The sequence below is a fragment of the Pogona vitticeps genome, chromosome 1, assembly GCF_051106095.1.
Source record: "Pogona vitticeps strain Pit_001003342236 chromosome 1, PviZW2.1, whole genome shotgun sequence".
In the NCBI taxonomy this organism is placed as follows: domain Eukaryota; kingdom Metazoa; phylum Chordata; class Lepidosauria; order Squamata; family Agamidae; genus Pogona; species Pogona vitticeps.
In genome coordinates, this window is record NC_135783.1 from 120,762,777 (window position 1) to 120,906,955 (window position 144,179).

Below are 144,179 nucleotides of genomic sequence, written 5' to 3' on the forward strand. Positions count from 1 at the left end.
TTCCAATTCATATAAAAACGGGTGGTTTTCTTTTCATTGAAAATCCCACTTCTATCCTCCAAGGACCTAACAATAATAATGATAATTGACAACAACAATAATAGCATACAACTTTTTAAAATAGGAAGTGGATAGCCAGGGGTTCAAAACAAGGCAAAATTATTTGTGTGCATGAGAGGGTGCTGGGGAGCCCAGACAGCTTGCATGAGACCTGTGGGCCATTTGTTGCTCATTTCTGATCTATATATAGCCACTGGGCAAGGCCACCAGTTTACGATTCTGTATCATTATTAACACAGTTTTTCCTTGTAATTAAAAGCAGGTGAGAGCCTAATTGGTGCTGGACCATCATCCAGGTGTTACAGTAGACTGGATAGGGGTAAATAAATGGAAGCTCAATCCCAACGAGATAGAAGACCTGTGTACTGGTGGTTTCTAGGTCTATGTCTTGGGTAAGAAGCCCATCCTCAATAGGGCTGGCTGTACTAGCCCACAATGGCTCAGGCATACAGCCTGGAAAATTCCTTTGCCAATAAAGGACCAAGTGGCCTGAGAGTGCTTTTGGTCAATTTCAAAAGATTCACTAACTCAGATTATCATTCGTGGGCACATAGTTCATGATTTCTGCAATGCATTCTACATGTGACTGTCTCTCAAACACAACATGGATGCTCCTAGTGGAAAACACTTCTGCTGGGAACTACATGCATATACCAGTTGTAAATGAACTGCACTGGCTGACAGTATGCCTAGAGTCTGATTTTAAGGTATTCATAATGACTTTCTATGCCTATCTTGAGGGAAACAATTTTTCCTGCTAGAGTAGCCCCAATGAATTAATAAGATTTCCATTACCGAAGTCACACTACTTAAGTGGATCTACACTAGTTGGGACTGAAAACTTAATTAAGGCCTTGAAGTCTAATGCCCTTATCTTGGTTTAATCTACTGAACTGAAGATTCGGTTTTGACATTATTGGTTTGTTTTATATTAACTTAGATTAATCCATTTTGTATTGTACTGTTTCCTATAACTGGCTCTAAACTATTCACATACAAAGCATTTATTTGGCTAGATCTATATCTTTTGGAAATAACCAATAATAACAGCCTCTCTCACCACCTTTGCCACCTAATGAAATCCTGGAGCCTCAGCAACCCTCTGATGTGTATCAAGAATATGGAACATAAGTCTAGATCATAGAGTCATAGAGTTGGAAGAGACCACTGAGGCCATCCAGTCCAACCCCCCACCATGCGGCAACATCCACCAAAACACTCTTGACAGATGGCCATCCAGTCTCTGCTTAAAAACCTCCAAAGAAGGAGACTCCACCACCCTTTGAGGCAGCCTATTCCACTGCCAGACAGCTCTGACTGTCAGGAAGTTCTTCCTAATGTTCAGATGGAATCTCTTTTCCTGTAATCTGAAACCACTGCTCTGTGTCCTATTCTCTGAAGCCCTGGAAAACAAACTTGTCCCTTCTTCAACATGACATCCTTTCAAATATTTAAACATGGCTATCATGTTCTCTCTCAACCTTTTTTGTAAGGCTAAACATTCCCAACTCCCTAAGCCACTCCTTGTGGAACATGGCTTCCAGACCTTTAACCATTTTAATTGCCCTCCTCTGGACACGTTCCAGGTTGTCAACATCAGTGAAGCAACACACACTGGCTTTCATTCATAACTGTTTGTAAGAGATCACGAAGGCAACATATGGTCCTCTAGAATGATGGTGCTGAACTGTACTTATCAGTAGGGCTAACAATCAGGAACTCTGGGAGTTAAAATCCAAATTAGGTAGAAGGCATCACCTTATGCAGCATATCCCATCTGCTAGCTTTGTGGGACACTTTACTAAAACACATTTCAAAATGTATGAGAAATCTTGCATAATTACACAATGGTCTTACTCCAGAACAGTAAATCAAAGCTTCGCAACAGAAGACTTCCCTTCTATACTGCTTGAAGTTAACTCCCTGTGTATCTAAAAGAATGAACATATGAATCTATTTCTTTTCTATGCTACCTTTCTCTCATAAAGGGACTCAACTGTTACACCCATGGTCATGTGTATATGTATGTATGATAAGGTGGCTTATCACTGCCACAATGAGAATGCAGACAAAGGGATGGAAGAGAGCACGACAGAAGTGGTAAATTGTCATTATGAGCAATCCCAGTGTCTGCTAAAACATAATCACTACTTCACCTTCTAGATCAGACCTGGGCAAAGTGCAGCCCAAGGGCCACATATGGCCCGCGAGCCGCTCCTATCCAGCCCGCAGACAGTTTTGAACATCAAAACCATTTATAGCTTTTTGTCTAAAGTTGATCAGTTGCATATCTTTAATATACCACAAAAAAACTCTTTAGTATTTGTGAAGATTAACAAGTTTAAAATAAAAACAATTGTAAAACCACTGTTTCATTTTTTTTTAAGTAAAGTTGGTTCGGCCCACGAACACAGTTCAGATTTTTCATGTGCCCCCCCTACAGAAATTAATTGCCCACACCTGTTGTAGATAGTACTTTAAACAAGTGCTTTCTATCCTTCCAAGGTCAGTAAAAATGAGTAGCCAGCTTGCGGGAGGGGGGGGCAATGTATAGTCTGCATAATTAACTTGTAAACTGCCCAGAGAGTGCTGAGGCGGGATATACGCATCATACTTTTTTGCTTTTTAAACATGCCAAAAAGAGGGATGGGGAGGAAAGAGAGAAGAAAATATCTTTACAAACAAACGAAAGTTTGAACTAGTTGCTGCTTTGGTATAAGAGGACCAGGAGTTTTTTTTAGGTGAAATTTTTTCAACCATTATACCTTTTGGACTGAAACAACAGACATACTTCAGGGTTTTTACTCTGGAACTGCAGACCACAAATTCAGGGCTATGCTGTAAGTGGACTTGATTCCCTTTCAGACTGGTCTCAGATACCCGCCACCCACTTTTTAAAATCCCAGAAATCACTGTTTTGTGAATTACTTACAATCAGTTTATTTGTATGATTTTATTTAGTTATTTATTTATTAGATTTTTATCCCACCCTTCTAGACTATGTCTACTCAGGGCGGCTCACAATAAAATTATTCATAAAACAATAAAAACCATTAATTAAATCAACAATGCTAGTATTGATCAAGATGGGAAAGAGAACAAAAGATTAAGTAAAACTAACAGTCAAGTATTGATAGGAGGGAAGGCCTACCTAAAGAGCCAAGACTTTAATTGGCTCTTAAAAACACCCAGCGAGGGTGCCAGGCAGATCTCTGGCGGCAAGCTGTTCCAAAGCCGAGGCGCCACTGCCGAGAAGACCCGGTTTCTTGTTCTTTCTTTCCAGGCCTCTCTCGGCGTTAGGCCCCCTCAGCCGTTTTTCCTGGCTATAGCGAGTGACACAAGTAGATCCAGGTGGGAGAAGGCGTTCTGCTAGGTATCAAGGTCCTAAACCGATTAGGGCTTTATATGTCATCATTAACACTTTGAAATCAATGCGGAAACGAATGGGCGACCAATGCAGAGTGGGAGAGATATGCTGGTGTTTTCTCGTTCCACTAAGTAATCTGCCTGCCGCATTCTGCACCATTTGAACCTTCTGCATCAATCCCAAAGGTAGCCCCACGTAGAGCGCATTACAGTGGTCTAATCTTGAGATTACAAGCGACCAGAGTGGTGAGGGCCCCGCCATCAAGATAGAAACGGAGCTGGGCAATCCACCACAGATGGTAATAGGCAGAGTGGACCACTGACACTACCTGGGTATCCATGGTGAGCGCCGGATCCAGATATACTCCCAAGTTGCGAACTTCACTTTGTGGCGAGAGTCACCCTCCCCCCCCGAAGGAGAGGGAGTTTTCCAAGCCGCCAATGGAGGGGCCACCCACCCTCAGGACCTCCGTCTTGTTCAGGTTCAGCCTCAACCCATATAATGATATACAGTGGTGCCTCTCTTTACGAGTGCTCCGTTTGACGACGAAATCGCATTACGTTGAAGATTTTGTGATCGCAAAAGCGATCGCAAAACTATGTTCCCTATGGGGGAATTTCACTTTGCGATGATCAGTTCTCTGTTTCAGTAACCGATCATCGCAAAGCGATGATTTTTGGCCAGCTGATCGGCGGTTTCAAAATGACCACCGGGTGAAAAACATGGCCACCCGCTGTTTTCTGACACGGATTCCTCGCTGCACGGGAAGCGAAAATGGTCACGCTATGGAGAATCTTCGCTGGATAGTGAGTTTTAAGCCCATAGGAACACATTAATTGGGTTTTAAAGCGTTTCTATGGGCTTTTTAAAATTGCATGATGACGTTTTCGTTCGACAGCGATTTTTGCGGAACAAATTAACATCGTCATGCGAGGCACCACTGTAAATTATATCAAAGCTATTCCTATAAGCTCTGGTCATAACCCTCTGTTAAGACTTTTACGATCCTAGTAGACATATCTGATACCACCCATGATACTGAGCTTGCTCTCTGTAAGGGAAAGAAAAGACAACAGGAGGACAGCCAACTAGCAGAGAATCTCTATTGAATAACAGGAAGTTAGCAAGTGTGAACCCCTGGCTAAAGTGGTAAACTGAGGGTGAAGTTCTGTACCTGAAGATGACACAATGTGCAAAAGCCCAGGCCTTAAGTGCCATTCCCCATCCAGCAACCACATAAATTAACTTCAGAATTATAATTATCCCAGATTTCTATTGGAAATTAACATAGCTTCTGACTAAGCCTATGAATTTGTGACCTCCAAAATATCCTATAATTAAGCTCAGGACTTGCAAACTCAAGGTCATGGCTTCCTTTATGGTTCAGTCCACTTCCTATTTGGTTTTCTTCTTTCCTTGTTGCCTTAAACTTTTACCAGCAAGTCTTGACTTTTCATAACAGGCCCAAAGCACGATAGCTTCAGTTTAGTCATTTTTTACATCTAGAGAGAGCAAAAAAAGTTGCATTTCCTAAAATTCACCTCTCTCAACACACATATTAAAATAAAAGCTACCATGAAGCATTGTAAGGTACAACATTTTTAATTTAACTAATAAAGCTATATGCAAAGCTTGCAAATTGGCTGTTATACAGTCATGACCAAAAATATTGGCATCCTTGCAATTCTGCCAGAAAATGCAACCATTCTCTCAGAAAATTATTGCAGTTGCAAATGTTTTGGTACTCACATGTTCATTTCTTTGGTTTGCGTTGGAACAACACACACACACACACACACAAAAACAGAGAAGAAAAGTCAAATCTGATACAATCCCACACAGAAACCCAAAAATACATTGGCCAAAATTATTGGCACCCTTAACTTAATAATTGGTAGCATCCCCTTTGGAAAAAATAACTGAAATTGCTTCCTGTAACTATGAATGAGTTTCTTACACTTCTCTCCTGGAATTTTGCACCACTCTTCTTTTGCAAATTTCTCCAGGGCCTTCAGATTTGAAGGATGCCTTCTCCCAGCTGCTCTTTTGAGATCTCTCCACATACGTGACATGGGATTCAGATCTAGACTCATTGCTGGCCATTTCAGAACTCCCCACCGCTTTGTTTGTAACCATTTCTGAGTGCTTTTTGAAGTGTTCCAGGTCATTGTCCTGCTGGAAGACTCATGAGCTCTGGCGGAGACGCAGCTTTCTGCCACCGGCCACTACGTTATGCCTCAAAATTCTTCAGTAATCATCAGATTCATGATACCGTTCACAGTCAAGGCATCCAGTGCTGGAAGCAGCAAAGCAACCCCAAAACATATTTGAACCTCCACCACGTTTGATTGTAGGGACTGTGTTCTTTTCTTTGAATGCATTACAGTGGGGTCTTGACTTAAGAACGGCTCGAGTTAAGAACATTTTGACTTAAGAACCGCTCTCATAGGAAAATATTGACTTAAGTACTTAGATTTGAGTTACAAACTGAAAAAAACCCACGTGGGAGGCAGGGAAAGTGCAAAATGTGAACTTTCAGTTAACTGTTGGCCAGTGAAAAGGGTGCCTGTCTGCTTCCTCACTCCTCCCAGCGTTTAGAGAGTGGATTGGGAGACAGTCTTCGGACTGCCTGGTACTGCCTGGACTGTATTTTCCCTGCCTTCCCTTAACCTTTCTTGACCTAAGAAAAAAAGAAACAAAATATCCCCCTCTAGTGGTCGAAGGTGGAATAGCAGCTTCCCATTAGTTTCTATGGACGGAAAAGAGCAGATACGGATCAAATGGTTTTCAATGCATTCCTATGGGAAATGCAGATTTGACCTGAGAACTTTTTGACTTGAGAACCGCCTTCCAATACGGATTAAGTTCTCAAGTCAAGACCCCACTGTACTTTTTCTGTAAACAGTGCCATGATGTTCTTCACCAAAAAGCTCTACTTTTGTCCATAGCGTTCCTTTTCATTCAGATGGTTATGAATAGTAGCGCTGACACTGTTGTACCTTGTGTCTGCAGATCATCTTGAATTTGTTGGGAAGTTAATCTGGGTTCTGTATTCACCATTCGAACAATCCTTTGTTGTAATTTTTCAGTCATTTTGCTCCTCCATCCACGTCCAGGGAGGTTAGCTACAGTGCCATGGGCTGTAAAACTCTTGATGATATTGCACACTGTGGACACAGGAACATTAAGATCTCTGGAGATGGACTTGAGATTGTCAATGTTTTTCCACAATTTTTTTCTCTCAAATCCACATACAACTCTTTACACTTCATTCTTTTCTCCATGCTCAGTGTCACACACAACACAAAGGTTGAGTCACCTTTTTTCAATCTTAACCTGTTCCAAGTGTGATTACTATATTGACCACACCTCTTACTTGCAACAGGTGTGTCTAAATACAAATTAAAGGAGCATCACATGCTTGAAAAGCAATCATTCCTTACAATTTAGACAGGGTGCCAATAATTTTGGCCAGTGGATTTTTGGGTTTCTGTGTGGCATTGTATGAGATTTGACTTTTCTTCTCTGTTTGTGTTGTTCCAACACAAACAAATGAAATTAACGTGTGTACCAAAACATCTGCAACTGCAACAATTTTCTGAGAGAAGCGTGCATTTTCTGACATAATTGTAAGGGTGCCAATATTTTTGGCCATGACTGTATTTAACTATGATTTTAAAATATCCTAACAATTTATTTTAATCACATATTACTGGATGTAAGTTTCTTCTGATACCAAAGTGCAAAAAAATCATAGGCTATTCATAGGTAAGGCAATTTACTCAAGAAATTTCTTTATGCAGAATGCTCTCAAATTTACTGAATACTTCAAAACAGGATGTTAAACAGAATAGTGCAATTGTATCCAACAGAATCAGCAATATACTATGATTCGCCACAGAAAATCACAAAATTTTTACTGATCTATTTATTAAAAACCCTAGGATCATTAAAAATCACCAGTCATAAATTGTAAAGCCAAGCCACATTTATACATCTTCCTGTTACATTGTTTTAGTCTATTGCTTCACAACAAATCAAACAAAGGGCTGTGAGAAGGCTTTATCTTTTGTAGAATCAAAATATCCCTTAAAATATTTACATTTTACAATAAAAAGGATAGTAAAACACAATATCATGTACAAGCTTAGGTATTCAAGTTTTCAAAGCATGAGAAATGGTCTGAAAATTAATACAAATCATAGCATAAAGGCTAAAAGTGGAACAAAAAAAACCCACCCATTAGAATAAGTGTACCCATAAGCAGTAAGGTTTGGACCAAGTAGCCTTCTAATTTCTGCTCACAAATTGTTTCAGATGCATAGGAGCTATCCAAGGATCAATATCACTCTTTTTGTATGGTGTTTTTCTGTAAGCCTTTAGCACAGTTCAGCTTATGCCATATGTCACATTCCCATGTGGATTAGGAGTCTATTCATTAGGACAAAATAAAGTCAGTAGAAGAGTAAATGCTATAAACTCCATCTTTATAATTAGCTGGAGCATCTTCCAACAGAGAGCACGAATCATCAGAGGCTGCATATATCTCAAATGAAGCCAAATTTGACAAAGAACCTTTTATAGCATTGTAAAGTGTGCTGCTTATTGTAAATGAAAACTCAAAAAAGAATCTTGACTATACAAGTAACGCAAATTTTTGAACTATTCAGTTCTATGTGCAGGTCTACAAAACGTGAAAGAAAATGAGTAAATGGTAAATGGACTGGTACCAAACCAGACTTGTTCTTACAAAACACTAAACATTGAATATATGGCACAATTATACCCAAGCATATATTTTTTACAGAATTTTAGGACATATTTAAAATGGATTATTTCCTAGTCATCTAAAATCTTATCTCCTCCCTCACCCCCATCCCCTTTTACCTTTTGTTTTTCCCTCGGTCCTCATGGTCCCTGTCTTTGTGGTGTCTATCTCGATTCTTTTCATTATCTCGCTCTCTATGCCTCTCCCTACTTTTTTCTCGTTCTTTCTCCTTCTCATGACTACGATCTTCGCTTTTAGGAGCATCCTTCTTTTCAGGATTCCTACTCTCTCTCGAGAACTTGCCTTCAGAGTCCTTCTCACTATGTGAAAGTCGTGACCGCTCTTTGTCACGATAGCCTTCCTCCTTGCCTTTTCTCTCTCTCTCTTTATCTTGGTTCCTGTCTCTGTGCCTATTTCTTTCAGAATCTGGTTCCCAGTCATGCCTGCCCTTTTTTGAGTGATGGGATTCATTGTAAAATCTTTGTCTGTGCTGATCGCTTTTTCTCCTATTGAATGCCCTCTCTGTTTGGGGGGCTGGCCGACCCCAAGGGTCACTGTGGCGCCTTTGTGGTCTCCTACTATCTTTGTTTTGATAAAAGTGCTCTGGGCCTGTAAATCTTGACTGTTTGTGAGCTAGGGGTGGTGCTGGCGTAACCGGTCCAATAAAATGTGGGGGCTGACCTGACAGATGAAGCACAGGGGGCCAAGGCATCAAAGGGTTTTGAGCAAAGCCAAAGCCTGGAGGAGGAAGGAGCGGAGGTGGCATGTGAGATGGGAACCCAAATACAGGGTTGCTTTGGGGAGGAAAGTTAGGGCCAATAGCCCCTTGAAACTGAAAACCAGGTGGGTTAGTTTTAGTGTGCTGGAAACTGGGCTGTGGAGTCCTGATTGGTGAGAAGTTTCCACTTGAAACAGGACTGGATATTTTGGTACTGAATTCAGTATGGCAGGGATTTTCAGTCTCAAACTGAGATGAAGTGGCTGAAGGCAATAATCCTCTTCTAACAGAATGTACCGTCTCAATGCTTTGCAGCAGTGCTTCTTCCTGCAACTGATTTGCATCATCTAGCTCCATGGAGCATACACTATCTGCTTTAGAGACAACTGAATCCAGTGCGTTCTTGGATGCTTGGCCATCACTCTGATCTGAGTCTACGTCATTTCCTGAAGGCTGGTTACAATCTGCTTTCGTCTGCTCTGCTTCTAAAACATCCAGCTGTTGATTATTTTTTACTTCTTCATTTTTAATACTATCACCTTCATTTTCCAAAGCACTATTCTGTTGTCCTCGTCCAGCAGCCTGCCTTGGATCCCTTTTAATATTAATGAATGGTGGCGATTTTGAACTATTACTTGTCATCGTATCAACAGACAATACACCAGCGTTATTGCTCCCAACTCCTTTCTCCATGCTTGATGGGAGAGGACAATTTATGGTTCTTTTACCTTCCTGAGAAACATTATCTGGCTCACTCAATGTTGGGCTGTTTTCTGTAGTCTCTTTGGTTTCTTTGTTTTGTGACAAAAGAGTCAGCTTTGCTAAAAATGCTTCAGTAGAAACATCTGGTGGTTTCCCCTTAAGACTGAGGCTTGTGAAGTTTCCCGAAGAGCATGAAACATCTACTACTGATGTATCACTCACTATATTGTCTATGGAATCTTCAGAATTGTTCTTCTTATCTTTTGTTTCTTCAGTTTCAGCAGTTATTCCAGGAATGTCCATTTTTCTTTCTTGCGTAGTCGTATGGTTATCTGATAAAAGTAGATCCTCACTAGCAATCTGGTCTACTGCAGGTTGGGTATGTTCAGGCATCTCCCCTGTAGTATCCAAAAGGCTCTGAAGGATGTCATCTACTGGTAACGGCTTACTTGCAAGCTCGAGAGCAGATGATTGATTTTCCCACCCAACTAAAACTCCAGGAAGGAACCGAAGAGGCTTTGGTGGTTCAAGCTTGATGCTCTCAGTAACAGGGTCACTTGCTGTTACCTCTTCAGTACTACTCTGTTGTGACCTGATCCTTTGTTTGTGCAACACAGCTGTGAAAGAATTAAAGAAGTCATTTTCTTCTTCCTCTTTTTCTACTGTATCTGAATGCACAACCTCAGATTTGATTGGTTTGCTTTTCTTTTCTGGAGTCACAATTTCATGACCTTCTTCAACGTGACCAACAGCAGCACTGATCTGTCTTTTAAGCTTCTGGCGAATGATCAACCCCAACAACAAGTTGGGTCGGTGCACTTCAATTCCTGTATTTTAAAAAAAAATCATAACAATAATTAACAAAAACATTGTGTCATTCCAGGGAAAAGCTGTTTCAATCAAAAAGTTGACCTATGTGTCTGCCATCTTGAAAACCTTTAAGTCAGGCTTGTCCAACCTGCGGCCCGAGGGCCGCATGCGGCCCAGGTCGGCTCATAATGCGGCCCAGTGCAATTTTTTTATTTTTAAAGAAATTCCAAAGTTTCAAGTTACACTGCCGGCACTTGCAGCCGGAATGCGGCCAGGGCATGTCACAACAGTAGAGGGGGGGAGAGGGAAGGAAGGAGTGGGAGGGGAGGGGACAGGGGGCCTGCATGGCTGCATTGCGCCATCCCCGTCAATAGGTGGACCCCCTCCCGGCCCCATAAAGCCACTGGAGTCAAAGCTGGCAGCCTCTGCTGTCTGAGATCGCAGCTGCCGGTAACCGCGCTTGGAGCGGGGCTGCGGAGGATGGCTAGGGCTGCCCCCCCATGCGGCCCAAACCAAATTTATGTGCGGCCCAAACCAAATTTTCATCTTCTAATGTGGCCCAGGGAAGGTGAAAGGTTGGACACCCCTGCTTTAAGTGGTTCACAAATGTCACTAACTGCACCAGAAGCACTAATCAAATTGCCCCTTATGTGTCTTCTAAGAATTGTTAATGTACAAGTGAAATTCATACCCTGCAACATAATTAGTATTTGCTAAATCAAGAGTGTTACCTTGAGTCATTAACTAAAAGGAAGTAGCAACGCAAGCTGAGTGTGGGTGGGTGCGTCTACAAGGCAATGCTTTGTACTTAGGGAGGCTCATTTAGTTGGGTGTTTCGAAGAATATTCTCCAAAAAGCTTCAAGGTATCTAACGTTTAGATCATTAAAACATATCTCAGCAGTTTAAAATGTTAAAAACAAGTTATCTGTCACAAAGAACTCCTGGGTCCCCAAAACAGGTTTTCATATAATATTTGTTACCTACCAGGACCATCAAAAGGCACCAATTGATGTGGAATTTTATCAGAGGCACCTAATGGGATAATATATAAATCCTTGATTTGCTTCATGTTATTAGCTGCTACACCGTAACGTTTCCTGCTGCTGAAGTATGCAAATAGCAGGGCATATGAAATCTGATCTTCTTCTGTCACAGGGGTAAAACGAACCACACAGATTTCCTATTGAGAAAAAAGGAAATATTTATTTACCATTTGTAAATACTTCCTTAAACCCCAAATTTGGTAATGAAGGAAGAAAAAGAGATTTCCAGGCAACCATCAAGAACTTAGGGTAGCTCAGCAGATTTAACTATCTGGGAACCAGAGGTTGGGAGTTCGCTTCTTCACTGTACTTCCTTGATAAGGGCTGGACTTGGTGATCCATAGGGTCCCTTCCAGCTCTGCAGTTCTAAGATTATTACTATCTCTATTTTCTTAGATATATGCTAGAGGTTCTTTCTGGTCCCAATAAACCCAAAGATTCAATCTCAGTGTGTGCACCTAGAGTTAAAGCAGCAATGCTCAGACAGCCTAGAAACTGCCTGCAATTCAGACAGCTGCTTTTCTCTATGTAGAGAGAAGTCTGAACTGTGCAGATTTCAACTCCTGGTATGTTTCAGAAGAGGACAGTCTTAGCTATCACAGAGCAGCCTGAAGGACTAGAAACATCTCCACCACTTTGGTCACTGCTGTTAAAAGCAAGACCAGATGGTCAGTCCAGCAAACCATTCATGGAAATGAAGCAATCTCAAATAACGGTCATGATAGCCTGCTCAGCTATTTTCACCAGTTATTCACACTATAACCTGGAGATCTGCAACTTTAAAAAAACAACCAAAAAATAGCACATTTGCATATAAACAACAATATAAAATCAAGCCCAAATCATGTGCTCTGAAAAGGTGGAATAACACTAATGGAAAGTCTTGTGTTTTGTTTTGAAGGAAAGCATAATTTAAGCTGCCCACTCCAGGGCAAAAGCATAGCTTAAGCTGCAACACTGCAGTATTAAGAAATGTTCTTCAAAGATCACCTGTTCATCGTTTCTGTTTCGTTTCACACTACGTGTCTCACTCCTTCCCTACAGCATGTGAACTGTCCACTGTGGATCTTTCTAGTCTTCACATTTATGGGCATTGTGTAATATCCACCTACTTCCTTATCACCAAAGAGAGATCAATTCCATTAGCCTTGTCATGGGCAAAAGACTCAATTGCTTCTGCATCCTGTACGATGCTCAACACAGTTGTGGCAAACTTATGTCAAATCACAAGAACAACAGTGTGAATTCTACACCTTTAACAGTCAAGAAACATTTATGTGTCAGTATAAGAAATATCTATCTACCCATATTATGCTTGAAGAACACATTTGTCTTTACCTTTGTCCCTGTGGCTTTGATTTTGTCAACATATTCCCAAACAGTCTGAGGTGATATTCTACCACCTACTTGGATACTATCTGGCAAATCCTGTGGGGGAGGGGAGAAATTTTATGTTTATCTCTATTGAAAAGTAATTGATCTTAAAATGAGCAATATATGTTAATATCTTAAAGCAGTTAAACAGAGACACTGTTATGAACTTTTGTTTTTACAATTAAACTAGCATAATCCATATAAGTGATATGATTTATAAAAAGGCACAGTGCTTCAAAACAAGCTGAGGAGAAACAAAATTTCCACTACTAATAAAGCATAATATTTTACTAAATGATACCATTGAGCCAATGACCAGAAAAGACTGCAAAAAAAAATGCAGGCAGTACCGGACTGAAACTAGAATTTAAATACCAGATACATGTACTGGTGCCCCATCTAAAATGTAAGGTCACGCCTGCAGGTAGACTGCATACCAAGGATAGAAGCATGTATTGAACTGTTATAATCCAAATCTTCCCTGGAAGAGAATAAATGCCTCTTGGTGGTTTTACATAACCACATCCAACATTTCATTGATCTTGGTAGAAAGAAAACTCAGATATATCTGAATACTAACAAGGAAGTTACCTCTGTTAACGTGTCAAATGAGCCAGAAATTGGGTAAGCCTTGATAACAAACTTTGCAACAGACGGCATGTTGATGAAGCCTTTCCAAATGAAGCTCAGACGTGCCAGAAAGAGTGTTTCACTTTCAACAGTGCCAGGTGTTTCTGATCTGAATAACGAGAGTATAAAAACATTATTACAAACCACTGCTTCTATGAGAGGAGAAGTAGGAAAAACAGAGCAGGTTCTAGCACCACAATCTTAGAATAAGTTTATGCAAAATTAGTAGGCAAGTGTAAGCTGCTTGGTTAAAGCTACAGAGGTGGCCGGTTGAGTATATCCTGTGGGACAAATGCTGCATGCAGTATTTGCATGGAGACAGACTCTCCTTGGTGTACCCACACAAGCACAGTAAGAATGTTGTGTCTCAACCCCCTGAATCTCCTGGGATCTTCCAAATAAAATGTCAATGCCTAGCAAACATCCCGTTTATGCAATTTGGAGAAGAGAACACAAACAGTTAAGGGAAGGCGACTGGGAAGATATTGGTTGGTGAAAGAAAAGGAAAGGGAGCATCACTTCTGGAAGGAAGCGTCTTAGGATCCTTTTGTTCTAATGTATAAATGAGAATGATGAGCCGTATATAGGAAGTATCCCAGAAAAAGGCAACTTTCCAAGGTAAAGAGACCACACATTTAATAGTTTAAAGGGCAGTTTTGTTAGTTGCGGCAAAAAGAACAGAAATCCACATGATGCATGTTGACAGAGTGAAAGGTGGATAGTGGTTGATAAACCTTAGGAGCCACTTAGCCATATTTTGGGAAAACGGAAAACAAATTACTAACTGGATAACCATGGGCTGAAATAGTGCCACATGAACTTTGACGGGTTCATAAAGTCAATGAAACAAAAACTCTTTGCTCTTTAAGGATAGCAAAATCTAAGACAGTGGGCAAAAGGCAGGTATTTGCATCACTCTGAAACCATTAGGGGATCCCATATCCTTCACATTAGACCAAGAGCTAACACTGATCAGCCCTAGTTCTGCTGGATTTCAACAAAATTGCTGCATCACTGAGGTCACATCTGCCATTTAATGGGATAGGTCTAATCTTTAATGCCACATTCCATCCAGGATGCTCTTGAGGTCACACAACTGCTTTTCTGAGATGCCACAACTGGAGTTAAACTCTTTCAGTCCTAGAAAATTAAGATTCATTCTTAATTTAGTAACAAAGGGGGGAAAACAGCAACAATTTGTCATGTGAAGCAAAGCTAAGGTTTGTTTTAGCAAATACATAAAAGACTGAAGTATCCGCAATGGCTAAACAGAAGGGGGTGTGTCTGGCATGGGGGCTTTTTCCCTTCAGACAGCAGACTCCTATGATCCACTACAAATTGCTTTTTAAAATGTTTTCAGGTTCAAAGTGTTGAGCCACACAGCATTGTCCAAGAAACAAATGTTCAGTGGCTTCATTTCAGAACTTACTGCAGTTTAAATCTGTGGCTCTCAAGGTCTTAACATTTGCTCTTCTCAAAGAACCAGAGGGCCATCATGGTGAAAACAAAAAGCCCAATTTTCTTAAGAAGGGTATTTTTACATTCACAGGCATGATGTTATATTTGCAGTAAGATTGAAAGAGAGTGACTTCTCCAGAGATGTTATAGAAACCTAGACTATCCCTCGGGTCCCACCAGCATCATGTACAAGTGGAATGCAGTAACACTTGATTACTCTAATGCTGCAGCACCAGCCATCATATAAAATAAAAAGTGTATTTTGCACATCACATGTGCTTTTTCAAATACCAAACACACACTGCAGCAATGACTAGAAACATGAATTTTAATGGTGCATCTATAGGTGGTGTTCCTCAAAAGCAGAAACTGTAACTGCTTTGTAGGAGTGAGGAGCAGCACACCTGCAAATGAAATATAGATTCTGCCTCTCTGAGACATTATTAAATGAGATTTCATATATTACAGTCATACATTCAACTAGCTCTGGAAACTTGAGTGTTCTCAATTTTCCCTTCTGTTTGAAACATTTCAGTACCTATCCTTATGGGTTGAAACTTCCTTCCAAGGCAGCATAGCAATATATTTCAAACTACGTGATTGCATAAGTGATTTCAATTTATTCATGCATTTAGGGCAAAATAGTAGCAAAGGAAGAAGAGTGATAATTCGTGCATCTAGGAGCAATCACACAAGATTACCTAGAGCTTGAAGTGGAGGTAAGTGCTGTATTTGGCAATTCCATATCTTCCTCTAATAATTCTGAAGCCAACATAGTTGTTGTTGAGGAAAGTGCATCTGCTATGCTCTCAGCTTCGTTATCTGAGGGTTTACGAGCAACCCCAACTGACACTTTCACATTCTTTCCAGAAAGGTCATCACTGGGTGGTGCCATTCGACCTTAAAAAGGCAAAGTAAAAAAACAAGATTAATTTAAGAAAAGAAGAAGGCCAAAGACATCAAAAAAAGCCCTGTTCATAACATCAAGTGACAAGCTACAGTATAACAATTAAAAACCCCTACGAGTTGAAATAAAGAATAGGAACTCTGTGCATTTCTATGATTTGAAGCAAACAGCTCAACTACAGTATTTTAAAATCATTATTAAGCAAAATAAAGAGGAACTTTCCACAGGAACAAAATGCCCTGGTTTGGATGCAACATTAAGCTATAACTTATCATTCTGGGAGCAAGCCACAACAAGCCACGGCTTTGCTCACCCCTAAAACTAAAGCCAAACACAGCTTGAGTTATGATCCAGCTTGGGACATAATCCAACTCAGGACAAACTGTGATTTGGTGAAATAAATCAATTTTGAACCATCATTTACAGAAGCTGCCTTGTTCCAAGTACAATAGCTAGGATGAAAAACAGTCTATCCTACTTTGGAAGATGAACTTGTTTTAAACTGGAAGCAAACGAGCAGAGTGCAGAACCCCCATGGTTGTGGTAATACTAAACTAATCTAAGACAAACTAATAAAAAACAGAGAAAAGAGAACCAATGGCTGGCAAGAATATCCAGTTTTGGAGGGCCTTGATAGTAAGCCATTACAGTATTTATGGCTGCTAACGATCCCTCCCTTTCAAAAACTTGAAACTGGAGAAGAGGCCAGATCTCATCTCTTACTGTTTTGTGCTCTAGAGCAGTGCTTCCCAACCTGGGTCTCCAGACGTTCTTAGACTTCAACTCCTAGAAATTCTGGCCAGCACAGCTAGTGGTGGAGGCTTCTGGGAGTTTTAGTCCAAGGGACCCAAGGTTGGGAACCATTACTCTAGACGCATTCACTGGCCCTATTTAAGCATTCGTATCTGAGATTAGTATTATTTACTGATTTATCACTTTAATTTACCGTATATTTTGCTCTTTAAGATGCACTTTTTTCCTCCAAAAAAAAGTGTGGGGGGAGTGTATGCGTCTTATGGAGTGAATACAGCTTTTTAAAGAGTGCAATTTAAATTCTAACTGTAGGTAATGAAAGAGGCTGCTTTTTGGTAGCTCTTTTGCCCAACAGCTAGGAAAAAGCTGCGGAGGAAGGCCAGGTAAGCTCCCGGAGGTCTACGTGGGTGGTGGCGGCGAATTCGGCCTGCTAGGCCTGCGCGGGGTGGGGTGGAAGACGGCTAGGAAGGGAAGGTGGTGATTTTGGCCTGCTATGCCCCGGGGGGGTGGAAGACGGCTGGGAAGAGAAGGGAAGGTGGTGATTTCGGCCTGCTAGGCCCCGGGGGGTGGGTGGAGGATGGCTGGGAAGGGAAGGGAAGGTGGTGATTTTAGCCTGCTAGGCCCCGTGGTGGCACTGCAGGTTAAACCGCGGAAGCCTTTGTGCTGTAAGGTCTGTAGATCCTCAGCTGTAAGATCGAATCCACGTGAGTGCCCGTTGCTTGTCCCAGCTCCCGCCAACCTAGCAGTTCGAAAGCATGCAAATGCGAGTAAATAAATAGGGGCCATCTAGGTGGGAAGGTAACAGCGTTCCGTGCCTAAGTTGCACTGGCCATGTGACCACGGAAGATTGTTTTCGGACAAACGCTGGCTCTACGGCTTGGAAACGGCGATGAGCACCTCCCCCTGGAGTCGAACACAACTGGACAAAAACTGTCAAGGGGAACCTTTACCTTTACCTTAGACCCCGGGAGGGGGTGGAAGACGGAAGGGAAGGTGGTGGTTTTGATCCTTCCCAGATGTTTTCCACCCCACCCCCGTGGGTCTAGCAGGCCGAAACCACCACCTTCTCTTCCCAGACCCTTCCCAGCCGTCTTCCACCACCACCACCCCGCGGGCCCAGCAGGCCGAAATCGCCAGAATATTTTTTTTTCCTTTTTTGCTCCCCTAAAAAGTAGGTGCGTCTTATAGAGAGCTACTTCTTATGGAGCGAAAAATACTGTTATATACCGCTCCCATTAGTGCTGCAGCACTAGTCTGAGTGGTTCACATTAAAATACACATAATAAATTAATATAATAAAAGCCATATAATGATCTAACCACATGAAGACAGAAGACTCCAGAGCAATGATGAAACTAAGCAAAAATAAATTGTGAAAATGAAAATAAAAGTAACAGTAAATGGACAGAGATGTAAGATCACCTCAACTCAACTAGGGTCAGAATGAAAAGCCTCCTTGAAGAGTCATGTTTTCAATAGCCTCTTGAATGTCAACATGGACGGGGTCAGGCGAAGCTCCTCTGGGATCTGGTTCCACAAAGATGGGGCCACTATGAAGAAAGCCCTACCTCTCATAGAAGATTTATCAACCTCCCTCGGGGTGGCTACCCAGAGGAGCCTCATCTGCAATGACCGGGTAGGGTGTGCAGTTGACATTGGGGAGAGACATTCTGACAAGTAACGTGGGTCCAAACCATGGAAAGATAAGTAAACAGACACCAAGTAGTAAGTCAGAAGCCAAAAACACCAGTTAAGCATGAAGGGTCTCCATAAGAACCTTGGAAAATCAGGAGTCTGGCTCACATGGAAATATCCATGCTTACACTTTATTTCAGAGTTATCATGCAAGCCAAGCAACAATGGACAGGATGGGACAAGAACACTCTCACCTTCACATGTTTGTGTTTCTCAGATTAGAATGCGAGAACAGGGTTAGCATGTCCATGACTTAAACTGTCTCTCAAGACATGAGAGAGAATGGAAATCCTGTTGCCAACTTCAAGCTGTGCTTTGGAGACTGTAAAAAGCATGTGGAGCAAAGTGCTATACTTGTTCAGGTGTCTGTCTGGAAGAACGGGAAGCCCCAGGTTCAGACTCTGAGCCATAAAAATCACTGGAAATACTGGTACTAGTCATTCTCTCTCAAAGCAACTTATCTCACAGGACTGTGAGGATACAAAGGTGGGAGAGGAGATATTGTTTTACAGTTCATCCTGTCCCTCTTCAATCACTGAAATAGATGTTATCTTAATCAAGATATGTTCCACATACCATATTGCCATGTTATGTATAAAGGATAAGGCAAATTAACAGCAAACACTGATTTTTAGGCATAGACCTTAGTATTACCTGTGCAAATTTTACAATTAAGATCAAAGAGATGGTGCTTATGTTGGCTTGTTGTATCGGGTGTGGCAGACGCATCAACTTCTTTATCCTTTTCAGCCTCCTCCATTTTCTCCACGGTCTTAAGTGGAGGAGGTTCCTGCACATCAGAAGATGGGCAATTTGTTATACAACTACAGTTTTGTGTTTTGTGTGCACACACAAAAAGATAACAGATATTGCTAACACAATGGCAAGCAATTCACACAAGTAGAACAATACCAACTGAGATGGGGGTAGGATAAGAAGGGTTGCTTATCGTTTCCAACACCATGGTGGCTCTCACAAGCCAGGGCAGGGAGCAGAAGAGGTGGGCTTATCTTATCTTTTTGAAACCATAATCAGTTCTGCTTCACCCATCCCAGAAGCCATCACCACTAGCTGCACTGCCGGGGGTTTCTGGGAGTTGCAGTCCGAGAACAACTGGGTTACCCAAGGTTGGGCACCACTGTTCTATTGGAATACCAGCAGGTAACAGAATTGATATGTCTTCTTGCTCAGCAGAGGGGTTGGCTTTTCCCATCCCAGCTCTGACCAACAGATCTGGGGGTCAGGATTGTCCTTTTGACATGATGGATATTATGAGGAACACATTTCAAGGAGGGGGTGAATCGTGAATGTACAGAGATTTATCCAATTAGCAGACCAGCTCTCATTTCAGAAAATAATTTTAACCTAAGCACACTAGATGTCTTTAATGAAATTAACTGGTACTCATTGCCAGTGTAAGAAAAGTGTACCTTCTCAACTGCCCTGAAGATCACTGAACTGGCTCACATGGAAATATCCAGTGCACCTATATGCACTGGCCTCCAGTGGCTGCCCTTCCCATGTCTGGTCACACACGGATTATAAAAAGGGGTGAGCATAGTCTGTTGTGTGTCCAGTCATGTAGAAGACACCGCATCAGAGAAATGACTCTGGATGAATGCCTTTGTGCACAGGTACTGTATTTTCCCAATAGTATTTTGGTTTTTGTTATCCTGCTTAAAACCTCTAATCAAACAGGAAGGGCTTTTCTGTTTTTAAATCAGTAATACAATGATTTTGTTTCATACATATATATCATGTTATCTCACATTAATAACATCACATTAAAAACAAAGGAAAGACTAACCTGAATTTCCATAGCTACTTCTTGCTCTTTGACTGGAGCCTCACTCTCGATTTCTATTTCTCCCTTATGTGTAATTTTTGTGATTGGCCTTCTTTCGACTTCTCTTTGCTCTTTTTCAATCATTTCAATTGTCTGTCAAGAGACAAGAAAGAAATTTATAGCTATGCAGGGAGTTACCAGAGAAGGGAACAAGGTTCTTTTTTCTACATCAAGCATTTAGTATGACGAAAAGGTAGATGATGCAGAATGAACAATACGTGACAGAGGTAAAGACACTATGACTGTTTTGCAGATAGAGAAGCACTGGTCAGATCACGATACAATGCCAAACTACAGTTCAGTGACATGAGAACAAACTTGAGATTATCTATTCCCTCTCCTCCTCCAGCACAGTGAAAGAAGAAAACTGGAAGTTCTTGGCTCCATTTTCAATTAAACATAGCATTATATATAAACCCTAAGTGGGGCTTAATATTCTATATGGCATATACAGATAGGCAGGTTTTTCCAATAAACTTGAGCTGAGGATACTATGACTCGCCCCATGCTGCTGAATGACAGATCTCACTGTAAATAATGACCGGTAACTCTGGCCAGGACTGATGGGAGCTGAAGGCGAACATCTGGCACACCAAAGCTTTGCACTTCTATAATTAACCTACAGTATAAACTAATCAGGTTTTCAGACCAGAGGCAGACAGCATAGTTCAAAATGGAAGCAAAACCTTACACTCTTCTCATACTTGTACACAAGAGAAGATAGATGAACCCAACATTTGTTGGCATAAAGCTAAACCATAGTTTACCACTCCACCCGAATCCACCAATTATCTTAAGAAAATAAAAAGGCTGTAATATTGCTGATAATGTTGTTGGATTGAGGAATCAATCTGCCCGCAGGGCTCCAATACACACTAATCTGGCTTTTGCTAACAAAAGATCCTATGATAGGGGATTGGGAGGGCTTTGTAATAACTGTGTGAACAGAGCACACAGGTTATACACCACACTTATTTTTGCTAGGAAGCCTAGAGATTACTCAAAATCAAGGTTTGCTGGTGTAATGCTTAACCATAGCTTAGCATGGACAGTGGAGTAGGATCAAAATACTGTAACTCAAGCAACTAATACAGTATCTTTTGTTCAACATGTAAATTGTGGCTTATCTTGGAAGAAAGAAGGCCTTAAGACTTCAGACAGTGCAGAATAATGTAAGGAGCAGAAGGTAGGTGTAAAGCATCATCATCTACAGGCACCACACCCTGGAGGGAGAACCAGGATGTTTTCTTTTGGAAATCAGCACATAAAATTCTTAATCATCTATCAACTTTCTTAGACAAATCACTGTCTTGCACAAGCAGAATATTAACTTGAGAACAGCTAAAGTTTTACATTAATCAAACCCTTACCACAAGATAGAACAAACTATCATAAGAACAAGAAGTATAATAGATACAGTATTTAGTGCCCCAGTGTTTCTGAAGCTGAGTTCCAGTAATGCACACTCATCATCTTATGGAGAAGAAACTGAACATTTCAGGTTCAAAATTTATGAAACAATCCCAGTTCCCCCAAGAATTTTGGAAAGTCCAAAAATAATGGGGCAGGAGGAAGCTTTTTTTTAACTTGCCAAATTTAAGCAACCTATCGTAACAAAAGAAAAGGGCTATTAAATATAGAGAAATAAAGCCATACATGTCTATTTTCTCTTTTCCTCCATGCAGCTAGTTCTTTGGAAGCCAGTTCTTCTGGGCTCATTCTTATGAGATGATCTGGAGTAACTTCACCTTTCAAGACTCTTTTAAATAATATCTGAAAAAAACAACCTGTAATTAGTTGCCGTCAACAAATTAAAAATTGACCAGTTTTTTAATGCAATTCAACCATAAAAATAAAGACTGTCCACTATTCCAATCCTACCCAACCATTAAACTTTGTAAACTGTCTTCTCTGTATGGAGTTACATAGAGGCAGACGAAATGGAGCCTGCACTTGTGCCATTGCTACTTTCCCCAGAGCCCCTCAATGGGGGAAAAATGGAGAGCCTCGTGGCGCAGTGGTTAAAACGCTGTACTGCAACTAAAACTGTGCTCACGACCTGGGGTTCAAATCCCAGGTAGCCGGCTCAAGGTTGACTCAGCCTTCCATCCTTCCGAGGTCGGTAAAATGAGTACCCAGCTTGCTGGGGGGGCAATGTGTAGCCTGTATAATTAAACTGTAAACCGCCCGGAGAGTGCCTGTAGCGCTATGGGGTGGTATATAAGTCCAAAAAAAAAAAGTAATCTACTGTTGCAGATTGTCCACAAGTGACAGTTCTTGCTTTTGGAAGGGGGGGGTGATTCCTCAAGCCCTCCAAAATCAAAACAGGAAGTAACCATGTAAGTGCTTCCTGCTGTGATTATTTCTATCTTTCACCATTCAGGAGCTTCATGCAGCCATGACAGAACCAAACAGTTTTCATTAGAGGCAGCATTGATCAGAAACATTATACATTTCATTCCAGTTTGGATTCATTACCAAAATTAGGACCAACACAGAGAATTACTAGCTTATTAAAGGATGGAGGAAATAGAGGAGAAAAAGTCCATGAACATTTTAACATATGCTCCCCAAAACCCTCTCTGAAAGATTTCAGGACACATGGCTGGTGATGTTACATACTTTGTTCTTGGGATCTTTCAGATTGAATATCAAGCTCCTGTATTTATTCTTATACTTTGAATCAGTATCCCGAAAGAAGGAAAACAGTTCTTTTTCAATCTTAGTTGCTACTCTGGCTGCTCTTTCTTCAGGAATCTTCAATGTGGAGTCTAAAAGTCTGAAAAAGATATACATTGGTTTTTTATTTTCAAGAAACAGCAAGAATTGAAATGGCAATAATTTCTTTAGTGCACCAATCCTACCTTTTCTCCAGGATTTCTTTGAATGACTGTCTAACACTTTGTCTTATCTGATCAGCAGAAGGTTTGGATGCGGAGGCTGGAGGTGGATGTACATTACTAGCCGTTCCCCCTTTTTCTGTTCTCTTCTTCTTGACTTCCTGTTTATCCTGAACACCTACGTGAAAAGATCATCAAAGAACCACTGCTAGAAAGCTTTGGTAAGAAATATGAAATTTCACAAGCAAAGGGAAAGACATTGTTAAGAAGTTCAGTTGAACAGAATGCATGCTTACAATGAAGAAGTAATGTTGGATTAATAGATCTAAAAGCTTTTCTTAACAAAAAGAGCAAAATGTATTGCTTTGTTAGAAAAAAAAACCCAAGTCTTTTCTAAGACAAAAACATTGACTCAAAAAGTTCCCTGGTGCCCTCTATAGGTTTGACAGCAACTTACCATGCTTTCCAGGCCCTCCCATCACAAATTTAGTATTTTTCTAAAACTAATTATGACCATGAGACAGCTGCAGAGCGCTTTTTGAAGTTTTTTTAAAAAACATTTTTTAAAGTTAAACCAATTTTTCTGCTAACAAAACCCCACTGTGTCAAACATCTCTCTCTCTCTCTCTCTCTCTCTCTCTCTCTCAAAAAATGCAAATTACCCTTTTGGTCACCTCCTTCCCCCCTTTAGCTCCTCCTCTTTGGGAGTGAGACCCTGGGACTACTGGCAAATGTGAAAGACTACCATTGTCCCCACTGAGGTTGCCTATCCCTGATTTAATGGAATTAGGTTCAAATCATCTGTGAGCTTGTAGCGTTTTAAGCATTGGCTTTTAGGATCATAGTCATTAACACAGAGACATCAAATAAGCAGTTAGTGGCTCTAGAGCCTCCTTCCCACAATTGCACAGGTTCCCTAGGGCCACAGATCCCTCACAGCTTGTGCTTTCACATTTTAAACAGATCTACATAACCAAAGAGCCAGTTTCCTTGTGCAGGTACTTTAACGATTATTTATTTCCAGCACTTAGAATAATTTTAAGAATTCAAATTTCCCATTCTTTGATGGATGGAGCTGCTATTAGTATTACTTAAAATTATTTAAACATTATTTCAAATGGATACTAGGTTCTTAGGATTCACATTACCGTATTTGCCGGCGTATAAAATGACTTTTTTGCCCTGAAAAACATGTCTCCAAGTGGGGGGGTCATCTTATAAGCCGGGTGCACTTCAGAAGGAGCCGCCGCTGTGAGTGAGTGATGCAGGGCCGCGCCAGCCGGGGAGGAAGGCAAGCGGGCAGGCAGGCAGGCCGGTCCGGACGGAGGGAGGGAAGCAGAGCCAGCCATGCCTCAGCGACCAGAGCCTGCTGCCCTGCACCACTGAGCCAGCTGCCTGCTCGCCTGCCTGCCGCCGAGAGCTGCTTGCCCTCCTCCTCGCCCTCGCCCTCCTCCTCCTCCTCCGCTGCTACCTGCCCGGCCACTTGCCCTCCTCCTCTCCCTTATCTTTCTAAACTCCCACCATTTCCCTTCAGAAATATACAAACTCTATATTTTGAGTGGAAATGTTGGGGGGTCGTCTTATACGCTGGCAAATACGGTATATGTTTATGAGCTTCCAGAAACAAAACAGCTTGTTTCAGTTTTAACTACCTGGCTTTGTTGTGCTTTCACTGGAATAAGAAACATTAAGACTGTCTTTATTTGTTTTTTCATGTTTGTCTTCAGAAGATCTCCGAGGAACTGGGATTGTCTGCCCTGTTTTCCTAATAGGAACTGGCTGGCCTTTTCTCGTTTCAGATTCTTTGCATTCTGGTAAGGCTCTTCCATCACCAGATTCCTGAAACAAATGTTAATAAACAACAGAAGAAACTGTGATCACTGTTAAAACAAAAATATCTAGAGAAGCATACACAAACTAAAGTTACATTTAAAGTTCTCCATAAACCAACAGATTATATATTTATATCCAACAGCTTAAAATACAAATTGATACTCCCAGGACAACTAACCAGTGCCTTATTCAGATGTTATACTATATGCAAACTTGTCACACAAGGAATGGCTTTTGAGCCCCACACCCTCTGTGCTTTGTTTGATCACTCTCCTACAGGCAGACGGCAAGGAGTCTGAAAATGGAGCATTTTGCTATTCAAGTATATTCTCCGTGTGAATCAGGACCCAACTCATGTGGAGACAATACATGAGAACAGAGCTCAGTCTCTTCAAACTTGTTGCCTTGCATACAGAGGAATCGCTGAAGTGGGTAAGGTTTGAGTGCTCTGTTCTTCATTTCCTGAATGTAACTGTACATGAACTGCAACAATTGAACAGGGCTAATAAGAAACAAAGAAACTCTTCTTAGCCGCCTAGAGTGGTCGAAATGACTAGATAGGCGTGGTATAAATACAATAAATAAATAAATAAATAAAATATTCTGTTACAGAGTTCATGTGCACAATGGGAATGATGTCATTAGCAGACTGCTGGTGATAACATCACTCTCATTGTGCAGGCAAACCTCCCCCAACAGGATTTTGACGTTAACTCAAAAACATAAATATTAACAACTTGATTTGATCTCCTTCAAAAGTTAGTGTTATTACCATTCTTGCCTTGTAGCATTTTTCTGGAAGATTTCAAAAATGGAGAGCCTACATTAAACATATCCTAAAACATTATTAGAGTTATCTATTTCATAAAGGCATGCACCACTGATCTTAATGACGCATTTGTTGAATAGGTCAAAATAATTAAAAATAAGTGTTTCAAAATCTCGATTTCTTTAGCCAGAATTGTATACTATTATCTATTATCATAACCATTTGTTTCAATGTATTAGCCATATGGGGGTAACAAAAAAAACGGGAGTGGAGTTCAATAAATAAAATTAGTGCAAAAAGAAAAAGGTCAGGGTAGGATAAAGGTATATTTAACCGTATTGGCGAAGGCTTTCACGGCCGGGATCTAATGGTTGTTGTGGATTTTTGGGGCTCTTTGGCCGTGTTCTGAAGTTTGTTCTTCCTAACGTTTCGCCAGTCTGTGTGGCCGGCATCTTCAGAGCACAGAGTGCTGTCCTCTGAAGATGCCAGCCACAGAGACTGGCGAAACGTTAGGAAGAACAACCTTCAGAACATGGCCAAAGAGCCCGAAAAACCCACAACAACCAGTATATTTAACCCTTTCATTATCTCAGTTGCACTCTACAAATACTTTTCTCTTGAGGTTAATGCTCCCTTACTCACCATAATAAGACTGCTAAATCAGAAACAGATCCAACTTCAAGAAAAAGATAGTTGTTGAAGGATAAATCCATAGCTACAGGAAAGGCTAGCCACTTCCTCTTGTCATTCTGTTTTAGGAATGCATCTACTACTAGGTACGTATTATCCCCACAACTATGCTCTGGTCATTTTTGTCAGAATAATGAAGGGTTCTGTGCTAAAAGTTGGTACCTCTGGATTAACAACTACAACTTACAACAACAATAATAATGCTTACCCGTTTAAAAATTTTGACTTTGTGTTTCGAAGAATCTTCTCCCTGCTTTGTTTTATTTTGAGGGAACACGGAGGTTTGCTTTGATGCTCCTGGCTTCTCAAATTCCATTATTTTACCCTCTCTAGTTGTTTCCAGTTTCACTTGTGCATCCAAAATATTCTGATCAACCACGTCTGGTTTTTTGTCTTCTTCTGCACAACATTTCACACATACATATTCTTTGTCTTCCTCTCCCATTTGTTGAGCTTGAAAAAGGCTTAAACCGACACAATCACCATGAAACCAGTCATCACACCTACCACAGCCTACCATGAATCTGAAAGTGAAAAGGAAAAAAAAATTTATACATTGATACATTATATTACTTTTGTAAACAGTATCTGGAATGTAGAATGATCATAGCCTTCTAGGTTCTTTCTTGCATAGCACCCTTTCAACTTAATGCATTTCATGTTGAAGATGTCATCCACTCCTCCAGCCTTACAACATGGTGTGAGATTCAAGGTACACATCACGGTACGTTCTTGTCACAGTGGTCTAGCATGTCATCAGTTTCAGTACCAACCAATTTATCCTGCTTTCTATTTCTTTTAAATACTCCACCCCTCCTTAAAACAGAAAAATTGGTATTTTCATCTATACCCTTGTTCTTGTACTTTCTAAGGGAGAATTACATTTCTTCTGGTATGGAAATGATACAGTATAGTGAAATATACATATGATCGAGGCAGCTATAAATCATTGAAATTGAAAACAGTTATCTAATTTTGACAGCTGGGCATCAGATATATCAGCATCATTCAAATATCTAAAATGTGATTTTATATGGTCAATTTGGCAACCATTGCTACAGGCACCACAGTAACTCATAACCTTATCATATGGATAAAGAAACCTCCGGGGAATCTGTGAAGTTTACAAGTCAAAAAGGAAAAATGGGGCCAAAATGAGAAAACCATTCCAAACTTTTCACACAAACTAGCAACTAAATCTATATATGTTTGCAGTTCTAATAAAATAATTAGTAGTTCAACCATAAATATGATGGCCAAAGTCCTGTTGCTCATAGTATTAGATCACACTAGAGAAGTCCCATTGAATCAATAGGGATTTAGTGAGTCAACACTTCCATAAGTTCCACTGATTAAAATGGACCTACTCTAATTGTGTCTTACTATGCTAAAGTAAGTCACAGTTACAGAAGACCTATTTGAATCAATGGGACTTATGGAGGATACACCAAAATCCTGATTCAATGGACCTACTTTAGAGCAATTTACCACAAAATCCAGTAGAATTTTGGTTATTAATTGTGGCCACTTGCATTTATTTTCTGTTTTACACTCTGAATATTCCTTAGCTTCAGTGGAAATATGAGATATACAAGATCCCACACTAACTAAAACCCTAAATTAACTTCAATTCCCTTTCATAGAGTTTAACCATCCAGAAGGCAAGCTGAACTCTTTAATCTCTCTGTAAAAGAGAATCAGGTGGAGGAGACAATATTCTGTTAATACCCTTTTTAATTTGACTTTCTTAATTCTAAAGATTCAGGTGAAACAGTTGAGTAAATCCTGAGAGTAACCTCCTTCATTTTTGTCTTCAAAGTTCAGCTCAGCCAAATGTTACTGAAAAGGACCTAAAAATCATGCAAATAATTGCATGATTATTTGCATGAAACTTTCTGCAATGAATACAAACTGACTTCAAAAAAGTATCAACTTGAAAGACAGGCTTTCTTACTGGGAAGAAATTCAGGATGACCATGGAGGCTTTTCAGCTCTGACATCTGTTCTTACTAAGAAAAATGAATAAGGCGAAATCTTTTTCCCCAACGGATCATTAAGGCAATGCCTACTTTACAAAGCTTTCCACTACATGTGAAAAGTTCAGCCATTATTCTGCTGTTCCAAGAAACAGTGTTGCAATTCTAACATAGCAGGAGACAATACAATATTTTTTTTAACATTAAGGCACAAAGGCCTCAATATTCTTATTTAATCTGGGCTTTTTAATTAACTCACTTCCCTTTGTGTATCCGCTGTTTGTGAGCCACCTGTTGTGGTATTTCTGAGATTTCACAAATCTCAAGAAAATAAATAATAAAGGCGTATATATCTTAGAAACTGAAGGCATAGCGGGCCTTCTTCAAGGCTTTGTACTTGCCAATCATTCACACTAGTATTGAGGAAAGGTCTGGTTATGCATGGATTAAAGTTTAAATTGTATTTGAATGGCTCAGGGTATTTAATGTATACTTAAGCACATACAGTCAGAGACTAGTGTAATTACATGGGCTTCCTGCCAATAGTGACCTATGTAATCACTTAGTTTTTAACTGCCAGATGTTTGTGTTAATGGCCTGTTAACAATTGCTCTATAGTGTAACCAGGAACACACCCTGGCTGCTTACTCTCTCACACAAATACCTTAGGCGAATGTTTCTAAGTTCTTAGACTTTTATTTTAAAACTACAGACTGAGCTATCGAAAATTAAGATGTAAAGAAGAGAGGCTGTGATAATATCTTCTCTCAGCCAATTCCTAAACATTTAGGGTGAATTTCAAATTTGGGTAGGAGGTGACATAATGCCATCCACCAGTGAAAAAGACTGACCCTTCCTATTGCAGCCCCATGTCCCTGGAATGTGTGGGGAGAACTGCTGAGATATGGAGGCACGTTGGGAGCTGCAGAGAGGACAGGAAAGGTCTGCTGCACCAGTGGAAATTCACTTGTATGATGCTGGATGTGATGTGGTAGTGAATCTGCTTATTGCAGCTGGGTTTTGTTGCCACTTCTGCAACTTAGGACTAGAATAAAGCTTCCAAATAATTCCAAGACACCCATGAAAAATGGTTTATCTTACAATCACAAACAACAGTTCTTTATCATACTTCACGGAGAAATAATCACAACCTTTTATATCATAAAGCGTTCCATAGCATTATGTTTCAAGATCCTTAAAATAATTAAGGTAAAGGTTCCCCTTGACAAATGTCCAGTTGGGTCCGACTCTACGGCGCGGTGCTCGTCCCCATTTCCAAGCCATAGAGCCAGCGTTTGTCCGAAGACAGTTTCCATGGTCATGTGGCCAGTGCGACTAGACATGGAACGCCGTTACCTTCCGACCTTGGTGGTATTTATTTATTTATTTATTATTTATTTATTTATTGGACTTATATACCGCCCCATAGCGCTACAAGCACTCTCCGGGCGGTTTACAATTTTAATTATACAGGCTACACATTGCCCCCCCAGCAAGCTGGGTACTCATTTTACCGACCTCGGAAGGATGGAAGGCTGAGTCAACCTTGAGCCGGCTACCTGGGATTTGAACCCCAGGTCGTGAGCACAGTTTAAGCTGCAGTACAGCGTTTTAACCACCGCGCCACGAGGCTACTTATCTACTTGCATTTACATGCTTTCAAACTGCTAGGTTGGCAGGAGCTGGGACAAGCGACGGGAGCTCACTCCATCGCGTGAATTCGCTCTTACGACTGCTGGTCTTCTGACCTTGCAGCACAGAAGCTTCTGTGGTTTAACCCGCAACACCACCATGTCCCTTAAAATAATTACAAAGCTCTTAACTGACAATATAGAGAAATGTCTGATAAACCCATGATGCTATTATAGAATTAGGATCCAATCTGTAGCATGTTGAGCTGGCCAAGTAAGGAACTGAGACATATTAAGAATTGATGAGGGTTTTTTAAAAAAATTAGGAATTCAACAAATTGGCTCAAGTCCTGTGGCTTAGTATAGAAAATCACACTAGAGTAGACCCATTTAATCAATGGCTTTTTTACTACTAAGCTGAATTAAGTTGCAATTAGAGTAGGCCCATTTGAACCAATGCAAGTTATGAAGAACTTGAGTCACCAAATCCTCATTGAGCTTATCATAATGTGACTTAACTACACTAACCAACAATATTTCAGCCAGTTTCTGATGAAATAAAAACATCAGTAAACACAAGAAACAAATAAAAATGAAAAACATTTTCTTGCAGAGATGCTGGAGATTTCAAAACAAGATCAGATACTGGCAGAGACTATAACCAATGGGCTCCATTCAACATTAGGCAACTAAAAGGTTGTCTCCTCCTCCTTCTCCTCCTCTATACCCCCCAAAGGTTCCAGGTCTCCAAACTCCTTCAAGGAAGAACTGGAACACAGAAAGATAATCTATTCCGCCATGAAATAACCCCACCTGAGCATAAACCTTACTTTTTAAAAAAAAATCAGAGGTGAGGAACACGTGATCCTCCAGATATGGCTGGGTTTCAACTCCATTCAGGCTCATGCAGATTAACTTAAAGACTACCCAATAATATCTGGAGGGCCATACATTTCTCATCTGCTATAAAGTTGCTGGGTGTTTCATTTTATTTTTTATTAACACTGTGGTAAAGAATATATGGAGGGGGAGATAATTGCATATTCCACCTGTTCTTTTAAAAATCACATGCTTCCCTGTAAAAAAATATAGATCCTAATTTGCAATGTTTTAGTACTGATGCTTAGTAAAACTATGTTTTCATACTGAGATTAGGAATGAATTGCAACTAATGAGAGTGCAAATTTAGTAATAAGAAATGTGATTTTTTTTAAAAAAAGGGAATACTGTTCAAGAAGGGCTGGGGGGGAAGCATTTGTCTCTCATAGCTTTCGCAGATATGCATAACTGTGGTAGTATTCAACATCCTGGCCCACTAACACTAAAAGCTTTGTCTGTTGGCTGCTTCGTAGTGTGTGTTGTCCAAGCATATGAGCCATGTTGTAAGGCTAGATTGGAAGATGTACAGCTGCAACAGAAAGAAAAGAAGGCCATTTTAAAATAGAGTACAGCAGTGATATTAAATACATTTAGTCTTTTAAACTAAAACTGGTGAGGTAAACATTTAAAAATACAGAACCAAAGCTCTGATTACATACAATATCACTTTGACATTTTAACAGTTTTATAAAAGTTCTGAACACAATTTTAAGCAGGCACAATGAAAAGAATGGAACGTTATGAGTAAAGCAACAGATAATAAACACAGACTCCTCTTGTATATACAGATCTCCACCTCGCAAGTGGAAATCTAATATTCTGAGTCTTTATAGCAACGAAATCTCCAGACTATCTTTTTCAAATAAACAAGTAGTCAAATGGAATGTGGAAAACGCAAAATATTTCAGTGGTCAGGTGACAACTTCTTACTGGAACAGTATTTAGAAAGAACACACCAGTCCAAATTCAGTTTATTGAATACGTACCATCATAAGACTGCTCACATAAATGAATCAACACAAACTGACAGTACAGGAAACCATATATTCACTAATACCATAGTACTAATTACACAGCAGACTGCATATTTAAAAACTGAGTAACATAACTGTATGCACATATATGTTGTCTGAGTGTATGAGAATCAATGTATGCACACACGCAAGTCTTCATTCCCCTTCATATTCTTCAGTGCTGGGGAGAGGAATCTCCAGCGCATGGTGGGATGGGTAGGAAGAGGAAATCTCTATCTCATTTTGGTTCCCTACTATTTTTCATAGGGAAGCAACTTTATACAAAGAATTGGAATCCCATATTATAGTTGCCAATGCTAACTGTGTTTTTACTAGATTATCTTCTAAAGCCCGTCACAGATCTCTTTCAAAGAGGTTGACAGATTCCAGCACTGAAGTGTAGTTCTTGGATTTGTTCTTCCTCAAGACATGATCCACACATTGCAGACAAATAATAAATGAAATGAAAATCAGTTCTGCTTAGCAAAATAAACACAAATGTTAGGCATCTCTTGGCAAGAAAACCAGAAAAAAGAATTACTGATATACAGTGGGGTCTTGACTTGAGAACTTAATCCGTATTGGAAGGCGGTTCTCAAGTCAAAAAGTTCTCAAGTCAAATCTGCATTTCCCATAGGAATGCATTGAAAACCATTTGATCCGTATCTGCTCTTTTCCGTCCATAGAAACTAATGGGAAGCTGCTATTCTGCCTTCGACCACTAGAGGGGGATATTTTGTTTCTTTTTTTCTTAGGTCAAGAAAGGTTCAGGGAAGGCAGGGAAAATACAGTCCAGGCAGTCCAGTACCAGGCAGTCTGAAGACTGTCTCCCAATCCACTCTCTAAACGCTGGGAGGAGTGAGGAAGCAGACAGGCACCCTTTTCACTGGCCAACAGTTAACTGAAAGTTCAAATTTTGCACTTTCCCTGCCTCCCACGTGGTTTTTTTCAGTTCTTAACTCAAATCTAAGTACTTAAGTCAAGTCAATATTTTCCTATGAGAGTGGTTCTTAAGTCAAAATGTTCTTAACTCAAGCCGTTCTTAAGTCAAGACCCCACTGTATGGCATTACTTTAAGTTTCTTTCATAAACAGGCTTGCACCAATTGTAAAAATAAGCAAGGATAATCACTGGCTTAAATCTAGTTTGCTAAAATATAAGAGCTCTATATGACCTCTGAAGAAACTGTCTGGTCTTTATACATGTATCTCTTGTACTCAATGACTTCCAAAAATTGAACAAAAAGCAACTTTACCCCCATAGAGAGAAATTAATGATAATACTACCAATTAAATAGCATTAAGTTTAAGCACATCCATTTTTAGATATATGACGCATTTTAAATATATTATGCATTTTAAATCTAGATGTTTTGGGGGATGGGGAAAATACCACCACTCCTCTCCATGTCAGTCTCTTCACCCAATGTGGGGAGGGCCTCCTCTTCCCCTCATGCCTCTATCACTGTAGCCTATCCTATTTAGCACTCACCGCACAGAAAATCTGGAATGCTAGAGGGGCTATCATAGGGTATGGGAAGCAAGAGAAATCTAATTCAGTTGGCCTGGCCCACATGCCTAAGTCTGGATTCAATCTACCATTTTTTAGTTCACACAAAAAACATTTCAAAGAAACAGTGTTTTCCCGCTTCCTAGTACCACTCTGATATATTTCCAGTACATAAATACATAAAGTGAAGAGTAATAACTGTTGATTTTTTTTCCAGTCACTATATATATGTAAGAGATATACATATATATGGCCTAGAATCCTACTGGTGTTTGCATAATGCTATATGACTTGCTGCAGCTAACTGAAACTAACTGACATGGAATAGAGCCCTATAATGCACCACTGATTGTGCAACCAGACACATAAAAAAGAAATAACCAGGCACCAAATCATTTTGCCAGAATTAGTTATGGCAAGTTATGCAAATCTGGCATGGACACCAACAAGATTACAGCCTTTAAGTACGACTTACAGTGGTGTCTTGCCAGACAGTTACCCCGCATGACAGATTTTTTGCTAGACATTGGCTTTTTGCGATCGCTATAGCAATTCGCAAAACAGTGATTCCTATGGGGGAATTTCGCTGGACAATGTTTGGTCCCTGCTTCGCAAACCGATTTTCACTAGACGACAATTTTGACAGCTCCCTCCGTGCTCGCAAAACAAGTGTTTTGGGGACCTAAGCTTTGCAAGACAGCGATTTAAACAGCTGATCGGCGGTTTGCAAAGCAGCTTTCCTATGGCCGATCTTCGCTAGACAACGACGATTCTTCCACATTGGAACGCATTAAACAGGTTTCAATGCATTCCAATGGGGAAATGCTTTTCACTAGACAATGATTTCGCTAAACAGCAATTTCAGTGGAACGGATTATCATCGTCTAGTGAGGCACCACTGTATTTATGTTTTAGACAATTGAGAACACTGGAGCTTACAGGAAAATATAATGGAATAGATTTCTTCAGCCTTTCCTGTTAAAAGCTTTTACATACTGCATATATTTTGCCTGGCATATGTTCTAAGGTGCCAATTACACTGGTAATTTTTAAATTAAAATGCTTTACAATGTATTGGACCAAGCCCAGACAATGTTAGTCACACTTCACTCCCACTGAAATAAACTGAACTTCAAAAATTGCTGTTTTCTTGCATTTATTTTAATGTAACCTAAGTGTAACAGGTTGCATGCAACCTTACACCTACTTATCATATATATCTGAGGGAACATGTACTAATTTTGTTGCTACTCTTGATGCAAAGGCAATATCTAACACATGCCAAAGGAATGATTTTTCCCATCCAATTTTATTAAAGGAGAGGACTGTTTTTCACAAGGGTATTCTGGATACCTGTTACCAAAATATTCAGAACGATAAATAAGATTCCTTTACGTATCCATCTCAGGACACTCCACAGGATTAAAGGGTAATAGGTTCCTGAAGCTGGCCCTACTCAAACACTGTGCCCATTGGCCCACTCCTCCTTTGGTCAATATACACCAAATGAACACATCTACAAGAAGAATCCCCTGTAATTGTGGAAGCTCCTCTCCACGATGCAGGTCTCCTGAGTGCACAGAGGAACCTCTCCTCTGTGCGCTCAGGCCAGCTGCCCCTTCAGAACCCCCAAAGGCTAGAGGGCAAGTCACGCAAGCATGACATCCATCCATTCCTGCTACTCTGACTGTGCGGGGAACTTTCATGTGGATAGTGGTCAGTAAACTGTTGTGTAGCTGCACCAGCACAAAGGGAGTGATGTTTCAAACAGTAGAATGTTGCCACCAATTATTAATTTCAGGTAGTGTACAACTCACATATAATGAGATGAAGTTGCAAACAATTGGAAAGCAAAGGAGAAACTTGAATTAGCTGCAATCTCCTGCTGCCAGTGATATCACTCCTGTTGCACCAGTGACACTATGCAACATTTTACAACATGTAAAGAGGGTTATAGTTTTGAACAGTCACTGAAGGCTACATGGATTAAAACAAAATATCTGTTTATTTTTTTAAAAAAAGCATAGGCTTTATAATTGCAGGTGCAGAAAGAACACTAATAGCTCTTCTAGCAAGCAGAAGATCCCTGCCATAAGGATCACTAGAGGAACAAGACATCCTGTAAACAAACTTATATTCTTTTCATGCAAACCTGGTATTACATACAGTTACTGATGCATACATTCTAATTAATATGCTTCCCTTTGGGTCTTTTTAAGAAGAAAGGTGGGGTAAAAATATTTTAAATGAAATGAAATAAAAGAATAAAAGAATAAAACAAACAAACAAACAAACAAACTCTCTAATGCACATACAGTGGTGCCTCGCTTGAAGAGGATAATTCGTTCTGTTCAAATCGCTGTTAAGCTAAATCCTCGTCAAGCGAAATTAAAAAACCCATTGAAATGCATTGAAAAACAGTTCAATGCGTTCCAAAGGGCAAAATACCTGCTCGTTTTGCGAAGCCTTCATAGGGCAGCCATTTTCCGGTGCCTGTAAAGCGAGGAATCCGTCCTAAAGCACAGCGGGAGGCCATTTTAGAGCCGCCGATCAGCTGTTTTAAAATCGTTGTCTAGCGAAAAATCAGTTCCCGAAGCAGGGAACTGATCATCATTAAGCGATTTCCCCCCCCATAGGAACATTGGTTTTTTCCCCATAGGAACTTCATCGTAAAGCGTTTTTGTCATTTAACGAGGTAATTGTTAAGCGAGACACCACTGTACATAGCTTCATCTAGGAAAACAGCAAAATCCTTCAGGAAAATCAAATACACAGGCAATCACAGGGTTCAATCCTGCCTTATCTTTCTCTACCATCTTTACCATCTACACCAGCTTAATGTTCCTACACTCAGAAATCATTTCCATTTATTAGTTTCCTTATTACACACAGGATAAGGTCTTCAACTTTTATTTGTAAAGACGGAGATTACTTTAAAACTGTACAGAGGATGAACTATTCTAAGCATGTCAAGAGAATGTGGAAACATTGTAAGAAGGTACTAAACTGAGATAATCTGCAAGTTGCAACAACTGATAGTTTCTTTCCCACTTCAGTTCCCCTGAGGATTTGGAAGTTATTTCATTCACTGAAGTAAGATCAATATTTGGCTGAAACCAGATTCCATGCAACAGAACTCTTTATTTGAACTTGGGTCTTTTTCAAGGAGTAAGGTCCAATTTTAAAAGTTTTCAAAAAAGGATAGAATTCAAGGTAGCTACTTCCCCAGACATCACTGCTCAAGTCCCTTTTTCTCACCATAGGCAGACTCCAATCTTAGAACCTGGCCAGGAGAAAAGCATTTGGGTTCACCAAATGCAGGGAGATACTCCATTAGAAAGAAGGAGAAGGATTCAACTCAGGGCACACAATTGCCTCATCTGTTCTTCAAATCAACCTTGCAACATCTAATTTATATAAGTGGAGCAGTTTTAGGAACTAAATAAATGTTACTGCAAGACCATGATTTTGTCTAAGGCTTTAAGCCACTCTGCAAGTATAGCAGTCTTGATCTAACCATTGTTAGACCATTATGGCTACACACAAAACCTGGTATATTATCAACATATAATCTGCTCTTTTCCCCAGTAATATGGGTTTGGAATTAAAATTTAACACAAAAACGATACCTTTAAAGCACCTCCCACACACACATATACAAAATCATTAAATATTTTATGATGAAGGCAGGTATTATTCCATTTCTAGCAGCCGTAAATTAATATAAAAAAAGGGACTATGTACAGAAAATATTTTAAGTTGCCATCAATGACTTAGATAACACATTTCTAAAAATACATTGTTCCCAAAAATGTTTTAGTAGTGAAACAAATGACTAAAACACGACTTCAGAAAATTTGAACTTTCAATTACCTTCCCCCCCCCCCAGATCTCTTGCCCTGGGCACATCTCTTTGGGCACACTGGGGGTGAAATCCAATTAATTTTCCACCCTGTTGACTGGTTTGTTTCTGTCAGTAGAACCAGGACAGAAGGCACCCCACCTCCTTCTACCCCATCCAATGTGCCAAAAAACTCTACTCTGGAGGATTAGACTCAATGAAATGTTTCCACTTTTCTACTCTGCAACCCTTGAGAGCTGACCAAAAACTGCCTCCTGCCCTTGAAAAAAGGTGCAAAAACACCTTTTTTTTCCCCTAAGGTGAACACACCTCACATGCAGTAAGACAAAGTCATGTGCATCCCAAAATTGGAAAAAAAAAGTCTTTAATGAGTGGCAATCTGATGCTGCTGCTGACATTATTTCCACTGCATAGGTAGAACACAGTCAACAAAATTTCAGGCTGGAACTCTGATTGTACATGACTGTTGGCTGTATTAGCTGGAGTTGATGGGAGTTGCAGGCCAAAATATTGAGAGAGATGAAGCTTAGGGAAGCTTGTTGTAAATCATGGATAGTTATATAGTAGACTTAGTTAAAAGTTTTACATACTAACTTTAAACAAAATATATGACTCAGAAACCAATAAATTTAGATATTTGGGGGGGAATCAATTTTTCCCATCAAAAACTCATAGTTCAGCAAAAATAACATTCTTCCACAAAACATAGTTGCTATCCAAAGAAAGGTTTTTATGTATCCTTAACTCAAGCATCCAAACAACTGGGACTCGCCATATTTTTGGCACTGTGATGCCAACAGCAGCCTAGTCAAGCTGAACTATGGATTGTCATGTCTGCAGCCCACAACCACTGTGCATGCTCTAATTGCATTTTCAAAAAAGGTGTAGCTAAAAGAACAGTCTAATTATTGTCAACAATGTATTATTATAGGCATTCTCAACCCCAGCCCCGCTTTTTGTTTAATTTGAAAAAGATAGTCTAGATTCTAGGACATAACAAGCAGATTTCTAATTGTTTGAAAATCACAATAACTGCACAATAACACACACACACACACACACCTGTTGCCATGTGGCTTTCGACAAAACCCACAATGTTTACTAGGTACCCAGGGACTTTTGCTTTCACTGGGAGAGAGATGTTCTGAGCTCTCTTTTTTAATAGAAGAAATGTTATCTGGAATGAATAATGGTGGCTCATCAAATGAAAGGCTTTTGCTGCTTCTCCTCTGCCGAGGCTGAAGATTCTTTTCCAATTTTCTAAGCTTCAGTTTTTCTTTTTCATCCTCTTTCAAAGAATCAACAGAAACTCCCACGGTATCTTTTTTCCCACCTTCTTCCTTAACACAGTTATTTGTTTTGGGAAGCTGATGTTTCTGAAATTGTTTCTGGTTGTGGTGTGACAAGTGCCCTTGTTTGTGATGCACTGGCCCTGATGTTATGTGCAAGGCTTCTTTTGAGCCACCATCATGGCTAGAGGACCTGTCAACTACTTGCTCTGTTGACATTTTCCGTACATGTGCCGGGCTATGGACCCGTGGAACATGTCTCCCTAAGACATGGGATTGCTTCTTTAGGGTTATTCCGGAATCACAGCTTTGGATCTTCACATCCTTGTCTACATTTTTTTTCTTAGCTTTCACTGGTTTGTGAAAATGCTGAAGATCCCCTTGCTCCTCTGCATGGCGCTTCAGATTTATTGAAGAGTGTCTGTGAACACCCGGAAGAATTTTTCTTTTAGCAGGAACCTCTTGGTCTTCAAGAACTAGTTTTTGTTGGGTAGCTGGATTTTTATTTTTCTTGTCCTTGGCGTGTTTGGTCTTAACATTTTTTACACATTTTGATGAAATGCCAGAGACCCCATCCTCTTGCAACCCGCCAGTCTCATGGTCTCCTGTTTTTTCAATGTTTGCCTCCTGATGTTTACCTTGGGCTGGAATGTCTTGAACTGTAATGTCTTCTGAAGTATTTGTTTCTGATTCTGTAGAAAAAGTATCATTTTTTGAACGGATCTGATTAAGTCCCACGCTACTACCTAAAGGAGAAGAAACTTTCAACTCCATACTACCACCTAAAGGGGAATCATCTTTCAACTCTGTCTTTTTAGCATCCTCAAGAGATTCTTGCTTTTCTTCTCCTGGCAAGCTGATTTTACTATCAATATCTGCACTATTCTGTAATCCAGAACTGAATTCAGCCTTTTCCTCCACAATGTCAGAATGAATTATAAGGTTTTCCTGAATTCCACTTGCATTTGCATCAGCTCTGGTAACAACAGGAATAGGAACCATTCCAGTTTCCTTTTTTTCACCATCCATCTTTGCTTCACTCTGCTCTTCAACAGTTTTATGGTCCATTTTTTCATCAACCACAGACGTATCCTCTTCATTTTTAATGAATGAATTATTTTGTACTTTATCTGACTCTCCAGAAACAGATACTGTCACTTCCTCAGACATGCAACCATGTTCCTTTTCTAAAACAGCTTCTGTGCCACTTTCTGTTTCTTTGGCTGGGGAACTAGTCTCTGGTAAGTGAGATGAATCTCCTGCTTCATAAGCAGCACCTCTTGCTTTGTCTTTATTAGGAGATTCCTGTGCAGAATCTGCTTCTGCTTCAGGTGAATCTTTGCAGCTCTTGACCTGTTCTGAATCAGCTGAAGTCAGTGGTGTTACTTTGGATGCCTCTTGTTGCTGGCAGGGTTCAGCACTCTTGTGCTCTACTTCTTTTGAATGGCCTTTAGCAACACCATCTTCCTGTTTTGTCTGACCCCTATCCGGCTGTTTCTGTCCTCCCTTTTGGGCAGATCCAGATTTCACAGCTGACTTCTTTGTGGGAACAGGTGGAGAAGCATTTGAACGCTTGGCTAGCGTGCTTTGTCTCAAACTCCGTGCTGGTTCTATTAAAAGAAAAATAAAGGTATTGACTATTTTTATTCATCTTTCCTAAAATAAATTACACTAAGAATAAAATTTTGATCGCTACACTAAATTACCTTTCTAGTTTAACACTATGAACAAAAAAAGCTGAAACAACCTTAAACATATGTTCACGCTAGTTTAAGATATGGGGTAGTTTGCTCATAAAATTCTCAAAGAAATATCTCTACAAGTTATGAAGAATAAGCAAAATGATTCTTGAAGACTTTCAGTCACTAAAATACAAACACTACAGAATCAAGTATCACAGTTTTTATGTTAAACAACTTAAAGGCTTACCAGAGAACAACAAAATGCATTCCGATTCAACTCTTTACAGGTATGGCCAAGGAAACTATTCTGCTACCTGTTATCCATACTTGAATGGAAGTTATCTTTGTCTGATTATGTAGGCACAGAATTACTGCTAAATCTTTCAAGGAAATACTTACTAGGGCCAGCTAGATCCTCATATATTAATAATTGCTCAATACCTCTGCAAAGAAAGTTCAGAGCAAATACTAACTGGCTGCTATTTAAAACTAAATTCAAAGTATTTGTAAATAAAAATGTATAACATGTTTGTAAGTAATAATAATAAAATGATAACAGTATAGAACTATATGTAGATATCTGAAGAGATTCCTTGAATAACAGATGAACATTTTCAGACACTTTCCCAGCGATCAGGTTATTTCATGAAAAGTACAGAAAATGCCCCACTGTAACAGTGTATTTCCTCTGAACAATTTACCTTGTGTCATTAAACGTGGAGACTTTCTTGGTGATTTGAGTGTAGTGCCGTCCATTTGGTCCCTCAATTTCCTGTTAGATGAAAGATCATCTTCATCAGTTGTACTGTGGGCAGATTCTTTAGCTCCTTCATCCATAATATCATCAAGTCCAACAACTAAAAAAATGAACAAAACAAAAATCCTAAACCTTAAAAGATCTATTAAGGCTACAATATCATGAAAGTAGATGAAGACACCTAAAATAAAATGATGGGTAATGAAAGGGTAAAATAAGATTTAAAGCATGACTAGGAAGCATGATGTACAGATTTCCCACAAGGTAATACAAATAGTCATCTAGAGCAATATATTTCTCATACATGGACCTTCAGAAAGAGTCATAACCACTTTTAATGGACTCACATTTTATTGATATGCCACAGGAAGCTCTCAGTCCTTAAAAGATCAGCTGTCCCCTCACTGTCCCTTCCCACCTAAGAGAAAGAGAATTTAACAATGGAGAAAGCTGATCCAAAAGTGAAAATCTCCTTTATCCATAATTTTAGTAGCCTTTTTTTCTTTTTTCTTTAAATCTAGAATGAGTTAATCTGCCTCTGTAGCTTGATAATTATCAATAGATTATTTGTCTGCTGAACTTCTACCCAAAGCCTAACAATCACAGCTTAAGGCTAAAACTCTATGCATACTTAACTAGAATATGCCTCACTGAACTCATGGAATTTACTCCCATGTAAACATGATCAGGATCAGGCAGCCTGTTACGTTCATAACCCCTTCTGTCAGAACACATATAAAGTGTGCATGCCAGGAATGCAGAAAATGTGATCCACCAAATGGAACATTCGGATTGCATGTACCACAACCTCCCATATAGCTTGACAATTCCTTGATTTTGCAGTCCAAGATGAGCAGTAAATTCAGTAGATTTAGTGATACCCAATGGGGTCATAACCAGTGCAGGAATCATGTACACCATCTGTTGTGAAATCCAGCTTGATTTTTTAAATGATTCAAGTACACATGTCACAAAGCCAACTTATAGAAATCTATACAGATAAAATGTTGTTTGTAATACATTCCTAATCTGTGGAAGATCAAAAACAACATGCAAATAGAAGAACGCAGTACCAGATGATATCTTTATTCCTTCACAAAACAAGACACATTGATTATTATGAAAGTCATAAAAAAATCAATGTTTAAATCATAATTAATGGCAGCAACAAAACTGGAGTAATTTAAGTCCTGTTTTCATTAATATTTCTTCCAAAACAATGGTGCAGATCCACTCACCAAACAATGATTATTTACAACTAAAAACCTCTAACAGTTGTATTATATATGAGGGGCTATTATGTATTCTTTTAAGAAGGTAACTTATTTCTACTGGTTTTAGATCATGTTAGAGATCACTACAGGGGTATCTTAATCAAAATGTTTCTATTTAATAGGCTAAATGTAAATATTTATGTTTGAGAACTGATCAGATTCATCATGGACTTTAAAAAATTTCCTTTAACTCTATCATCTAAGCTATTTGTCAGTTCAAAGTAGGGGAGGCACACTTAATCAAAGGGATTTACAGAAGTCCCACTAATTCACTATGTGTGTCAAACTGGGAACAAGAATTGGATTCAGCCCAATTGCTGAAATTTTGTTGCTTAGCATACAAAGTCACGGAGTAGGTCCACTGAATCCTTGGGGATTTCATGAGTCAACTCCTCCATAAATTCCATTGATTTAAATAGGTGTACTCAAGTTGCAGCTTACTTGAACAAAGTAAATCACATTTGACTTTCCTATAAGTAAGAAGCGCAGCTTGATTATTCAGACAGCTTTGGGGCCATCAAAGCTGACTTCAGTTTTGCTGAAATAAATTTTAAATAGTGGACACTGAATGTTATTCACCTCTTTCAATAGATTTCCTGCTATTATTATTATTATTATTATTATTATTATTATTATTATTATTATTATTATTATTATTATTATTATTATTATTATTATTATTATTATTATTGGCATTAGCTGACCTAACACCATTCATAATGACAGGATGGGATTTGTATGAAGTGTATATATAAAATTAATAAATACGGGAGTAAAAGAAGGAAGATCTTACTCCCTTATTTGTCTCTTCTCTCCCCTGCCTTTTGTTTTAGTATAGTCAGCCAGTAAAACTGTTTCTATCTAATATTATGTTTTAAAAAATATATGCTTTTTAAAAATGGGATTATTCACAAGGACAAAAATTGTGTTCTGAGACACCAGAGAAAATGCTTTTTACATCCAAGACATTGTGCACTAGAGTCCATCCAATGGATTTCAATGAGGGAAAAAACATAAAATCACCAAAAATTAACGAAGACTCAGAAGAAAGCCAAACTAAGTGTACATAGGTTTCACAAGGTGGACTAACTATTCCAACCATTTAAAACATGTTCCAAACATTGTAAGACACTTAAAAATGAGCGAAAACGGACATCGGAAAGGGCTTCCTTCAAAAGCACTGAAGCTGGCTTCAGTGATTTTGTTAAGTGTTAGCGATCCAAAAAAACAGATCGCTATGCGAATTCGTTGTTATACGGTGCACTCGTTAAGCGAGGCACCACTGTATAAGAAGCCTCGCCCAATGAGGAAAACAGAAAGACTGTGAACTACTTAATGTAATCTAAGAAGGAATTGGAACAAATTAATATAGCTGAAGAGAATACATCAGAAATGAGGAACTAGTGAGAGTGGGACCAGTGGATGGCAATGATATAAACTGAATACTAAAAGACAAGACACTGCATTAAAGCTAGAAGAATTGTTTACTTTAAGTTTCACTGCTAATAACAAGTGGGAAGGATGCAATTTAAATCATGAATTAGACCACTACTCAAAGACTGGAATTAACCCCAAGCCTATTACTCAAAAAGTGCACACTTGATTGCTTTAACACATAATTTTTGCAGTCCCTTTTACTGTAGTACATGATGGGCTACCCATCAACACTTCAAGTCTAAAGAATGCCCTTTAAAAAAGTAAGATAAGAATTTGATTGTGTCTCCACAAAGCTGCACATAACAATATCTAGGGTTGCCACTATAAAGGAATTACCGTAACTCAGGGAAACCACTGAATACAATCCTGGGGGTTTCAATAGGGATTCTAAGAATTTCCAAAATAATACCACGAAGAAAGAAAAAATAAACTCTAGGAATAAACTGAATAAATAAAAGAATGTATAAAGAGTACGACAGAGCTGGTAAACAGCACTGATTAAGTCTTCTATTTCTCCTCATCAGCAATTTGGGGAGTGGAAACTTACAACCTCTAGAAAATGCCCAAAATAAATACTATGCCCAGCTACTGCTGGCAGTACTCTCCCCCCATATCTTCAGCTTTAGCTAAACTTCACCAATGACTTGTGAGTTTGGTCTATAAAATAATAATTAACTAATTGTTGGGTGAAAATTCTCTTCTATGCTCCTTCAGGATTTCCACTGTCATCTTACAGAGAGATGAAAGCTAAATCATGTGAGAGTCTTGCACTAGGTTTAGTTGCTGAGCTTGGATTATCAGAAGAATGTGCGGGGAGTCTCAGTTTTTGTGTAGCCAAACAAAATTGTTAGAGATGAGTGTTCAAGCTGATGCAGGATGACTAGATTGTAAATTTCCATATCCCCAACTGCTGATCCATAATTTTGAGGGAATATCTTTATTTTCAAAATTTTCAAATCAGGGCAATCTTTCTACAAAATCTAGATGCACCAAATACAGCTATTTCAATCTTTAGTTTAATTTAATAAAAGCTATCTTGAAACCCAACTTTATAGAAACACCACTTGCTTAAAATACTTCAAACAAACCTCCTCTTCCAAAAACTTCCAGTTCACTGACATTTTATGGGGATGGGTCCCTTCAACTGAAAACCAAAACCTTAATTCCCCCCCCCCATAATTCATATTAAGCAGATTTTGCTTGAAACATTGAACTATTTCAAGAGTCATCTATAGTCTATTTGAATACAAGCCATTAACACTATGACATCCATATAAAGCAGTACTGATATGACTTTATTCTATCATATCAATTATACAGTACAGAGGTTCAAAAGCAACAGGGCCAAATTGTAGCCTTGACAAGCTTCTTCTGAGGTTTTGTCTACGATGGACAGTTACACACGAATGCCAAATCTGAACTTTAGAGTGGTATGAGTGTAAAAGTGTTTGATTTGCTCTGACACTGAGATTCAGCTTAATTTTCTCTGTTAGTATCTAAAATAGAATCAAATGCAGTTTTGATATCAATAAACACAACATATAGTTGCCGAGACAGTCCCTGAAAGTAGTTTTAAATAAGATATTCTAATTAAAAAAGTGATCCAAAGGTGAAAGCCCAAGGTTACTTTTTCCCCAGTTCATATTAGGCGGTTTTTCATTCATCTACACCTTCAACTTCACAGGGAGATGTCCTGCATAAGAGTTTCCCTATAACGTCAAGCAAATTTTTTGGCATGCAATTGGCAGCATCATTTTGTTCCCCCATCTTGTAAATGGAAGCAGTTATTAAGGAGTTCCATTTTGGGGAGAACTTACTACTGCATTTATCTCTGCAGAATAAAGTGGTTAATAGATTGTCTAATTGATTTTTTAAAAGCCCTATTTAATTCAGGTTTAGCCACTTTTAAATCGCGGTAAAAATGGTTGGGGGAAAAAATACACATCTGTAAGAGTGGATTAATCTGACGGGAATCATGCTTTTTGGAGTGGCAGGAAGTTTTTTTACTCCTCTACCAGAGGCCATTTATTTCAATGCGGATGTGGAATCAACTTATTTAAATTGATTCCTCCCCATGTGAACACCTCTGTCCATGTTAATCAGCTACTTGCCCTTGCTGTTGTTGTGCTAAAAGTGGGGTATGGGGGAGACAAGCCTTCAGGAGCCCCCTGCCGCCTGTTTGCCCAAATCTTCTTCCAGATCCGGGGTAAAGGGGCTAGTGCAGTAATGACGAACCTATGGCATGCGTGCCATAACCGGCACGCAGAGAACTCTCTGTGGGCATGCTAGCCATAAGTCACCATCGAGAAATACTTAACTATTCTCCAATTCCAGATTTCGGCACTCCCTTCTGCTGGTCCAGAGGAGGGCTGGAATGGCAATCATTACTGGTCTAGCCCCAAGGGGGATTGGAGGACTGGTAAGTAAAACAAGCATTTAACCCTTGCAATGCAAGGGCACTTTTTTTTCCTAAACTAAAACCTTAGTATTTACAGTGTTGACGCTTTGAAATACAGTGGTGCCCCGCTGGACGATTACCCTGCTTGACGACGAATCCACTTAACGTTGACATTTTTGCGATCGCTTTTGCGATCACAAAACGATGTTTAGATGGGGGGATTTTACTTAACGTTGATCGGTTCCCTGCTTCGGGAACTGATTTTTCACTTTACGGCAATTAGCAAACAGCTGTTGTGTTTTAAAATGGCCGCTGGCTGTAGAAAATGGCTCCCTGCTGTGTTAGGGACGGATTCCTCGCGTTACAGGCACCAGAAAATGGCCCCCATATGGAGGATCTTTGCTGGACAAGCAGGTATTTCGCCCATTGGAACGCACTGAATGGTTTTCAATGCGTTTCAATGGTTTTTTAAATTTCGCTTGACAATTTCTGTCTACTGCGATTTCGCTGGAACAAATTAACGTCATCAAGCGAGGCACCACTGTAAATCAGTTGGTTTTGTGTTGCAGTTTGGGCACTCGGGAAGGTTCGCCATCACTGGGCTAGGGAAACAGGCAAGGAAAGATCAAGCCAAGGAGACAGCTCTTCACTGAGCAGATGCACAAACACCAGAACCAGCGGCTAAAAGACTGGCATGAAGGCAAAACACTGCTGCCTCTCCCCCCCCCCCGCCCCCCAGCAGCCAGGCAGTTTCAGTTTTTGTGTCTTTGTGTTTTGTTTGTGCATTTGCAGTATGTCAGCTGCCCATCGTTGCCAAACTCTCCTGCACGTGTCAGCAATCATAAGGTGCCTCTGTGCATCCAAAGGCTTTTCTAGGCAGCTTGCTCAGCTGTTTCCTATTCTACTTCCCTCCTCCACGTACACACATCCAGGGTATGTGCACATATACACATGCATGCATGCTTCTTTAAGTTCCAGCCTTGGGTTGGAACTTAAAATTAAAAAGCCAGTCCCAGAACAATTGAACCTTTTCTACAAAACGTTTTCATGTATTAACACCTTATCTCATAATATAGAATTACAATTTATAATCCCTATTCCATAATGAAATATTTGAGATATAAATTACATTCCAAATGAACCCTGAATTGAAAAATACTGTTACGGAGTCCCCTCACTACTCCCCCAATGACTGCAAATACTTGGGTTTACAAATTTGCGAAATATTAAACCTTCAAAGCTATTCAAGTATAGAGTTCCATAAATGCAAAATGATAAAAGTCTTGTTAAGGACTGACTCCTTGAACTGTTTGTTCAAAGCTGATATTCTCTACACTTTAGTATCTTTCACCAGAGTGTCTTTTGAGAGCTTTAAATGTATGTTGCACTAAGCTGCTCAACTACATCAATGGTCCCAAAATTCCTTCCACCTTTTTCTAGAATAATAGTAAAAAGCAAAACTCAAGTAACGGAGAAGAGACAATGTGTGCTACTAGAAATACCTGAACGAATAAAGAAACAATAATTCTATGGTTTTGGGGAACATGCACATCGGATCCCTTGTGTTTGGAATTTTGAGATTTTTTTGAGGGGGCTCACAAAAAATTAATGACATGGGAGGAGACTTTCTCATTCCCAAAATGACTGCATGGTAGAGATGGCTAATCATATAATACCAACTTCCACAAGATAACCAATGATGTTAAAAGAAAGGCAATTTGCCCAAGAACTAAAATACTGCTCCAAAACATATTCTACAAAAAGCAAACTGAGGGGGATCAATTCACCTGTCTTGAGTTTATGGAAACAACAAAATACCAAGTCATATATTTGCCCCTAAAAAAATTAATACTATATCCATTTCACAGATGACAACCTGGTGACATGTAGGGGAACAGGTCAGTGCTTTGATCTGCACTGTATCAGCACGTTTATGTTCAAATGATACATCACTGTTACTTCAAGAAATATGTTTTCTTTTCCAAACTGTTTAATTAAGATTTCACAGTATATTTTGTGAATCTATAAGGCAGTATTCAAAAGTAAAATAAAATAAAATAAAAAGTTATCTGCCTAAAATTGCAGAATACGACTTATAATCACTTAAGACAGGTACAAACCATGCCCTTACATTAGTAGAATAAATACTAATTGCAAACAGCCCTAGGAAGGCTTCTCCATTTCTCACTTATATTATAGTTATTTCAGTTGCACTGAAGAACAACTAGTGGTTTAACCTTTGATTCAAAGCCACATACCATGGCCAAAAAAGAGAATCATGTTTTCAGAGCAAAGGGGACAACACTACAATGCTGCTCTACTTAACTGTGTAAACTTAAAAAATATTAAGAGTTACCTGTTGAACAAGGCATCTGGAAATTGGGATCAGTGCTATCCAAAACAGGCAAACAGAACTGAGCACTTGCAGATCCTAGCATAGGGTCCTTATCACTGAGCATGTTCTTCAGCGAATCCTCTAAGACATTTTGACTTGTACTAAAATCCTCACAGACTTCATTCTCCAGGTTGGATCCTAGAAATAGGGCATCATCTAAGTGTTCAGTAGGAATTAAATGGTTAAATGTGTCAACTATATCCATGAAGGCTCCTGTGTCTTTAATCCCTATAGAAAGACAAAGAAAAATACCATAAGATAGTAAGTTTTTGTATTATCAGTTACCTTTAAAAATTAACAAATTTGATCTGGCTTCCCTGCAAGAGGTTCTATTTTTATATTATGTGATATAAGTTTAAATGTATCTTTTTCAACAACAGAAGGCTTAGCAATTTATACTTTTAAATTTGGTGAAAGGAAATGTAGTGTGGGGGGAACAGCAGCATGGAAAGAATTGAGTACCCAACATCCATCTGCTCCTTCTCTCTTGCAAAATGAAATCTCATTCCCACGTAGCAAGGGGATAACACTTGGGAATCCATGGCTCATGCTTGCCACCAAAAATATGAGTCAGCCTTAATATAAGTAATAAATGCATCCTAATCTGGATGATCTCTAAATTTTATCTTCCCAAATGGAATGTTGACACTTTAAAATTCCCACTGAAACTTAATAAGATGTCTGAAAAACTATGATCTGCAAGTAGAATCAACAGTCCAAATCAAAATCTCCCAATGTTATGCAAGAGATACAATTTTAACCTTCAATAAAACTATGGAAGTTATTACAGATTTTTTTCACCCATTAAATTGAATTAATCTAAAACCTATTATGGATTATTAGTATGTTGATGAGATTTATCACTACAGATGTACCAATTTTTGTTGGTTTTTTTTTAAACTACAAATACCAAAATTCTCCATTATGGGTACTCCACATGACTGACTGACACATATAGATACCTAGATGTGACTCATCTACGAAAAAGGCTTTGCGGTCTAGCATAAGCCTAGATCCATTTAGCTTCCTGTTCAAAAAGAAAGCTCCCAGCAAGTATTGCGGCAGCCACCTTTTTGAACAGGAAACTGGACAGAACTAGGCCTGCGCCATGAAGAACTAGGCCTGTGCCACATTTAAATATCTGTCAGGCAGGATCCCTGCACGGAGAATTCTGGAATTTGTATTAAAAACATAACAAATGGCATATCCCTAATTGTCCCAAGCTTTGCCCAAGGTTAATATCATTATAGCCCCAAAAGTTCTCAAAAAATAAATGAAAACAAAACTATTTTCCCCCGGAATATCTATTTAATCTTTTGATTGTTCAAGAATCTACATCTGATATCAAGACAGGGAAGAAGTATGAGCACAGCTGAATGTTAGCATATTTGTATGTCTGCAGACAGACAACAGTAAAGACTATACAAGAGGTATGTTAGGTTTTCCTTATAATGTTTCATTTCAGTAGCCAATTCTTTATGCAATAAACTTTTAAATCTTGACAAATCAATTCTTCTGAAACACTCAAAAGGACTACACAGCTCCATGAGGAAATTTGCAACAATTTTTGAAAAATGCTGCCCAAGGAAAGTTATTAAGTAGGCAAATTTACAGTGGACCCTCTACTTACGGAATTAATCCGTATTGGAACGGTGGGTGCAGGTCGAAAAGTCTGTAGGTCGAATCTCCATTGACCTACAATGCATTGAAAACCGATTAATCCCATAATCAGCCTTTTTTGTTCTATTTTGTTCCATTTTGGTTTTTTTCTGGTCTGTAGGTCGATTCTCTGGCTGCAAGTCAAATCTAAATTTTGCGGCCAGAGAAGTCTGTAACTCGAAAAGTCTGTAAGTCAAGGGTCCACTGTAATTACTTTCTCTTTCCACATTGACTATGCTGTATATAAAAATCTTGTGTGTTATCAGGGCAAAACTGACTTACACAGCCCCTAACATGTTTTTTTTAAGGTATGATGATTCTTTAAGGAGATAGGTTTTTTTTTACCAGTGCCCCCCTCCCCGTGAGTTTCCACTGCCAAGCACACATTTGAACCCAGGTCTTCTGAGTCCTAGTGTACAACTCTATCCACTACAACGGGGTCCCCAACTCCCGGTCCATGACCCGGTAGCAGTCTGTGGACTAGGCAGGACCGGGTCGTGGACACAGATCTCCTGCCCCCCCGTGAGCATTCCCCCTGGGAGTGTGTGTGAGCTTGTCCTGCCCCTTGTAAGTGCACCGCACACATGTGCACGAGCGTGACACGGCGCCACTAGCACAACACGCTCCTGCACGAGCGCGGCATGCCCCTGTACGAGCGTGCCACACCCCCCAAACCAGTCCATGGTTGGGAAAAGGTTGGGGACCACTGCACTACAACACACTGGGTTCTCAGTAATAAAATCTTACTGCATTCTGAAAGAACTAATTGTTTAAACCAATCAACAGATAAGCTGTAATGCAGCTTGAATGTGCAAGCTAAACTAAGTGCTGCCACAGAAGCCTTTGAGCATATGCAACAACAAAAACTGAACAACCACTTACTGCTGCAACTACTTACAGTATTTACAGTATATGCTATTGGTAAGAGATTTCTGCTAGAAGACAATTAAAAGCAAATACCTACATGCATCGTGAAGTCAATACTAATATGAACTTTTGACAGGTCTTTAATTTTTGCCTATTTAAAATGTTGTATCTACAAATCATCATCAGTAATTATCTTTTACCAGAAATAACACACCTCTGTAATATCTGAAGCCTATTAACTCATACTCAGTAAGTATTCGTCTACTTGGAAGTTTTGTGCTTATCTTAGCTGTTTCAGTAGGAGTCATTTCTCCAACTGAAGGATTCAGCTTAATTCAACTATATTTGTAAATAAGTCTATTTGTTATAAGATATCCCATGCCCATATATGCTTCACCACAAAAAGCACCATAAACATCAATCAGTCGTTAACAAATTTATGCCTAATACTGGGGGAGGGGTGTGTGCAGAAAATTCCAGTTTAGCATTTCCTCACCTCTCTTTATACAAATCACTTGAAAATTAATGCAGTCTCTGGAAATCACTTAATAAAAATTTTGGTACATATACAGTATGCATATAATCATATTTTAATTTTTTAAAATATAATTGTGGCATTGCAGGCTGGATTTGATTTATATCAAATTGATTTAAATTACAATTTGAATTTAAAAACTGAGTTTTTGATTATTCAAATTAAAAAATTGATTTTTAAAATTTAAATTGCTATATTATGAAGATGATAAGCTCTAGGCCAGGCTGCTGAGAAGGGCTTTTGGAACGGGCACATTTTAGTGGGATTTTATTAGACTAAATCAGCACCATATCATGAAAATTATAGACCCTTAGGCCAGCACCTTGTTAGATTACGAACAGACACCAATCAGAAGACTCAATCTTCTGAAAAATTAATCAAGTGCAGGGTCAAATACTGGCATTATAATCTGTTCCACAAACTGTCTGCTTCCCGTCCTGAAAGCAGTGTGGTTTAATGAGTTATGCTCTACCTAACCTACTTACTAGTGCACCTAGTATATCTGCATAATCTACTGGGTGCAAAGGACTGTCATTTTCTATCATTCTTAGACTGTGCATTGCATTAATTGTTATCAAAAGAGGAAACATTTCAGGAAATGGAAGACAAAGATGTCATTATTATTCGCCAGTTTGTTTCCATTTAAGATTATAATCAGATGCCCCAAAGCATCTGCAGAGCTCATCTCAGCTTTTACGAAACATACAGAATGCATCTCATTTCCCTAAAAGAGGCACAGAAACTGAATACCCATCCTTATGAAAAAAAGCTCTCTTCCGACCACCCAGGAAATAAAAAAAAAAACTGTAATGTTTCCTATCTTTTTAAAGTGTCCATGGCAAATTAATGACTTCTGAGTAGTTTCCCTAGTTTTTCCTGAGTCAAATCCTCTGTAGGTTCCATTGACTCAATGGGCCTACACTGCACTGTGACTAGCCAATAAACAGATCATTTAAAAACCTTTCAGCTGCTGCTCTCTTTGACTATCCTATCTTCATTTTCCACCTCATTCTTGTTGCCTATGTTAGTGCTCAGCCTTGACCAGGTGACTACAGAAAATTTCCAAACCCACAGTACCAGACAAAAGAATCAATTCTTGCTTGCAAGTCTTCTTCTTTGCCTGAATGTGTCCATTTCCAATATAATACATGGAATATTAAACAGAAGACGCCATCTAGTACTATTCAGTAAATTTAATTATTTACTTAATAGAAAGCTGCTTTGGGAGCCAAACTTCAATAGTGAGATTTAAATAAATTAAAAACCCCAATATGTGATGAATACATAGCAAGAGGAACAGAATCTTGTGTCCCCAAATTTTCAAAATTCGTCAGAATCAGAATTACATGTATTTCAAAAACATACGGTGATCAAGATATCCATGTACACCATGTCCTTTCATAATTAAATATAGGTTAGTGTATACAGGGCTTCCCCAAAGAGGCAGATTAGTCAACAGATAGTCATTTGTCCAAAAACATTAACAATCACCATGCACGAACACAAAAGGGTTGGGGGTTTTTCCATTCAACTTATGGTAACCCTCACAGGGTTTTTCAAGGTATGTGAGATATTTAAGGAATGGTTTTACTACTGCCACTCCCTAGTGAGTTTCCATGACTCAAACCCAGGTCTCCTGAGTTCTAGTCCATCATTCTACCCACTACATCACACTGGCTCTCTTAAACAGATGCTCTCTTAAATATCAATATGCTCACCAACATTACACTATAAATGGCCTTTAAAGAACTTTTGAAATTGTTTCTCATGGTTTCAGTTCAATAGCCCTTTCAATGGTTGTTGTGGGTTTTTCGGGCTCTTTGGCCGTATTCTGAAGGTTGTTCTTCCTAACGTTTTGCCAGTCTCTGTGGCCAGCATTTTCAGAGGACAGCACTCTGTGCTCTCAATGTCTGAAAAACTATGTCCTGTCCTCTGAAGATGCCGGCCACAGAGACTGGCAAAACGTTAGGAAGTACAACCTTCATAACACGGCCAAAGATGCCGAAAAACCCACAACAACCATTAGATCCCGGCCGTGAAAGCCTTCGTGAATACAGCCCTTTCAATACTAACCTGAAAGTAATTCTACTGAGCCTAGACAATTTTCAGAATACTACTGTAGTCGGCTCTACCACAAATGTTAGTTTCATTTTTGTCAGACTTTGCTTCTACCTTTCTCTGGAATCTTTAGAAAAAGTAAATAGCAGGACTAATGGAAATGACATGTAAAAATATTTTCAGGATGTACAAGAAGAAAAAGAATACATATACCTATATGGGTAGTGTGGGCGGCATATAAATTGAATAAATAAATAAATAAATAAATAAATAAATAAATAAATAAATAAATAAATAAATAAATAAATAAATAAATTTCAACCACAGACATGGAAAATACATGGAAAAAAATTTAAGCCACAAGGAAATAGTTTTTCCAAGAAAAACTGAAAATCTAGAAAAAAAGGAAATGCAGTGTTTATTTTTGTATTAAATGTAAATGTATTTTACTGCTCCAATCATAAAGAAATTTTATTATTTAACATATTTATGAAACCTTAAAATATAGAAGTCTTAATTTTGTACAAGCAAAATTGTGACTATATTCTTGATAAAGAAAGCTGCAAACTGTTGCATCCCATGCAGCCCAGTTTGCAAGCAATGTAGCCCCCTCATATGTTCCTCTCAAGAAATTACAGCACCTACTAGATGCAAAAATACTGTATTTTTTGCTCCATAAGACGCACCTCTCCATAAGACGCACCAAATTTTTAGGAGAAGAAAACAGGAAAAAAAAATCTGTTTTCTTCTCCTAAAAATTGGTGAGCCTTATGGAGAGGTCTGTCTTATGGAACACAACCTAGGACCCTTTGGAGGCTCACCCAGACCCCCTGAAGGCCAGAGGGGGCAAAATCACCACCTTCTGGGGCTCTTTTGAGGTTTGGAAAGCTTCAGAAGAGCCCCAGAAGGTGGCAATTTCGCCCCCTCTAGCCTGGTGGGGGGGCAGGGTGAGCCTCCAAAGGGTCCTAGAGTATGTTCCAGGACCCTTTAGAGACTCACCCTGCCCCCCCGGGGGTCAGAGGGGGCAAAATCACCACCTTCTGGGGTCTTTTAATGCTTGGGAAGCTTCAAAAGAGCCCCAGAAGGTGGCGATTTTGCCCCCCCTGGACCCGTGGGGGGTGGGGGTAGTGTGGCAAGGGTCCGAGGGGACCTTCCAGACCCTTGCCACGCTACCCCCCCACGGGGCCAGCATGGGCGAAATAACGACCTTCCAGGACCTTTTGAGAAGCTTTCCAGGCTCTCAAAAGGTCCTAGGAGCTGGCGATTTCGCCAGGGCTGGCCCCGTGGGGGGGGCAGCCTGGCAAGGGTCCTGGGAGGCTCCCTTGGACCCTTGCCACGCTACCCCCACCCCCCCACGGGGCCAGGGGGGGTAAAATCACCAGCTTCTGGGAGTGTTTGGAGGCTCCCCAAGCCTCCAAACACTCCCAGAACCTGGCGATTTCGCCAGGGCTGGCCCCGTGGGGAGGTGGGGGCAGCCTGGCAAAGGTCCTGGGAGGCTCCCTTGGACCCTTGCCACGCTACCCCCACGGGGCCAGGGGGGTTAAAATCGCCAGCTTCTGGGAGTGTTTGGAGGCTCCCCCAGCCTCCAAACACTCCCAGAACCTGGCGATTTCGCCAGGGCTGGCCCCGTGGGGAGGTGGGGGCAGCCTGGCAAAGGTCCTGGGAGGCTCCCTTGGACCCTTGCCACGCTACCCCCACCCCCCACAGGGCCAGGGGGGGTAAAATCGCCAGCTTCTGGGAGTGTTTTGAGGATTGGGAAGCCTCAAAACACTCCCAGAAACTGGCGATTTTGCCGGTGGGAGGAGCGTGGCAAGGGTCTGAGTGAGCTTCCAGGACCCTTGCAACGTTCCCCCCACCTGGAAGCTGGCGATTTCACCTGCACTGGCCCCGTGGGGGGTGGGGGAGCATCGCAAGGGTCCTGGAAGGCTCCCTCGGACCCTTGCGACGCTCCCCCCCACGGGGCCAGTGCGGGCGAAGTCACCACCTTCGCACCATAAGACGCACAGACTTTCTACCCCCCTTTTGGAGGGGAAAAAAGTGCGTCTTATGGTGCAAAAAATACGGTACATCTTGAATTTCAATTTTATTTATTTGTCTATAGTACGCATGGGAAGTCTTGCTCTCCAGTTCTGTAGGCTCTCCCCCCCCCAAAAAAATCATCATATTAAATGCTTCCTGGTATTTCGAGTGAACAAAACCTTATCTTAAATGGCTTGTCACTAGAGATGGGGGCATTCATATACAAATACAAATATCCCCACACAGCTGGACTTAAAGAGCGCGCTATCCACTCACACATCCTGCTGCAGCGAAGGCCTTATTCATCCATCCAGTCGCGCATGGAGCACAAAAGGATCAGTTCAAACACACACACAAAATGAAAATGAAAGAGGCACCCCCAAAAGAACCTGAAATGAAAGAAATATAAAAATTTTCACCATGGACAACCCTAGTGGGAACCTGGGAGAAGCCACTCTCCTGTCAGTGCCTACTATACAACAGGCTGCTTTAGAAATGCAAGGAGACGGAACTGTCCTCTTCTACAGTAAGAGTGTTGTAGTTTTAAAACACATGCTTCAGAAATGGCCCAAAAAGAAAGAAAACATCAGTGTCAGAACCAGGGTAGATCAAAATGTAATACTCAGAATGTTTCTTTTTTTAATTAAAATTGTAATTTAATTCTTTTTTTTTTCTTTTAAAAAATCATGGATTTTTATTCACCTTGGTCAGAAAATATAGGAAGATTTGGGAATCTCCACAAATCAAGTTTTCTACAGGAATGCATTCTTTTAAGAGTTTCAAAATTACACTCAACTCAAAAGTCAATCACTGAGTCACACACAGAAAATATCTTACTGACTTGGCTCTATCTTTATTCCCAAAATAGATCTTAATCCTGTGATGTAGTATTTTGTATTCAAGCCGACTAAGCACCCTAACACTGTATAATAGTATTGGGTGCACTGTCAGCTTGAGGACAAAATACAGCAAGCAAAACATTTAAAGTAGTATTCCCTTACTGTTTTTTAATACAATGGTGCCTCACTTAACGGGCGCCCCGTTTAATGATGAAATCGCATAGCGATGAAGATTTTGCGATCGCTTTGACGATCGCTTTGCAATGGTCTGAATGGGGTTTTTCCACTTTGCAATGATCGGTTCCCTGTTTCGCTTACCGATCATCGCAAAGCGACGATTTTAAAACAGTTGATCGGCGGTTCCAAAATGGCCACCGGGTAAAAAAATGGCTGCCTGCTGTGTTTAGGGACAGATTCCTCACTTACCGGGCAGCGAAAATGGCCACCGTATGGAGGATCTTCGCTTAAAGGTCAGTTTTAAGCCCATAGGAATGCATTGAAGGGCTTTTTTAAAATCGCATAGCGACGAAATCGCTTAGCAGCGATTTTTGCTGCACCGATTAACGTCGCTATGCGAGGCACCACTGTACTGATACAAACAGCAAAAACATTTGCTGGATCACAATGCCAAGTTCCCTTGCAAATTATAAATCAAAGAGGGCCATAAATCACATACTACCCTGTTTCCCCGAAAATAAGACCTAACCTGAAAATAAGTCCTAGTATGATTTTTCAGGATGCTCGTAATCTAAGCCCTACCCCAAAAATAAGCCCTAATTAAGTTAAACCCCGCCCTTCACCATTATGCAACAACTAGAAGAAGATGACATGACTGTATTTGAATAAACATAGATTGTTGTACATGAAAAAATAAAACATCCCCTGAAAATAAACCCTTATGTGTTTTTTGGAGCAAAAATTAATATAAGACCCTGTCTTATTTTCGGGGAAACATGGTATGTAAGTATTTCATTTTTTGTTCCTTTCCTCCAAAGGCAAAAGGAGAAGTTATTTCTATATTCTCACCACAAGACATACTACAGTTGTGCCCCGCTTGACGATTACCTCTTTAGATGACGAAATCGCTTGACGATGAGTATTTTGCGATCGCTATAGCGATTGCAAAACGATGCTTGTATGGGGAAAATCCACTTGACGACCATCGGTTCCCTGCTTCGGGGACCGATTTTTCGCTAAGCGATGATCTAGAAACAGCTGATCGGCAGCTCTCAAAATGGCTCCCCGCTGTTTTGCTGACTTCATTTCACAAGACAGGGAGTGGAAAATGGCCACCGTATGGAGGATTTTCGCTGCACAAGCAGGTATTTCCCTCATTGGAACGCATTGACCAGTTTTCAATGCATTCCAGTGGGATTTTTTTTCACTTGACGACGATTTCGCTGTACAGCGATTTTGCTGGAACGAATTATCGTCGTCAAGCAGGGCACCACTGTATATAATCTTAAATACTGACATATACATATCAGTTCCACAACAGAAATGAGAACCGGTGAGCAGAACCAATGCACAAATACATTCAGGGTACAGTGTATCAGAAACATGGTATAACAAGGATAAATATCCTTATGTCTCAGCTCAACTACTTTTGAAATAATGAAGTTCTCAAACTGCATTTCAGTCTTGCCACAGCAAAACGAAATTCCCATGAATCAAAGCAAGCGAATGATTATACAGTATATTGTTGATTCTAGCAGGAGGAGAACAACCACCTTTTCAAGGGAAATCTCTATCAGAATTACAAATTTAACAGTGAACTATATGCTCCATTTGCAGTGGATTGCCATCAAACATCTCTGATCTACAGCTAACCAATTAAGGAAAGCTACACTCTGATAGCGAACTTGGGATCTCTTACAACAGCCATTAGCTAGCCTCCCATGATAGTTTCCTATCAGCTTCCCAACCTACAAAAATTACTTGTAAGAGCTGTTCTCAAACCGTCAGCAGGCCTCCATCAGACTCTTGTGATTTCAAGTGCAGCTGTACTTGTGTGTTTTGTAGGAAGACAGGGATATTTAGAAGGGCTGTGACTGGCATGAACCATTTAATTAAACAGATCATTACCTGTACATAGTGCTACCCAATTTATGTCACTGAATGCCAGTATACTGGCACCTGCAGTATATAAGGAAAACAACAACTGACCTATGTACATGCTTCATAAATCTGTAATCTAAGTCAAGAAGCTGGAACAACCAGGGACTATACACTTTGAACATCATAACCTATCTGACCTGTCAGTGACTGGAACAAAAGTACCATCATATAAAAATGTATTAGAAAAGAAAGAGATCCAAATGTATACACTTTGCATCTCAGCTACTCATGTCCTGAACATATTCATCAACTCTAGAGTACTCTCCTCTCTGGGTTCCCTAACTGCCATCTTGGAAACTGTATGTGTTTAATTCAGAGCAATTGAAGAAGGCCCAAACATCTTATTTTTCTCTTTTGTTAATAACTCTATGAAACTCATATACTGTAGAAAATTATGGATAAATATGTTCCTCTTTCTCTATGCTTGTTTTAACTACAGAAAAAAATATTTAATTATTTTTATTTAAAATATTTTACCCCACCTTTCTCCTTAGAAAAGGACCCAAGATGGCTTACAGCATTTAAAGACAATCTTTAAGAAAAAAACAGTGAGTATACAAAGGTGATGGACATCATTAAAGGCAATTTTTAATGCTAAAAAGACTAAGTACAGAAATATTTAAAAGAAACAACAAAATACTCCCCTTAGAAATGGGAAGCACAAGCAATACTAAAGACACAGTCAAAGCAGTGATGCATAACAATCCATCTAAAATGATCATGCTCAGGCAGTTAGTCATTGAGGGATGCTTGCCTTCAGACAAAGGTCTTCACTTGCTTGAGGAAGGACAACAAAAATGGGGCCAGCCTAGGCTCCTGTGGAGGAAGCTCCAAAGTCTTGGGCTAGTGACAAAGAAGGCCCTCTTTTTTATCCCCATCAAATGCACCTCTGAAGGTGGTGGGACGAAGAGAAATGCCTCCCCTGATGATCTTAGTACCCAAACAGGATCATAATAGAAGACACTGTCTTTGAGGTAGCTTGGGCCCAAGCTGTTTAGGACTTTATAGGTTAAAACCAGTACTCTGGATTGTGCCTGGAAACAGACTGGCAGCCAGTGGAGCTGTTGTAACAGGAGGGTTATGTGATTCCCTGTGACCTGCCCCTGTGAGTAGTCTGGCTGCCGCATTTTGGACCCACTGGTTTCCTGACACTTTCTACAGGTAGTGCCACATAAAACACATTACAATAATACAGACGGGAAGTAAATAAGGCATGTGTCAGTTGGACAGATCAGACCTCTCAAGAAATGGTCACAGCTGGTGCACTAGTTTTAACTGTGCAAATGTAATCCTGGCCACCGTTGTAACCTGGGCCTCTAGGCTCAGAGATGAATCCAGGACCATGCCAAGCTGTGTTTTCAGAGGGTATAACCCCATCTACCGTGTTTTCCCGAAAATAAGACAGGGTCTTATATTAAATTTTGCTCCAAAAAACACATTGGTGCTTATTTTCAAGGGATTTTTTTCTACAACAATCTACATTTATTGAAATACAGTCATGTCATCTTCTTCTGGTTGCTGCACAATGGTGGAGGGTGGGGTTTCACTTAACTGGGGCTTATTTTGGGGGGTAGGGCTTATATTACAAGCATCCTGGAAAATCATACTAGGGCTTATTTTTAGGTTGTGCCTTATTTTCAGGGAAACGGGGTAGTACATGTTGCATCCCTATTCCTTGAACTGCCTTTTGACTGACCAAGTACCTCTGTCTTGTCTCGGTTAAGTTTCAGTTTATTCGTCCTCATCCAGTATTACTGATGCCAAATACTGATCTGGAGCCAAAACAGCTTCCTCAGATTTGGGTGGCAAGGACAGACAGAGTTGTGTGTCATCCGCTTGCTGGTGACATTAAGCACCAAAACTCCAGATAATCTCTCCCAGTGGTTTCATGTAGATGTTAAATAATGTAAGAGACCAAAAAGAGCCCTGAGGGACCCTGCAATATAACATGGAATATAACATTGAAAATTAAAAGCAAACACTAATTCTGAACATCAATTAAGACCCCTGAAATCTCATTAAGTACTGTACTTTTTGCTTCATAAGACACACCTCTCCATAAGACGCACCAAATATTTAGAAGAAAACAGGAAAATAATAATCTGTTTTCTTCTCCTAAAAATTTGGTGAGCCTTATGGAGAGGTCCGTCTTATGGAACACACCCTAGGACCCTTGCGAGGCTCCCCCCACCCCCACAGGGCCAGCGCAGGGGAAATGGCCAGTTTCTGGGACTCTTTTGAGGCTTGGGAAGCTTCGGAAGAGTCCCTGAAGGTGGTGATTTTGCCCCCCGACCCCCGGGGGGCAGGGTGAGTCTCTAAAGGGTCCTGGAACACATCCTAGGACCCTTTAGAGATTCACCCTGTGCCCCCGGAGGTCAGAGGGGGCAAAATCACCACCTTCTGGGATTCTTCTGAAGCCTCAAAAGAGTCCCAGAAGGTGGCAATTTCGCCCCCGCTGGCCCTGTGGGGGTGGGGGGAGCCTCACAAGGGTCCTGGAAGGCTCACTTGGACCCTTGCAAGGCTCCCCCCAAAGGGCCAGTGGGGGCAAAATCGCCAGCTTTGCTCCATAATATGCACAGACCTCCCCCTCCCCACTTTTTTTGGGGGAGGAAGTGTGTCTTATAGAGCAAAAACTACGGTACATTGTGCCAGAATATCTCTCTCTCTGTGTGTGTGAGTATATATCTATATATTCCTCCCCCCCCCCCAATATATACTGGGCAGGCTTCAGTTAAAAGATACTCCCTATTAACCCTGAGTTAGCTCGCCAAGTAATAACAGGCACGGTTTTCAAAGCCTGCTACAGTACCCATTATTTATGGATTACTGCAAACAGAGTGGAGATACACACACACACATATATATATACACACATATCATTCAATTTAAGTAGAATATCAATTTTTATTTAAATCATCAAAAAATCTGATTTTTAAGTTTAAATCATGATTCAAATTGTGATTTAAATTCATTTGATTTAGATAAAATTTGCCCTAGTTGCAAATAAAAAATTATTCACACACGCACCCCTCCCTATTTCTCTCCCTCAAAATAATATGAATTTAGAGACACCAAATACGTCTTACTCCAAAGTTTAAATTTAAGGAAAAGTAATTTACCTAAAACAATATACAAATGGCAAAATTTACTCAGTTATAGTTAAAAATCTAGTTTTTAGGTTTATTCCCTGAATGGCCCCAAGACATCATTATCATCCATCTTCTCCTTCTGGTATGTAATAACCACTGCTGAGATGTCAAGATGTCAAGAGCCTTGATTAAATTAATTTTTGTTAGGGACTGTTATGCATTAACACAACTTACTTACTAAAAACTTACTTTGAAGTGTCATGGACCAAATCTAACATTATGTGATATTCACTCACACAGGATTTTCCCTTGCCCTTTTCCTTCAGTAGTGAGGGAAGAATTCAATCCACCAGATATGTCAATTCTGCTGGTTGAAGAACGGTTTGGGATACAACCCTACAAAAAATAATGTATACAGTACTTCTGTATAACTGCATTTAAAATTACCTGGTTACACTACTGTTCATCCTTGGCAGAAACCTGTAGACTATGTGTAAACAATATGCATAGTCCACTAAACTGGGATGAGTCCTTAGTAAGCATATCAAAACTCTCTTCCCTAAAAATAAGTGAACATCTCACTTGCATTGCTTTGATCTTCTTATTATGTGTTGATGGCCTAGAATAAAAGGCACACAGGCCACAAATAAAATAAGCACTGCAAATTTTAAATTTCTGCCTTAGAGACTGAAGGAAACAGTACAGTTCAAACCAAAGCCTACATCCATCACAGTAATAATAGACCTGTCAATTCAATGCTGGCATAAAGTATAGAAAGAGTAACCAGAGCTTCCCAGCAATATATGCACTTATATAAGCCAATCATAAGTGCCCCTTGCCAAGACAGAGCAAAGGTGGCACAGTTAATATATTTCTTCCAAGAGGATATCTTTAATGTCTAGAAAGCAAAAAAATTTTAAAAAGTCCATAGCTTTCAAGCAATGGAATATCATACTTAATTGTATCAATCAAGGGCTGAAATCCTGTCCCATAATGTATGCCTACATAAGGCTGATAATACTTATCAGGAGTGGTGATTTTCTGGAAAACAAATTTCTTACTACTGTCTCTAGGCTCCCATGCAAGCCCATTCATCACTGGTAAGCTGTGGTAGTTACAAGATGGGAAGAAGTATTTAATTATTGCAAGCTGCTGCCACTGGCATGTCTTTACTAGAAATGGCAAATCTTGGTAATTAAAGAGTTTCTCCTCCTGTCTTGCAGCTCCCACAGCTTCCCAATAATGAAAGGGATTACATGGTACTATAGGAGCCTCAGGACTGAAGTAGGATTTTTTTTTTTTGCCAATTGATATTGTACTCATTACCTAGATCTCTGAGAAGGAATAATAATGTAAAAGTACACTGTCATCATCCTAGTACAGTAACTGCTTTTATAATTATGTGAGCACACATCTGTTTAACTTTAGGTCCAAGAAAGCAGTTTCAAAGTGTATCCAAGTAGTCATAAAAATCAGTCTTTGATAGAGTTTTGGGCAAAATAGTTTTATAGCTGCAGGGCAGCCACTGGAAAAGCCTCTTGCAATGAATACATTTGGCACATAGATCCAAGAGAGGCTGCTCTTAAAAAAATCAAGACATAATATACAGTAGGAGAGATGAGAAAATCTCAACGTTCCACATTGATGGGACATGACAACAGAGAGCTGAAAAGGACAATATACAACTACAATATTGGAGCAGAATGGAAAGATATAAAAGTAAAATACTACTGACTCAAATAGACACCATAGATATCATCTGAGCTAAAGTTTGAGAAGGTGTGAAAGAAAAATAGATAAGAGTACCAAGGATAAAAATATAAATTTTTAGGAGATAAAAGAATGAACAAAAAGGAGAACTGCATTTATAAACCCAATTATATATGCATCCTCCCAAGTTAAATGTAATTTTAAATGTTATATTCTAGATAAATTTTGTCAACCAAGCACTGCATCTTCTTTCACTGTTTACTTTCCTCATAATCCAACATCACCTAAGCAGATCACAGAAATTTCTCCACCACTCCCCTGCCTTGAAGTCCCCAAACCCCTTGCATTCCCCACAGCAGATTGTAAGGAATGCAAGGGAACAACAAAAGGAATAATCAGTCAAAAGCAGTTCCATCAGTCCAAGGATTTAATTGAGTTCTTCCACACTATGTATAATTTCAGTACAATATTAAGGCAACAACAAATTCCAATATTGTAATGTTTTCTCTGCCATATCAAAATATTTTTCCAGAACAGCCAACCATATTGGCCTCAATATATTATTATTAAAGCAATTTAATAAGGACAGAGGTTACCCCCCCCAAAAAAAACACCTAACACCTATGTCTTTATCAACACATACACAGCTTATCCAGAGATCACAAAACACATCTGAAACTGTAACATTTCTTATACCTATTATCTTTCCAGTATTAGCAATACCATGATGATTTAATTCCCTTGGGCACAGCACTTCTGAAACAACTACACCCACTCACCTTTTCCAGCCACATAAGTAAAAAAGTTTTTTTTTTCAAATGAATAATCACTTACATGTATCTAAAGCTGCAATTATACTATACTTAAAAGGGAATAAATCCCAATGACTTCATCAGCTCAGTCTCTTGGAATCTGTCCTCCATCAACAACATAAAAGTGCTCATAGATAACATCCTGAATGATTTAAGGTCATTGCTACCTGAAAGACTGCATTTCCATTTATAAGCCTTCCCAGGTTTTAAAATCATCAGGGGAAGGCCTTTCTCTCCATCCAACTACCTCCGCAGGTGCACTTGCTGTTGACATGAAAGTGCCTTCTCTGTGGCTGCTCTCAGGTTGTGGAACTCCTTCTCGAGGCCAGACTTGTTCTCACTTTACATTCTTCTGAAAGTACAAAGACCTTTCGCTTCAGGCAGGAATCTTCTCACTAACTGGCTGCTAAACAAGGAGTTTTTAAGAATTTTTTAAAATGTATTTTTAGGATAATTTTAAATTGTTTTTATCCACCAGTTTTTTATTTATAACCATTTCTTTTTTTAATATAGTAATAATTCATTGGTTTTTAATATCACAGTATTTGTTTTTCTTTCCTAAGCCATCTTCAGTCCTCTTGAAGAGAAAGATGGGGTATAAATATCTTAAATAAATAAAATGCTGCTCAATCAACCCAATTATGTGGTAGGACAACAATGACCATATTGCGAAATGAGGCCAGAAACTGAAAGAAGCTGTCCACAACAAAAGAGAAGACAGAGAAGTGAGATCTTCTTTCACAACATGACTGAAGGAAACAGCTAACATATCTCTCCGTATGATTAAACTGACAACAGAGTATACTTGGGATCCATGGCAATCTATATCTGAAAATATCCATAATCAGGCAACATTGAAACAAAGAACTACATCATGAGCATGCACAAAACATAACAGCAAAGTCAGTTTTGAATACCGCATTTCATTTCAACATGCTAGCTTACTTATTCTGTCATACTGTATTTGTGTTTGCACCATGGTTTTAGTTTTGTTTATCATTTTACTATATTGTTACTCTATTTTAAACTTATACAACTTTTAGACAATGTTTTTATAGGCAATTTATAAATATAAATAATGAAAGTATATTTTACATTCTGTAAGACTTGTAAATTACTGGGAAACTTTCACTTACAATTCAGATAGGCAATCAGATTTGATACAATTTAGCTACCTTGAAGACTAGACATCTTTCCTGATGTTGTCTACTGGCATTTTTGCTATTTTATTGCCTTTATAGTACAACTAAAATGTTTCAGATAAATAAAAACACATCTGAAGAATGTAAAAATCCAAGCCTTACTGGAAAGGTGCTAAATTTGTACATGTTGGTTATGTGTTTCAAGTAAAAGCTCAAAAAGATACTCAACATCAAATTAATGGGAAAAATAAAGAAAACTTCAAGATTTTTGGAGGAACGTACAAACAGAAGGAAAAAAAGGAGGACATCAACACAGAGAGCAGCAGTTGCAGCAACAGGATCAGAAAAGAACATATCTGTACCTGTTCAATGAGTGGGAAGGGTGAGACAGACTAGGATCATACAATGAAGATCAGAATGTGCTACTAGCTGAACACTGATGCAAGAGTGAGTGATAGCTTTTCTTGGAGTGCTAAAAAATTAGTCTGGGTCTCTAGTGTCTCTGCAGCAACCTTTGGATTTTTCACACCCTGGCTCTTGAGGCCAAAAGGCTGGCAATTACCCTGTGATCACCCCTAACTTCACTCTCCCAGTGCTTACTTGAAACATAAAAAGTTTCTTTTTAGCTGTGGAGGTGGGGAATGTCTGAACACTTTTTTTAAAGTGCATGGTTTGGAGCAATACAAAAATTACTGATATTCAAGAATATGTGATACTAACTAATTATGCACGAAAATATTCACTACATCTCTTCTCTCTGACACACACACAGAGAACATGGCAAAAGAGGGTCACAGAAATTAGTCCCACCCCCAACAAAGAGGGGTAGCAGATGCAAAGCAGAACCAAATACCACATTATTCCAGTGTGTGAAGACACAGTTGGTACTGGGCTAATAATGACTATGGGGAAACACTGAAATACTATTTACATTTACATGGAAATAAACCCCACTGTCTTCAATGAGCCTTACTTGCTACATTATAAAATAGAAATCTTAACAAATATTTTGACTATCTTTAGTAACTATTTAATTTAGTAAATTAATATTTTAGCAAATATTAATTTGTTCACTAAATTGATATTTACTAAGGACCAGGTCTCACTGAATCAGTTGGCCTCACTTGAGTATAAATGTGCTACTCAGCACCAACTGAGATGGGAAAACAATCAGAATGGATATTCTGAAAGATGCATGATGCAGATTTAGGAGGCAGATAGGAAGTGATTCCAGGTGAAGATTAAAAGGGGCTTTTGTTCAAAAGATGGCCAAATTCCAATTTATTTTGAATCACAGCTTGGAGCAGTTATCCTTTGGGCCATGTTGCTGCAGGGTTTGGGGACCCATTGTCCAAAAAAAGAAAATCAACTTTTCAAAGCTTCCAACAGGAGTGGATCTAGACAGATTGTTTCAAGTCCCCAAACAGGCCTTTGATCAGAGACAACAAGCTATTTAAACAGGCTTGGGTCTCTTCTTCTGCCGCACTGCACTGTTTACCTACTAGGCCAAACGCGGGCCACCCGTGCCCTTCAAATTAGTTACTAAATTGCCATTTTCCTCAGCCCCAGTTACCCCAGTCAGGGTGAAGGACGATGGGAGTTGCAATCCAAAAACCTCTATACCAGTGGCTCCCAAGAAGAGGTCCCTGGACGTTGTTGTTGGGACAGCAGTTTCCAGAAGCCCTCGGGATTAGCCATGAAGCCAACTGGGCTGGATGGAGAGGGGAAGTCCAAAAGCATCTCAGGGGAGGCCAAGTTTGGGGAATCACTTAAGGATCCCCCACCCCCACCGCAGAAACAGAAGCCCTGACAGGAATGAGGCGAGAAGGAGCCACCTCCACCTCCCGAGGAGGGCCAGGCGATGGAGAGGCGGGGCCACGAGAAACGCCCAGAAAGGGAAAAGGGGGAGAGTGTCAACTGCCAAGAGGGAGAAGAGAGGAGTGGAAGACCGCAAAGAGAGCGGGAGGTGGGGGGGGGGACGATTTCCGACAGACCCGAGTTCGGGAGTGGGGGAGGGTGCGAAAGGGAAACAGGGGAGGGAAGACGGCCCACTCCGGCTCCGGTCCATCAACAGCCCAGTACTGGCCCCCTCGACTCTCTCCCTCACACACACAAACACACACACCCCAAGGCCGCGGTCCCAACAGGCCCCCCCTCCACCCCCGCCCACAATAAGACCGTCCTTACCTGCCTTGGCCCGGGCGGGGGGGCACGCGCTCCCTCGCTTGGCCGTGCCCTCGGGTTGCTGGCGAGGGGGTTTCTTTTCCCGGCCCCCCTCCGTCTCCCTCCCTTCTTCTCTTACGTCTCTCTTCCAGCTCCGCAGCCTCAGGTCGAGGGGGAGGGGAGGAGGAGGCGGAGGCGACGGAAGACAAGCAGGCCGGCCAGCAGGCTCGCCGTGCGGAAGTGGAAGGGCGCGAGGAAAGGAAGTGGGCGGAGACGGAGAAGGGGGCTGTTACTCTTTGGCCAGCAGAGGGGAACACGTCCGGGTTCCTTTCCTTTTCCTTTCCCCCCCCCCCTCACAACCTCCACCCCTCTCTCTCCGTCTCCGCGCCCCCGCACCCACCCCAGGGCCGCAGGTGGTCTCTCCCTCCCGTCGCCCTGGCCGTTCGCTGCGCCCTTAAGCCTCACTCCTTTAGACGAGGACAAACGGCCGGGCGAGTGGCCGAGGCCATGTTCACGTGACGGGGCTGTTTACTCTGCGCGTGGTGGTGTCGGCGCGCATGCGCCTTGGTGCTGAAGCCGAACGGGAGCGTGTTTCTGCTGCCAGGAGCGCCCGAGTTACTGTAAAGGGCGTTTCTCTGTAGAAGAAGGGCTGATGAGGACGAACAACTGGGCTGATAATTTATAAATCCTGTCGTGAATTGTAATAAAATAAATGCCTCTTATAAAATTGTGCTACTCAACGATTTCTTGAAGGTCTCAGTTAGGAAAAGGCCTAATTTTTTTGTTTTTTATTTCCTCCCCCCCCCAAAAAAAACTATGAAAGAGACCTTCAGGGGCCGCCCATGACCTCGAGGAGACGTGGACTCTTCACAGGTCTGAAGTGGATGCTCATTTTCCAGGCATATTCTGTCAGGAGAGAAATGATGAGGCCACTGTTGGCAGAAAAAAAACAAAACCATGTCATGTGGTGTAGAGCCTCAGTCCCCAAGGCCCTAAAGGGCAGTTGTGACCTGTAGCGTAAGTGGAGCCATATCTATTGTTAACAAAGTCCCTCTGGGCATTGCGTAAGAAACCAAAATAAAACCGCTCTATGAGAAGATGAAACTGTTTCTGGACTATGCAACCTTTGGACAACAGGTGAAGCAAGGGCCTGTTTTCATCTTTTGAGAGAACTCTGTGAGCCAGCATCTGAGTTCAGTCAGTGAACTCAATCAGGGAATTATTCTCTAGAACAGAAACATCAGCTGTTAGGGTCCCACAAGAGGAACAGGAAACATGAGTAACACACTTGCATGACATCCCAAATGGAAGTTTTGTGTTTCTCCAATGAATAGATACAGAAATTATTATTTGGAGTTGAGTTACACGCACAGTCTGGAAAGGGTAGGCTTTATCCTGTATTTATTTATTTATTTATTTTATATCCTGCCTATCTGGTCGGTTAAGACCACTCTGTATCTCCCGAGCGTTTCTCTCTCACACATATTTCATGTGTTCTCAGCGTTCAAAATAGAATTCAGCAACAACATATTATTTGGGAGTAAGCAACACTGAGTTTGATCATAGGGACGAGACTCCTAGGTAGACATTGAGTATCCATAGTTAAGAGTACTTGAATAGAGGAGAAACAAGTTGCACTTTTCCAACTATGTTTTCAGTATCATGATTGCTGTTTTGAGGGCCAGAGTGAAGATTTCAGACTGAAGGTAATCTGCTCTGTCTTCAGCCTCCACAGACCAGAAAACACCAAGCTTGGGGTAGTTCTGTTAAAGCACAGCGATAGGAATACCTTCAAGCTGTAAGCCTGATACCTCCAGAGTGTGACCCCATCCAGACCAGATACTGTAAATATTCCTGCCGCTCAGTGTTTCTCAACTTGGGAGTTGTGGCCCCCAAGGGAGTTGCAGTAGTTTTTTTCCCCCTTGGGGGGATGTTGTAGGTTGCCTTACATGTGGTGTGCCTCTTGTTGAATAATTTCTTGCTTAACCTTTTGGAGCAGAATATTAAAGCTAGGGTATATGTGTATGTATGAGAAACAGGCCCTTCGGGGGAGAAAGAAACCTCTACGTACTTTCTGAGAAGGGAGGATGTCCATTTAAAATGTCTTTTATTGCAAACGTGGTGGAGGGGTTGCAGGTTATTTGGCTATTATAAAAGGGGGTTGTGACTTGAAAAAGGTTGGGAACTCCCACTCTAGCTGGTACAATGATCTTCTCAACAGTATGATCTCCATCTCAGAGCACATATATGAACTCACACATTTTCTTCAGCAATTAAATTGCTGAAGATTTTGGCCCGAATCTCATGGGTTGCTTATAACAGCATAAATGCAAATAGCATAAACTGCAAAAATGCCTTGCTGCTGGTTAATGGTTTTCTGCTTCTGTTCCTCATTGCACAGATCTTATGACTTGTCACATGATAAGGAACACCACCAGCAGCTCCTTAACTAGTGGCAATACATTGGTGTGATTTACACCATTCCATGTACGATGGCAGAAGTTACCAGAGCTACCCAGTGTGGTGTAGTGGAAAGAGTGACAGGCAAGGACTCAGGAGGCCTGGGTTCAAGCTTCCGCTCAGTTATGGAAACTCACTGGGAGTGTGGAATTGGAAAAACCAATTAAATATCTCACCCTGAAAGTCCTATTAGGCCCTAATAATTAGGGTGGCTCTCAATTGGTTCTAACCTAATGACACATAATAAATAACCAAAATGATTCTAGCTGTTATATTTTAAAACACAAAATTTATTGTTGTATCTCTTTCCTGGCATTCTATTAACATATTTCTATAATTTGTACTCTTGTACTGTTCTGTGGGGTGAGACTATGTTAAGAAACTAACCAAGTTTGTAAAACAGTCTGGTAGAACCTCTGTTTTTATCAAGATATGTATGTGCATGCCATACACATACATGTTTTAACTGAAAAATTTGTTTAGTAAAAGACAAAAACAGTGGGTATAGGGTTTACACTAGTTTCAGATCTAAATTTCTCTAGCCATAATATAATCTTTATACAAGGAATTGGGACCAAATGCTCGTTGAGAACAGTAGAAATAGAGGAAAAATTAAAAACTGCTTTAAACAAACTTTTCGAGCATACAATATTTACTAAAATGATGCAGATTAAGTGAAACATGCCATGAACAAATCTTTTTATGCAGTCTAGGGGGGCCTTTCTGAGTACAGATTGATCTGATGTGGGTAAACGGAAAGTAGGAATCAATCCTTCAGATGTTATTGAACTGGCGGGTGAATATATTCATGTGCCACTCGGTCATGCCATTATTTATATACTGTATTTCCTGTTGTGCATGGACATAAAGAAACCTTCACTTTACAAGTTTTATGGGTGTAATCAGGATACCACTCAGAAGGATGTTGTTGATTACAACTTGAAACTAGTTATAACACAAGCATTCTCTACTGTCTTGCTAATACTGGTTGTGTATCTGAAGTGTTAGGAAGGTATTTAATTGGACTATACTGTATAGGAATATTTTCTCATTAATTTAAACAATTCCTTTTATTCATTTATTCACTTGAATAACTTAAGATTATTGTTTACATACAAACCAACTTTTCTGTTTTAAATGAAGTATAGCAGAAGGGAATGATATCTTGCTGATTACATTTATTCAAATTTGCTTATATTTTAGTCTTTTAATCTTCAGGTGCCACATGTATTTATTTATGCAGAAAAAAAGCAATCTTAAACGTTCCTCATAATTAAAACAGATCAAATAAATCAAAAAGACCAATCTTGCTTATCTTTGAAGAGAATTGTTGGCTCCACCTGCTCTTTTTTATTTGAAAGGAATCCAGGCTGCAGGGGCTGAAATATTGATCCGCAAAAAAGGTCTGTCAAAAGCAAGAAATGGTGACTTTGTTATAAACTAAATCTCTGTGGAACAAGCTTACCAGCAGAAGGAGTCCAAAATAGACACATTGGTGCAGCTACATGGCCCAGAAAGTGAAATCTTTGGAGGGCAGTGAAAAGTGACAGAAACAGCAAAACAAACCAGGTCTTTGAAGAGTCAAAAATGGGCATGCTTTAAAGAAAGTACTGGAGTGAGGGTGCTCCAGAAAAAGACATCTCCATGATTTTCTAAGGCACATTCAAAGTATTTCTGCATTACATTTGGAAGGAATCCAGGCTGCAGGGCTAAAATACTGATCCTCAAAAAAGGCCTTTCAAAAATGAGAAACAATGGTTGTGTTGTAATCTGAGCATGTGTGTCAAACAACAACAACAGCCCGGATGATTGCTTTGTTTTTGGACAAGAAGTGGTTAACTGATGAAAAAAGGAGTTAGCTTTTGGGATTCACCCTTGCATGGTATTACTTTGTGAATGGTAGTGAGCAGAAGAGGGTAATCTGTGGACCGTCTTGGCTGCTGCCATTGGTGTTCTCAACATTTGGGCTGCCCTTTGCTATGTAAAGCTTGGCATCCTTTTTCCTGCTGTGAACATGAGTGCAACAATATCTGCCATTTCCTGGTGTTTTGAATAATGCATGCAGAAGCACAATATCTCACATTCATAAAGTTTTTTAAAAAATAATTGAGTTTGAAAATAAAGCAGAATTGGATGTGAAGCTGCTGTTCTGCCATCCAACAGGAAAGCAAAATCTGCACTACTATCCCCCCCCCAAAAAAAATCTTAACTACTCAGTGGTTACAATCTAATAATAAGTTGGAACTGGATTTGGTTCATTGAATCAATAGAACTTATATAGGGCATGATTCACCAAATCCTCACAGATTCGATGGGTCTACTCTAGTTGCAACTTACTACTGGATTTTAGTCAGAGAATGGGTGGGTGGAGGTTAGAGTATATATTTTGAAAGACTGGGAACAGGCAGAAATGAGGCAGGCTCTGCAGGCAGAACAACTTTTTTTCACTGGAAATGATGGAAATGTGTTGCAAGTTTAGTCCTACTCTTGCACTGGCCAATAGTATCCACAAATTATACAGCAATATTATGACAGTCAAAGGTTTTATGGGGAAGCGTCTTAGGAGAGCTTAGTTTTGCTGTCAATGATTTTTTTACCCTTTTAATTCTCCATATATAAGCTTCTACTTTAATATCCAAAATGCTAACAAATAGTAGTGCATACATGTTAAATAGAGTAGGGGCTGGGTGGGTAAGTTTACTCCACACCAGAAATTTTGAAATGTTGAACTTCAACTGAAATGGAAGGTAATGAATGGTAATACCCCTTTCTAACAGCTTTCCTTATGGCTTACAATCTTTGACCTGAATCTCTCTACCCCCGTTCAAACCTTAAAGATCTATGGTTATAGCATTAGAATAAGCTGCAAACCACGAGTACATCTATGAGGAGATTCCTCCTCATTGTAATTTTGAGATATAACCCTATGTTAGAATTTAGCAATTGTATAAATATATTAGTACTAGCCAATGTATTTTTAGTATGGCAAGCTAAATATATTATGGGAAAAATCCATTCCCTGCAAAATGTGTAGTAGGCAGCAGGAAAGAAACCTCATAAAACAATTAACACTGCCATCCTGTCCTTTGAGTACACAGACACAATGAAACTATTGATCATTTATGAACAGGCCGGATGCTGAAGGAAATAGTATTTCCTGGGAGTAAAGTTCCCTCAGAGGAAGAAAGGAAGTTTGACAGGGATCACATTTTTACTTATTTATGTTGCTTTGTGTAACACTCTATAAAAGCTAGCCTAAGCATTCTGGAATGTGGATTTCTATACTAATACCTCAGTGAGTATGTACTGCTTTGCTAACTAGCATTAAATGCTTTTCTCATTCTCGCCTATTAATATATCTCCTGGCAAATTTCTCAGAAATCTCCACATCTACACCAGAATTCTGTAGTCCTTTGCAGTGTTTTCCAACTGTTTTCCCCTTCATATCTAATTTCTTGAGAGCCTAAGTATTTCTCCCTCCAGTAGTGGAATAGATACCCCAAGATGGCATCTACATACAAGTTACCATGTTAATCAAATGGAACCATTAAGGTGTTCATGATCTGCCTAAATGAAAAGGTAAATGTTGCTCTTGACAAGTCCAGTTGTGTCCGACTCTAGGGGTCGGTGCTCATCCGTTTGTAAGCCAAAGAGCTGGTGTTTGTCTGTAGACACTTTCCATGGTCACAGGCCTGGCATGACTAGACACAGAGTGACATTACCCTCCCACCAAGGTAGTACCTATTCATCTACTCGCATTTGCATGCTTTTGAACTGCTAGGTTGGCAGGAGCTGGGACGAGCAACAGGACCTCACCTTGTTGTGCAGATTCAAACTGCCAACCTGTTTAACCCGCAGTGCCACCCATGTCCCTTACACTATATATTTAAAGCACAAATCTGATAGTTCTATAGATGTGGGATTACAAAAGAAGCAGTCATATGTTTTGCCTGCCAGCCTTGCTGATCATAATAGCATTTACAGGAGCCCATAGCATACAAGCAGAATTGTATGTGTAAGGGGAGAGTTCCTGATACTTTGGTCCCAAATCATGTATGCAGAAAAATATTGTGCAAATTTTAAAGGGCAGGAAGGTATATTCTCCTTTTTAGATGCATGCTTTAATGCAGTGAAGGGGTTTGAGTGTGTCAATGAAGCTGAGAGCAATGCTGTCAGGCCAGATTCCATGATAAACATGGGCTCCTAGTAGGGTCACCTAAGGCAGAATGGTTACAGCTGAGACACCAGACTATGCATCCAGCTTCTCCAAGGCAGACACCCCCACCCAGCCTGGACACCCACCCACGCACTTGGGCTGAAGAGAACAGGCCAGATAAAATGGCAAGGTGGGCCAGACATGGCCCGTGGGTTGTAGTTTGGAGACCCCTGCGCTAAAGGTAGCCACAGGTTTGAGTTGGAGAGCTCAGCAGTGCTGTTGAGGATAGGACATTTTGGAGACCTATCATTCATGAAGTCACAAATCAAGGGCGATTTGATGGCACAGAACAAAAAATTCTCTGGAGACAAAAGTGATGAAATGGAGTCTGTCATACTTCAAGCAGATCATGAGAAAGTAAGATTTTCTGGAAAAGAATATTGCTGAGAAAAGTCAAAGGCAGAGGTAAAGAGGAAAACAAAATACAAGATAGATTGGCTCCTTAAAGGAAGCTTGAGTTTACAAGAGCTCTGAGCAGGGCTGTTGAGGACAGAACACAGTGGTGTCCCGCATGACGATAATCCGTCCTGGGAAAATCGCTGTTTAGCTAAATCGTCGTCATGCAAAAATCCTTTCCCCATTGGAATGTGTTGAAACCCAGTTTAATGCGTTCCAATGGGGAATACCTCGTCGTCCAGTGAAGATTGCCCATAGGGAAGCCATTTTGCGAGTGCCAATCAGCTGTAAAAATGGCTGCCCTGCAAAGCATGGGTCCGAAAAACACAGGGCAGCCATTTTGCGGAGCCGAAAAAATCATCATCTTGCAAACGGTTCGCGAAGCACGGGCGTCCAGCAAAAATCCCCCATAGGAATGACTGTTTTGCAAATCGCTAGTGATTGCAAAAAGTCATCGTCATGCAGATTCGTTGTTTAGTGAGGTACCACTGCATTTTGGAGGTCTCTCATGCACAGGTCTGCCATACGTTGGAGGCAACCTGACGGCATATAACAAGGAATAAGTTGGTGCAAGGATATTGATCTCACAGGAACTTGTGAATAATTGGATTTGGAAGGAAGCCTGATGATGAAGATGCATGCCAGACAATACATACCCAAGCCCCAATTTTCCCACAGACCCTTTGATGCTCCCTGACTGTTGTTCAGCTCGTGATGTGCCAGAGTAGCCTGAGAAACAAACTCTCTTATATTATGGTTTATATATGCTCAAAATGGTGATCCTTACTTGTTCTCCATATTAAATCCTCTGATATTTAGACAACTGTAATAAACATGTCTGTAGTCCATATGGGTCAATGATGAATGCACCTTTTCCAATATTAATAGCTACTTTAAAGCAAAAACAAAGTGTGCTGCTTATATACCACCCTCATAGTATTTAAAGCACTCTTTGGGTAGTTTACAATTTAATTATATATCTATTAATAAGCATTGGGTCATGATTCATGATACAGAGATGTTAAGCCTCATTTGCCAGGACTGGAATTGGAATTTCAGGCAGCACTGAAATGAAAGAAAATGTATATGGCAGAATCATGTGGAATAAAATGCTTTTGAAAAGTTACAGGAAATGTAAGAACGCTGTTTCAAAGTATCAATTTATACCCTTTTGCAAATCAGCTGCATAATGCTACTTATTGTTAAGCTACTTTTAGACTATGAAGAGAGAAGCAAAGTCTTAAGTAAACCAACCAAGGAAAGTATGTATGTGGGAAAGGGCCTTATAAGGAAAACAGTGGGGGACAGGCACTCTACAAGTAACTCAGGCTTGTGCAGGTACATGAAAAATAAGTATCACTTCGCTTTTCCAGAACCAAAGAAGCTTTCCTTATATTGCTCTTTGGCACCACTTTGCAGATTCCCCCGTTTACAGAAAGTTACAAGACTCATTTAAATGCCACTGAATATGGACTTTGCCACACTATTACTGGGATTTACTTGTATACTATAGTTCTTGCTGGCTGACACTTATACAGTGGTGCCTCGCTTAACGGGTGCTCCGTTTAGCAACGAAATCGCTTAGCAATGAATTTTTCGGAACGTTTTTGCGCTTCGTTTAGTGATGGTCCCTATGGGCGATTTTCGCTTAGCAATGGTTGGGACCATGCTTTGCATAGCGATTAAATTTTGGGTCCCGTTTCGATTAACGATGGTTTAAACAGCCTCACGTTTGCTTTTTACAAGTAAATGTTTTTCTGTTATTTATAAAGTTAAAGTTTACTGTTTAAAATGTTTGAAATCATAAAGTGCACTTAATAAACCCTTTGTTAACCAAATTTGACTTTGTTCTGACTCTTTTAATTTGTTGTATTTCTCTCCCCCCCCCATTGAGATGCACTGTATAGGTTTCAATGCATTTCAATTGGGGAACCGCGTTTCGCTTAGCGATGTTTCCTATGGCAATTTTCACTTAAGGATGGCAATTTGTTCCTATTGGAACGGATTATCTGGTTTTCAATGCATTTCAATGGGAAACCACGTTTCACTTAGCGATGAAATCGCTTAGCAGCGATTTTTTCAGAACGAATTAACATCGCTAAGCGAGGCACCACTGTACATACAGTGGACATAGGTCTCCAGCACTGAGGAAAGCAGTTTGTCTATCAGCGAATTTCTCTTATTAACTTTACCTGAAAAGCTCTGCATATCTAATTAGATAACAAGAATATCCAATAAAAGAAAAGGAACCATTAGCATATTTAAATTGTTGGGAGGTTCTAGTAATTATATGATTAAATTTACTGTTCCAAATACCTTCTTCCAAGCAGACTCAGTAACAAAATCAAATTTTTACAAAATGTAATTTGATGTGGAGGTCAATGTCATTTCTACCATGTATATATGTGGTAGTAAATTCCCATTTAATATTTTACTCAGATGTCACAAGATTAAATTCATCCAGATTAAAAAGTACAGTACCATGTTACTTATGGAGGACAAGGACAGTTATTAGATGTAATAGTTTTTCAAGAGCCAATGCAAAAATCCATCAAGCACTTGCCTCAGGAGAGAAAACATGCTTCTTTGAATGTGACTGGCACTTGCGTTATGCTTCCCTGCTCTCCTTACCCCCAAAGAGAAAGGTTCAAGTAAACTGCAATGCAGCTTTGAGTTTATTTAGATGTTTGAGCTCTCGCACTAGATTTTACAAGCTGGTGAACACTGGCAAATTATTTCTCCCACAGTACTATTACCACACATTCCCAAGACAGTATAAATATATGGTTGAACATTAATACACACCACCATTTTATCAATTACATAACAAATCATCAAGTATTCAAATATTAAGTTACGCAGCTCAAAAGGCATACAAAATATTACAGAAGTCTGCCACAATAGCAGAAACTCAAGGAAAAAAAAACAAAATCACTTCCAACAAAGCAATAATTGGTAAACAACTTCCAATAAGTACAATAAAAGAAATTACAAGATCTTCTGAGATTTCATGGTTAAGAATTTTCAGCTACAATAAAGCATTTCTACATTAAAAAAATATTTACTAAAGTAAAGGGCATATTCTATACTTCCTGCACAAGACAAAGGCAACATTTTACTAGAAATACTAACTTGTCCCCTCGCATCCTTTTACAGGCCATCTGCTAAAGTTGCACTTCATGTGCCAATATTTAACTGTAAGGCTTTTTGTCTGGAGACATTAAAGACTTGTGTGCTTCTGTACAGCGTGAAGAATTATTTTCTATGAGTAACTAGAAAATGTATGTGAATGAAAAGGGTTTAAGTAACAGTAAATGGTGTGCAAATCCTGACACTCATTCTAGTGCGATTGCAGAAGACAAAGAGAGTAAATAGGCGGATAATTCAATGAAGCCCTGTCCACAAAAGGAGGAGATTACTGGGAAGAGGGCAAAGGTCCAGACAGGTGTAGTGATGAGGGAACTTCACTGTGGTATACAGAAATAGAGTGACAGACTTTTTGGCACCTAAATCTCTACTCATGTTGTAGGAGATCTGCCTACTGGAGCTTGAAAGAAAAAAAAACTGAATTGCATGATTAGGAATAGTTTAATGATACAAATTACAGATAAGACATTTTAAAGGCCATGTACATTTCTTGTTTACTACAAAGATCATCTAAACAAAGTTGCTCTCCTGCCAACATTGTGGCCTACTCCTACAGAAGCTTCATGTAACCTAGTTAGACACAAACCTAAGTTCTTCCATGTAACCTCCCCAATCCTAGTTTAGTCTTCTACTTCCAAAGCAGCAATATAGGCAGCTTGGTTTTTACTGAATACAACAGTTGTTACGGTGACCGTTTGAATCTTTAAAACGCAGACGCATTTTGGGACGATATTTCTCCAAATAGAGAAGCTGCTTGCTGTTAAAGGCTCCACGGCGTTTCCTGAACAAACAATCAGAATAAAAATATTAGTGAGATTTAAAATTGAAGTGCTTCAAGAAACACAACTTCATTCTTGGCTAAATACTTTATAAGACAGAACAGGCAAGTGTGAAGCCCCAGGCCAGGGCCAGGAAGTATTTATAAGAGTGCCATCGCTCCCATCTCGCTCTAAGGAGACTCAGACCTCTCCTCCACCTTCTCCACCTAGCAAGAAAGTGGATACTAAGGAGCAGGAGGAACTGAGAGACTGAGAGGGACAGAAGCATCAAGGGGTAGATACCAGGTATCTGGTATTGTGGATAAAAGGGTTAAGCGTGGCGGTGCAGACTGGTGAGGTTTTGGCGGGAAAAGGAGAATGCTCGGTGGAGGCGGGCGTGGGGGATATAAGAGAGAAGCGGGAGGAGATCCCGGGGGGGTTGGGAAAAGGTTTGGGTCCAGGATCCCTGGACAGGGAAATGGGAACAAGTCAAGGTTCCCCACGAGGAGGATGAACGACGAAGACACCAGGGTCAGCAACCACATCCATCCTATTGGGGAGAGACGGAGGCGAAGGAGTGGAGGCGTCATCTCCGAGAAGAACGTGAGGTAATAGCAAGGGAGATCTGGGCCAAGAAGACACGGCATCTTTCAGAGCTCCAGAAGATGGGAGTCTTCCCAGACTGTGGCTGGCCAGTCCGAGAGGGGGTTCCCTACTCTGGGGTTGGAGTGGAGATGAAGAGACCCTACCACTACTAGCTGCGGAGGGAGAAGAAGGTGAACGCCCGGCTATAGAGAAAGTCTTATCTGGACCGTGGGAGTCTGACGAACTAAACCCGTTTGTTAATAATGTTTGGACACCCTTGCAGTCTAGGTTTCGACAGCAAGAGACATTAAATCCTGTTCAAAAGGAAGTTACAGTTAATGTTGGAACGTTAATAAATGAAGACCATGTTGTTGACTTTAAACAGTCTCATACTTTATTGGGTGTGACAGAAGCCCCTATTAACGAACCCTCACAGCAGGTTTCTGTAGTAAATACATTTAATATCTTCCTCAACTAGTTGATAATAAGCAAGCACAGGGATTACAGAATTTCATTCTAGAGAAGAGACCTTTCAAAGACAAAATCCCCACTCCACTCTAGAGGTTTAAGCGTGTTGATGGCAGATAGTGTCACAGAATTCATAAGGGCTGTAGGTTTAATCAAATGGCCACTGATACTTAATTCTTGCATTGCGTGTGTTCTATGCAACTTAATCAGCTGACATAACAATTTGGAGATAGAAAGCAAGTTATTTCAATCTATGACCCTTCTTGCACAGCCTTACTGGCATAGATATATGAACCAGCTGCTTAATACTTACTGTCTTATGAACTGTACTGCATCCTCATACTTCATTCCACATTCAATGAGTGCAAGAGCAACTAAAACCGGTGCTCTGGGAAAAAAAAGAGAATGCTATGTTATACATAGTCCCCACTTTGTAGATTCAAACTACAGTAATAGGATGCACAACCTCTCGATCTCAATGCGTATAATGTCTGACAAAGTTAATTATGCTAATTGTATCTGAAAATTGTACTGGTTTACTGAACATTATGAACATTTACCAGACAGGATATCAGAAGAAAAAAATGTAATGTGCCACCTACTACTAGGATAGTAAGTTTGGTAGCATAAAATAACACATAAGTATTTAACACAATATAATAAACCAGGCTTCCCCTGCATACAAGTCCCGACCCTAAATCTCTTATCTGACTACTGTCTATACTGGCTGGGTCTGACAAGAGGAACCAGTTTAAACATCTAGGAGTCACGGAAAGTGAAATGATCATTCGTTTTTAAAATATTCATATGCTTCCAAAAAATCTTACATGATTCATATTGTCAAGTTCTAAGTCACTAATACTGAAAAGATTTTTAGATCTATGATGCAGCCCAAAGGAATCAACATCCTTGATTATCTTTCTCTTGCGTTGATTTGTTTGTGATCCAGTTTTTCCAGAAGTGATTCCCTCCCCAATTTGACCCAAAGATAAAGAAGAGCCTTTTAAACCATGAGAATTCTACAGCCCAATTAAGTATCAATGTATACTACTCAGCAGTAGGTATACAGCTAGTTTCTTTATGCAATTAATGAAACAAAACTATGTTGGAACAGAACCTAGAAAACAGAGTTTCCCTCACCTTCCAAGACCAGCAACACAATGTACAGCAATACAGCAGCCAGGCTCTTCACGGAATTTAACTTTCAAGAGGTTTAACCAATCATCAACAATCTGGATAGATGGTGGGGCTCCATCATCAAAGGGCCAGTCCTGGAATTATGAAGACAACAGTTTGCCTCACTACCGCAGCAACTGTTATAGTCAGCAAACACAATTCAACTTCAATTATTCTTTTAAATCTTTCAGCTAACCGTGCTTTCAACCTATATACATTTTGGACATTTGTTCAACTAGATTTTTCCATTTAAACCGTCTCACTTGTATGTATGTCTACAGCAAGGAATACAAGCATTAAGCCAGTCAATAAAATACAACAGAACAGACTGCTCTTCAGATTTCTCCAAGGATCATTTCTCTAATCTGAAAAAAACGGCTAGCAACACTGCCTGGTCTAATTGTTTCATTTTTTTCCACCCAAAAGAATCTTTCAGGCAGCATGCTATAAACTATGTAATTGCAAAAAAAATTATTTCCTCCAGTAACCTAGAAATGACTCCACAAAAATGACTTACAAACTCTAATGCCTTCACTGTATAGTAAGAAGCACAAAATATTCAATGGCTAAATAACTTAAGGTATATAAACTACTCACCAAAACTTGAATACCTTCTTTTTCTACTGGAGCAGTGTCGTAAGTGGCTTCACAGACTCTAACTACTGTAGTAACTCCATACTTCTTAAGTTCCTAAGAAGAAAATTGAATTTTACATATGAATCGTTATCAATTGTTTGCAGTTTGACTTCTCACACACATTATCTGAATCCATGCCCCTAACATTCTCACACTGGATCTGAACCAACGTTCTGATTTTCTGTCCTGCTGCTCACTCCATGCATGCAGGGGTGAGCAGGGCTCCATTTGAATGGGGAAGTAAACAAACTGGCTGCCCCTTCACAGCCCCAATGGAGCTCTGGGTGAGTGTGTGCAGCTTAGAAAAAATATCGATCTGAACCCATGACTCTAATATCATCAAACCATGATTCATAAACTGCAGATCATAGTTAGAACCCCTGTTTTGTTGCTAATTTATAACATTTAGATTGGTAAAGCCATGTCACTTTGAGCACAAAAAACTGTGGTGTATCCTTGCCTCAGCTCCCCATCTTGAATCAAGCACTGATTAAAGGGGCAGAAAATAAACAAGCCAGTCTGAGGTAAAAACAAACGGTGGTTTGTTCGGTCATCTGTAGAACAATTTAGAGTTAAAACAGCACACCATGGATGCAACAAAACATAGCTGAGTGTGACACACAAATGGCCTTATTTCTGGCGCAGAAATTATAGCTATAAATGCCTTTCACTTTTTCAGGGAACAGATAAACTTCTTGGATAGTATGGGACACCAGCTCTTAGCCTTGCTCACAGTATCTGACTGAAAGGACCCTGCACTTGCAACAGATCACCCACACCCACACCCACTTACACAACTGCTGTACTTCTATAATCAGCACATGTGCATTAGCCTAAATCCAACTGGAACATTTTGCACATACATTTTGTACATGAAAAGGAAATCCACATGGTCATGTCTGAAGGAAGGTATACAAAAGTTTAAGAAATTTTTAAAAACCCCACCCTCTTACCTCTATGAACTTATTTAAGGTTGCATTGGTTGGATTATGAGTGATAAGGAAACGCATATTCTTATAAGTGATTTCCACAGGAGCTGGGCGGTTCATTCGGGCCATTTTTATTTAAGATGTAAGAGAAGAATGATACTATTTTAAAAAATTGAGCTGAACTGATGGAGAAACTGAAGTCTACTTCACAAAAAGCCACTCAAAAGTTTCCAGTGCTGATGAAGATGACGTTGGGAACAATGGGAAATGAAATGAACCTCCTTGTCAAGAAGCAGCAATTCTTCAATCCAGTAATACTGAGGCAAAAAGAAAGGCAGTGCGCCGAGGTTACCCCATCCAGGTCAGAACTCCTTTGTAAAAATGCTCTGCCAATTTCAATTCAACACTTCTTATCCTGGTAACCTCTCTTAAGGGGGCTTCTTGGTGGAGTAGTAATCGATTTCTACAGTTCACTTGTCTGCATAGAGGCCGTGCTGTGCCTGGCAGTAGTCCCCACTGCCCTTCAAAAACTCCATAAATGTGTGACCAAGAACACCACAGAACTGCTGTAAAGAAGAAGAAAAAGAGGTGCGTGGTTAACGACCGAGGAGGCATCTTTCTAAACAGATTTGACTTTGGACCATAAGTTAACAGAGAGGAAGACAAGGCAAGAACCATCTGTATTTCAAAGTATCTTTTATTTAAAGAAAGAGCTTTTGCTACCTATCCCCATTTCAAATAAGAAAACAAGGGAATTTATATTACTTTCTTCTATATGCTTTATATCAGACTTATGACATTCTACCCGAGTGGATGAAATTGACAATGGCTCTCAAACCAACATAACTTGCTTGCTTTGACTCCCAAGAGGCATCAAGTGAACCCCAGGATTCAGAACAGACCAATTTAGGGTCACCATCCATTAAGGAGATGGAGAATGATGAGAGTTCTTTTCCTTCTTCAGACATCATAACTATGGTCTTTATGGTGTGAAGTTTTGGGTAGGGCTATTTATTTATTTATTTATTTATTTATCATTCAGTTTGTATACTGCCCCATAGTGTGTTCACACTATGGAGCAGTATACAACATGCTACAACACAATAAAAACACATATAAACACAACACATGCCCAGCAATGAATACTTAAATAGGTACAACCCACCTAACTTTTAATAAAATCAATCAAATTAATACAAATCTGCATCTCACAGATAATAAAAGGCAGCTTTGGATAATAGTTTTTACCACTTTCTTAAAGACAGAGAGGAAAGGCACTCAATGAACCTCTGCTGAGAGATTATTCCAAAGGCAAGGAGCTACATCCAAAAAAGCACAGTTCCTTCTGTTGATACTTTTGGTCTCCTTTTGTGTCACAATTTTTGATCTCATGGACTATGAGGAGCAGGTAGGCTGGGTAGCTATTTTCTGAGAGAAATGTGCTGGCAATTATCAAGGTCCTAACTTGCTAAGGGCTCTATAGGTCATGACCAGCAACTTGAACAGGGCACAGAAACTAAGAGATACAATAAAGGCATGCCAGGATTAAGGACATGTGCTCTTATCTGCTGGCACCTATTATCAGTTTGGCTGACACATTTTGGACCTGCAAGAGCATAAAAAACAATACAGTAGTCTATTCTGGCAATGCATGGGTCACAGTTGTTAGACATTTCTTCTCCAAGTAGGGGTACAGTTTGGCAATCAACCAAAATTGATGAAAGCATTCTTGGTCATAGCAGATATTTATGTATCCATAGAGCTTAGTCCAGAGTACACCCATGCTGCGAATATGATCCTTGGGGGGGTATAACCCCATTGAGGTCAGCTGGACTATACTTGTGCTTTTTTAAGTGGTTTTACTCTTGCCTTGAGGGTGGATTATAAACTATAGGTTTTATCTGTAGGGTCACAATGTGGCCTTTCAGACCAGTCCAACAATCCACCCAATAGTAACTCTGTCTTGTCTGGATTCCGTATCAGTTTATTGCCCCTCGTCTAGTCCATTATTGATGCTAGACTATGCACAAAGTCCTTTACTGCATCACTTGCAGATGAGGAAAAGGATAGAGTTGTGTGTCATTGACATATAGATGAGAACAAACTCCGAATCTCTGTATGACTTGTCCCAGCGAATCCATATAGATATTAAAAAGCACTGGGGAAATGGCTGAACCTTGACAGACCCATAACAGAATATCTCAAGTGGTGGACTTCACCTCCTAAAGCTGTACCCCCTGAGACTGGCCCTCAAAGAATGAGAACCACTAAAGAAAGGAATCCTCAAATCTAAAATTCAAGAGTCATCTCAGAAGGATGCCATGTTTGACAGGATCAAAGGCTGCAAAAAGACCCAGCAGGGTTGCCACAAGGCTCAGTTCAAATCCCCAAGGCTGAATGAACTGCATCCATTATAAAGCAGTCACTCTAAGAAGCTTGAAAACAATGCAGTAATAACTAGAAGCCAATATGGATTTGTCAAAAACAAAACTTGACAGATAAATCTTATTTCAATTTTTGATTGGGTAATTTTCCTGGTAGACAGTGGGAATGCTGTACATGTAATATATATTGGCTTCAGCAAAGCATTTAACACAGCGCCCCATAATATTCTGATTAGAAAACTAACTAGGTGTGTGCTGGATTCCTTTACTGAACTTAGGTCCCTTTTGACTCAATTATTCTATGCTTCAGTGGTATACTCCCCCTCAGGAAATTGTTTTGTAGGGCAACAAATGCACTTTCAGTTCCATGGCATGGCCTAAATCCTGACACAGGCTTATCAGGTTATCTGTTTCTTCCAAGAACACATGCAGCTGATCAGCCATCAACCTCAAATCAATTTGCCTGCGAACGGAATACTAGAAATGGGTCTAAACTGATTAGCATTATCTTTTGGGTTAAACTCCTAGAAAGCAGTCATTAGGAGTATACTTCTAAAAAAGAAGCCAGTACACACATGGCTTCCCAGAATACCAAGCATCTTGTGAAAGAAGATACATTGTCATGTACTGAACCTTATGGCTAACCAGTGACTGTCCCACTGTTCCCACTCCAACACTAGATTATACTAGCTATTAAGATAGACTGCTGGGTAAATGACTGGCAGACCTTTGTCTAATAAACTTCAGAGAGACATTCCAATCCATACAACTAGAAGAGAAAATGTAAGCAAGGAAGTCTGGTCCACACAGCAAGCCAGACTGTGCCAGACTGTGCCACAGTCAAATTTGCACCACAGTCAAATTTGCACCACCCCAAATTTGTGCCACCCAGCTTGAAGAAGACCTGTGCAGGGTCAAAAGCTAGACTATATTAGTGCTTTTTTCCAGTGGTTTTACTCTTACCTGGGGAATGGATTGTAAGCTATAAATTTTATCTGTAGGGTCACATTGTGGCCTTTCAGACATAACAGATTACAACTCCAGTCAAAACCAGCAAGTACAGTCAGTACTGGAGCATGGAGGTGGACATTGAGTCCAACAAGCTCATGGAAGGCCGCACACTTCCCTCTGTTTTAAAGAGGTATTCAGACATGGTTCAGGCCCACCAAATATAATAGATTAAGCATTCAAACAGTTGTGTAGGCCAGTTTGGGGTAATGGATCAGGCAAATGTTCATATACTATGCCCCATCCCAAACCCCACTATTTGTTGTTGAGATGTTAAATTAAAAATTAACATGAATAAAATCAATCCCCTGGATGCAAAGAGGAATACAGTACAGCCATTTGACACAGGAATTTCAATTTAAGCAGTTAAGGACTATGGACACAAGAACTACATGGAGCTGTAACCAGAATAATTGGGGCTAGAAGCATTCTAGAAAAGAGGAAAACCATATTTGCTTGTTTTTTTGAAGAAATTATATTCAGACAACATTTCAAATAACACTGCAGAAGCACTCAAGTGGCAGACCTTGCCTACAGTGAAATATTTCTTCAAAGACAGTGTAATGTAGCAGGTAAGGTATCTAGAACATAATGGCTCAGTTCCCCACTTTGCTATAAAGCTCCCTGGGTGACCTAATCTGATCAACAAGTTTATTATGAAGACATACGAACCCTGTGCTACTGTTCCTCAACGCTACTGAATCTCTGTCCCAGTTAAAGTGATAAATCAGAACACTACAGTAGGTACAAATAGTAGAGCTTGGAAAATTTACTTTTTCGAACTAGCATAATCGCTCAGCCAGCATGGCCAAGCTGTGATAGTCAAGATATAAACCTTCAACATGCAAATGAACAATATCCCAACTTCTGAAAGCATCTACAACAGGAAGCTTGGTCTATTTCATAATTAGTATCTGTTACTAATTGCATTAACCAACAGGTTTCCATTTATATGCTAATGTAAATGCTTCGAGTACATTATTGTCTTTTCCAGAGAAGCCTGATCTTCTTGGATGGAACTACTGCTGTAAACCCAAAGTATTGTTTCTATTCATACACAAATTTAACTGACTGATATAGTGTGAGTTTTATGCAGAGATCATGAGCTTTACCCCATCAAGGGAGATCCCCTCCTCATGACAGTCTAAACAACACTTCAATAAATACCTTTCACAAAGGTTCAGTTTTGCAGCATTGTTGCAGTAGGACACAAATTTATATACATACTAGCAGGAGTGGGTGAGAACATCTATCCCAACAGTCTAAAAGCCACATCTTATCCTAAACTTCCAAATTTGTTCCCATGCTTACAAAATTCAATAGCAAGATAGGAAAACAAATGCAATTTGCCAGGATTTCAAGGTAAATACACATTTTGTGGAAGTGCAATTTAGCAGTCGTCCCCAACCTTGGGCCTCCAGATGTTCTTGGACTGCAACTCCCAGAAGCCTTCACCACCACCTCTGCTAGCTAGGATTTCCAAGAACAACTGGGGGCCCAAGGCTGGGGAACAGTGCAATTTAGTATCAACACAAAGCATGCTCTGCCTACCTTGTTTTAAGGAAATGTGGAAGCAGGGTGTGTGCAAAACAGGGGAGCATCACACAACCCATGTGATGCCCACTTCAGTGTAGAGGTTTCATTACCTGAGCATTAATTAGGTACAGCCTCTGCCATGACCACTCAGGATCACAACATTGGAATAATCTACATATCCTCATGACAGCTAGATGCCCTTTCACCAAAACCCCTCTTATTGTTCACCCATCTGAAAACAGCCAAAGTAAATGACATAACTGCTTCCTAATAACTATCCGTGAGTCTCCTGTGGTCTCAATGAACACAGAAAGAACACAGAAAGGACAGATACAATGAGGCCTTGAGTTAGGGCTGAGAATTCACTGCTATTATGAGGTGTCTCAAGTGGCAGAAAGAAATCAAGAAAAGGATGCTAGTCCTCGGAGTTGCCTAGAAGTGGCAGGATGCATGTGTGTCGGAAAGATGCCAGAAACAAGAGGAAGCAACAGATAAAACGTGAGGAAGTAAAAACTAAAGCAATTTTGAGGAGGTGGAAGGTCTGGAATAGAATAGAGCAGCAGTCAGAATCACAGTGTGCAGGCACAACAATCATTTCATGGTGCACGAACTAGATGTAGACTACAGTGAAGGACAACATACTAACTGTAGAAATATGCAAGATGAGAAAATAGACTGAACATTTAAAGAGTTTTCACGACTTGAAAATTTTTTTTTGTTTTTAAACAAAGTCTGCATTCCTCCCATCAAGGCAGGACTCTGAGACTGTATCACCATTGTCACAGTATGTGGGAGCCATAACTTTTTTACAATATTTTGAAGGAGCCAAACTTGTTTGTTTAAAAAAAAAGAGGGCTTCAAGGGTTAGTGCGGGATATACTAACCCAAGAACAAATGTTTAAAAAAAATGGCAACATAAGAAAAGTTGTTTTGAAAATATGAAAACCAAACTCTTTTACTCCTGCAAGTTCATGGGGGGGGGAGGAAGTAAGACGGGGGAAAAACTTTCATGAGCAGCTCTGGAGGAGAAGAATAGATTGGAGGAGTTCTGTCTGTATCATGGCACACCAGAGAGGTCTTTTACAAACCGAAACATGTCACCTGACAGACCCCCCCCAAAAGAAAATGAACACACAGTCCTGTTTATGACTCAGCTGAAAGATGACGGGTGTGTGAGCTCAGCACCCATAAAGTGTTGCACCTTTTTTGCCACTTAGTATGCTTCTCACATGTCACACAAGCACAGCCTTCCTCAGCACAGAGCAGATCCGTGAAGGTACAGAAGCAAGCCTTCGGGGGCAAGCCAAGGAGGTATTTGCAGGACGGCCCTCAGGCCAGCACCCAGATTGCCGCCCTCCTCCCCCCACTCCAAGCCCTTCCCCCTCACAATCCTTAGGTTGAACCTGAAAGAAGTCTGGTGGCTGCGCTAGGCTATTTTTAGCCCCCAGTGTCCCCCCCCCCGGGCGCTTTTTCCTCCCCTCTCCCTTCTTCGTACGTGGGGGAATGCATCGTGATCGAGCCTCCATCCCGTGAATGGAAGCAGCCTGCCCGTCATCTGCAGCCAGCCAGCCCGCCCGCCCGCCGGCCGGCCACGCCGCAACCCAAAAGCCGCCAGCTGTCGTCTCCGCCCCTCCCTCCCTCCTTCCCTCCCAGGGTGAGTCACACTTTATAGCGCAATCGCCCTCCAGCTCCCTGCGACACGCGGGGGGCGAGCAGGGGAAGCAGGCGGGCAGGCCGGCCCCCACCCAAGCAGCGGCCGGCCGGACAAGTCTCGACGTGTCTCCCAAGAGGAGGAGGAGGAGGCGGCGGTGGGGGGGGGGGAGAACCGCCCCCGCTCCCTCCCTCCCTCCCTGCGGCCCGGATTCCCCCGGCGACGGGAGACAAGCGCAGCCTCCAACCGCGCCTGCCTGCCGGCTTCCCTGCCCGGTCCGAGCTGCAGACAGAACCAGGCCGGCGGCGGACCCAGCCTGGAGGGAACTTCCCGAGGGCTCCAGGGACTGCGGATGATCACTCTGCCGGACGGAACCCCCCTCCCCGCCGCCGCCCTTCAGGATGCCAAGAGTGGATCCCACGAGGGAGTGACTCACGGCCTCCAAGCTAGAAGGATTCACGACGGGGTGTGTGTGTGCGTGCGTGTGAAACGGACAAAGAGACTTGAAACCTGGTGTGTGTGTCTCTTCGCCCCCCGCCCACTCCTCCATCGCTCTTCCGAGTGCCAGCATGGAACACCAAACCCACCGAGAACCCGGAGCCCCTTTAGCCGATCGGGCCGCAGACGCTCCGAATGTTACACACAAAGGAATGTCCTCTCCTCCCCCCCAAAAAAATCAAGGCGTGGGGGGGTCCCCGACGCCTCCTCTCCCTTGAGCTCATGCTTCCCCCCCCCCAATTCCCTTTGCCACGTTGATCTCCCGTTCTCAAGGGCCACTGACCGAGCCTTCCAGGATCCCACCACCGCCAGCCTGACACGTGCTGCGGCTGCCGCTCGGAGGGGGGGGGTCCAAGAGGGGATCCATCTCTTCTCTCTCCCCCCCCCCTTCCCGGCTGCTCACGAAGGAGAACGGGGCTGTTGCTCCCCATCGGGTCCCTCCTCGGGCGCATCTGGATCTTCTCCCTCCCTCTCTCCCTCCAGCAACGTGGCTCCCCGTGCGCCTCCCCTCCCCTCCAGCAGGGACAGCCGCTGTTCCCCGGAGCCTCCCCCCCCCTTGGCCACGTCCCCCCCATGGCGGCTCCGGCCAGACCGGGGGACGGGGGGGAGCAGGCAGGAGCACACACACACACACACACACACCCCGGGCAGCAACCGCGGGGCGCCTTCGCCGCGCCTCCTACTGAAGCAAGGGGGACGCGGCGACGCGGGCGGGCTACCCTCCCGGCCGCCTTCTGCCGGCCACCCCAACCCCGCTTGGGCGGCCCTCACGCGCACACACACACACACACACCCGGGAGCTGCTCGGGCTGCGGTCCCAGGGAACAAAGAGACCAACATGGAGGGAGGAGAACGAGAGGGAAGGAAGGGCAAAAGGCGGAGGTGGTGGTGGGGGGGGAGAGACCGCGCGCCCGGGCTCGCCCGGGAAGGATTCCCCGACTCACAGGAATATGGTTACTCATTGAAGACTGTAGCCTGATCATACAGCCTGGGTGCTGCGGGCGCCACCGCCGAGGGCACGAGGAGCTGAGCCGGAGGGAACGGGGGGCAGCGGCGGAGGAGGACGAGGCGGCGGCGGCTGCGGAGGTGGTGCCGGGGCAGGGCGGCGGCGATGGACCATACAGGGGGCGCAGGAGGCCGGCCGGCGGGCGAGAGAGAGAGTGAGTGAGAGTCTTCGGCGGCAGGCGGCGATCAAGGACGAGCTCGGCTCCGGCTGGCGACCGCGCGGTTGCTAACGCAGCACTGGCGGCGGAAAGGAAAAGCGGCCAGACGAAGACCAACAGGCGGAGCCGCGGCGCCTGGGGCCCTTCGCGCAAGGCAAGTAGAAGGAGAGAGGCGGGCGGAGGGGGGGAGGTTTTTAAGCGCCGCCTCGGGCTGGCTCTCGCGCCTCTCCGTCATGCGATGCCCCGCCCCTCCCTGCCTCCCTCCCTCCCTCTCGGCGGCCTTCAGTCCTCGGATGGCCCGTGTGCGTCACAGAAGCCTGGCGGTCGATGGCACCCGCGCCCGGCCAATCGGAGCTGGCGGGTGGGTTGGAGCCGGCCTGGCCGGGCGCGTGGCGAGGGGCGGGCCTTGGGAAGAATGGAGACGGGGAGGCGGAGCTGGAGGCGCAAGAGAAATACTAATAAGAAGAAGACTGGCGGTGGGGGGGGCGGAGAAAGCCGGCGGGAACCGGTTCGGGAAGTCAGCGAGCAAGCGGTGGCTGGCCAGCAGTCGAGAGGGAGGGGAAGCGAGCGCCCTCCCCGATTGGCCTGGCGCGCCTGTTGCTTGGCTGGGCTTCGCAAGGCAGAGTCAGGCCGGGTGCACGCGTGGGGCTGCCTGACTGCGGTGCTGTTTCAGCGTGACTGCTTCAGTGCAGGCACCTGGAGTTGGGCCCGCCGTCTCCTTTTCGGGAGTGCAGGACGCTCCAGAGAGACGGTGGCGTGGCTCGGGGACAGGACGCTCCCACTCAGATGATGATGATGATGATTTTGATAATGATAATAATAATAATAATGATGATGATGATGATGAGATCCAGAGATCTCATGCTCCTGGCAGTTAACTAACTCTGTTCAGGCACGCAGGCGGTGCCAGACAAAACGGGCTGCAGTGCACGCTGAGGTCAAGATGAATCCTATGACTCTTTCAAAGGCTATTATAGTCTACAGCAGGGGTCCCCAACCTTGGGCCTCCAGATGTTCTTGGACTTCAACTCCCAGAAATCCTGGCCAGCAGATGGCGGTGAAGGCTTCTAGGAGTTGTAGTCCAAGAACATCTGGAGGATCAAGGTTGGGGGCCACTGGTCTACAGTACTGTACTGTTTCAGTACACGCTGCCCTTTGTCTGGGTCTGTCTTTGTACCAAGAAGAGCAACCCAGCCCCGTGGGCAGACGTCAGAAGGCAACTGGCGCTGTATAAACTTGCAGTGAAGATTCTCAGTCATCCAGGTGAGATTATCTGGAAGTTGAGTCATGGCTCAACTGGACTTCTTTCTTACTAGGTTGTAACGTTTCGCTACTGATCCAAGCAGCAGCTTCTTCAGTCTGAGGAGAGTCGGTAGGAGACCCAGATATATCCTCCATGTTGGTTTCACTATTCAGACCAGAGAGAAGTAAAACCAAGTTGGAAGATGTTCTAGGGAATCTCCTACCAACTCTCCTCAGACTGAAGAAGCTACTTGGATGAGTAGCAAAACATTTCAACCTAATAAGAAAGAATCCTGGTTGCCATGACTCACTTCCAGTTTGCAGTCTTGAAAGTAACAGCCACGGCCCTTGGCACAACTTGGACCTGCTGGAGCCGGAGGAGAAAGAGGTGGTTCTGCTCAGACTGAATGTTTTGCCCTCTGCAGTGGAAATCCCAGTTGCTTCTTCAGCGGGCTGGTGCTCTTGCTGGCCAGGGGGTGCCCAAATACAGTCACAATCCTCACTTTCCACAGAGAAGCTCCTTCTATGCCCCTGTTTCTTAAATGGAAGTTTGTATCTAAAGATGAAATAGTGTGCAGTGATGGTAAGGTATAGAATACAAATCCCATGTGGCATAGCAGTTATGCAGTTGGAGTAAAACACAGGTTCATATCCTTAGTGGGCCATAAAACCCAGTGGATGACCTTGGGAAAAGGCAGGACATATACAGTCTAGGGCAAATAATGAAAACCAAACAGCAAATAAAATGAAATTGCTGCACATAACTACACAATGGACTGAGCAATGCCAAAAGGCTTGCAAACATAGCCGCGTCTTCAGAGTATGCTTAAAAACAAGAATGGCTAAAGAATGTCTTATACAGCGGGTGGGGTGTGTGAGCATTCGATGCAGAAGATACCATAATTATGTGCTGCCAAGTCGGAACCAACATATAGGAACCCTAACAAGGCTTTCAAAGTAGGCGAGATATTTAAGGAGTGATTGTACCTATTCCACACCCCCAGAAAGCTTCCATGGATGAGCAGGAATCGAAATGTAAGCACGAGACTCCTACTCTGTCACTCAGTTCACTACTCCACCCTAGGTACCCACTATAATTTCACAAGATACCATACCACCAAGTTAAATACTCTGTTTTGAACAAGCTGCTACTGTATTCCCAAATGAAGACTCTGTGGTGAGGAAACAAAATTGCGTTGTAGTATTTCCTGTGTTGTGAGGGCTGGGCAATAGGTCAGTAATGCAATAAATTTTGACTTCTGCATTTCGCAAAACTCCTCCTTGGTACTGAGGCTGATAGCAAGACTAGTTCCTGATGAATTGTACTGGTGGTAAGCACACTTGCACCCTCAGTATTTGCTTCTGATTCGGAGCCTGCAGATCTAGCAGTAACTCGGCCAGTGGGATAGCAAGAACACTGCATGAGTGCATTCAATGAATGCTTAACTCCTGCTAGATTCAAAGTAAGCAAAGTATTGGCATTACAGATGATGTTGGACTGCAACTCCTAGTGTCCCTCATTCTTGACTGCTGGCTAGAGCTGCAGGGAGGTTCAGTGCACGAACATCTGGAGTGTCACCACTTTGCCCACCCATGGATTACAGTGACCTCGTCAGAAGCACCACCACACCAGGGTTTCTTGCCTCCAAACTAAAATGTATTCCTTATTCTAATGTAACTAGGAATTGGTACAAACTGAAGGAAAGCAATGGTTAAACTGCTCTTGAATTATCCAATTGCTACAATGGCCGTTCCTGCTGAAGATCCATTGAACTAGGAAAAATGAATTAACTGCACTCAAAGATTCAAAGCATTCAATCTTGAAGGAAGAAAAACATTTATTTCCAAACATGTTGCAGGAATTTTCCTTTCCAAGCAACAAGATGCTGAAGAGAAGTGGGCCAGCATCATGTCATGGTAGCTAATTACATGTCAAACTAGGATTCCTGAGAGCTGAGTTCAGATTCCCACTGGATGCTCTCTGGGTGATCACTCACAACCTACCAAGCACAGCTGCTTGGAGGAAGAGTTTTACTTTCTTGAGCTTTTTAGAAGAAAGGCAGGATATAAATAGGATGAATATATTGAGGGACCTGTTACTGTGTTGAGGTGAGACAGAGGGAGGTGCAAAAGAGGCTGCCGCATCCTAGTGAAAGGGCTGTTAACCTTTCATAAGAAAACTGTTTTCTATCCCACCAATACTTTGAAGTATGTTCCTCAGTGCCAAAGGTTTAATTTCTGAGTGCATTTCCCATTCTCAGACTTTAATAACTATAGATCTGTGACCAGGAGAAATGATACTATTGTGCAATTCAACAGCTCCAAGAGAGAAAGATCTGAAAGCATCTTCAGAAGTCTTTCTTTCTGGTGGACTCAGGCATCCTTTCACATTCTGCACACGCATCCATAGCGATGTGGGTAGAATCTGATTGTAGGAGAACATGTTCAGCATTGCTGAAATCCCAGAAAGGAAGGTGCAATACAGACACACACAACATGTGGTTGCTGATCAGGAAACGTCTTCACCTGCCTATATGTGTACCTGCCCCACCTAGCCGGATAATTGCCTCTTTGGGGTTTCATAATGGCAACAGGTAAGCCCAGATTTTTAATACTTTAGCATATACTGCTTGCTCCCTTTTGCTTTTAATGAGTTTGTAGTTCCCACCCGTGAATGCTTCATTAGAATGGGTTAGAGACAATCATCACACACTTTAGTATCCTTTCTAACGGGGAGAGAGAACTGTGTTAAAATGTGTGATGGATGAAAAAAGATCTATTTTTAAACCTCAGACTGTGAAAAATAAAATTTGGTCAGCACCTCCAATGATTTTTCACCCCCTCTCCACTCCGGATTTTTCATTGCTATATTTGTGCTTACTCTGAGTCACAGACAGGGCAAGATGCTGGTGTTTAGGGGCTCCAGGTCAAATGTTGTGCTCAGAATGAAATAAAAAAGGAAATTGAGACAATTAGGGACACTTTGTCCTACACCAGCCTGCCTGTGACTCAAAATAATCAGGAGAGGCTCTTCTCCAATTATATTAAGACTTAAATCCTGTTGCTTGATGTAGAAAGTTGCACTAAAGTAGACCCAGTGAATGATTGGGGATTTCGTGGGTCAACTCCTCCATAACTTCCATGGATTCAAATGAGCTTGCTCTAACTGCAACTTACTATGCTAAAGTAGATCACAACTAGAGTAGGCCCATTTGAATCCATGGAAGTTATGGAGGAACCGACTCACCAAATCCACATTGATTCAGTGCTAAGCGTTATGATTTCAACCTGTGTCTCAAAAGTGGGGAGCCTGTTTTTTTGATCTTACTGCCTCAACTACAGAGTATCCTTCCCATGGTTGTGAGACTGGTGCCAAGCTTGTCATTGTGTCTTTTGCACCTGTTCAGAACCATTTTCTGTACCCACCGGTGGCAGCCCAACCTCTCCTGCAAGAAAAAGAAGCTCTACTGCCCTTATTTCGGCAGGGTCACTCCAGGGTCCCTCCCTCACCTCCTCCTCCTCTTCCTTGCTTCCTCTCCCTTTCCCACATCTTGATGCCTTCCTTGCCTCCCTGCTCTGTAAAACAGCTCCATTGCTTTGAGTAGCCAGTGTTGAGTGTTTATATCAAAAGCACGTAAGCAGCACCAACAAGGCAGGACTGTGTTGAGTAAGGGAGGGAGGGAGCACCGGGGCCAGGCAAGGCATGGAAGGACTGGGGAGAGCGCGAAGGAATGCAGGTGGTAATAGCATGAACCCTTTAGCTCAGGGAGGGTGACACAGCAATTGGCCACTTTGGGCTTTCCACTGCATAAGGCAGCTGCCTCACTCTGCCTTATGGTAGAGCCAGCATGTTTCCCTTAGATTCTAACTGGTCATTTTAAACCTGTTTTGTGATATTTACTACCTGCCTTGTTTGTTTGGATGATCTTAGTGATTTCATTGCATTCTATATTACTGTTTTTCCACATTTGCCCACCACTTTGGCATCTGCAAAGATTAAGGGCAGATTGAAAATATTGTAATAAATAAACAGAAATATGGTTTCCTCTCAAATTAAGCCTGGCTCAATTATGTCGATAGAAAAGAAATTGGAAGGGTTTCGTTCCACCTAGAAAGAAACTTTGGTCTCTGAACTCTATGAGCTCTATATAAGGAGGGCCTTTCAGCAGCAAAGGGTTAGTACCCTGAAGTCCACCCACAACTGGGTTATACAAATATATTTATTAAGATCATTTCTAGAAAGGCACTTATATTTCATACTTAAGTGTAGGTTTGATTGTTTTCCATGCAGTCTGCCGCACACTAAAAGAAGATAAAGCCGAGTTACAAAGTAATTTCTAAAAAGTAGTTATGTTCTCCCATGTGGATCATACTGTTTTAAAGTAATGAAGATGATTCTGCTTTCAGGCGTTACTTTTTGTGCTTTTACATTCATGTCACGCATCCCTGAATGGGCATTCCTTGGTTTCTTAGCACTTCAGTAGCCCCTGCTTGCTGATGCCTTATTTATGCAATCATCAAGAGCATACATAAGGGAAGTAGCCAGCATTTTTCTAGACTTCTTGCACTAATTCTGCCTCAGAAAGAGTGGGGCTGCTGTTGAGTGTTGCCTCCCAATGTCTATTTCAATTACTGTCCTGCCATTTACATTGTCCACTGAGAACTGGGCTTCTTGAAATATGAACGGCAGCATCCATAGGACTTGTTCTAGTGATCCATGAAATATTTTTCCACCAGGTTATATTTTTTTACTGTATGATGTCAGAATGGAACTTAGCTAATAAATAAATCAGAAACTGAATGTATTTAACAAGCACATTGCAACATAGAAACACAGTGGCAGGATGCTGCAAACCAGAGAGACCTCAGATGACACAGCCATGTGGAATAAAATCAAATGTGTGGGGGTCCTTAAATGGCTTTCCAAAGCATATTTGCATTGCAAAATAAAAGTGGAACAACTCAGTTGTTCAAAGGAACCCAAACATCTTCCCCTTGTCAGGTGTGTCTATCCTGGAGGCAACAAGTTCTTGAAAGGAAAATGCAGTGGTTTGTCATGCAAAAGTCTTTGGTGCAAGCCAAAAGGCTGGGTTGCAGTGATAACCCCCCTTTCCTTCTCCTGCTAAGAGTATAGCAATCTCTCCTTGCCACAGGCAATTCTATTAAAGAAGTCCCTAATTCCTGGGAGCAGAATTCCTGGTGATGCAGAAACCTGCCAAGGGACTAAGAAAAATATATATATGGTACTTCCAATGGTGCAATCTATACAAGAGGTATAACAGTAAGTAAGTCAGTAAGTGGAGTAAGTAAGACTCTTTCCCTCAGGCCCTAGTGAAAAATAATCAGGGTGGGAATGGAGGTAGGGCAGCCACGTGTCCTGTTTTAGATAAAACAGGCTTTCATTTGAATTGCCGCCGGGCAACAGTCCTTACTTTGAAGATGTCCTTCCTCTGGAGAATAGTTCTGGTTTAGTTATAAAGAACCATAAGGAAGGAAATGAGAGCGCCTGAAGTTGCCCACCCACTGAGAGTGTGTACCTTAGACAAACATGCTTAGCAGGCAAATAGGCCACTGCTTACCCCATTACAGTGAGGTGCACTTTAATTCTGTTTAAATTTTAAACATCAGCCCTAACTTTGAATCTATGTCTGTAAATTAACATATGCAATGTCATGCAAAGCAACATCCTAATTTTTTTAGTAATATGTATCTAGCCAGCTTAAGAGGAAGATAGGCATTGGGGAACTGACATAGGGCTGAAGGTCAAATCCCTTTCCCATACTTGGAGCCCCTATCAAATTGTTTTCCATGCAACTTTTTGGGGGGTGTAGGGGAGTACAGTTCCAAAAATGCATAAACAAATAGGAAAACCCATTGTGGATTGTTCATTTCATACTAAACAAAATGCTTTGTCAGTCTGCTTTGAATAAAAGGTTGTGATTTGCTCATGCTGATAAATGTTTTTCACGCTTCCTTACTTCACCTCAAGAAGAAAGCAAGGAATGATCTAGAGGAAGATCTTGAATCAGTGGGAATGTGGTAAGGCAACTCCTCTGTAAGTTCCATTGATTCAAACATGCTACTCTAGTTGGAACTTACTGTCCCAAAATAAGTTACAATTACAGCAGGCCCATTTGACTCAATGGAACATTCAAGGGAATTGATTTGCCAAATCCCCATTGATTCGCTAAGCCTATCCTAACATTATTTATTGCATTACACAACAAGATTGTTGCCATTGCTGAATCAGACATTTGGGCTCCCTTAACATTTAACTAAACTAAACTAAATTTCCCCATCTCTGATGGATGTTGTCAGATGAATTTTCTTGCGTCTCTCAAATCCATCACAGATCAGAGTCCTTGTTCTCATCCTGTGCTCGAAAGAATTTGTTCTCTGCCTAGTGACATAATCTGTTGGCTGTCTGTGTTGCACCAAAGGCAATAAAACGTTTTGTGGCACTTTAAAGAAAAACATATTTTATTTGACAGAAGCCTTCATGGACTGTGTGACCACTTAAGTGAGGATCTTCTCACTTGTCAGGGTAATATACACACAGGTGAGAGAGTTCTGATCAGTTGGGTCAGAGGAGTTGAAATGGAAAACTTACTAATAGTGATAATTATCTTAACAGTAGGCAGTAAAAAGCAAGAACTTGGTAATAAGATAAGCATTTTTCCATTGTTGGCCATCATGTGTTGACCATATTTTATGGTGGACAAATAGGTCAGTGTATGGAGAAAAGGAAAAATTGACATACATTTGCCATAAGAAAGGTCATTTTTCACAACCAGGTTTGAGAATGCTTCAGTCTACCAAAACACTGTTATCTTTGACCTCAGGGTGACCAGAGTGGTTTCAATGGAAAACATCAAGAGGTTTTATCCTATATCTAAAAGCTTTTTATCACATTGTATGCATTAATCAGCTTATCAATGAAACAATGTCTAGGCTCCCACACAACTGCTGCTTGTTAATGGCAATGTTAAGATAAGGATCTTAGTTTGTATCTTTTCAATTTCTCTAGATCCTGCTGATTATAGTTTCCCTATCCATCCACCTATAGAATAAGCTGTCAATGGAGGCAACATACCATGTAGATGATAAAGTGGGCTGCTGTCAGTTTGTGTGAAATAAAATTTCTAAGTCTTTAAAGCACTGTAAGAGTCTTCATATTCTGTCTTCATCTACCTCCAGAAACCAATTGTCTTAAATAAGAATAACAAGTCCCCCAAATTTTTGCCACACAAGAGAGCAGCAATTATCTTGTGCTGGCAGAGCAAATCAACATTTTATAAGGCAATTCTAAAAATGGGGGCAGCCTGAACAAAAAATTATAACTTCTAAACTGGACTTCAGATCAGCACCAAATTTGATACAGTTGTAACAGGCTGTATGTCCTTGTTCTGCGCCAAATTTGGGGATGTGTGAGCAAAGGATTTTCAAGTTAGGATTTTAAAAAAAATAAAACTTATTCCACTGTCCAGAAATAGGCAGTCCTAAACTTGCCCCAAATTTAAAACAAAACATATAAATTGAGAAGACCAGTCTTGCTTATCTTAAAAGAGAATGGTTGGCTCCCACTTGCTTTTTTAAAAAAAACTGGACAGAATCCAGGCTAGAGGGGCTGAAATACTGATTCTCAATAAAGGCCTTTCAAAGGGGAAAACAGCCAATTTGTTGTAAGACTGAGCATGCCTACTACAGGCTAGCCAGCAAGAGCTTTACAAAATAAAACATTGTACACATTTGTAGGTGGGAGGGAAGAAATGTATTAAGATAGAAAGGTCACAGAAATAAACTGAAAAGACAGGTTTTCTTTAAAGAGTGAGAGGGAAACCAGGTTTTCTTTAAGGAAAGTAATGGAGTGACTGTCCTCCAGAAAGGGCAATATTTTGATATTTTGCCATGTATCTTCAGTAAACATTCTTTCAGAATTTCTTAGACCAGTTTCCTCAGATACCTTTTCAAAAAGGGAATTGCCCCTGGGGCAATGTGAATACAGTATTTGACCCTGTCAATAGGTGCAGTTAGCTGACTCTTAGCTAGCTTTTTAACTTATCAATGTCTTCCTGCCAAATAGGCTTATCAGAATCATGCTTGCAAATGTGTCTAGTTATAAAGATGGAGACATAAAAGAATATTTTTTTAAAAATACAGATATTGAAGATGTTTTTAAAAAAGTATTTAAAAATACAGAACAAATGTTCAGAACCTAACTTGTTTAAGCTATTGATTGAGTACTCACATTTATTTTCTTTTCTCCTGTTCTGTAGTATCTGTAAGGATCAGCTCCAGTATGATCTTTGAAAGGAGTTGATTTCACCCACCCTTTTCTTTACTGCCCATCTTTTACATAGCATTGATGGTTTTGACCTTGGTTTCAAATGACCATTTCTGCTACCTTCTCAGCACCCCCGCCCCCTTTTTGGAACATTCTTGGAAAAGATGCAGGCAATGTAGGTATAGAGCAAGGGGTTGGAAATTGGAAGATAGCTTTCTAGTTAAGATGGTCTGCAAGATAGCTTCTTGCACTCACTGCCATTCACAAAGAGACACCAAGCAGGGGAAAAACCCAGAATTGGATTCCTTTTTTCATCAGTTAAGAGTGAGAAGTGGTTACTGTAATTGATTTAAAAAGGAATCCTATTCTGGGATTTCCCCCTGCTTGGTGTTTCTGCGAATGACAGTGATAGCAATCCTTTTGGAATTTCTTACATTCTGCTTTCACCTTCATGGTGACTGGAAATGTGGTGGCATCTGAAAATGACTTAATCCTATATTTTAATTATGATGCTTTAATTTATTGTGATGGTATATATGCATATAATTGTTATATACTGCCTTGTGCTCTTTTATTGGAAGAATGGCAGTATATAAATAAAGTTAAGTAAGTAAAGATAACGAAATGAATGTGGCTGTTTCACTGTTCCCTCTCATTTGTGTACAAGTGTTTTTGGTACCCACCTTTGTGAGAACAGCCTGTTTACTCGCACTCCATTCTTCCCATGGCTTATACAGGTCCTAGTCAAACTGTTTGACTTCATAGAGAAGGGAGAGGGATTCCCTCCATCTCAGGCTGACTTTGCAAATGTAATCCTGCCTTATGAGCTCTTTCCATTCATAAACGATGGATATAACATCTGGCTCATTTTTTAAAAAAGAACTATGCTCCCTCCTTCACATCCAAATTACACACCATTGATGTCTGATGAAGAATTCTGCGGAACCTGAAAGCTCACCATGTTTAGAACTTTCCAGTGATCCCAAAAAAAGGGGTGTTTCTCAAGTTAGAATATTGTTTACCCAGTTATTAATCCATCAGAAGGCCACTTGGTACCTCTTCAGTACAAGAGTTCAATGTAACAGTTCATTCAGGTTGTGTAGCCCCACGGTGGACCTTAATCAGAAAATTAGAAATTCCAGCAACATATGTGAAGTCATAAAGAAACACTGAGTTATTACCAAACAACAACAACATCAACAACAACCCAGAACTTAAAATGAAATTTTTTCATGCTTGTGCTCATAAATGGACAATTCTCTGAGAAATCAAACAGAATAGACAAATTGACATTTTAAACATGGCTGCTTTTCAAGGTCTCTCCCTGACTGAGCAATCTGAGTGAACATGTGAGATATTAAGACGGTAAATCCAATGTCCTAGGAAATCAGCCCCATCGCACTCAGCGCAGTTTACTTTTGGGGCAGCATGCAGGAGTACATAAGTAATATTAAAAATAAAAGAAGTACGACTGGAGATGTTAAATCTGTTACATACTAATCAGCTTGTGAGGTCAGAAAGTTTTTGTTAAATTGTATTTCTGGATGTTCCCCCCCCCCCATAAACCTGATATACCACGTTGCCAATTATTTGGACAGATGCAACTTAAATGGTTAGTCAAACTTTGAAAATATTCATTATACATTATAAATTGAATCATGTTGAGAACAGCAACCTGTTGAGAGGAAAAGAAGTGTTAGGTTCAAAACAGCTAGAGATTCATACAAAGAAGCTATTCTTTGTGAACAACATGCATTACAAACCTTGACCGGACTGGCTTTCAGACATAGAACATCATACTGTTCAATCAATGACAGCAAGCTGAAGAAAAACCCAAATGCCTATTGCAATCTGTGTCGAAGCTCCTATAAAAATGCACAAGGCATATAATTTGTGAAGGCTCCGGTAATAGCCTTGTAGGTTCATCTTTCATCAGAAGCTATCAGCGAGTCTGTGGTCTGGTTTTGTTTATTTGTTTATTTGGTTTTGTTTATTTGACCAGACAAAAGGTGGAAAAGGCTATACTCACTTCAAGGTTAGAAATCCTTCTGTAATCATCAGTGTTGCTGTCAACTCAACTTGCCATAGATACTCTTAACATTTTCCTATATCCAGAATGCTTTTATCCTCCTGCTCTATTATGGCTCCATATTATCCCTTGGTCTTTATTAAAGCTAGGTGAATTCCTGCATTTTTACTCAATTCAGAGCTCATTAAGTTATTGGGAAGAGAGCAACATGCCTGTAGAACTGTATGCTTTTGATCAGTTGCTTTCTGATTCTGCTCATCCTGATCCTGAATCCAATTGCTATTCCTAACTGGAACAGACTCACTGAATAGTAAGCCAATTTGCATGTAAAACATATTAGCCAAAATCTTGTTGCTGAGTGTAGTGGATTGCCCTAGAGTAGGGCCATTGAATCTATGGGATCTGTGCGGCGCCCTCGCTGGGCATTTTTAAAAGCCAATTGAAAACCTGGTTGTTTAGGCAGACCTTCCCGCCAGTTACTATTTGATTTATTTTTCTTATTCTTTCCATCTTGAATAATTTGATTATTGATGTTTCTAATGTTTTTATTTTTATAATGTTTTATTATACATGTTGGAAGCCGCCCAGAGTAGTCAATTGACTAGATGGGTGGGGTATGTATGTATGTATGTATGTATGTATGTATGTATGTATGTATGTATGTATGTATGTATGTATGTATGTATGTATGTATGTATGTATGTATGTATGTATGTATGTACGTACGTACAAATAAATAAATAAATAAATAAATAAATAAATAAATAAATAAATAAATAATATGGGAATTTGGTGGATGAACTCCTCCATAAGTTTCATTGATTCAAATGGGTCTGCTCTAACTATGCTAAAGCATTGATTCAGTGGGTCTCCTCTAGCTGAGTCTACTGAGTTGGATGACAAATCCCATTATCTGCCAAGTACATATAGTATTCCTAGTAGAAAATAGTTCTATAGACCCACTAGCTTACATTGCTTCAAACACTGACACATATGAATGATCAGGGGTCAGCAGCTGGCCTATTTCATTGCAGTACTAGCCTTATGGACTAAGTAGGAAAAATTCTGAACATCTGCTCCCAAGCTAACACTGTAGATAATCTTTGAATGGAGGTCATAGCAATTATTTTGTTTTGTTTTGTTTTTTAAAATACAGCAATCGGCCTGTACAATTTGATACAGTTATGATCTTGCTTGCTCCTTTTGCTGATCATGGCTTCACTCCAGTTACCAGTCCCAGCTAGACTAGACCCTTTGAATCAATTGTTGAATGATGAAATCCCAAATAGGTAAATCCCATTGACTCAATGACTCTACTCATCCTGTAGAGCCACATCAGACACATGTTGTGAAAGGGGTGGAGTTTGCTATTTTCTGAGAAGGCTTCTAAGCCCACTAAGAAAGAGCTACTGCTGGACTGAGAGAGGAGATGACTTTTATCAACTCGTCCTCCCTGCAACCTCCTAATCCTATCAGTAGGATGCGTACAGTTGCAGGGTTTCCTGAGGGAGTGTGGCAGGGCTGACAACTGTATCAGAAAGGGGAAGTGGATTAAGATGTATTTCTTTTCCTCTCTCCATTGCCGAGGGTATTCTGAGGAGAACTTGCATCAGCAGTTCCACCATCAGGAAGAGAGAGAGAGAAATACTCCAGATTCACTCCAGAGTGTCTCAGATGCTTGCTACATCTGGGCCTTATTGTATTCCTGGAGTCAGACCAAGCCTATCTGGTACAATGGATTATCTCCATCAAACAATTTCATTTGGGGATATTTGTTTACTCTCTTACAACTCTTGTTTATAAAATAAGTGAATCATCAAATCCCTTTATTGTGATTGTTTTAACTTTAGAAATGACTCTTGCAGTTTTTGGTCTTTCACAGAAGTTGCTAAGGTAAACAAAACTGGCAAGTCAGTCTGCTATCATAGAAAGAGCTAGATAACAAAAGCCGGGGGGGGGGGGAAATATATTATACTCTGGTCAACCTATAATGGACAGAGCTCTGGAGATTTCTACAAGGGGTGCTGGGCTGTCATATACTTTTCAATTTTTCAAAGCGTTTGCAAACCGCAGTAAGGCAATGAGGGCTACACAAATGTTACTGAAATGTTTTATTCACTGTAGCTTTAAGCCCCCATAGCACAAAGCTTTTGGCCAAGGAACCTGAAGGACAAATCCATCCTGAAATGTAGTAGCTGGTTCTCTGGTTCAGTATCAATTAACTCGTGAAACAAGTTGGTGGGTTTGAATTTCCTCCTATTGCTGTATGTAGGACCCACACGAGGAAATATAAAGTTTCTTGCCTGAGCTTGTGTAGAAGATGGCTATACTTTAAATATACCAGATTCACACTCCTATTGATATATGACATGTTCGATACAAGGTGTTTATGATATTTACATATATTGGCCTAAATCATCCTGCCTAGTTTTGCTGGCCTAACGTAAATGCTATATTTTTGGGCACAAATTGCCTGAAACCAAGAAATCATGTTAGGCATTACCTGTTGCATGTGAGTCATATGCAGCTGATAATGTCTACAGTGATTTCTTAACTTGAGGCAATTCACCTCCAAAAGTTATGCTGTTTGCATTAGCTACACGAGAGGATTGTGGAGATTTAGTCACAAACAATGTGCTGGATTAAGACCAGAGTTAAGGTGGTCTTTTGTTGGTTTAAGCTCCACCAAATCAGGAAACTAGAAGCTAAGGTTGATACTTTAACTGACGTGGAATGATGTACTCAGGAATGATGCTATATGATGTCATAAATTGTTCTTGTTTACAATTAACCCTCCATGAAGTGATACTTTGCCTTGACCCTGCAGGGCCAAAAGCCATCAAAGATGCTTCACATTGCCCTTTCTGATTTGCCTCATTAAGCATCTGGGCCTTATTGTATTGCTGTAGTTGAGCCAAGTTTATTTGGTACTTGAGGGCCCTTTAATCATATGCCTTTCCGCATATCATTGAACTGGCTGTGGTGGGCATTTCATACGGATCAGGTACCTCACCCCCTCCATTACAGACAAGATGTAGACTGGAAACAGAAGCCAGTGCACATAGTGTTACTGTCACTGCAAAGCGAGGAATCCAGTTAGAACCAGTTTAAATAAGTTGAAACCAGTTTAGCCTGTGCCTTCAAGATGGATGCAAATGCTGGGCAGGAAAAGCAATATCTTGAAATGGCAACCATCAGATTAAATAAGGTTCAGTGTAGGCAAACAATATAGGAAGCATTTCCCCCTCATTTTTCAGTTTCCGTGAAGAAGAGTCTTAACATTTTTTCAACTTTTCACTTTATGTTGTTTCTTGTGTCTCTCTTCAGTTGGTCAGGGGAGGAACAACACTGGAGGTTGAAAAGTGCGGAGAAAAATGTTCAAGCGAGAGAATTTGATAAATTGCCTGTTAATTGTTGCTGCCCAAGAGCACCTAGAGTTTAGTAGTAATTTTGTCCCTCAGAGCTCCATAGGTCTCCTGGGCCAGTGACTACCCACAAAGCCCTTGGGTTTTCCAGGAGTTAGTAAACCACCAGCTGATACTCAGTTTGGTTGAGGCAGGGCATCAGGATGATTCACCAGCATCAACCCAGAATTCAGTTCCTTTGCTATTTACATAAGATTTCAATATAGATTGAATTCAATTTATTTCAGCTTGAATTGGTAAAATTGAAGTAACTGGTTGAAAGGCAGGCAATTAAGCAACTACCATTTCATAAATTAGTTGACGGTACTAGTATATATTGATCATTTTAGCATTTGGGGTTCATATTGGAAGTCATCTTGACGTTTTTGGACTGACATTCAAACAACATTTAGAGACGAAGGCCAGAGTGTTATTAAGAAAAAGCATAGATATATAGTGGGCCCTCTACTTACGAACTTAATCCTTTCCGGAAGGAAGTTTGTAAGTCGAAAAGTTCGTAAGTCGAATCAGCATTTCCCATAGGAATGCATTGAAAACCATTTAATCCGTTCTGGCTGTTTCTGGTTCTTAAGTTGAGCAGTGGTTTGTAACTTGAATAATTAGTTCCCATAGGAACTAATGCAAAGCCAGTTAATCCGTTCCGACCACTAGGGGCCGATTTTTTTTCTTTTTTTCCTTTTAACCTAAGATGGCTTAGGTTTTTAAAAAAGGAAAGAAAAGAGGGAGGGAAGGAGGGAACAGACACCTTTTCAACATAACACCTTGAAAAGCACATTTTCAGCCAAGACAAGCAACTTTGGGGGGGGGGGAAGGACAGCAAATGAGAGAGGGAACAAGCACCTTTCAGACAACAGAACACCTTGAAAAACACTCCTCAGCACAAAGAGAGACATGGCTCTGAACTCCATTTTTACCCTGCTTGCAAGCAGGCTTTCTTCCCAACAGAATTCCTCAGCACAAAGAGAGACATGGCTCTGAACTCCATTTTTACCCTGCCTGCAAGCAAGCTTTCTTCCCAACAGAATTCCTCAGCATAAAGAGAGACATGGCTTTGAACTCCATTTTTACCCTGCTTGCAAGCAAGCTTTCTTCCCAACAGAATTCCTCAGCACAAAGAGAGACATGGGTCCACATTATAACCAGACAGATTCAGAACACACACACACACACACACCCAGAGACACACACAGCAAGGAAAGATTCCAGCAAGCATGCAGCCATTTTAAAAGTGCAAAAATCTACCCAGCCAGACCCATGCCTCCATTGCAAAAATGCCCTCTGGGTCCACATTTTAACCAGACAGATTCAGAACACACACACACACAAACACACACAGAGACACACACAGCAAGGAAAGATTCCAGCAAGCATGCAGCCATTTTAAAACTGTAAAAATCTACCCAGCAAGACCCATCAGAGCTCAGAACCCCCCCACCTAGCCCTACCCCCCACCAATGAGCTGCAAAAAACCCTGTACAGTAAAGTAAAAACATACTGTAGTGTACTCACCCTGAACAGGCAGTCTCTCTGCTTAAAAAAAGAATGTCAAAAATAACAAATAAAAAATCCAATTTTTTTTTTTAAAAAAGCCAACAAAATTAGAATACTGTACTGTACTGTCTGTACAGGCAGTCTGAAGATTGTCTCTCTATCCACTCTGTAAATGCTGGGAAGAGCGAGGAAGCAGACAACCACCCTCTTCGCTGGCCAACGGTTAACTGAAAATTCAAATTTTGCTCTTTCCCCGCCTCCCTCAGCGGTTTTTTTTTGTTCGTAACTCGAACCACAGGTTTGTAAGTAGGGCCCACTGTTTCTATGAGGTTGGGTTCGTAACTTGAAACATTCGTAACTAGGGCCGTTCGTAAGTAGAGGGCCCACTGCGTTTGGAAAGTAGCTATCATTATGACTGGATATGTAGTCAGAGAAATGTAAGATGGAGTGAGACAGGTTCTGGGCAAAGATGATTTTAGAGACATTGGAATGTGTTTTTCTAAGTGCTTTGAGAATGTTTTTCTGAAGATCAGTACAGCGTGGTTCAAGATAAAACTGAAGGTCAAATCAAGGGGCCCCTGGAAGACTCAACATTCCAAGTTAATTAGAGAAGAGATAAAACACCTGGACTGTCATGGGAATTAAGAGAGGAGGAAGGTGTTATAGCCCAGTGGTTCTTAACCTTTGTTACTCAGATGCTTTTGAACTGCAACTCCCAGAAACCCCAGTCAGCACAGCTGGTGGTGAAGACTTCTGGGACTTGCAGTCCAAAACCCCTGAGTAACCCAAGGTTAAGAACCAGTGTTATAGCCCCTTGAGGCTATTTATTTATTTATTTATTTATTTATTTATTTATTTATTTATTTATTTATTTATTTATTTATTTATTTTGTATCCCACCTATCTAGCCAACTCAGAACCACTCTAGGCGGCTCACAACCAAAATTGTCAAGAAGAAGGGAGGAGTTAGAGAATGTAGAAAATGGGTGGTGGGTTATGTGAAAAAAGTTCTGTTCTGGAATTCAATTCCATGATGATGGGAGAGAAAGAACATGATGGTTTGAGTATGTGACTTGAGGGAGAGAGGATGTAAGGAAACAGCAAGAAGGAGGTGGGGCTAATTCACTGTAGCACACCATAGCCTAGCTTAGCAGTGTTTATTATTTTAATGCGGATTAGTTATTTTATTTAACTGTAATGATCTTTGACTATGTTCTTTATGCTAAAGCTTGTGCAATATAAACTGATTCTATGAAACTCTATTTTTCTAATAAAAATTAATTTTAAAAATTCTCACAAAAGTACTGGTCTCTTGAACAACAGGGTCTGGCTAAATCCAGGAGAGTGGAGAGGGCCAGAAACTAGCTATCTTTTAAGAGTCCTACTTAACCGAGCTTTAGTGAGTTCTAAGGAATCACAAAGCCCACGTGTTTGTACTTCCAAAGTACTGGGTAAAAATAAAGTGTTCTTTTAAGGTCAGACTTGTTCATGGGGCTTACGCTATGCACTGCTGAGGTCTTGGGACTTGCCCCAGCGCAAAGGTGGTAGGTAAGTGGTCTGTGGAACTCTCTTACCGAGTGCTAGGCGCTCCTTAGGGAGGCCTTGTGCACCACAGTAGTTTTTCCCTTCTGGCAGGCCTTCTGTCATGTGACTATCTATACTACTAATTCACAGCCAGTGCAAGAGTTGGCATATGAAGGCTGAAAGTATGGGATAAGTTTAGGATAAGTTTTTGTAAAGAAGAAGAGAATGTGGATGTGTCTGCCACTAGTTTAGTTGGGGCTAAAGCATTCATTTGCAGAACTCCAAGGTCATTGATAAGGTAGTTTTCACGTAACCTCTTGGTGATAAGAATAGTAGAGGTCCTTGCATCTTCATTGCTCATCTTTTGTTTTTCCCTTTAACCTATATATATTGAACCAGACCTAGCTAGTGATGTTAACAGAGAATCTATAACACCCCATTAGCAAGGTACTGCTAGATACTCATCTCCACTTGCAAAACATTTCGCAGATATTTCCTGTCTCCAATGTAAACAATAGAAGGGCCATTGGCAGTGATTTTGGGCATTTAAGTCTTCCTTCCCCCTCCCAAGGCCCCCAAAGACTTCCCCAGGTTAAAAAAAATATCCCAAGGAAGCTTCAGGATCTAGGGTGGGGGTGGGGATGGGAAACTTTTACTGAGTAATAAAAGCCTGTGGCCTATGACATCCTTAGCTTGAACAGGCATAACTTTACACAAGTGGATTCTGGCTAATATATTCTAATACAGTATGTCATAATTGCTATGTCCATTGCACCAGATATTTTCAGAAGCACAGATGAAAAAGAAAAGGAAGAAGGAAAAAACTTGCCTGTCTGCACTTAACTGTTGCTTGTGACTAAACGAACAGGTTAAAGAATGTCTTGAAAAATTCTTCTAACTTTGGGCACAAGGATCAGAACTCCTTTTACTGGACATTTCTTTTAAACTTTATGCCCTGTGAAATAAATTCATTATACTTTGGATACCTTTCCTTCTAAGCTGAGTTCCATGGTGTAATTAAAAAAAATAAGCATGTAGCAATTATGTGGCAAAGGTTGTCTGTTATGTCACACAGGCAAAGAGGAGCCACATTTACACACTGTTAGGCTGTATTTTCGGTAGTTGCTTTGGCTTCCAAGAGTTGGTTGTTTCATCTGTTTCTGCTCCCATCATTTTAAAGACATCTACAGTGGAATTCCGAGAGCTTCACACCACTGAATAGTCCATCCGATAACCCAACAGGTACGGTTCAGGTAGAAAAAGATGAAAACTTTTTGATCCGATCCTTGTGGCTATGAATTTGACAGAACATGATCTGATCTTTTTTCCTAAGCAGTAGAAAATTACCCTGTCCTTGAGAGCTACATTTTGATTGTCCAGAAGAGACCTTGAAGGAGGAGAGGGACACAGGGAAGGAAGAGGCGTAACAGTGGCAGGGTAAAAGTGTGGAGTGCCTTGATCCAATTCTAAATTTATTTTAACTAGCATGTAGCCCTGCTGCAATGTCCTAAGTGGACTTCATGAGGAAAACAATGTTTAAATCCAGGCATTCTAAAAACACTTGCAAAGCAAACAGTAATTAACAGCCATTCATTTCTACAATCTCCGCAGCCATTCTGGTCACTTCAAAGACTCCTACCTGTCTGGGGAGGGCTGGCCAGATCACTAGGCAGAATGAGGTGGCTGCCCCAAGCAGCAAGGGCTGGAAGTGACAGCAGAAGGAGGGAGACTGTGTGCCAGGACCAAGGGGAAATTCAATTTCCAGTCCAGATGACTTTGAAGGAGTATCATGTTTTCTTCCATCTTGTGCAGCAGAATGTCTTGGTCTCGCCCTCGTGTTTGAAATAAATGGTGTGTAGAATATGCTTTATTACTCCAGGAAGCCCAAGGAAAGTTCTCCACCTTCTATGTTTAGTAATCAAAAGGCAATACTATATAGTTAAGAAACCTTAGTATTTAAGAAAACCTATCTTCATCTATTTCACAAGGCAGTGGATATCTTAGGAAACAACATGTCCTACATTTAGCTTCAGCTGTATAATTTCTTCTTCCTGACTTTCTAAAACTATGATCTTAAAAAGCAGAGTTGGCCACATCCTATTTTGCTCAATCAAGACCAGTAATTGTATGAGCACAAAAGAAGGAGTTGACTCGGTAAAAGACTATGGTCTAAGCTTAAGCCTTTGTGAAGGCCAAGATCAAAACTGCCTTTCTGAGTTCACATTTGTACTGGGTCAAGACCCAAAGGTATGGCTGACTATTGGGGGGAATTGCTGCACCTGCCCAGAATTTGAGATCTTCAGTAGAGCATACATTACACATCCCATCATTCTGAGAAGTAAGTTGCAAAGCACATCAGCCAGGGCTTTCTTTGCAACAGGACATCAGTGGCTAAAATCCTTCCCAAGGGAGGTCAGACTGGTTCTGACCCTTGTGACTCTCTGGTAGGTAGCCAGATCTGTTTTGTAAATGAAACTTCTTTTAAAATAATATATAGAAGTTTGGGTATCAATGTACTTTTTGGGACAATCAGAAAGTCAAATTGCAAGTAGTTTGTATAACACACACAATCTAATCTGTTTTTACAATGGCAGGCTCAGAACAGGGTTTTAGAACCTGGTTTTCTGTTACATCAAATGGAAGGCGAATTCATTAGAAACATTGAAAGACCACTGGCAGAATGTCAAACTGCAGAAATAGCTGCCCAAGTTAGATCTGATGAAATAGTAATGTTTGGTGCTGGGGGGGGGGAATCACCATAACGGCAGGCTAGATTGTTACCATCTCTCAGGTAAATAAATACAGTGTGTCATAATGCATTTCTGTTTAAATGTGAAAAATTGAATGCATTTCCCAAAGCATAAGGATTCTTAAAAAAAAAAACACACAAAAACAAGCAAGTGTGCTGCATACATACTGTCCCACATCATTTAAAGCACTCTTTGGGCAGTTTTCAATTTAATTATGCAGACTACACATTGCCCCTCCCAGGGTACTTAATGTCTTGACCGTAGAAGGATGGAAGGCTGAGTCAACCTCAAGCTAGCTACCTGGGATTGAACCCAAGTCATAGTGAAGTCTAACCGCTGTGTCATGAGGCTCCGTCTTTGAAGTGGAAGTGGAAATGTAGCTAGGAGTGAGGGGACAAGTTAAGACCAAAGCACTTTCCTCTAGTGTAGTGGTTCCCAACCTTGGATCTTCAGATGTTCTTGGACTACAACTCCCAGAAATCCTGGCAAGTACCGTTAGTAGTGAATGCCTCTGAGAGTTTTAGTTCAACAACATCTGGGGACCCAAAGTTGGGAACCACGCTCTAACAGCTTGTACCAATGTCTTATTACTGTGGGACCCCGTATGGAGTATACCCAAAACAGTGATGAAGAACACATGATAGACTTCAGCTCCCACCATTCTATTCTGCCTAAGGTTGAGGTTGATGGGAGTACAATGCCAACAGCATCTGGACAGCCATATATTCTCCTTGCTGATCTGAAAGATCATTTCAGTATGGTGTTATGTTTTGAATGTTGTAACTTTTGAAAGCTGCTCATCGGATGGGTTGTTCCAGTCTTGATGTAGCCGGCACTATCTTCTAGGAACGTTTGGTGCTGCCATAGAGACACTCTGCATGTAATCCAGAAAAATTAAATGGTGAACAGCTGTCACATTCCATACAATGGCCAAAATGCTGTACATTATGCCTGCAAGTGTAATGTAAATGGCTGACTTAAGAAATCACTTGATCCCAGTAACACTGAGAGCAGCACTGGATGCGTACACTGTACTTAAAACCTTCACTATTTAATAGCCCCATCCATACTGTATCTTTTATCTACTTGCTATATTCTAGAGCACCTTCCAAACAGTGATTTTGAAAGTGTCGTGCATAAAATTAAACAAATGAAACTGTTAAGGAAGTAATATTACAAACAACACAATTAACATGCCATCAGTCAGGTTCATGAAGACTTTGTATAAAACCAAATAAGTTAACAAGATCTGTGAGTGTTAATTCAAGCACAAAACAAATCCTTAATGTCAGTAAATTATTCACTATATTTCTATTTTCTCTATCTGACTTCATCTGGAAAGGGACAGACATGATATCACTTAATCCATCTTTCTCTGTTCTGTCTTGAAGGAGCTTGAACAGATTTTGTCTTCAAAGAGTTTGTGTGTTCCACTCAGCATATGGTGAAGCAGCCATGTCATGAATTGACCTTCGGATAAGCTTCTTTCGGTGACATTGGAGAATCCCTAGTTAAACATTTTTAGAACGACAGCTTATTAGTCTAATGCAAGAGAAGAACAAAGAGTCTCATGGCACATTATAGCATAAGCTTCTGACAGTCCACTTCATTGGGTATGTGAAATATAATTTTTGGTTGGCAGTCCACAGGCATATACAGTGGGGTCTTGACTTGAGAACTTAATCCGTATTGGAAGGCAGTTCTCAAGTCAAAAAGTCTGTAGGTCAAGTCTCCATTGACCTACAGTGCATTGAAAACCGATTAATCCCGTAACAGGCCGTTTTTGTTCCATTTTGGCTTTTTTCTGGTCTGTAAGTCAATTCTCAGGCTGCAAATCAAACCTACATTTTGCGGCCAGTGAAGTCTGCAACTCAAAAAGTCTGTAAGTCAAACTGTCTGTAAGTCAAGGGTCCACTGTATAGAAGAGAGGGGAGATATGTAGGAAAGTTGTCACTAAGCAATAATATGCAAGAACTCCAATCTGAGACAACACAATTAGAATTCAAGCATATGCTAAATAAGCACAGAAACCTTTTACATTGGTATTGCTTGGCGTGAACACAATCTTCTTGCCCTTGCTGATGGAATGGATATTGGTAGTGTGACAGGTATGTGTGTCTTTATTCGAACAGAAAGAAATAGAGGCCCAATATCTCTGAACTCACTGACTAATTATGGAGACTCAACTTTACCATAGTATCCACCAAAGAATTCGGGATACTGAACTTCAGACTTTGGCAGCTAAGATATCTGTTTTATCTACAAGTGCAGTGTTCGTCAGTAGAAATGGACATCATGTAGCAAAACAGATAATCCTACATCAGTTGCCCCCAGATAGCATTCGGGACGCCTACAGTTCGTAAGACCTCTAGTCTAGCTGAATTGAACTAAAAATTCCAGCTCTCCAACAGACTTTTAAAGTCCAAACAGTGAAACTCTTTCTCTGCCTCTTCCCACTAACTGAAAGATGAGTCTTGCCAGAACTGAGAGGTAGGTTCCTGGAAATCCAGCTGGGTTAATGTTTCATTTCACCCCCGATGAAAGTCTACTATTGATAGACCTATTGGCAGAAGAAATTCCAAATTCATAACAATGTGACATAGAGGCAGTGAAGTATATTGGTTATAGCACCAAGCCTAGGATTGAAGATGTTTGTTTTCAAATCTCTGCTGGGCCACACATTTTATTAACTGACCTTGAGCTGGACCCATTTGTTGCAAGGATAAAATGGATGGATGGACTGAAAAAAATATAACATGTTCTACCTTATTGGGAGAGTGTTGGATAAAAAGGTAGGGTTTTTTTCTTTCAAAAAATGAACTTTCTGTTATCTCCTAGTCCAGCCTATTTTGGAAAGAAAATCATTTTAACAAACATGTTACATATTTGCTTAGTATTAGCCGTTTTGTTACAGAACCCTGGAATCTATAAACCCTGTTCTGGAACACATTCTTTGAACTACTGTATACTTCAGCTGAATGTTCACACAATCAGATGGTCAGGTTTCCTTAGAAGAATTCATGCCATCAGACAAATCCTTCTTCAGAGTTGTCAAATTGGCCCTCACAGCCACACACTTATTAAGAGACTGGGTCAGTTACACAGAAGCCATGTTTGATTCTTTTCTTCTACCCCTACCCCCTCAAAAAAGGCTAAAAATGTTTGGGTTTTTCCCATGTCCCACTTGAAACCAACAAAAGTTGGTATCAGTTTCAGTCTGTCTGCCAGTAGCAAAGCATCCCCTTGGCATGACTGCCTCACGTCTAGACTTCCAAATACAGTGGCATGCTATTTCTAAGGTCTAACAACTCCTCAGTATAGTTTTTTTTCAAGGGTACAACTTGAAGAAATGTTGCCCCCTGTGTTACGTGAGGATCATTTCAGCAGAACACCACTGCAAAATTAGGTATGCTTGTGCAACACTTCATTGTGTACTGTTGTTCTCCTTCTATAGAGTTTTGCAGAAAGACTTAATCACCCCCATGACTGGCTTCTAACACAGTCCACTGATACGACTGTACAGTATGTGTCTTTTCTCCAGGTGGATTGAGACAACAGGTGACAACACAGTCTGCAAAGTTTTTGGCAGCTGCCATCAAAATAAGGTCTAATATGGTGGTCTGAATTCTATTTTTTTAAAAATTGTTACTTGATCTTACTCACTTCAGTTTTATATCTGATGTGTCTTGGGATGCAACTACACTGGAAAGCTGAATAGGGATGATCTGGCTTTGCTGTGACTTTATTTGCAGCCTGTATTATGTTAATTTGAAACAATTTGTACATTACATTCAAATGTAATACAAGTGCTTTTGGGTTGATTTGGGAGTTCACCATTCCTACTGGACTTAACATGATTCTTATTACAGCCCACAGCCCTCTTTTCTCCTTCCTTTCTTCCTCTGGTCCCACCTTCGCCAAGCCTACCTTCCTATACAAGAAATAATAATGATAATGGTTGTTGTGGGTTTTTCGGGCTCTTTGGCCATGTTCTGAAGGTTCTTCCTAATGTTTCACCAGACTCTATGGCTGGCATCTTCAGAGGACAGGAGTAGCACTCTCCAGAGCACAGAGTGCTACTCCTGTCCTCTGAAGATGCCGGCCACAGAGACTGGCGAAACGTTAGGAAGAACAACCTTCAGAACACAGCCAAAGAGCCCAAAAAACCCACAACAACCATTAGATCCCGGCCGTGAAAGCCTTCATGAATATAATGATGATGATGATGATGATGATGATGATGATGATGATGATGATGATGATGATGATGATGATGATGATGATGATGAACCAGTGATCGGTTGATCTAGCATTAATCTTATATATGTAAGAATTTTTAATTTAAAATTTGAGGACAATTTAGGGAGAGGAAAGATTGGGGAGGGCATGATCCCCTAAACCTGAACATCGTGCCCAAACTGCCTGCATCACTGAAACACCACCTACAGACAGGCCCCTTGTCTTTATAAGAACATATTACAACTAACCACACAAGAAAAAGCTTGTTCAAATTGTTTTGTTCTGAAAAAGTAGAAGCCCCTCAGCAGCAGAATTTTTAAAAGCCTCTTTGAGAGCAAACAGCGCCTGACCACTTCGAATCAGCCTTTGCATCACGTAGTCTGTTAAAACTACTGTACTTTGAATTCATCTATTTCATAAGCAGAGCAAATCCCGTGGTATTTGACCATGTAGTTGCCGCCTTGATGTAATTTCTTCCTGATTTACAGTATGACACTTGTATTCTTTGATACTGTATGAAGTGTTGCTTGCAAGGCATAATGCTCCTGCAAATAAAGAGATCTGAATTTGAATTTGGGTCATTATGTGTCTGTGCAAGAGGGTGTGTAAGGATTCATCTGACAAGTATCCATGTTAGCTGTAGCCAGATGACCAAAGAAATTTAAAAGACAGATTTAAATAAGGAACAGCAAAATAACTGGTAATAAAACCATGGCATCTAATTTATTAAATATCAAAATTTTGCTCTTGTTGTCAGGGGCTTGTTGCTTTTTTGAAAGGTAATTATATTAAGACCAGAATCATACATTATTGCTAAGCAACATATTATTATTATCAGAAGATCCAAAATATAAAACTATACATTTTATTTTAAAATCACAAATGTCATGGCTATTAGCACAGAGAATACTGCTGTTTTTATTAAACATAAGCAAGATTTGACATCATTCTCACACAGATGTAGGCCTACTTTTACTAAAAGCTGGAATTATCACTGATGCTAAGTGCCAGCCTGCTAGAATTTTCTGTGTGGCTTGATCTCTAACATCAGTCTGCTTTTTACAGCTGGTGAAGTCAGAGTTTTGGAGTCATCGGCCTTCTGAGACACAAAAAGTTTGCTGTTGATCAGTTCTGGTTCATTCTCATTTGCAAGTAAATGAATAAATAAAAGATGCCAGAGCTACAGAGTGCTTCATGCTTTTGCTCTTCAGCATCTGATTTTTGTGCTTTGTTGTCAATCCCTACTTCTTACCAATGTGTTTGTGATGCAATAGAAGTTAATTGATGTGGGACTTCATAAGCAATAGTAAATACATGAGGGTCATTTCAGAACATATCCTGAGCATAACACATGACTGCTATAGAAAGATAAGACTGCTTGTACAGAACCAATGTGGTATAGTGCTTACAATAGGAGATGATGATACCGTAGTGGTTATGATTTTGGATCACCAGTATGAAAATATTCAGGGTATGCCACCCTCTCCTTCGAGGTTTGGATCTCAAAGATCATGGAAAAGTGGAGATTCATGGAGCTTCAGCTGCAAAGAAATACAGTATGAGGCCTTCTGCGATGTCATTGCAGATCACGACGTATGTCTGTAGTGGTATCAGCGATAGCTTCCTGTTTTGAGGATTTGTGGAACCGCCTGGCAATACTGGGTAAGGGATTCTGAGAAATGTAGTCCAAAAAATCCAACTGTCCCAAGTACTGAATTCAGAGACAAGGGCCAAAAATCTCATTGGAAACACTGTGCACTTAAGAGCAATTGGTTTTTGCATTTTGCTGGTCATCTTCCCTGGCTGTCAACTGAGTGTGCAATCACAACCCAGACATCTCTAAATGTGCAAGGTACAGGGGGCAAAAGCATGCACATTGCTTGTGCAATTTCCAGTTTACACTGAATGTTATCAACAGGATTCTGACCATGTTATTTTTTTCCCTTATTGACAAAGATACTAACTAGCTGTTTATGCTGTTTATGCCGTAATTACCACTGTAGTTCTCAATACAAGTGTCTCTTCAAATTGGGAGAGGCCATGTTGCACTGCCTGCCTCCAGACTGAATACTCAGTTGTCAAAATTTCCCATCTGTTGAGGTCCATTCTTAAGGCCTTCAGATCCCACTTGCAGATATCCTTGTATTGCAGCAGTGGTCTCCCTCTGGGGCACTTTCCCTGCACTAATTCTCCATACAGGAGATCTTCTGGAATCCAACCACCAGCCATTCTCACGACATGCAAAAGCCAGCATAGATATCACTGTTTCAGTAATGAATACATGCTAAAAATTCCCAGTTTGAAGAGACACTTGTCCAGGAGGCCGAGGCAAAGAGGCAGTCCCGAAACCAGCAAAATCAGGGAGCTGAACAGGGGACAGATTGTAATTGCCTTCACTGTGGAAGGGATTGCCACTCTCGAATTGGCCTTCTCAGCCACACTAGACGCTGTTCCAAGATCTCTATTCAGAGCACGTGACTATAGTCTCTCGAGACTGAAGGATGCCTATTAGAGTTCTCAATACATAGAATATTGGCATCACCCAACTATGCTCTGCTGGTAAATGTACTACATAAGCATGACCATGTATCTGACACACACTCAGAGGTAGACTATAATACTTTTAATGGGAGAAAGGTGTGAGAAAGGTTCTGTTTCACCACCCTGAGCCAGTTTCTTGTATTATCATTTTTAGAGAAGTGCTATTTGAAAGAGACTGTAAACATGTTCTTCTTCTTTTGTACAGACAAATGGATTCCCCCTCATAGACAACAAATCCAGCATTAGAACAGTTTGATACACAGAGCTCCTTGCCTACAGATATGGCATCTTGTTTGCAGCAATCGTTTTCAGCCTGGCAAGGGAAAAAAACTCTCTGCAGCAACTTGCGAAATCCCATAAGATTTAACTAATCAACATCCTAGTCATACAGGATTTAGTAGCAGTGAAAAACACAAAGATATTTTATACGTGTTTGTGGTTGTAAACAGCAAAGCACTCATGCTAAATTGTTCCCTGCGTTTTCCATGTGACTTGATTTTGCCTTTAAAAAAAGTTATTTGCAGATAAGAAAAATGGTGCCTCAGAGAGAGGGGTAATTGGCCACAAAATTTCATCCTAACGTTCAGTTTTCTGTGTGCAAGAAACTGGGGGTTGGGGATGGGGAAAATAAGGAGCTTGGTAGGTGAAATGATGTCACCAAACATAAACCCAAACTATTTCTTGAAAAAAGAAAACAGAAATTGGAATAATTAGCTCAATCAAAATCATGCAGAATAACACAAACATTGTATCCATAGGGAAAGCCAATGCCCAGGAGCATCAGTAGGACTTTTCACTCCCTCAGGCTCATGTTGCCATAGCATTGGCCAAACATAAACATAAAAAACCACCAGCCTTGACACCCTGGGCAGAATGTGATGATGTTGAAAGTGGGAAAAGAGCAATGAGTATAAACACAGCAGCTCAGCACTGGCACAGCAGCGTGAGTTTTCAAAAGAGGAACCTGAAGGAGCCAAATGCAGAGATAGTAAACAGTTGACAGATGTGCACTGTTTGAATAAACACATCATTGGCAGGCAGGAAAACAGCACACCCATTCCTCCCTACTCCAAATTCCTGGTGTTATTAACCAGGATTAACAATGGCTGACACTCATTTAACCTTTAGTTCTAATCAGCTATAGTTTGCTATTGGCTGTCCATTAGCTGCTGTAGTTTTTTGATTATAATCTGTATAGTAGTTGTAGTTATTAGTGATTTTAATGCTGGAATACCACCTTGAAACCTCTGAGAAAGTCAAATTTGTGATGGGTGAAAAAATCGCAGTGGGTCTTTTCTGTAGCACTTCAGCAGATGCCCTGCTTTCTGTCTGTAATCGTTCTGGGGTGTGAATGTGGGAGGAGAGCCCAGCATAAGCACAAATTACATCATCAGAAAGCCATACCAAGATCCACAAGTAATTTTGGCTTCCACACATAGCTTCAGTCAGATAAATTGGCACATTTTACTCCCTTCGCTTTGACTGCACTTATTGGGGGCATGAAGAAGAAAGAACTCTTTTTCCTCGTTTATTTTTTGTTTCCAACATACTCTTAGTAGAGAGGGGAGGGATGTGAATGTGATCACTGTCCCATGTAACTGGAGAACTCAGCCAAGTGAATTAAAAGTAACCTGAAGTTAGTCCTAAATGACTGGGTACTGTGTGTTAATGTTGGAGTAGATGGAATGTGGATCTAGTATAAGATCTCTGGATGATTTGAATTAGATTGCCAAGGTTTTCATAACCCAATTGTTTAATAAACTACAACTACAAAAATGTCTACCCACCCACCCCTTTCTTCTTGCTAAAATGGATAAAGTCTCTGGGAGGCTGTGGTGTTTTTGTTTTGCTTTGTTTTGTCTTGGTGGAAGGCATATGAACTCAGTACAGTTCTGGTACTCAAAGCAACTTTCTGGTGCTTGGAATTATTTAATTCAATAGTCCTATTTAGATATTTGCTGGATCATGCACAGGGCAAAAACGAGGGCCATGGATGTGAACGGGCAGCTAAGACCGAATTGCAAATGCCATCAAGCATTTGGAAGATATTTAGACCTGTACACATTGAACACAAAGATCTGATGCAAGCTTTCAAATTGTGTTCGGTTGAATGCAGTTCCAAAGCTCCTATGGCCAGGAAGGCAACCTCATTAGAATTCCTGATCACAGTAAGTCTGCAGTTTCATTCACCTGAATGTGGGTGACAGAACCCTTTTCACACTTGATATCCAGGTATTTGCTGGTAACATTTAGGGTTCATGTCCATAGCTGCATACATCCCTGTGCCTAGTTAATTAGTCCTAAAAGTAATCAGGCAAATGCTTGCATGCTTAAAGTCTCTCTTGTGCTCAAGTAGTTTGGTGCATGGGATTCCAGTAAAAAAAAAAAAAGCTTGTTTGTTTGTTTGTTTAATTTATATGCTGCCCACACTATCCAAAGGTCTCTGGGCAGCTTACAACAATTAAAATACAATAAAAAAGATAAAACAATTAAAATATATACTCTAAAAATTGCCATCAGGACCCACAGTTGATATTCTTTCAATTAAAAGCCTTCTGGAACAGGAAGATTTTAACCTGGCATCGAAATGTCATCAGCGTCGGTACCAGACGAATCTCAATTGGGATGGTGTTCCATAGTCTGGGGGCAGCTGCTGAAAAGGCCCTTTGTCTACAAGCCGTCCCTCTTACCTCCTTGAGGGATGGCTCTTTCAAGAGAGCCCCTTGGTTAGATCTTAACTGCCGGGTAGGCTCATATGGAAGGAGGCGGTCCTTCAGGTATCCGGGGCCCAAGCCGTTTACGGCTTTATATGTCAAAACAAGCACTTTGAATTGGGCCTGGGCAGCAACTGGTAGCCAATGTAATTTAAACATAATTGGCTTGATGCATCTCCTAGCAGCCCCACCACTCACCAGCTGCACAACTCAATTCTGGGCCAGTTGCAGTCGCTGGACTGTCTTCAAAGGCAGGCCCACGTAGAGTACATTGCATGCAAGATGTGCGTGTGTAACTGTCATGAGACTCCACTGGTCCAGGTAGGGCTGTAGGTGGTATAATTTCCACAGCTGAAGGAAGGCTCCCCTGGCCACTGAATCCACCTGGGCTTCCAGAGTTAGACTGGGCTCCAGGAGCACCCCCAGGCTGCGGACCCTGTCCCTTAGGGGGAGTGTAACCCCATTCAGGGCAGGGAAATGGCCCTCCAGCCTGTCCGGCGAAGCACCCACTAACAGCACTTCCGTCTTGTCTGGATTGAGTTTCAATTTATTAACCCTCATCCAGTCCATTATCAGGTCCAGACATGAGTTCAGCATAGAAACCGCCTCACCTGGATTGGTGGAAAACGAGAGGTAGAGCTGAGTGTCGTCAGTATATTGCTGACTCCTCAGCCCAAACCTCCTGATGACTTCTTCCAGTAGTTCCATGTAGATGTTGAACAGCATGGGGGACAGTATTGAGCCCTGAGGAACCCCATGACATAAACGCCATGGGGCAGAGCAACTGTCCCCCAGCACTACCCTCTGGACATGGTCAGCTAGGAAGGAGTGGAAGCACCGTAAAGCGGTGCCCCCAACTCCCAACCCAGCCAGCCTATCCAGAAGGACACCATGGTTGATGGTGTCGAAAGCCGCTGAGAGTTCCAGGAGTATCAACAGGGTCACACTCCCCCTGTCTCTCTCCCAGCAAGGGTCATCCGTACAGGGTGACCAAGGCAGTCTCCTACAAAGTTGATCCTGCAAACCTGAAATCTTGCACTTAAGCATTCTTACAAAAAGAGGGAACTGGAAATATGTAAATATACCATTGTTGATGGATGTTTGTATCCATACTGTGAAAGGCTGTGTCAATAGTGACACACACCTGTTTCCAGTCAAGGCCATTAACAAAAGAATGCTAATAGTTCCCGACAACTCTGGGTGCCTCTTGAGCAATTTGCCCTCAGGGAAGACACAGAAAGCAGGGTGTCTGAGGTGAGAATATAGGAAATACCAGTTAACCTATTTTTTGGATACAGAGGCAAGGAATGCAAAGAGAGCAGGAGCTCAAGAGAGTTGTATGGAAGAGGTATTAATGCAGTTCTGGGCTTGGTGTTCATAATTTTTTTCAGATGGGAAAAGAGACAGAGAAGATCGGTTGGCCACAGGGAGGGCTGAGAGGGGACTGCAAGGTGCTTGAGATTATATCATGCATAGGCTTGAGCCAAGCTGCTATTTAATTGTGAGCTGTTTGGTACAGCGCAGTAACCTGGAAGGGAGCCTCTTTGGGCAGGCAGGGCTGTCCTCACAAGCGATCTGCAAAGGTGGGCTTCCCAAAATCCTTGTATAAAGAGATTACACTAGTAGGGCTATGAGAATTCTTCTCCTCGCTGACCTTTGCTATTTATGTTTTCTGCAAACTCTGTAGCTAAGTTCATCTGCTCTGCGTTTATGTTAACTATCCCTCCTGAATTCTTTCTCAGAGATTTTAACCTTTGCCACATGATTGAACCAATTTCTCTTTCACCATACCCCTTCCCTCCTTGCCTCTATTTCATCTGCATGCTTTGGAACAATGATTCAGTTGATCCTTCTCCTCTCCTTCAGGGTCAGTGGCACATTTCAGAATGATGATAGTGTTTAGTGAGCTATTGGTCTCCAGGCAGTTTGCTCACAGATAACAAAGAGAAGACTACCAGTAAAGGCAGGCATCGTCTTACCTTAGGTGAGGCTGGAGAATTCTTTTGAAGACCTACAAAGACTTTGTAAGAAAAGTACTGGTCTCACAAAGATAAGTGGTGCCAAGACTAAAGAAGCAAAGGGCTGAATAAGTGATTCAGAAGAGACTCTAACACTAACTGGAGCTGAAAGGAAATTTCCATTGCTGAAAGTGGATACAATATATTTCTGAAGTAATTATCAATGCTGTTTTTTAAAAATATATATATATAATCCCATGCACATTTCCCTGGCCCTAAGATCCATTGAACAGGCCAGGACATTAAGTATAAAAATATGTAAGACTCTACGATTTGTGTAACATATATTATCAAGAGCACTCATACTGTAAAAAGGGAATCCTTCAAAGCACTGAGACTAGAGGTTTGATACAACCTCTCGTTTCATCTGGGAGAGGTTTGGATCCAATAATTTCTTTTTGCTCTGCCCATGCCGGATTCATGATCATTACTGGTGCCCAGGATGGCACCAATATTTTGGGTTGACAGAAAGATTCAGCATAAGTGTTTAGTCGTTTAGTCGTGTCCGACTCTTCGTGACCCCATGGACCAGAGCACGCCAGGCCCTCCTGTCTTCTACTGCCTCCCGGAGTTGTGTCAGGTTCATGTTGGTTGCTTCGCAGACACTGTCCAGCCATCTCATCCTCGGTCGTCCCCTTCTCCTCTTGCCGTCACACTTTCCCAACATCAGGGTCTTTTCCAGGGAGTCTTTTCTTCTCATTAGATGGCCAAAGTACTGGAGCCTCAGCTTCAGGATCTGTCCTTCCAGTGAGCACTCAGGGTTGATTTCCTTTAGAACTGATAGGTTTGTTCTCCTTGCAGTCCAGGGGATTCTCAAGAGCCTCCTCCAGCACCACAATTCAAAGGCATCAATTCTTCGGCGGTCTGCTTTCTTTATGGTCCAGCTCTCACTTCCATACATCACGACAGGAAAAACCATAGCTTTGACTATTCGGACTTTTGTTGGCAAGGTGATGTCTCTGCTTTTCAAGATGCTGTCCAGATTTGTCATCGCTTTCCTCCCAAGAAGAAGGCGCCTTTTAATTTCAGGGCTGCTGTCTCCATCTGCAGTGATCATGGAGCCCAGGAAGATAAAATTTGACACTGCCTCCATATCTTCCCCTTCTATTTCCCAGGAGGTGATGGGACCAGTGGCCATGATCTTAGTTTTTTTGATGTTGAGTTTCAGACCGTTTTTTGCACTCTCCTCTTTCACTCTCATTACAAGGTTCTTTAATTCCTCCTCACTTTCTGCCATCAGAGTGGTATCATCTGCATATCGGAGGTTGTTGATATTTCTTCCGGCAATCTTAATTCCGGCTTGGGTTTCTTCCAGTCCAGCCTTCCGCATGATGTATTCTGCATATAAGTTAAATAAGCTGGGGGACAATATACAGCCTTGCCGTACTCCTTTCCCAATTTTGAACCACTCAGTTGTTCCATGACCAGTTCTAACTGTTGCTTCCTGTCCCACATATAGGTTTCTCAGGAGACAGATAAAGTGGTCAGGCACTCCCATTTCTTTAAGAACTTGCCATAGTTTGCTGTGGTCCACACAGTCAAAGGCTTTCGCATAGTCAATGAAGCAGAAGTAGATATTTTTCTGGAACTCTCTGGCTTTCTCCATAATCCAGCGCAAGTTAGCAATTTGGTCTCGAGTTCCTCTGCCTCTTCGGAATCCAGCTTGTACTTCTGGGAGTTCTCGGTCCACATACTGCTGAAGCCTACCTTGGAGGATTTTGAGCATAACCTTGCTAGCGTGTGAAATGAGTGCAATTGTACGGTAGTTGGAGCATTCTTTGGCACTGCCTTTCTTTGGGATTGGGATGTAGACTGATCTTTTCCAATCCTCTGGCCACTGTTGAGTTTTCCAAACTTGCTGGCATATTGAATGTAGCACCTTAACAGCATCATCTTTCAAGATTTTAAATAGTTCAACTGGAATGCCATCACCTCCACAAGCCTTGTTGTTAGCCAGGCTTTCTAAGGCCCACTTGACTTCGCTCTCCAGGATGTCTGGCTCAAGGTCAGCAACTACATTGTCTGGGTTGTCCGGGATATCCACATCTTTCTGATATAATTCCTCCGTGTATTCTTGCCACCTCTTCTTGACGTCTTCTGCTTCTGTTAGGTCCCTCCCATTTTTGTCTTTTATCATGTTCATCTTTGCGCAAAATGTTCCTCTAATATGTCCAATTTTCCTGAACAGATCTCTGGTCTTTCCTTTTCTGTTATCTTCCTCTATTTCTTTGCATTGTTCATATTCAGCATAAACCAACTCAAAAAATACAAGTGCCCAAACAAAAAATTGTAACTATGAAACTGGACCTCAGATTATCACCCAATTTGTAGAAAAAAGTCTGTTCTGGCTCAAGAGGGTATCTTGTAGACCAGTGGTCCCCAACCTTTTCCGAACCATGGGCCGGGGGGGGGGGCTGGATCTGGGGGGGGAGTGCATGGTGGGCAGGAGATCTGTCTCCGCAGCCCAGTCCTATCAAGGCCATGGACTGGCACCGGACCATGGACCGGGGGTTGGGGACCCGTGCTGTAGACCATCTTGAATGCTGCCATTGGTGTTGTCAGCATTCAGGCTGCCCTCTGCTATGTAAAGCTTGGTGTCCTTTCTCCTGCTGGCAACACAGGCACGATGTTGTGCAACAATATTGGGCCATTTCCTGGATTTTTAAATCTTGAATACAGAAGTATAATATCCCACATTCATTAACCGGGGCTTAGAAAGCAATGTTCCTTTTCCTATTAACAATGCGTTTGGTTCCTGCTGTGCTTGCCAATGTCTTCCAGCAGATGATGAAGGACAAACCCTTTGTGGTACTGCTTCAATGACTTTTATATTCACAAGTGTGCCTCCCACATTGTCACACACACATTTTTTGTAATTGTTGCTGTAATTATCTATCCCATACTGTTGCAAAGGCACGCCCCATGACCTCAGAAGGCCCTGAAATCTCAGAAAGTGACATGTTGCTGGCTCGACGACCCTGGTCAGGCCCAGGGAGTATGATAGCCCACCATCACATGCATTTCATGGCTCATTCAGGATTTGAACCTGGGAATCCCAAGCTGCCAAGAAGCATACCATTGTAATGTTTGTTGTTTTGTGCCGTCATGTGAGTACTGAGTTATAGAGACCCTAATGAGGTTTCCAAGTTTTTACCAGTTCTACACCCCCAGTGAGTTTCATGGCTGAGCAGGGATTTGAACCTTCGCCTCCCGAGTCCTAATCCATCACTCTATTAACTACTTTACTTTATTTAGATTTATACCCCGCCCCTCTAGACAAAGTCTACTCGGGGCGGCTTACATAAATGATAAAATACAATAAAATAACATGCATAATGATATCTAATAATAAAACAACTAACTAATGGATATATACATTGTCAAGATGGGGAAATTGAAGAAACAATTGTTTCTTCAATTCAATACACTACACTGGTTTTCAGTTACAAGGTAGATTGCTACAATAGCCATGTATGATTCTTTTAGATTATCATACCCATATTGCAGATGGGAATAGATGCTGAAGCTAAGAGGTCAAAGCTTTCTAGGATTGCACATTTTGTTCATGGCTGAAAAGAGATTTCTGATGGCACGGCCTACACACTTAGCCATTGTGTGTCACACCAGTTTGCACTGATTTAGACATCAGCATAATATGACTAACAACGGTCTGGCTGAGGTCTAGTTTTTCCCCAATGTTCTGCACAGCCTCTTCATGGTAGGCCTTCCATAGTATATCAAGAAATCACATATGCTGTTGGGTAGTGTGTGCTTTGTTCTCTCCTAATGATGTAGTCCTAATGATACCCCAAGGCAACAGGATTTATTTGAAATGATCACACAGTTATTGAATAATTAGTTTCTTGGGAATAATGGTGTTGAATCACATAATTTAAAAGGGAAACAGCCTAGAGACAGAAGTTCCTTATCTGTGGCTGGAGAAAAGCATTGCTGGTTCAGATATAATGGCAAATGGTACTTAGGGAAGGTTGCATGATTAGGCTGAGTTGAAACAGCAGACACTGATGGGCAGGGAGTGGTGGGGAGGGGTGTGTTTGTGTGTGTGTGTGTGTGTGTGTGTGTGTGTGTGTGTGTGTGCACGCACCCACCCCACACAGCCTTCTCTGCCTCTCTAAGACAGCGAAAGGAAAGATTCAGACTCTCAGGATCTACTTTGGTTCATTGATTACAACCTCAAAATCCTCCAAACAAAGCCTGCTGCAAAATGCAGAGACTTAGAATGAAAGAATTCTAAGCCCAGGAATTTGTTCTGAGTGCTGGGACTGAATTGCACATATTTTGCACTGGAAAATCCACTCTCCCTCTCATGCTTTCTTCATTTTAGCAGTATACGAAAGAGAGAGGGAAATATTGATCTTGACGTTGCCATAGTTAAAGAATAAGATCATCCTTGCTAATCTGGTTCAAATCACCTAGAGACCAACCAGTCCATCTAACTATACCTCCAGCCCCACACATTTCCTCAGTTAACCTGCTGGTCTCAGAAATACTGGTTCAAATCTAGGTCTCCCTAGTTCCAGTGCATCATTCTATCCACTGCAGCAGACCGGGTACCCAAGTGTGGTATATGCAGCTGGTAACACTATCCTATGAATAATCTCTTTAGAAGAGTACAGTACCATTTTAATAGAAACAGTGGCTGAAATCCTTTTCACAGAGCTACACCATGATCAGGGGACGTGGTGGCGCTGTGGGCTAAACCGCAGAAGCCTGTGCTGCAGGGTCAGAAGACCAAGCAGTCGTAAGATCGAATCCACGCGACAGAGTGAGCGCCCGTTGCTTGTCCCAGCTCCCGCCAACCTAGCGGTTTGAAAGCGTGCAAATGCGAGTTGATAAATAGGTACCATTTCGGTGGGAAGGTAAACAGCGTTCCGTGTCTAAATCACACTGGCCATGTGACCACGGAAAGATTGTCTTCGGAGAAAACGCTGGCTCTATGGCTTGAAGAGCGGGATGAGCGCCGCCCCCTAGAGTCGGACACGACTGGACAAAAATTGTCAAGGGGAACCTTTACCTTTACCTTTACACCATGATCAATCATGATGAGGGTTTTATTTTTTCCTTGTTTTCTTTTTGAAATAATAAAAAATAGATCCTCTCTGCCTCACCCCAAGGTCCTGAGGATCTATGGAATCCATTTCATGGCAGGGAAGCCATGGAGGGAGAGGCTATAAGACAGGGTGAGGAATCCAAATATTTTCACTGGTAAATTCATTGCAGCAGTGATGACTTTCAGAAATTAAAGACTTCCACCCTATATTGCAGCCCCCCAATTGCCTCCCTGTGGTAAAGAAAACTCTGTGAGAGCCTCAGGACCTTTGGCAAGTAACCAACAATGCTTCAGAGCAACATGCCTGAGCAATCAGATTTCAAAATAAAACCTGTGTTTACTTATCAATGGTCCATTATAAAATAATGCAGGATACATGAAGAGTACCTATTTGGGCGTTTGTTGTGTAATTCATATATAAATAATCTGGAATTAAGAGTGAACAGGGAAACAGCCAGGTTAGCTGACAACAGCACATCATTCAGGGTGAAGACAATAAAAAATTCTGAAGAGATTCTCCAAGAGAATGAATGGACCATGAAATTTCAGAGGCGGCTAAGTATAAATATGAATGAAATAATGTATATTACAATAAATAACAAAAAAAAAATCCTTACTTTCCTTACTTCAAAAAAATATTGGTGAGGTTAGTGTTGCTGGAGAAAATGATGACCCTGTAAGAATGATAAGCACCCATTTTTTAAAAAAGTGAATGCCATGTTAGGGATCATGACAAGGGGATTCAAACTAACAAAGCCCTTTATTATGGTAATGTTTTTATACAAATCCATATTGTGACCACAACTGACATACTATGAACAATTCTGATTACTGCACCTCAGAAAATTATTGTAAAGCTGTACAAGCTATAAGCAGTCTATTCAAGGAGCTGAAGGGAAAAGGGGGGATCAACTAATTCAAGAAATTAGAGTATTCCTTTATGACAGTGGTTCCTAACTGTGGATCCTCAGATGTTCTTGGACTACAACTCCCAGAAATCCCAGCTAGCACAGCTCGTGGTGAAGGCTCCTGGGAGTTTTAGTTCAGGAGCATCTGATGACCCAAGGGTGGGAACCATTGCTCTATGAGGAAAGCTTACAGTTGTTTTGGGGGTCCATTAAAAAAAAGTGTAACAGGATACAATAGGAGTTTATAAAATTTCACATAGTATGAAGAATCCCATAGCCATCTGTCTGATTATTGCAGGAAACAGGATGATGGAGGAGCCAGACATCCCACTTTCATTTCTGTTTCCCACTTTTTCTAATCACAGAAAAGTGATCTTCCATTAGAAATCCCTTGCCTAGAGACAACATGTACAGAAGCAGGGCACCTGGGGACAGCCACTACTTTTATTATTCACAGAAGAAAAAAGCAAACAGAAAAAAATCTCTCAGGTAGATGAGTAAATGGTAAAAGTGAAGTGTCTTAATGTGGGTGTAAACTATTGCAATTTGGAAAGGTGTGTGCAAATGCACCCCTTCACCTAGTTTCAGTCTCTGCAAAGGGAGGCTTAAAATTTTCCTAACAGGCAGCTCTATAGTGTAAAGACATGTCCCCAACCCACACTGGGGGCCAAACGAGACAGAGGAACAGACACACTGCGTCTGTTGCTTCATTGCTCTTTGAACTCTTTTCCTTATTATCACGGTTGCAAGATCTATTAGACATTCTGGAAAACTCAAAGAAAGCATTCAGGGCACGGAGCATCGGGTTTCATAAACATCGCTTATGAGTAATTGGTCTGCCGAGCAAGTCCTCCTAGAATCCTTTATGGCTGCCAAAGCAGGCCTAGCTGTCAGAGAAACCTGATGAAAACTTGGTTTGGAGCCATTTCAGATTAGGGACCAATGGCTCAAGGCTTTAAAGTCAGGGACCAAGTAAGAAGAGCAGCAGATACTAGGAGAGCAGATTTTAGGGACACATGGATGGCCATATCACCCCTAACTTGTACCTCTCATGAATGCTCACAAAGGGCTGGTATTAACCTGGTATTTCTCATTCCCCTCCCCCTCTGAAGGTGAGTTAACAGAAGAAATTACATTTTCTTTGCACCTTTGGGTGTGGGTTTCATCCGCTTTCTAGTATACATTTTACACATATCTGTGCCCTCTCTCACACCACACCTTTGTGCAGAGGCAGCCTCTCATTATTCCTCTGAAAATCCATCCGATAGCAGCATTTGAAAATCCAGTGACAGGTCTGGCTTAGGGTGACCCCCTGTATTATATTTCCCTAACTCTGCCAAAGACAACTGAGCCAGTCCTGACTGTTCTCAGTCATCTCTTTGTTTATGCTGCTTCACCTGCCAGAGCCAGATTTTATGCAGCTCCTGGAGATTTGCTGCCAATCGGAGTAGATGATACTGATGTAAACAGATGGACTGGTTATCAGATTTAGGCTAGCAGTTTCACACAGTGCCTAGTTAAACAATGGGATATGTGTCCATGGGATGTGCTAAATGATAACCCCCAACATGGAAGGATTTACAAGGAAACTAAATCCTGTATGGCAAGAGCCTTAGTCACCATTAAAGCAGGTACACTTACGACAAGCTGCCAGTGTGGCATAGATAGAGGATAGAGCGACAGACAAGGACTTAGAACACCTGGGGCCAAATCTCTCCTTGACCGTGGAAACTCACAGGTGGAGTTGGTGCTGGTAGAACCATTCCTTAAATGTCTTACATACCTTGAAAACCCTGTTAAGATTTGGATTCAACTTGATAGCACAACAGGTTACAACAAACTACCGTCATTTCCTTCTGTTTCCACTGTATTCACTTTCCCACATTTAGAAAGCCTTTACTCTGAAGAGGAGAAGATTGCCCATGACTAATTATAATGATGGCTAGCTACAACACCCCACTGTCAGAGGCAGTATACCTCTTAACACCTTTTTGTTTAGGAGAGCATGAGCAGGAGAGGATTCCTGCCCTCGGGTCCTGTTTGGGGGCTGTCCCTGGACGCCTGCTCAGCCACTGTGGGAACTAAGCTGTGGGACTAGATTGGCATCAGTTGTGGTCCAGAAGGACTCTTCCTTTGTATTTGTTTCCTGGGGTAATTCAACAGACAATTCTTCAAGGACAAAAGACATCCATAAACACAACACCAATTTTGTATGGTACAATTTTGTATCCGGCTGGGCACCTTTGTCGCTCATTGTAGTTAGTTAAAGATTTTTCTAGGCAGACTTTTTTTTCTCAGCAGTTTCTTTAAGGACAATCCATACTTCTGTACTAGGAGGGAGGTGTGACCAGACAGATGTTCCTTGTTCAGAAAAGTGTGAAACAGGTAGCTGAGAAACACACACTAAGAGTGTGATGCCACCGTCTGGAGGCACTATCCAGAGCCACAGACCTATGAGTCTGTGGCAGATAAAACAATAAACAGGCATAGTCATCTTAATGACTAAAGGATTCATTGTATTATGGAGAGTTGGAACCAAGGACTGAAATCATTGGGCACTTACTATGACCCACACTTCCAGGTCGTGTGTGAGCATCTCTGACTCCTGCAGTTTCCTTTCTCTTTGCTGTTACTTCCTGTTCAGTCAACCTTCCCAAGATTAAAAGCAGTGCAGAAATAAAACAAGCAAGCAAGCAAACAAACAAACAAGCAGTGCCTTGCTCTCCCCTTTTGGGATGGTGGTGTAGACTGGGAGAGAGCAAGTCAAGTGGGTAGTAATAACAATAGCCAGAAGCTGGGCCACCTCAGGACATATTGCCGAAGGGCCACCCAAAAATCTGGAGCTAAAAATGAGTGTAGGTTTTGCTGATGAAATTCCACCATAGACGTTGATGATACATGAAGTCTCTTACCATTTTGACACATGCTTTCGATCTGATAGGATGGTTTCCAGTTGTTAGCCACAAGTATGTGAAATGTTCTCTTACTACAGTGAGCTGCTTTGTGATACTGCACATCCATGGATCTGATATGCACACACAGAAGGCCAGTTATTGTTTAGGAACCAGACAGTGCTTTGTGAGTAAAAATAATAGCCCAAAGTTTAAAACACTAACTGGATAATACGCTCAATACAAAATTGTAGCTTTGCTGTGTAATATTACTAGCTACAGTATTACAGGGAACTGCATGGAGAGGATAAACATTTCTGTACAATGGTTACACATGTCTAAAAATGGGCAACACACTCTAAAACTGACCCATAAAACCAATCCTAATCAATGCCATTTTTATGCCATGACTTAGATCAACTTTCCCAAACCTAGTGTTCTTAAATGCTGTGGACTAAGATTTCTGTCAGCATGGCCAATTGCCAGGGATGATGGGAACTGTAATTTAAACTCACTGAAGGACTACAGAATGGGGGAGACTCTCCTAGATAACCATTCTGCAATATATGGTCTTTGAGTGAGATAGGATCCAGCTAGACAAACCACTGTCTGTTATACTCTTCTTCCCCATCACCACTGCCTCCATCCCTTTTGTTATGGGTTTGGGATGGAGGATGCACATAGATATCCCTTCTTATCATTGCTAAGGCTTAAAACTGAAGTTCGGCAGGCATTAGGAACAGGTGGTACACCAGGACAGAAACAACCTTGAGAAACAGGCGTGGGAAAAGGACTAGCTACTCAACAATTTCAGTAAAAGTGCCATAGGCTCTTCTTGGTTTCTCAATCACATTGTAATGATGTGCTGTCAAGGCAATTTCAATGTGGGATAACCCTTTTTAGGTTCTTTTAGGAGGAGTGTGCTGAGATTTGGTTTACTTGTCCCTTCTTCTTAGGGTGCTCTGAGACTGCACAGCTTGCCCAAGGCTACATAGGCTGGCTCTTCTCCTTAGAGGCACACTGGGGAACTGAACTCAAAGCCCCATGCTCCACAACCAGTGTTCCATCTCCCTGAGCTATCAGTACCAGTTTATCTTCGGATTTCCTTTGAAGACCAATCTGAAGGGACAGAGGGGAAAAACCAAGCAGCAAATATGAGAGGGAATTTGCAAGGTTGTTTGTTTGGCCTGGTGGGGCTTAAGAACTTCAGAGGTGCCTACACAGTCACAACCGGCAGCCGAACCTGGGGGTTCACTTGGATTTCAGGTTCTAAAAAAGGAATGGCTGGATAGCTCAGTGGTTTAGGTCTCTGGCTGTGGAGCCAGAGGTTGGGAGTTCGATTCCCCCCTTGGCCTCCTTGGCAGGGGCTGGACTCAATGATCCATAAGATTCTTTCCACCTTTACGATTCTAAGATTAGCATATACAGTGGCACCTTGGTTTACGAACACCTCAGTTAACGTAATTTTCGGTTTACAAATGAAAATCAATTGAAAATAATGCCTCGGTTTATGATTTTTATTTCTATTTTTATGTATTTATTTTTTGCAATATGAAGCAAATTTCCCCAGGATGCATTGTGCCTGGGAAGCAGTGATGGCCACCAATCTGCAAACCAAGTGATCAGATAGGCAGGAGATCGAAACATGCTGGCAGTGAGGCCTAGTGCAAACAGGCCAAAGAACATTTGAAAACTTATGGGAAATCTTGCCCATGTGGAGAGCTAAATGGGTGATGCAAATGAAGGAGCTCCCACAATGGGAAAGCTGATAAGATGGGACATCCGGTCATGAGAGCGCAGTTAAGCAGATTCAATCAAAATACCTACACAGGATCTCCTTCAGACCTTTGCACCAGTCACACAAAGGTCTGTCTTAATTTTGGGTGAGAATGAATGTTAGGGGTAGGGAATCACCCATGTAGCTCTCTGAAAACTTTCAGGCTGAACAACTGAATAAAGCTTGAGTAATGCCAAATTTTGCCCAGGTGTGGTGTAGTGGGTAGAGTGATGGATTAGGACTCTGGAGAAGAGGGTCCAAATCTCCCCTGGGCCAGGGAAACTCACTGGGGTTGTGGAACTGGTAAAACCACTCTTTAAATATCTCACTTAACTTGAAAGCCCTGTTAGGGTCGCTTTAAGTTCAGCACAGAACACACACACAATGCCTAATTTAAACTTTTGAGTTGTAAATCTCTGTCTGATGGGTCTGAACAGATTTGGCTCCACAGAATTTGAATAGATTTTGTTGTATCTTCAGGGCTTGGCTGTAGACAATGAATGATGTTGTGTTCTACCATCCAGCTATTGTTTGTTAACCTTCACTGTTAAAACAACCTATTCTTCCTGTTTGTACCTTTGGCATTTCAGTTCATTCTGGCACTGCTGATTACGACCCACCAGCCCCCATCTGCTCGCCCATCCAGTCAAGTATATGCTTAAGAATGAACTGAGATACCACATGAAAAAGCCAGCTGAAGTCCATGAAAGCTTATTCATAATAAAATGTACCAGTTTTAAAGCTGCCTGAGGACTGTTCCATATTGTTGTTGTTATTATTGTTGCAGCAGGATAGCAGGATAGATCAGTGGTTTAGGTATCTGGCTGCAGAGTATCTGGGAGTTCTGAGTTCTCTCAGGAGGAGTTGTGCCTCCTGAAAGTAGAGCCAGCCTGTGTGGCCATGGGCAAGCTGCACAGTCCCCAGAAGAAGAGGAGGATAAACCACTTCTAAGCATTTTCTACATAGAAAGCCCTGGAAAGGGTCTCCATAAGTCAGAATTGACTTGACAGTACATTTATTATTATTATTATTATTATTATTATTATTATTATTATTATTATTATTATTATTATTATTATTATTATTATTATTATTATTATTATTATTATTATTATTATTCAAAAACATCAGTCACAGTCAATCAAACTTATAAAAACATTGACTGGTATTATATAACAGATATAAGTTTTAACAAAAAAAAACTAAGTATCTGTTAAATATCGGTGCAGTATGTATGCTGTTCCGAATACTGGCCTCTAATTTTTTGTGGTAAATATAATTTGTCCACATCACTTTTTGGATGCAGTGCATGATGCTTGTTCATTAGCTTCCATGTTTTTCAGTCCAATTCTTCTAATTAAATTTGGGTCCAATCTATTTTTCCAGCTAGGTATCTAATTATTGGAACTGCCCATGTATTTATGGCTTTAATTGTATTCCCCCCCCATTTAATTTTGATTTTAAGGTTTTCTGCAGTCTTTTGATATATTCCTTTTCTGTCAGTTCTTTAACTTTTGTGTGCACAATGTTGTCTGTTTCTAGTATCCCAAGGTATTGATAATTGTCATCACTTGATAGTGATTTTATAATATTGCCATTTTTAAACTCTATTCCATCTAGTTTTTGAATCTTGCTATAGGGTGTATAGACAGAGCTGCACATTTGTAAGTTCCAAAATTCATCTGTATATCTTCACTATTATTATTATTATTATTATTATTATTATTATTATTATTATTATTATTATTATTATTATTATTATTATTATTATTATTATTATTATTATTATTATTATTATTATTATTAAACTTCAGGCACAGTCAAAATTATAAAAACATTGACTGGTATTATATAACATATTCTGTACAAGTTTTAACAAAAAACCTAAGCATCTGTTAAATATTGATGCAGTACGTATGCTGTTCCTAATATTGCCATTTTTAGTATCTCTGATGTATGATTTCTGATATCTGCAACTGCTTATAGTACTGTGTGAAATTTCTTGATATTATTCCAAAAATGCCACCAATGACTATGGGGACCACTGAAGTGTGTTTCTCCCAAAGGCGAGATGTTTTGATTGCCAGGTCTCTGTACTTTGTTAGTTTTTCAAATTCTTTATTTTCAGCTCTGGCATCCCTTGGAATTGCAATGTCAATGATCCGGACATTTCTTCATTCTATTACTACTGTGCCTGGTGTGTTATGTTCAAGCTGTCTGTCCATTTGGCTCCGGAAATCCCACAAGGTCTTGACTTCCTCATTTTCTGACACCTTCTCTACCTGATGTTCCCACAGATTTTTGGAGGCTGGCAAGTTATATTTTTTGCATAACGACCACTGCAATAACTTTGCCACTCTCTTATGTCTAACTTTGCAATCTGTTTGTGCAATCTTTGGACATTCACAGATGAGGTGTGACACAGTTTCATCTTTTTCATGGCAGAGTTGACATTTGCTGCTGCTGTTGTTATAGGCTTGTAGAGCTTTACCCGTAGAAATCAATCTGTGGAGTAAGCCCCCACTTGTAAATCCAGTGTGATGTAAAAATGGCTTTATCTCAGGCCAGTTACTATATTTTAGCTCAAGATGCTCCAGCTGCTTTTCCTAGTAAACAATTTTTACAAACCCAGATATCGTATTCAATGACACATACTTTACCACAAACAAAACAGAAATAACCTTGGAGAGGCATCATTAAGATAGCATATATTACATGAAGCAAGAGCTCATGATAAGTCAACATCCTTACAGAAAGTGTGCATATAAAGCAACAGAAAAGAGAACACAAAGAATATTTAGTCAGTTTTATAGCAGTAGACAACTGTACAATGAATATGGAGTAAGCTGAAGTCAGGCTCTCTTTCCAATTTCATTCTACAACTTTGCCTTAGTGACCTTGCTGGAATTAATAAAACAAATTCCATGCTGGAATGTTGTGTCACATAGTCCTGAGTTACGCTTGCTTTAACTCAGTTTTACAGTGCAATCATATGCAAGCATACTCAGAAGCAAAATCAGCTGAGTTATTTGGACTGACTCCCAAGTAGGTGTACATAAGATTGAAGCTGCATTTATTTAGCAGTGGTTTATTTGGCAGAATCATCAAGTGGAAAACTCAATGTAATACTGAGAAAGCTTTAGGAAAAAAATAATGAGAGATAGGAATAATAAACTGGTTTGTTCTAAGAAATGTTCTACTGGATCAAATCAAGTGTCACCAAGCCTCTGCAGCAATGGCCACAAGAGAGCATGAAGGGGATGGCTATGTCTTGCTGCTTCCTGCCCAACAGACATACAGCCTTGGAAGTTGTAGTATGAAACATAGGAAGATCCATCCTATGCAAACCAAGTCTGAAATCATCTCAAGCATCTTACTGCCTTGTTCAATCTTCAGGGCAAAATATGTACGTTTGTGGTATCACAACATTGCTTCTTTTCTTTTTGCATATGATAAACTATATGTTTCCATAAGATAGCAATCATCATTCTTTTTCTTTCCTGCTTTGCTACCTCTTGGGCTGAAGAGTGATGAGAGTGTTTTCTGCCTTTTGTATTATGTGTTGCAACCCTAGTAGGATTTTCAAGATATGTGAGAATTTTGAGAAGTGGCCTTACCAGGGCAACACCCCAGTGCTCCAGTAAGTTTCCATGGCTGATTTGGGATTCACGATGTGGAATCCTGAGTCCTAGCCCATCATTCTTTCCACTACGCCACACTTGGTGCCACTTATTGAATATTAAATAAAGATAGACTATATCAGTGGTGGTGAACCTTTTTGGGCTCACATGCCCAAACTGGGGGGAGGGGCACAATCAGCGGGCGGCGTGCCGTGGCGGTGGGGAAGGAACCGGAAGTGGCAGCAGAAGGGGGAATCCCGGCACGGAGGTGCCTCGAGACCCCACTCCAGATCCGCTGCCAGCGCCAGCTGCTCCAGATCCACTTGCTGAAGTGCCAGCACTGCGGCTGCAGCTGCCTTCTCAGGTTTAGCTGTGTGTGTGAGGGGAGTAGTGATCCGGCGACTTATGGCTCTCATGCCAGCAGAAAGGGCTCCATGCGCCAGCTGTGGCACGTGTGCCATAGGTTCGCCATCGCTGGGCTATATCATCATTTTCATTCTGAACTGGGTCTTACATATATGTCAATTAAAACTGTTCATTGTGCAAAGTAGAAAGGAGACTGGGGTAAATATACATTAACACACTGCAAACACAAAATTCCTAATACTTAAGGGACTTTAGTTCAAGTGATAGAAGGATCATTACACAACTAAAAATACTTGCTCTAAATAAGCAGGTTCATCTTCTACAAGTATGTCCAACCCTCATATATATTTCGTAAATTGTTCTTAAGCAATCAATATCTGTAGGCTAAAGTGCTTGTTTTTGCTGTGGATTTTTTTTTCCAATGTAAGAGGTTACTGGAACAAACCTTCTTCCCTAGATTTGTGATCTGCCTTTTCATGCCAAATATGGTTGCTAAACTACAGCTATCATTTCTCTCCAAACATCTGGAATAAATAGGGAAGTAATCAACAAGAAAAAAAAGACTACAGTCATCAAACTACATACAGGGCTTTCTAGGTGTGAAGTATGCATTTATTTATTTCATTTATTTACATATTTAATTTATACCCTGCCCATCTAGACCAAAGTCTACTCTGGGTGGCTAACAAAACATTTATAAAAACAGTAATAAAATAAACAGTATAAAATAAAACGACAACATAATTTGATTCAAGATGGCAAAATTAAGTTAACTAACGACAGGAGGGAAGGCCTGCTAAGAGCCATGTCTTATGTTTGCTCTTAAAAACATCCAGCGAGGGAGCCAGACAAATTTCTGGGGGTAAACTGTTCCAGAAGCAAAGGGCCACTGCCGAGAAGGCCCGGTTTCTTGTTCTTTCTCTCTGGGCCTCCCTTCAGCCGCCCCTCCTGGCTAGAACGAGTAATTCGGTTAGATATAAGTGGGATAAGGCATTCTGCTAGATATTGAGGTCCTAGACCGTTAAGGGCTTTGTATGTCATGGTTAATACTTTGAAATCAATGCAAAAACAAACAGGCAGCAAATGCAGGGTAGCCAGAGTGGGGGAGATATGTTGATTAGCCAGGCCGGGCAAGGGTCAAGGGAGGAGGAGATGGCATGACAGCGATCAAGTGCTTTGTCCACCATATCTGGTGCCACAGGCTGAAAGAGACTGAGTCTCATCGGGCAAGGCGGAGCGCAGGACATCTCTGCTCGATCTACTGTATTCAAAAAAGGAGAAAGTTCCCGGCTTGGATGGCCTCCACTTTAGATTTTAAAAATGCTGCAAATTGGTCATATGAAATATTAGTTGGAGGAGGTTTACCTCCTTTTAGTGATGCTCTGGAATTGTGCAGCTTGTCCAAGGTCAAACAGATGGTGGGGTATGTAACCCATTAGACATACACACTCCTGATGATCTTGGCTGGCTACACACCTGGGAGGCACAGTGGCAACTGGAACTCTCCACCGCAGTTCCCAGTGCTCCAACTCACTAATCTGTACTGGCTTGTAGAATTAGCTAGCTTATTTTAAATGACCAGTATCTCTTGCTGAGTTCTGCCTCTGTAACAGGGATGATGTCACCAGTGGAATATTGTTGCTAATTAAAGGGTTCCTTTTTCAATTTTGAGATTTGTGAGACTCAAGTTGCATGCACGCTAAAATGAAAAAAGGAACTTTTTAATTTGGAGTCAATAAGTCAATGATAAGTAAGTTCATTTAGTTACATATATTGCATGTTCTTTCTCCTCCCCCCCTTTCTTCTTGTTCTTATGCATTAGGGACAGGGAATGTCTGGTCCTCTAGATGCTGCTGGGTTCCATATTCCAAAAGCTCCCACCAGGCACACAGTTCACTTGGTTAGAGTTTCTCCCACTGACTCCCTCCAAATCAAGTATTTTTTACAGACACAGACACATAGCCACACACACTTACAAACACACCCGTGTGCTTTATGCACATCTGTGTTCCTTTTTGTCCTCCTTGGTGTCATTCCCCTTTTCTTGGTATTCAGATTTAACTATATTAACAGAGAGTCTTGCCACTGACGCAATGCTACTGGATTACCTGGTCTGAACCCACAAGCACTTCACAAACTGTTGCATTTATCACACACCTCTTTTGTGTTCTGCTGACTGCTCTTCAGCTTTATTTCTAACCACCTTAAAGATCCCATATGATTATTCCCATCTGTGATCAATTTCAAATGAGTTTTAGCTCCAGATGAAGCTGGATGACCTATGGCCTCCACCCCACTCTTCCACAGCCATAGGACCTAATCACAGGGTGACAACACTCCCAGTTATGTAGTTCTAGGCAAGCAGCCAAAGCTTAAGGTTATCAGAACTCTGGTGGGGCACCATAAACGGATTATGTTCAGCAAACTGCTTGTTTAGAAACTGATTGTGTTACCTGCCTTATCCTTTCAATGTCTTATCTTATTCTTGATTATTTCTTTTAAAAAAGAAAAAGCTCAACAACTGCACAGAATTCAGTTTATTTGTTCTTGAAGATAACAATAACTGCCTTCTGCAGAAAATTAACATCTGTTAAGGCAGTCTTGCTCACCACCAAAGATGGACTAGTGTAATCTATGGAGTGATAATTTCTTCTGTCTGAGGAATCGCTCTGCTGTGTGTCTGAGGGTGTGGCTATACTGGAAAGCTGAATCACAGCCTGTGTTATGTTTGAAATCTCAGTCAATGATCACATAGGGGCTGCAGATTGATTCGGGAGTTCATCATTTATCCTGGATGCAATGTGATTCTCATTCCATCCTACAGCCCTCCTCCTTTCCTCTGCTCCCACCTCTGCCGATCTGAAGGTGAACTGAGGTGTGTGTGTGTAAATATGGGGAATAATAATAATGAGGACCCAATGATAAGGTGACAGGGCGATCTAGCACTAATCTCATATTTGTAAGAATTTCTTTAAAAAATTAAAAATGTGGAGGATGATTCGGGGGAGAGGAAAGAATGTGGAGGTATGTTCCCCTGGTCCTGAATATCACACCCCAGATGCCTACATCACTGAAACACCACCTACAAACACAATGCACATATTTTCAATATCCCAACGAATCACATGGGAAAAGCCTGTTTGCATCATTCTGGCTTGAAAAAGCAGAAGCCCCCCAAAAGCACAGAAAATAAAGCCACTTTGGGAGCAAAAGGGGTTGGACCAATTTGAATCAGCCTTTGCGTCATGTGGTCAATAAAAAAAATACTTCACTTGTTTTATATGGGGAGCAAATCCGCAGTGTTTAACCATGTTGTTACAGCCTTCCTGTTTCCTCAGGAAGAAGACAGGTTGCAGAACAGCAAATGGCAAGTCTTTAGTATATCATGATGCCAAGCTGAGGACAAACTGTTCCACTGAAAAATGGTTTAGAACCTTACATATGAAGAAAGGCCGCACTTAGCTGTATTCACATAAGAGGAAGGAGAGATTGCCACTTAGTGGCCAATTCTGAAAGATTTTTCAAGGCTGAGTGCCAAATTCTACAATTAGAAGTGGAGCATTCTTGGCAGATAAAGGATGTTTGTTTACCCTACCACATGGTTTCTGCGGTTCTGCAGGCTGCAATATACAGTAGCTTGCTTTTGTTTGGTGATTGGTCATATTGGGAGGTCAACATGAGGCTTTATTTTCAAATTGATTGCTCAGATGTAGAAGCTTGGAAGGAATGCCTCTCGGGAGGGATAACATTTTATCAATTTCTAATTGCGGAGCTGCAGCTCTGTGCAGTTGGGCCCTGGGGCATCTGTTGAAGTGATGCATTTTCTACCTTATATAATTTTCCTAGCTGTGTGCATGTCATTGCTATTATGGTAATAGAACAAAATGTCTTCTCACAAAATCTTACTGCACATATTAAAAGAAAAAGAAAGAATCTTCAAAAAAGCCTTCATTCAATAGGTCAGGAAAGTTTCATGTTACAGATGCTGTGGCCTACAGCTTCCATCAGGCCCAGCCAGTACGCCCAAAGGGAAGCAGATGTAGGAGTTCCAAAAATATGAAGGGTCAAAGGTTCTTTGCCCTTTGCCTTCATGACTTCGGACAACAGCAGTCCTTCAGCATTTGAGATGTAAACAGCCAGCAGTAGTTCTCTGTCCCTTCTCCAAACAACCAAAGCCCTTTCATAGAGGAGGTATCAGGATATCAGAGCCAATGGCTATCCTCATTCCAGCATAGGGGTCAGATCCTAGTTCCTGCATCATGGGCTTGGTTGTCCCTGTGCACTGTGGCCTTGGTAAAGTATGACCCACAGGCCTAAAAGGTCCCCTGTATCCATGCTTTCCCATGCCACAGGAGCACAAGCCTTTCATTTTGGTTGAGGGGCAAACTTAAGAGTGGGGTCTTGACTTGAGAACTTAATCCGTATTGGAAGGCGGTTCTCAAGTCAAAAAGTTCTCAGGTCAAATCTGCATTTCCCATAGGAATGCATTGAAAACCATTTGATCCGTATCTGCTCTTTTCCGTCCATAGAAACTAATGGGAAGCTGCTATTCTGCCTTCGACCACTAGAGGGGGATATTTTGTTTCTTTTTTTCTTAGGTCAAGAAAGGTTCAGGGAAGGCAGGGAAAATACAGTCCAGGCAGTACCAGGCAGTCCGAAGACTGTCTCCCAATCCACTCTCTAAACGCTGGGAGGAGTGAGGAAGCAGACAGGCACCCTTTTCACTGGCTAACAGTTAACTGAAAGTTCAAATTTTGCACTTTCCCTGCCTCCCGCGTGGTTTTTTTTAGTTCTTAACTCAAATCTAAGTATGTAAGTCAAGTCAATATTTTCCTATGAGAGTGGTTCTTAAGTCAAAATGTTCTTAACTCAAGCCGTTCTTAAGTCAAGACCCCACTGTAAAGGTTCTGGGGGGGGGGAAGGAGAACAAATCTATTTATTTTTTAAAAAATTTTATCCCACCCTTTTCCTTAAAAAGGACCCAAAGAGGCTTACATAATTAAAAACAGTATTTAAAGCTAACAACTATGAATATATAAATACTAAAAAGGATCAAATGAATGCAGTACTGACCAGTATCTCTCTTCCTACCCCCATCCCCACCCCTAGCACAAATTTGTGCTTGGAACAAGCGTTTAGGAAGGTACCAAAACCCCCATCAGGTAAACTCTTTTCTCTTTTGGAATTAGTTAAATGCTATTTAAGGCAAAGTTTTACTTATTCCAAGTGGCAGGACCTGTGTACTTTAAAGAGTTTTAAAATTTAGCTTAAACGAAGGAAAATGTTTCTGTTGGGATTTTGTGGGGTATTTTTTTTTTTTTGTCTTTTCTCTCAAAACATTTGACACAAATTTTTGAAAAATCTACAAGTCCTGTCCTGTGATCAGAGGCATGTTTAAATATCATTTTCCCTCCCAGGATAATTCGCATGATAAGCAGCTCAAAAATCTCTTTAGTAGACATTCAGTTTGGGTCATTTTGTCTTTCCTCCATTAGGGGGTAAAAACACTTCAAAATGTCTGTCACACCTTTTAATCTTGATTTTACATCTTATTTACCTCATAAGATTGGACTACCTTTTGCTGTTCCATGCCTTGTAATGGGCACATTTTCCCCACCCCACTCCAATCCCATTACTTCCCCATTCCTTTTGATGTTGTCATTTATTTAATTTAGAACTGATTATTCCTTACAGGAGCCTAGGGCAGCAGCTAGCAACCTGCATGAAAATATGTACAGTATTTGAAACCACACCTTGATTTTATGCATTACTTTGTTTGCTGGAGATTTTAAATGACTGGGAATTCTGAAAAGGAGGAAAAAAGAGAATTTCAAAAGGATGGAAAGAGGAGTGACCTAGAGCCAGGGCTTGGAGGACTGAAGCTCAGAGACTTTTAAAAATAAAATAAAATCAGACAACCACTTCCCAATCTTCTCTATTTTTTCTTACTGTAGCTGTCATCCTCATAGCAGTTGGGGTAGAGGAATGGATTTTCACAGCAACAATATATTTTGTGAGCTATCTGTAATTTGTAAGGCAGAATGTTCTGGGATAGTATGGTCTCAAATGGGTGACTAAGACCCATTAACTGAAAGTAAAAGACCCTCATTTGGTTATTAGTAAAGCAGTTACCTTTACAATGGGTGGTCAGTGTGGTATACTGGATGGCGTATACCACACTAGTATACTCGGCTTCAGGAGACCTGGGTTCAAATCCTGTGTTCTGCCATATTCACTGTGTATATGTGTGTAGAATTGGTAAAAAATCACTCCTTGAATACCTCACTTACTTTGAAAACCCTATTAGCTCTGCTATAAATCAGTTCTGGGTTGACAGCACACATAAGAACACACACAACAAGCTGCCACTGTGGTGTAGCAGATGGGGTGTTGGACTAGGGCTCGGCAGACCTGCATTTAAACCCCCATTCTGCCATGGAAATTCACTGGGGAGCAGCAGTGGTAACACCACTTCTCAAATATCTCACACACCTTGAAAACTCTATTAGGGGCACCACCATAAATGAGATGCAATTTTAAGGCCCAGAACAAAAGCAATAGCAAAGCTTTGCAAAAGACTTACACTGCCAGAAATGAAAACTGCTAGAACTGGTTTCCTGGTATTGACCAAGACACCTGCCTCAATTTTTGGGATGTGCCTTGGGGCATGGCTGCAGGGACTGTCATGATGAATGCCTTTGTTTCCTTATTTACCAGCATCCCATTGAAACACACACTGACACAATAAAGGCAGGGCAAACCAGTTCTATAAGAAGGAGGATATGGGAGACAGCATAAAAAGGCTATGTGGCTGGCACAGAGAGGTCTGTGATCAGCTAAGACTTAAAGAGCACATGTGTGGATGAAAAGGGATAGACATAACGAAAGAGAAGAGCAATAG

At 41.0% G+C, this 144,179-nt stretch overlaps 3 protein-coding genes and 1 long non-coding RNA gene across 13 annotated transcripts; 1 reads left to right on the forward strand and 3 right to left on the reverse strand.

The window, feature by feature from the left end:
- Nucleotides 1-7,340: 7,340 nt before the first annotated feature.
- Nucleotides 7,341-67,687, reverse strand: PHF3 (PHD finger protein 3). 9 transcript variants are annotated; one of them, XM_020781817.3, is made up of 16 exons: nucleotides 67,402-67,631; nucleotides 48,328-48,594; nucleotides 40,807-40,962; nucleotides 38,197-40,033; nucleotides 26,473-26,788; nucleotides 24,625-24,811; nucleotides 22,997-23,150; nucleotides 22,755-22,911; nucleotides 21,789-21,905; nucleotides 20,094-20,225; nucleotides 18,941-19,076; nucleotides 15,633-15,831; nucleotides 13,435-13,582; nucleotides 12,808-12,897; nucleotides 11,411-11,606; nucleotides 7,341-10,442 (listed from the first exon to the last, which is right to left on the reverse strand). In XM_020781817.3, exons 2-16 carry the CDS (start codon nucleotides 48,569-48,571, stop codon nucleotides 8,311-8,313), a joined length of 6,201 nt encoding a protein of 2,066 aa, XP_020637476.3. In that variant the 5' UTR covers nucleotides 48,572-48,594; nucleotides 67,402-67,631; the 3' UTR covers nucleotides 7,341-8,310. The 9 variants fall into 9 exon arrangements, with proteins under 9 accessions (XP_020637476.3, XP_072856254.2, XP_020637480.3 ...); XM_073000153.2 differs by lacking the exon at nucleotides 48,328-48,594 and adding an exon at nucleotides 41,210-41,280 and having other exon boundaries at nucleotides 67,402-67,535; XM_020781821.3 differs by lacking the exon at nucleotides 67,402-67,631 and adding an exon at nucleotides 41,210-41,280 and having other exon boundaries at nucleotides 48,328-48,581.
- Nucleotides 67,688-77,106: 9,419 nt separating this feature from the next.
- PTP4A1 (protein tyrosine phosphatase 4A1) lies at nucleotides 77,107-82,711 on the reverse strand. Of its 2 annotated transcripts, none has more exons than XM_020781816.3 (5): nucleotides 82,173-82,711; nucleotides 81,181-81,273; nucleotides 80,548-80,678; nucleotides 79,721-79,795; nucleotides 77,107-78,377 (listed from the first exon to the last, which is right to left on the reverse strand). In XM_020781816.3, the coding sequence occupies exons 1-5, from the start codon at nucleotides 82,275-82,277 to the stop codon at nucleotides 78,260-78,262; spliced, it is 522 nt and encodes a 173-aa protein (XP_020637475.1). In that variant the 5' UTR covers nucleotides 82,278-82,711; the 3' UTR covers nucleotides 77,107-78,259. The 2 variants fall into 2 exon arrangements, with proteins under 2 accessions (XP_020637475.1, XP_072856271.2); XM_073000170.2 differs by having other exon boundaries at nucleotides 77,112-78,374; nucleotides 79,722-79,795; nucleotides 82,173-82,313.
- On the reverse strand, nucleotides 82,488-90,347 carry LOC140707330 (uncharacterized). The gene is made up of 2 exons (XM_073000175.2): nucleotides 90,170-90,347; nucleotides 82,488-82,714 (listed from the first exon to the last, which is right to left on the reverse strand). Exons 1-2 carry the CDS (start codon nucleotides 90,206-90,208, stop codon nucleotides 82,619-82,621), a joined length of 135 nt encoding a protein of 44 aa, XP_072856276.1. The 5' UTR covers nucleotides 90,209-90,347; the 3' UTR covers nucleotides 82,488-82,618.
- A 3,724-nt stretch (nucleotides 90,348-94,071) lies between these two features.
- Nucleotides 94,072-134,037, forward strand: LOC140707333 (uncharacterized). The gene is made up of 3 exons (XR_013542129.1): nucleotides 94,072-94,224; nucleotides 116,866-117,034; nucleotides 133,883-134,037. It is a non-coding gene; the product is annotated as an uncharacterized LOC140707333 (long non-coding RNA).
- Nucleotides 134,038-144,179: the final 10,142 nt, after the last annotated feature.

Excerpts from the sequence above, each read along its gene's own strand:
- PHF3 (XM_020781817.3), bottom strand. The coding sequence starts at position 48,571 with ATGGATATAGTTGACACATTTAACCATTTAATTCCTACTGAACACTTA. Across the intron at positions 24,812-26,472 it reads AAGTCAAAATTTTTAAACGG|GAATCTGGTGATGGAAGAGC; the intron begins GTAAGCATTATT and ends CATTTGTTTCAG. Across the intron at positions 22,912-22,996 it reads AAAGAAATCCTGGAGAAAAG|ACTTTTAGACTCCACATTGA; the intron begins GTAGGATTGGTG and ends TATCTTTTTCAG.
- PTP4A1 (XM_073000170.2), bottom strand. The coding sequence starts at position 82,277 with ATGGCCCGAATGAACCGCCCAGCTCCTGTGGAAATCACTTATAAGAAT. Across the intron at positions 80,679-81,180 it reads AAGAAGGTATTCAAGTTTTG|GACTGGCCCTTTGATGATGG; the intron begins GTGAGTAGTTTA and ends TCATAATTCCAG. Across the intron at positions 79,796-80,547 it reads TGTGTTGCTGGTCTTGGAAG|AGCACCGGTTTTAGTTGCTC; the intron begins GTGAGGGAAACT and ends TTTTTTTCCCAG.
- LOC140707330 (XM_073000175.2), bottom strand. The coding sequence starts at position 90,208 with ATGATCAGGCTACAGTCTTCAATGAGTAACCATATTCCT. Across the intron at positions 82,715-90,169 it reads CAATGAGTAACCATATTCCT|CAGTTCTGTGGTGTTCTTGG; the intron begins GTGAGTCGGGGA and ends TCTTCTTTACAG.